The sequence below is a fragment of the Lepidochelys kempii genome, chromosome 2 (genome assembly GCF_965140285.1).
Source record: "Lepidochelys kempii isolate rLepKem1 chromosome 2, rLepKem1.hap1, whole genome shotgun sequence".
Lineage (NCBI taxonomy): Eukaryota > Metazoa > Chordata > Testudines > Cheloniidae > Lepidochelys > Lepidochelys kempii.
This window is the reverse complement of record NC_136381.1, coordinates 176,019,820-176,137,879: the sequence shown is the minus strand read 5'-3', so window position 1 is coordinate 176,137,879 and position 118,060 is coordinate 176,019,820. Positions and strand designations below refer to the sequence as shown.

Below are 118,060 nucleotides of genomic sequence, written 5' to 3'. Positions count from 1 at the left end.
AGGAGAGAGAGATGTAGTCTGTGGGAGGGGACAAAATGATGGCCACTGGTGAAGATGAGGAAGGTGACGGTGATGAGGAAGATAATGGCTAACATTTCAGGTTGTTCTGCAAGGGATGGTGTGAGTATGGATGTTCAGATGTACTTTCTGTGTTATCTCTACCTACCTTACTGAGTCAGAGTGTGTGTGACTTTGCTAAATGTATTAATAAATTATTTATTTGTAAATATAAGAGTTCCTATAATGTGAGTGTTGAACTTGTGCACATCGGGGTTCCCAACTATATAATAATTTTAATAATACCAGGCCTGATCTTGGGACAAGAACCTGTCAACCCTCAGTGATAATTGGGAATTTATATTCAGTCTATAGATCGGGCTACAGATTGGCAGAGACTCTGGGCAGCAGGCGAGGTTGCTTTCCTCTGCAGCACGGGACACAAATCACTTTCTGGTTTGCACTAGAGTAAACAGAGGATTTTGTATCACTTTAAGTCTTTAAATCAAGATTTGAAGACTTCAGTAACTCAGCCAGAAGTTATGGGTCTATTACAGGCGTGGGTGGGTGAGGTTCTGTGACCTGTGACGTGCAGGAGCTCAGACTTAGATGATCATAATGGTCCCTTCTGGTTTTAAAGTCTATGAGCTGGAATCTGAAGCTGGACAAATCCAGATTAGAAATAAGATGGAAATTTCCAACCATGAAGGTCTAACCATTGGAACAACTTACCCAAGGACATGCTGAATTCTCCATCAATTGAAGTCTGTGAATAAAGATTGAGGTAGAGAATGTCTCTTTAAAATATATATATCCCAACAGAAATTATGGGTTTGAGACATAATTTCTGCATTGCAGGCCAAAGAACCTCATCCAGTAAAGTCAGGCTAGATGATCATAATGGCCGTTAGTGGCCTTAAAATCTATGCATCTATGGCTAGCTGCCAAGGGAAGAATGGGTCCAAAAATTGTTCAGATGGAAAAGTGAAAGGAAATAGGAGATAAAAAGGAGAGAGAGTTTGTAGTATTCTTATAATGAATAATAAGAATGTCCAGTTATTATTGTATTACAATAGCGCCTATGGGTGTCAACTGAGGTAGGGGCCCTAGCTAGGTGCTGGACAAAAATATAGTAACAGATTGCAAACTCATCAACTTACTATCTAAACAACCAGGACAGAAACATGCTGGGATTGGTTTTATTCCCATTATAAAATGTCAAACTGAGCCACATCTGGGTTCAATTTGCAGTTCTTTTGGGTCCCAATCCAGTGCCCTTCCTCTTTTCTTTCCTTAGTTGTTTTCTTTTGTCTTGTGAGAATACTGGATTTGGAGTCTCTCTCATAATTCCAGTGAGCTCTGTCCTCATTATCTCCTGGCATCAGTTAAATAACAGCTAAACTAAAGGAAAAGAGCTAAGTGGGACTAAGAACCCTGGCTGAATATGGTATGTAACTGTCCTTGCTGTCAGATTTTCACAAACCAACCATGAATTTATAAACAGGGCCTTGGCATTAACAGAGGAAGATGAGAGCAATAGCTGAAAGATGTACTTTGCCCTAGTTCTATCTGAACAGCTGTACAAGTTATGTAATTAAGCCAAATTGTCCAGCTCAGTTACTATTTCCTTTCCTGCTCAAAAGGCAGAAGGCTACATTTCTGTCAGGGTATGGTTGTTAATGAGAATTAACTAGAGGGTGGCACATTTAACAATCCTCTCCTGCAGAGTATGACCATAAAAGAAGTGACAATAGGTCATATCAGTGGGAAAAACAAATCAAAAATATCATTTATTTTGATTTTATATTGGTATTTATATAGTTCCTCTTGAGCACTTTAGCAGGGGATGGGAGCAATTATAAATAAAGTATTTAATTATTTATTATAAGTTGGGCTTTAGCACTGGCTATTAGGAAGTGCCAGGCAACCTTATTATATGTCTGTTTTTGAGGGTGTTTGGGCAGAAATTTTCCATGACAGATTTCTGGAACACTTCAGCCAAAATGACTCAACTGTTTCTGAGAAGAAGGTTTGAGGAAATAGATTGTTTTGTCCATATTAAAACGTTCTGGTGACCTTTCCTTTGAAAAGCTTTGGTGCCCCCATGCTTTGTAATAGGGCCTTGAAATCCGGCAGGTGCTGTCCTTTGTACAAGGGGTGTGATTTTTTTATTATTATTATTAATTTTTTTTTTTGCTATCGTCATGAAAAATCCACCCAAGTACACAAGTTGACTGGGTGGGAGAGAACACTGAGATCAGATGAGGAGCTGGAGCAAGAGAGACTGGAACTGGCTGGACAAAAAGACTCTGACCAGGAGCCAGGAAGGGAGGTGACAGGATATGGAGCGGGAAACTAATATTAGGTTAGGACCCCAGGGAGGGAGACTGGGATTGGGAGCTAGTTGGGATGCAGGAGAGAGACAGATCAGCTGAGGAGCTGAGCAGGGAAAACTTGAACTGGCTGGGCAAGGAAACTAGGAGTCAGCCAGAGAGTCTGGAGGGGTGATTAGGGTTTGCTGGGCAAGAAGATTGGGACTGATATGAGAAGTTTGAGGAGTGAAGGAGACCAGGGCTGGATAGGTGAGCAGAATGGGACTGGGAAGAGAAACCAGGGGAAGGGAAGAGACTGGATTATGACAAGGACAGGTTGGAGGGGACTGGACAGAAGGGGTCACACTTGAGAATAATCAGAAGAGTCTGTACCCACTAGAGACCATTCCCCTCTGGGATCTGGAATGGAACTGAGTATTCCTGAGCCTCACCATTCCTCTGCTATCAGCAAATATCTGTGAAACCCACTGGCAAAATGTCCCATGCCCTTCTTTTGGCTGGTCTACATAGAGAATAACTGACTACTGCTATCAGTTACTCTGATAACAAAGGTTTCAACCCTGCTGATGAACCATGTGGATGTGAGTATGGTGCCACATGATAGAATTTTTGGATTTTTTCAGGTTGCTCTTTTGAAAACCTAGAAAAGTGTGTGTGTGTGTACATGAGAGAGAGAAACACAGACACTTTGTTAAAACATTATTAAAGTTGAAAAGAGAAGCATTCAAAGTTAAGAAATGCCAGAATTAAGGTTGCCTGTGTAACTTGGCCTGTGTGTATGTGCACGTGCATTATGATACAATTTCTAATTTATTTATCACATACTAAGTTTTCCACAGGAGCCATGCCTCATTCCGTGCGCAGGCTGGACCTACTTTGGAATGAATCAGGGTTGTGTAGTAATGGAGGTTGTCATCTGCAGAACCTTTGTTTCATTTTTTGCAGACTTTAGAAGGTATGTAAGGAATGAGGCAGGGATTGTGGGAAGAGAAAGGATGGTTTCATGGTTAAGGCAGTTGAATGCTGCCCTGGAGAATTGGATTCTCTCCCTGCCTCTGCCACAGAGTTCCTATATGATGCTAGGCAAATTGCTTAAACAAAACTTTTTCACAGCTGGTCAGTAATTGCACATTCCTCATTTTCCGGGTGCCTGACTTGATACCCTGGGATCTGATTTGAAGAAGTGCCGATTTCAGTCCCAGCTGTAACTGAAGTCAGTGGGAGCTGTGCTATGAACATGTAAAGTACTACATAATGCTAAGTATGCTGAAAAATCAGGTCTTAGCTGTCTCGGATTGAGCACCCAAAATTAGTTGATACTTTTGATATTAATCTTGCTGGGCCTCAGGTTCCTATCTGTAAAATGGGGATAATACTACCTCCTAACATCCTAGGGGTGTTCTGAATATATATATTGAATTCAAGTTTGTGAAGTACTTGGATACTATAGTGATGAGCACCATAGAAAAGGCCATAAAAAAACTAATAATTCTGTATTTGGGGCAGGGTTCAAGTAATATGCTATATATAGGGGTCACTGAGGATAAAAACAAATAGTGAATAGCTGCTCAGTCAGTGCACACTGTCCATTCTGTTACTGAAAAAGATGGGTCCTGTGGGGAAAAAATGTGATCATGTAATTAAAGGCTGTATCATAATGCATACACACAAGGGGGCTGAATTAAGGATAAACCGGTAACCTTAATTCTGACACTTCCTAACTTTGGAGTGCTTGACTTTGCAACCTACATGTTCTCTTTGTTGTTTTGTGTGTGTAATTATTCTTTAGGTGCCTGGCTGTCACAGTAATATAATCATAAAAGTTAATGATAGAAGAGTCTCATCAAATCATATAATTCTTTGTCCCCCAAATGACAGGGCTTCCACCACTCCCTGGAGAGGCCATTCCATAGCCTAATGCATATGACAGGTTTTTATTCTGACATTTCATCCTAAAACTTTCCTTTCCTAATTTCTCTTAGTTATACCTCTGTGCACCATTAAATAATTCCAGTCCACGAGCCAGATCACTCGTATAATATGTCACCAGGCTGTGCTTCTCGCCAGCTCCAAAGTATGCACTGCCATGCCCAGTCTTTTCAAGAAGGTGTCTTTCTTTCACAGAGGTTACCATACAAAACTCTTTTTAACTGAGTTATTGGCCCCAGGCTTCAGGGCCACCACTCCCACAGGTCTCTGGCACTCGCCTCAGCACAAATTAAACACTGCCCAGAGGTGCCAGGGCTAAGCCCTGGCACAAACTAAGCACTGCTGGCACGCCAGTTCCTGACAGCTTTCCAGCCTCACTCCCTTCCTGGAGCAACAGCCCCAGGACTGCTTCTCTGGCCACGTGCTCCAGGATCCCACCACAGGAGCTAGCTCTGTTCCAGTGTGGCTTTCCCTTCCCACTGCTCAGCCTGTCTTAGCCTTTCTGCCTCCAGCTATCTACCAGCAGCCTTTCATAGGCCCTGGTGTAGCCCAGACCTCTTTAATTAGCTGGATTTGACCTCGTCCAGGGACACTGGGCTTAGTCTATCCACAAGGACTAGCTACCTTGTGACATGGTCTTTCATATGGAGGTGAGGGGGTTGGGGGAGGGGGGAGAAGCTTCGGGGCTGGATGGCCTAAAGATACCTGTGCTTAGGCATAAGGTACAGGATGGGGCTAACTTCTTCATCCTCCAGCAGGCTCTGGGGATATAAATTAGTCAGATACTTTCGTTCCTGCATAACATCACCTGCTGATGTTTTGTTTGCATTGATATTCAGCAAAGACCCTGGTAATCTTACACATTTTGGTTGGTTTGGATCAATTATCCTAGTAATGCTCATAGTCTGTTTTATTTAAATGCCTGTTGAATCCCTATGGAAAGATATTGTCAGTAGTGTTTAATTTTCTTCTACCTTTCCTTTCCTCTTATTCCCATGGTTACTGTTTGATTAAGCTTTCATCAGAGAACATTCAGAAGAGATGATATTGCTAGTCAAATTGACTATTGCTAGTCAAATGGGTGACTGCATTTAACCCAATTTTGGGTGGACCCTATTGATGAGGTCAGTTCATACTGACTTTTAGGCCTAATCCTTCAGTCCTCATTCAGGTACAACTCCAAATTGAAGTAGATTTTTAGAAGCATAAAGTAAAGTTTTGGGGTATTAGGATTGCAAGATCTGTCACTTTATTTTCTTGCAAATGTCTTTGGTGTAGGCATATGATACCTTGGTAACCACTGATGGAAAAATTTTGTTACGCAAAAAAAAAGTAAAGAACTTTTAAACTTTGCTAATGATATTAGATTATTAAAATTTAGTTACAAAAAATCAATATAATATCCTTTTAATTTGTGATGTTCAGTTTTTGCATTTTGCACAGCGTAGAAAATGAAAATACAGTAACTGGTTAAAAGATAGGAAACAAATGGTAGGAATAAATGGTCAGTTTTCAGAATGGAGAGAGGTAAATAGTGGTGTCCCACAGGGGTCTGTATTGGGACCATTCATTTTTGCATTGTTCAACATATTCATAAATGATTTGTAAGAAGGGGTAAACAGTGAGGTGACAAAATTTGCAGGTGATACAAACTACTCAAGATAGTTGCGTCCAAAGCAGACTGTGAAGAGTTAAAGGGATCTCACAAAACTGAATGACTGGGCAGCAAAATGGCAGATTAAATTCAATGTTGATAAATACAAAGTAATGCACATTGGAAAAACATAATCCCAACTATACATACAAAATGATGGGGTCTAAATTAGCTGTTACTAGGAAAATAGATCTTGGAGTCACTGTGGATCGGTCTCTGAAAACGATCCACTCAATATGCAGCGGCAGTCAAAAAAGCTAACAGAATGTTGGGAATCATTAGGAAAGGGATAGATAAAACAGAAAATGTCATATTACCTCAATATTAATCCATAGTACGCTCACAGGTTGAATACTGCATGCAGATCTGGTCATCCCATCTCAAAAAGATATATTGGCATTAGAAAAGGGCAACAAAATGATTAAGAGCATGGAACAGCTTCCATATGAGGAAAGATTAATAAGACTGGGATTTTTCAGTTTGGAAAAGAGACAACTAAGGGGGGACATTATAGAGGTCTATAAAATCATGACTGGTTTGAAGAAAGTATATAAGGAAGTGTCATTTACTCCTTCTCATAACACAAGAACTAGAAGTCACCCAATGAAATTAATAGGCAGGAGGTTTAAAACAAACAAAATGAAATATTTCTTCACACAATGCACAGTCAACCTGTGGAACTCTTTGCCAGAGGATATTCTGAAGGCTGAGAGTATAAATGGGTTCAAAAAATAACTAGATAAGTTCACGGAGAATAGGTTCATCAACGACTATTAGCCAGGACGGTGTTCCTGGCCTCTGTTTGCCAGAAGCTGGGAATGGGTGATACGGGATGGATCACTTGATTGACTGTTCTGTTCATTCCCTCTGAAGCACCTGGTATTGGCCTCTGTTGGAAGACAGGATACTGGGCTAGATGGACCATTTGTCTGACCCAGTATGGCTGTTCTTATGTTCTTAGTTGCTTTCACTTGTTTCTTAGGACTTTTGCTTTTAGCAAAAAAGCAGGGGGAAAGAAGAGACTTCATGTGAAGTGGCAGAGGATCTAAGGAGACTTGATATCTGGCATATCCAGATACCAACAAGATATTTCAGGATAAATTAGTAATAGCTCAATTTATAGATGCTCAGTTGGAGTTGGATTTGCAGATCAAGATCAGTGAAAGGTGGCCAATGTTGTTGGTTGAAACTCAAAAAAATAGTTGTTTCAAAAAGACGTAACTTTTCTCAGCACAAGGTAAGCTGAGAGGAAGGGGACTTCTACTGACAAAAAAAGAGGCAATGCAAAAATGACCAACTGTCTAGATTGTCTCAGATGTGCAAAGTTTTAGAGGGCTCCACTCCTACTACAGAAGGTTTGCTTGTAGTTTTACCAATATTGTGAAACCATTGTATAGGTTGGGTGATGCAAGAAAACTGTTTCAGTGGTCAGTAGAGTGGGATTTAGTATTTTCAGAATCGTAACTGTTCCTACTTAGCCTACCCATGTTTCAAAACCTCTTTCATTATTAGACACAGATTAGGGGAAATATTGTGTTTACAGATTGTGGGAATTGTTGATACAAGAACATCTGAGATGGTACCAGAATTTCAACTTGGCTGCCCCCAGAAACAGAATGTAGCTGCCGAAGCTGAGGCTGGAAGATTTTGTGACAATAACAGAATCCCCATTGGAACACAATTGGTGAAGTCTATCCCAACGGGCAGACTCCACAGAAACAATAGATAAGTGGATACACTGACGGAGTCCATTTGAAATCATCCCTTCCCAGTTGGCTGAAAGTATAACAGACAGGGAGGGAAAAGTTCCAAGGAGATTTGGATGGGAGCAAAATTGATTTGGGATGGTGACATTGTCCTGAAAAATACTATGTAAATAAGAAATTTAAAAATATACAAGCTTAATTCTTTTTTTTCCTGGGACATAAGTAATTGAGGATGTCATTATCTGAAGCTTCACTGAGGATGATGTGCTGTGTTAAGATGGGGGAGGTTGTTATGCTGAAAGGTGCTAATGGTTGCCATGGAGCTTGGTCTTTGGATCAATCTCAGACTTCTTAAAGCCAATGGGTGTGCTGAGCATCCTTCTTTTGGGCTCAGCAGAAGGAGCAATCAAGCCCATTTACAATCAAACCCATAACAGGTGGAGAAGGGGGACCGCATGGCAGACCAGAGTTGTCATGTGAACAAAGGGTATGTCTTCGCTGCAAAAAAACACAACCAACCCAAAAACACAACCCATGGCAGCAAATCTCAGAGCTCATGTCAAATGACTCAGGTTATGGTACTAACACTCTGGGGCTAAAAACAGCAGTGTAGATGCTCCTGATTGGGTTGTATTTAGCCTTGTACTGCAAGCCTAAGACAGTTGATCTAGACTCTGAGACTCACTGCCACGTGTTCGTTTTGTTTGGTTTTTTTGCAGTGTAGATGTACCCTGACGGGCTAGGGGATTGTTTTGCAGTCAAAAACCTGGAGAAGGATCTGTGAGTGTGACCTAGAGAGGAAAGTGAGACAGGGATTCTTTGGCTCAGAGCTCACTAGAGAGGCAGACATGTGGATTTCTGAGCAAGAAACTGCCTGCTGTTGCTTCTTTCTATTGTTCGGGAAAAGAACACTTTGTGTACATTTTTTGTAAATGAACAAGATTATACCAAGAATACATATCTAACTTGAATAATCTTTCTCATCCTAATGGAAACCACCCTGCAGGGCCCTGTGTTTTGGCTAGCTGCTTGGGCCAAAAGGGGCAACAGTATTTTTCATTTGTATCTGTCTGTTTCTAAAGGTGGCTTTGTACATTCATAAATTCCAAGGCCAGAAGGGACTATTGTGATCATCTAGTCTGACTTCTTGTATAATGTAGGCTATAGAACTGCCCTAAAATAATTCCTAGAGCATTTCTCTTTAGAAAAACCTTCAATCTTGATTTAAAAATTGCTGTGATGGAGAATTCAACATGACCCTGGCAAATTGTTCCAGTGGTTAACTATCACTGTTAGAAATGTATGCCTTATTTCCAGTCTGTATTTGTCTAGCTTCAACTTCCAGCCATTGGATTGTATTATACCTTTTTCTGCTGGATTCAAGATCATTTATCCCAGATTAAGATTAAAAGAGGTAGAAACTTCAGGGCATAAAATGTTTAGCAGCTGGGTCAGGAAGGAATTTTCCATATGGTATAATATTCCACCCATGGGCTGGTGGAGAAAAAAAAAGGGACAGTGGTATTTAAAAAGACTCATTTTATAGAACAATGGGTACACTCTTTCACGGTAAACCTTGCTGTTAACATTGCATACATAGCACACGTGCTTTTGTTCCAAGGTCGCATTTTGTCTCCCCCCAGCGCATGGCTAGCCCCTCCCCCCTCCCTGTGGCTAATAGCAGGGAACATTTCTGTTCAGCCACAGGCAAACAGCCCAGCAGGAACAGGCACCTCTGAATGTCCCCTTAAGAAAAGCACCCTATTTCAACCAGGTGACCATGAATGATATCACTCTCCTGAGGATAACACAGAGCGATAAAGAACGGATGTTGTTTGAATGCCAGCAAACATACACTGTAATGCTTTGTTCTACAATCATTCCCAAGTATGTGCTACTGGCCTGGAGTGGTAAAGTGTCCTACCATGGTGAATGGAATAAGGCTGCCCTCCCCAGAAACCTCTTGCAAAGGCTTTGAGAGTACATCCAGGAGAGCCGCGAATGCCAGGGCAAAGTAATCCTTTCACATGCTTGCTTTTAAACCATGTATAGTATTTTAAAAGGTATACTCACCAGAGGTCCCTTCTCCACTTGGCGGGTCCAGGAGGCAGCCTTGGGTGGGTTCGGGGGGTACTGACTCCAGGTCCAGGGTAAGAAACAGTTCCTGGTTGTCGGGAAAACCGGTTTCTCCGCTTGCTTGCTGTGAGCTATATACAACCTCATAATCATCATCTTCCTCGTCCCCAAAACCTGCTTCCGTATTGCTTCCATCTCCATTGAAGGAGTCAAACAACACGGCTGGGGTAGTGGTGGCTGAACCCCCTAAAATGGCATGCAGCTCATCATAGAAGCGGCATGTTTTGGGCTCTGACCTGGAGCAGCCGTTCGCCTTTCTGGTTTTCTAGTAGGCTTGCCTCAGCTCCTTAAGTTTCATGCGGCACTGCTTCGGGTCCCTGTTATGGCCTCTGTCCTTCATGCCCTGGGAGATTTTGACAAATGTTTTGGCATTTTGAAAACTGGAACGTAGTTCTGGTAGCACGGATTCCTCTTCCATACAGCGATCAGATCCCGTACCTCCCGTTCGGTCCATGCTCGAGCTCTTTTGCGATTCTGGGACTCCATCATGGTCACCTGTGCTGATGAGCTCTGCATGGTCACCTGCAGCTTGCCACGCTGGCCAAACAGGAAATTGAAATTCAAAAGTTTGCCGGCCTTTTCCTGTCTACCTGGCCAGTGCATCTGAGTTGAGAGTGCTGTCCAGAGCTGTCACAATGGAGCACTCTGGGATAGCTCATGGAGGACAATACCGCCTAATTGTGTCCACAGTACCCCAAATTCGACCCAGCAAGGCTGATTTCTGCGCTAATCCCCTTGTTGGGGGTGGAGTAAGGAAATCGATTCTAAGAGCCTTTTAAGTCGAAAAAAAGGGCTTCGTCGTGTGGGTGGGTGCAGGGTTAAATCGATTTTAACGCTGCTAAATTCGACCTCAACTCCTAGTGTAGACCAGGGCTTACAAAGCTTACTTTGATCTACCTTATTATATATGTAGTTTCTATCCAGGGCCACTAGAAGAGGCTAAGAGGGTAAGAACATCTCAAAAGGACTCTAAAAGCTCCTTTACTATAGAACTATCCCTGCACACTTTAGGCAGACAGAACTGCCTCTGCTATCAGTGGGTTTGGCCTGAGGAAAGACTGCGGGATGTCTCCCCTCTCTGTTCAGGAGTTACTTCACTCAGCACTTACATGTAGTCACGTACTGGTGTGGAACCCAACAGCCCTTTTACAGTGGACAACACCACAATGCAACAGTTTAGAACAGGAAATATAGTACCCTCTCCAATCAAATCTGTAGTGGGAATTTGTGTATGGTATTTGTTTGTACTCTACATGCCCAAAGACCCTGTCAATGCCTAACAAATACTACATGGCTTATTTCAGCAGTTTACTGTTTACAAAGTTCCTAAATATGTATTTACACAGTGAGGTGAAGAAATAACTACATCTTAATAGTCAATGAATGGATATTCATCCTGCAGGCTCTGAGGGAGTGGTCATAGTTATTCTGGTTAATGATGCTCCTTTTTTTAAGGTGCTCAAAACGTTTTTTTCACAGTGGACCCCAAAAGGCTTTTAAAAAGCCATGACAATCAACAAAATAAATGTCATTCTAAAGCTCAGTGAACAATTCCTTGTTTTACAACTCAGACCTGTATTAGAGATGTGACTTCTGTGGTGACATGAGTTATATTTCCCCTGTCCATTCCTGAGGGATAGCCAGTATTTATTTTTCAGTTCAATGACAGCTTGGTTCTCTTTCCTTGCTCATTACAACAGGGGAAGAAGGAGTTTGCTGGTGGGCATTAGCTAATAAACATGTGGCCAGTAATTCCTGGTGAATTGATGATGTATGCCTAGAGAATTTTCCTGCTGTATTTAATGAGCTCTCATTTCTCAATCTGAAAGGTCCAGCTGGGATAGGAGGGAGCCTTGGATTGTTAGGAAGAGAGAGAGATTCACAATAGTAAAAACACCAGCAAATTAATACTACTTTAAATGGTGAAGGAAAGGACCAGTTTTAAGCAGCTTACTTGATTTCTTTCTATTTTTGATTAATAGCAGACCTCTAATGCCAGATTCTCTTCTTGCATCAGTTTTACGGTGGTATAACACCATTGATTTCATTGGATTAATTCTTATTTACTTGGATGAAAGGAAAATCAAGCCCCCAGAATGTAATTGATGACCTGGAAAGTCTTTCCAATCTCTGCTTACAGGATGAATTCACAGCCCAGACAAGAAAGCAAGCTGAAATAATGTAAATAGACTGTTCTGGGGATTTTTTTCCCAGAAGGTTTGTCTTATCGGGCCTCAGGAGAATAGCTTTACATTTCCATTATACCATCATGTGCTTGAGGTTGCGTTCTCTAGTCACTTCCGCTGGACTGCTAGGACAGCTCTTTTGGGTTGGTGGGATATACATCACATTGTTTTTCATTCCATCATATTTTCAGTTCTTAGACTCACCCCACAGCCCCTTTTCCTCCTTTTTCTCCAAGAATTTTCTACCAGAGAGAGGGACTTTAAAATGTTTTTCATCAAGCTACTGCTGTACGTAAGGATTCAGCAGCTGGCAAAGATAAGAGGACTGGACAGATTATGGCAGGATATGCTTTCTCTTTTTGTAGTTTGCTGTATCTGCCGAACATGAACTTTTGCCCGAAAGGAATTTTTGGCATTATATTTTTTTATATAAAAATGATGTCTTTGACACTGCTCCCATATCAATTGATAGGTATACACTGTATAACAGATCGTTTGTGCTCACTAGGCTTTGTTCTACTGTACCTTCCACTTCAAAGTCTCACTCCCCTCCTACTCCCTCTTCCTTCCTAATATTGCAAGGCTCTCATGATGGACTCCCCACTTGTTTTCTGCTTCCACTTCACTTCCCCTAAAACCATCTGGCCACTGCTAGAATCATTCATCTGTTCTTGAACCTGCTGTCATAGTTTAGGACAACAGTGGATGTATTTTCCCTCAGGGGTCCAGCAAGTGGTCCCACTCTCAGGTTTGCAGCTTCTCAGCCATTGTCTTCCTTGGTGGAGACCTGCATCTCTCTTGATTCTGACGGGGATATTTACAGGCTTTGCAGTTCCCTGCCTATACTGTGTTCGTCTCACCACAGACACTTGCCCAAGGATACTTGCTTGCTTTCTCTTCAGAGATGGTTAACAGCTGTAACTGTTATAATTATAAGGTACCACACAGCACTTCCTATGCAAGCCTACTTTATTCTTAAGGAGAAAAACTATTAAAAAAACTAAAAGAACCTACATGCATGCTAACAAGGTTACCGAAGTTCACCCTAAGATGGATTCTGGCAGAAGTAGTCCTTCAACTCCCCACCCAAAGCACTTCCTTGTGGTTACAAGTTCATAACTGCTTCAGCTCACAACAAGCGCACAGTTGTATGAGATCTCAGTAGGTCCAGTCCTTCCAAACCTACCCTAAGGATTGAGGTCCTCCATGGACCTGAAGTCTTGTCTGCTTGCTGGATCAGGAAGAAGGCCCTCAGTCAGTTTAAAACCAGGCTATTTACCCAACACACTCTTTCTTTGTTTGTTGGTCCCTGGAGAATCCAGTTTGAATTAATATATGCATACCTCTGCAGGGGGTGGCCTCAAAGGGTTGATAATGGAGGAAGTGCATTAACATCCCCTTCTCCAGTAGAGAAGGCATGTACAATGTCACTATAACACATACACAGTTTCATTTTTAATACAGTGTATCCCAAAGGTAATAGCCCTAATTCAAAACATTCAATGAAGTAATAATTTTTAATTCTATAAGGGTTGTTCAGGGTATTACAGGATATAGTCAGTCTGTCACATCATTCCACAGCTGAACTCCACCCCTTTCCTGATGCCACCTCTCTCGCTGACAGACATCCAAATGACCTTCTCTCAATCCTGCCCACTGGTAAGTCCCCGTTCCATCATTAAGGCTATGTCTCATTTTGAGAGACCTCCAGACAATCAGTCTCACTGGTAGGCCCTCCCCTCTCTTAGTGAGATTTGTCTCTTTTTGATAGACTTTTGATTCTCTCCTTAAAGTCATCTTTCATAGTAATACACTTCTAGGTCCTGATTCTCCACTGCCTTCCACTTGTGCACTCATTTACAACTGGTCAAAGTCAGTGCATAATGTTACCATTCTGATTTGGAAGCATTTTACATGACAAAATAAGGAGCAAGGCAGTGGAAAATCAGTCCCCTAGCAATACCATGATGGTGGCTAGCTGCTGATCCTCCCGAAATCCTTCTGCCATGCAAATGCTTGACCTCGCAACTGGGACTGCAAAAAATGAGCCTGTATTTGCAAAGAGCCCATCTTTTGTAAACCGCTTGGAGAGCTCTGGGTCTATAAATGCTAAGTTTGGGTATATTTACTATTTGAGAGAAAAAACTTCATCTTGAATTGGAGAAAAATGAATATAATGGCATCTGATATTATGAATATTTGGGTTGTATTGTGGAGTATGATTAATCAGAATGCTTCATCATTCTGTATGTTGAATAGTGTTATACTATACTTACACTGCTCCTTAAAATATTGTTTGCTCCATTTTTTTTTAAGATGATGGCCAAGCAACCAACACTGCTAAGAGACTGAAAGGCACAATGAGTATGCAGCACTATGAAGAGTTTAACACAGCCATGTTCTTCAGGAACATCCAAGAGGTTTGCCAATTAACACATAATCCTTCATCCTTAACTTCATTTCAGATAGGTTGGGTATTTAATTCCAGCAATTATAACAAACTGTAGGTGTCCCAATCTTCTATTGTGCCCTGCAATTTTAATAAAGAGGCTGGCATTGTATGAAAAATTAATATCTGCACACACTGTTGCTAAAATACATTCAGGATAAATTTATTTGTGCTGATTGGTGCAACTGGGCTCAATAGTATCTTTTCCTATCAAAATTAAATTGAATGGAATCTAAATAGTGACATTTCAGTTTCACACTGGACTAACATGTGGATCAACTCCTCAAACCTCCATGTACTGTGTTTCAGGTATAAGTGTATACTGCTTAAAGATGTAAAACAGCTTGCTTTGGGGTGGGGTTTTCCTAACCATCTAAGTAAGTTAGAAGCATAAGTTCCATTGAAAGTCAATCATACTGATGATGGTAAGTTATTATCCAGTTACAGTGATCAAGATAAGAAATTAGTCGTCACTATTTGAGCAGTCTGGTGGTAATTTAGGCCCTAATCCTGCAAATGGGACTACTGTTGTGTGCAAAGCTGTTCATATCTGCAAGTGTCTGCAGAATCCAGGCTGTAGGTAAAAAGGAAGTGTGGGGGGGTGGGGAGTGGAAGAGTTCCACAACCTAGGATTGAACAATGGGACTTTTACTATATCTCTTTAGCCTAATACACTCCCATCCAAGCTATTTCAGCAAGTGTCTTGTATGTGTTTTAAAGATGAGAGGTTATTTATATTTTTTTTGTTATAATCAACATTACCCAAAGAAAAGTTACGTTTACATCTTTCTGAAACAAAAGCTTAAAAATGTATTTGTACAGGAATGTTACAATTTTTAACAACAAATCTCGAACTAATGACTGGTTTTTCTTCGACAAAATTAAGAAGCAGTTTTACTCATATAATTAGAACCATCTTTTTTATTCTGTTCACAGCACCTAGCAAAATGGGATTCTGGTCCATAACACAGACACCTAGGTGCTATGCTAATACAAATAATTCACAATATATAATACAACACAGATAGGGAAATGAAAGATAATATAGTATCAGCTGTTTTCATAGTAGTGGTTACCATATTTATTTTACACACAGCCCCTGTGAGATCATAATTTCATAATGGCTTTAGGAACAACTATTTCAGCATTAATAAGAGTACTAATATTCAATAAAAACATTTTTGTGATAAGTGTTAACTTTTATTCTGTGGGTTTTTTAAACTTGTTTTTATGCCCAGATATTGGCAGAGGGTGGCTGTTCTTTGAAGTGCCAAACCATTTAAACATTGTCTTAAGAGACAGGGAAATCAGAATGTGAATTACGGATTAAATTTTATTTAGAGAACTTGCCCAGAAGAAAAGGCTTGGCCAAGTCAGCTGTTCTATTTGGTTGGTGCAACTTGTGCCTCCAAGATGCTTTGCTGATGCGTTGTAGTGTGGTAGAAGGAAAGTGTTCATTTATTTGATAGACAAGTTGAAAATGTTTTTTCTGAAACGCATGCTTTCACAGATGACAAAAATGCTACGTGCTGGGCTAAGTGAATTTCTATTAAATGTAGCTGACTTGCACCAGGGATGAATCTGGCCCCTCGAGTCCAAACAAAGATGATGGAAGAGCACTAATACCACTTGATGGAGCCTAGGTAGGGTTTATATGAAATCTGAAACTTTTTATTCCTGTGCCCTGAGCTACTTTTGTTCTTTCAGTTTAGCATTTGCTTGGGAGAGAATATTATGATTTTGGATATCAATATCCTTCTCTACAAAGATAATTTCCATCAAGTGTAATAGATACCCTACCTCACTCATAGTGTATGTCACTATGTAACTAGGCTCTATTTGCTTCCTTTCAAGCCCAGAATTTTCTCCCCCTCAGGAACTATATCTCCTGTTGACAAAGTATTGTCCGTCCCTTTTCTTTTCATGAGAACATAAGAATGGCCACACTGGTCAGACCAATGGTCTCTCTACCCCAGTATCCTGTCTTCCAACAGTGGCCAATGCCAGGTGCTTCAGAGGGAATGAACAGAACAGGTAATCATCAAGTGATCCATCCCCTGTCGCCCATTCCCAACTTCTGGCAAACAGAGGCTAGGGACACTTCAAAGTATGGTTATGCATCCCTGCCCATCCTGGCTAATAGGTCCATCAATGGCTATCTTCCGTGAGCTTATCTAGTTCTTTTTTGAATCCTGTTATAGTCTTTGCCTTCAAAACATTCTCTGGCAAATAGTTCCATGGGTTGACTGTACTTTGTATGAAGAAATACTTTCTTTTGTTTGTTTTAAACCTGCTGCCTATTAATTTCATTCGGTAACCCCTAGTTCTTGGGTCATGAGGAGTAAATAACACTTCCTTATTTACTTTCTCTACACCAATCATGATTTTATAGACCTCTATCATATCCCCCCTTAGTTGTCTCTTTTCCAAGCTGAAAAGCCCCACTCTTATTAATCTCTCTTCATATGGAAGCTGTTCCATACCCCTAACAATTTTTGTTGCCCTTTTCTGTACCTTTTCCAGTTCTAATATATCGTTTTTGAGATGGGGTGACCAGATCTGCATGCAGTATTCAACCTGTGGGCATACCACAGATTTATATAGAGGCATTATGATATTTTCTGTCTCATTATCTATCCTTTCTTAATGATGCCCAACATTCTTAGGGTTTTATACTGCCACCGCACATTGAATGGACATTTTCATAGAACTATCTCTTTCTTGAGTGGTAACAGCTAATTTAGACCGCATCATTTTATATGTATAGTTGGGATTATGTGTTCCAATGTGCATTACTTTGCGTTGATCAACATTGAATGTCATCTGCCATTTTCTTGCCCAGTCACCCAGTGAGATCCCTTTAACTCTTTGCAGTCTACTTTGGACTTAACTATCTTGAGTAGTTTTGTATCATCTGCAAATGTTGTCACTTCACTGTTTACCCCTTTTTCCAGATCATTTATGAATATGTTGAACAGCACTGGTCCCAGTAAGGACCCCTGGGGGACACCACTATTTACCTTTCTCCATTCTGAAAACTGACCATTTATTCCTACCCTTTGTTTCCTATCCTTTTACCAGTTACTGATCCGTGAGAGGACCTTCCCTCTTATCCCATGACCGCTTACTTTGCTTAAGAGCCTTTGATGAGGGACCTTGTCAAAGACTTTCTGAAAATCTAAGTACATTATATCCACTGGACCCCGCTTATTTTACCAAGATAAAACGCCTGACACCTGATTGATCCTCACTCTAACTTTGGTGTCAGTAATGTGTATTCGGTTATTTAGAGAATGAAGAATATCTAACAGCTGTCTGTCAGCCACTCAGGGCAATGTACATGGCCAGTGGACTATCAGCTGGAAGTGCATGCAGAATTAGCCTTTGAGGCCAGCAAAAACCTTAGGTCATAGGCCCCTAATATCCTTCTCCAAGCCTTTCCCTGTGCGTGCTTTCTCTCTCCGCTGGCTTTTCCCAGTCCCTTCTCTTCTTTCCAGTTCCTTCCCAACTGCCAATTCTGCAGCCAGAATTCTCTCCGTATCTCTCTGTTGCCACAGAGCTCCCATCAATGTATACAGGAGCACCCATCTTCCACTGAGGAATGTAACCAATATTGTGTTAAGGAATATGTCATCTGCAGATGCATTTGCACCTCTAATAACTAAATTGCAATATGAGGCACAAACATGTTTGGTGTCTCTCCAAAGCATATCTTGTATGTTACATGAGATTATAGAAATTTGAGAGCTACTCCTTGGGAAACTCTACGCTACTGCATGTGTGCAGAATTCATGTCCCCTGCAGATTTCTTTGCTTCCCTGCAGAAAAATGACTTTCTGGAAGAGCAGCTGGAAGAGCAGTCATGTGCCCTCCCCAACAGCATGGGTGTGTCACTTTTGGACATCCAAAGCAGCCGGCAGAGAGGTAAATCACAGTGAGTAGAGCCCCTGGCCGGTGGCTCCTACCCTGCACCAGGTTCAGTTGCTAGTCCGGACTAGGGGCGGGAGAAGATGAGATTTCCTCTTCTCCTGCATGGAGCAGCTGGGGCCAGGGCTGGGTCAGACAGCCACCCCAACCTGCAGGAAGCTCTGCACAAGCCCCTCCACTTCCTGTTCCCCATCTGCCCAACCTGCTTGCATCTAATCCCCTGATACCCTGCTGGTGAGCCTCCCCCCAGAAACCACCCACCCTGCTGCGCCTCGCCCCCTGCACCCGGAACCCCCCTGCACCCAGACCCCCACACACTTGAATTCTCACCTTGATGAGCCCCATCCCCCTGCACCTCGACCACCCCCAACCACAAGCCCCAACCAGCTTCAGCTGGACCCCCATCCCACCAAGCCTCACTCCCAATGCACCTAGACCCCCGCTGAGTTCCCCCATACCCAGACCCCTCCAGCAGAGCCCCAACCACGTTTACTTAGACTCCCCTGCAGAGTCCCATTGCCTCTGCACCCAGAATACAGAATATCTTTGAAAACTCATGGCAAACGGGGGAAGTCCCGGATGACTGGAAAAAGGCTAATGTAGTGCCAATCTTTAAAAAAGGGAAGAAGGAGGATCCTGGGAACTACAGGCCAGTCAGCCTCACCTCAGTCCCCGGAAATATCATGGAGCAGGTCCTCAAAGAATCAATCCTGAAGCACTTACATGAGAGGAAAGTGATCAGGAACAGCCAGCATGGATTCACCAAGGGAAGGTCATGCCTGACTAATCTAATCGCCTTCTATGATGAGATTACTGGTTCTGTGGATGAAGGGAAAGCAGTGGATGTATTGTTTCTTGACTTTAGCAAAGCTTTTGACACGGTCTCCCACAGTATTCTTGTCAGCAAGTTAAAGAAGTATGGGCTGGATGAATGCACTATAAGGTGGGTAGAAAGTTGGCTAGATTGTCGGGCTCAACGGGTAGTGATCAATGGCTCCATGTCTAGTTGGCAGCCGGTGTCAAGTGGCGTGCCCCAGGGGTTGGTCCTGGGGCCGGTTTTGTTCAATATCTTCATAAATGATCTGGAGGATGGTGTGGTTTGCACTCTCAGCAAATTTGCGGATGATACTAAACTGGGAGGAGTGGTAGATACGCTGGAGGGCAGGGATAGGATACAGAGGGACCTAGACAAATTGGAGGATTGGGCCAAAAGAAATCTGATGAGGTTCAATAGGGATAAGTGCAGGGTCCTGCACTTAGGACGGAAGAACCCAATGCACAGCTACAGACTAGGGACCGAATGGCTAGGCAGCAGTTCTGCGGAAAAGGACCTAGGGGTGACAGTGGACGAGAAGCTGGATATGAGTCAGCAGTGTGCCCTTGTTGCCAAGAAGGCCAATGGCATTTTGGGATGTATAAGTAGGGGCATAGCGAGCAGATCGAGGGACGTGATCGTCCCCCTCTATTCGACATTGGTGAGGCCTCATCTGGAGTACTGTGTCCAGTTTTGGGCCCCACACTACAAGAAGGATGTGGATAAATTGGAGAGAGCCCAGCGAAGGGCAACAAAAATGATTAGGGGTCTGGAACACATGACTTATGAGGAGAGGCTGAGGGAACTGGGATTGTTTAGTCTGCAGAAGAGAAGAATGACGGGGGGATTTGATAGCTGCTTTCAACTACCTGAGAGGTGGTTCCAGAGAGGATGGTTCTAGACTATTCTCAGTGGTAGAAGAGGACAGGACAAGGAGTAATGGTCTCAAGTTGCAGTGGGGGAGGTTTAGGTTGGATATTAGGAAAAACTTTTTCAGTAGGAGGGTGGTGAAACACTGGAATGCGTTACCTACGGAGGTGGTAGAATCTCCTTCCTTAGAAGTTTTGACAAAGCCCTGGCTGGGATGATTTAATTGGGGATTGGTCCTGCTTTGAGCAGGGGGTTGGACTAGATGACCTCCTGAGGTCCCTTCCAACCCTGATATTCTATGATTCTATGACTACCACAGCGAGCCCCTGTGCATCCAGATCCCCCGCCTCATCGAGACCCCCCCCCCACTGATTTGCCCCCACCCAGACTGCCCCCCCCAGAACCCTCTCATCTCACACCTGGATTCCCCCCCCCCCAAAACCCTTCCACACTTGGATCCTGCTGGGCTGAGCCTGCGTGCCCACACCTGGCGCACTCATGGCCCACTCTCACTCCATCTCTTCCTCGAGGCTCCCCCACTCGCTCCTCTCTGCCTGTTTCCCCCAAGGCCTCCCTGCCCACCTGCTGCTTGCTCCTATTCTCCTAAGACCGCCCTCACCCCTCTCTGCCTCTTCTCCAGATGCCCCTCTCCCAGCTTCTCTCCGCCCCTTGCCCTGAGGCCTGGCCGGCTGCTCCTCTCCGTGGTGCATGGGAGGCGCTTAGGGGGAAGAGGTGGAGTAAGTGCAAGTCCCTAGGGGAAGACGCAGAGTGAGGGTGGAGCCTGGGAGTGATCAGGGCCACAGTCTGGGCGCTGGTTGCTCCCACAGCTAGAATAAAATCAATAAAATTAATTTATTGACAAATAAAATGTGCAGAATTTTGCAGAGCTTTAAAATATTGTGTGCAGAATATTTAATTTTTTGATGCAGAATTCCCTTAGGAGTATAGAGGGAAAGTGAGTTTAAATTCTAATGCAAGTGCAGGACAGAGCCCTGTTATTGAAGACTATTGAGCCTATATTTGATTTTAGACAGTTATGTATATGCATTGCTTCTCATTTCATGTTAAGGATTATGGGCCAAATTTTCAAAAGTGGCCTCTCAAATAACTTGGATCTGATTTTCCTAGCTGGTGTGTGTAACCCACCAGTCAGTATGTTAGATGTCCTCTTCTATGTCCAAGTCACAAAGGCTGCCAATCTGTTACAGCTCTTTGCTAACTTTTTAATTTAAATGGCACAGACTCTTGCTTTTAGGTCAGAGACCCCTGGTTCAGTCCTTGATGTTGGCCAAAATGGTGGCCATCACTTTGCAGTTACTATTGACTTCTGACAAATCCAGGCCAGGGTATCTCACGTTGGCCAATGAGTAAGGTTACGTTTTAATCACGGGTATTTTTAGTAAAAGTGATGGACAGGTCACGGGCAATACACAAAAATTCATGGCCCCCTGACCTGTCCATGACTTGTACTATAAATACCCCCGACTAAATCTTAGATACCGTTGGGGGCCCCCAGGGCACCACGGCCGGTCCGAGACCTCTGCTCCAGGGCAGCGCCGAGGTCCCCTGCTGCTCCGATATCTCCTCTGGTCAAGCTGCTTGGGGCCACCGGAGCTGGGGCAGGTGCGGCGGGCACCGGGACTTCCCCAGCTGGACAGCCCTAGGGTCAGCTGCACCGCTGCTGCAGACATCAGGGAGATCCCAGAAACTCACGGAAACCCCAACCTCCGTGACAGACTGGCAGCCTTACCAATGAGAAATGGAAGATCCAAAATCAGTGGTTCCTTTTGAAAAGTTGTTCCTAAATTCTTCTACAAGGTACCTGAATCCTCTGAGGATCTGCAGGAACATCCAACACAATAGGGGGTTCTCAAGTGTACTCATTACTCCCACCTACAGAGCATGGCCCCTGAACCCCAGAGGCTGCCTGATGGAAGCTTTCCGCTAAGGCTTTTGTAATCTCCCACCCATAACCCTTCCAGGCCTGGCACGGGGCTAGCCGCTACCATTTGGCTGAGCGTTTCTAGTCTAGCCTTGGAAAATCTGCGGCGTTTTGGACACCAGGAAGCTGGGCAGCAGGAGGCTAGGCCCGAGGGCTGGTAACTCTCCAGCCCCCAGCGCGGGGGAGGCTGCAGGGCCAGCTCAGTGGGAAGCAGAGGGGGGCTCGGGTCTCCTTCCCCCCCAGGGCTGCTCCGCCATCCAGGTGCCTAGCAGCTCCCGCCCCCTGCGGCCCGGGCACGGCCCCAGCGCCCTTCTCCGCCCGGGCAGCCTTGGCCCGGGGCTGCTCCCGGCCCAAGACTGCGGCGGCTCCCTGGCCAGGCAGCGCCGCGGGGCGGTCCCGGGGGGCGGGTCCCCGCCGCTCCTCTCTCCCCGCCCCGCGGCTCCGGGCCTCTTTGTGCCGCTCCAGCCGCCCTCGCCCGGATCCGCTCCCTGCTGCCGCCGCCGCCGCCGCTGCTGCTGCTGCTCCCGCGGCTCCGAGCCAGGCGCCCCGCACGGGACCGTCCCCCCGCAGCTGCTGGCCGGGAAGGCGAAGGGCAGCCTGACTGAGGACTGACCGGCCCTGACCTCCTCCCCCTCGCTAGGGGATCGGGGTGGGCGTGGCTCCCCCAATCTCTCCTGGTCTCCACCCTGCCAGGGGATCCCTCTGTGCGCCGCCTCCCCCCAAACCCGGGGGAGCTGTGCCAGCCTACCGACCCCGACCCCCACAAGGGTGTCGCCCCCCACCATGCTCACCCCCGATGCTCTTCTTGCACCTCCCCCAGTGACAGTGATGGGGCTCGCTCTGCTGACAGCTTTCATGTACATCTGAGAAAATAAGGCTACAGAAAGAAGAGGCGAAATGAACCATTTCCAGCAGTGGGTCATATTCCTGCTCTCCTTGTTTCTGGAGGTAAGATTGAAGATAGAAATATATATATTTTAAATGTAATAAATATTCTTCTGTTATTTGCAAATAGATTTTCTGGTGATATATATTAAAAAATCTTTATTAATGATGGCATTTATGTATTCAGAGATTGGTCTGATGACTTTTAAAATGATGGCAAATCACTTAGTGCAGAAAGTGGATCTGTGTGGTCATGTCTCCCCCCACATCTGGCCTTGTTTCCCCTCCCCTTCCCCCGCACCAGGGGATTCCTCCTTTGTGTGTATGTTACACCTCTTCCCTTTTTCCCCTCTAAAGATCAAAACTATAATGTATTTTGTGCTGTCAGCCTTGGAGACCTTGAATACATTTTCATTTTTGATTCTTGAGTGAGTATTTTGAGATTCCAGATTTATTTTTCTCACTCTGGGTCTCCTGTCCCGCATCTTTCTTTTTTCTTGTACAGTTGTGTATTTTTTTTCCCACCCAGTAGAGGGGAACACTAACCTTTTGAGAGAGAAATCTGTCTGTAGTCAAATATTAATGATGCTCACAAGCTGCAACTGTACATATTGGGAAAGAAAAAGCTTTTACTCCCCTAGGAGCCATGGAAAACTCCCACAGGCACCTGAAAAACTTAAAAAGCAACATTGTAGTGGGACTGTTGTGAAATTATTCTCTGTGTTGAAATTGACTTGATTTTGTAGGACTGAGTTTGCTAGTTCTTCGTGAGGTGCAGCAAGGGTGGTGGTGGAAGGAGTGTATACAGGGAATACTGGTATGGTTATAGTTATGGGCCAATAAAACTATTCTTGGCTATACAAAATCTACAACTGGCAATTTAGAAGCTCTAAGAACTAAAGTTGTTATAATTATTAATATTCAGCTGTATGCTGAGGGAGGGCAAATTTCATTTGTATATTATTCTTGTGTTGGAATTGGTTCAGTAACAGACATATTCTGGAACACTAACTGCTGAACGCTACCTTTTCTTAAAGCACTTTGGGTTGGTTAGCTTCTTAGCTAGGTGTTAAATGCTGCACAGATTCACTCTTGTGGAAATGAGCAGATTTCAGATAGCATTGGACTGGAAGATGTATCCAGTTTTTGGACTGGTGCCCTTTTGTTGATGAAATGCATTATATAAAATGGACAGTTGCCAATATTGTATCAGAATGAACAGGCCAGAGAGAGTGAAGAATACACTATTTTAGACTTCCTGGATGACTTTGGTAATTTTGCATTTAGCTTTAGCAGTTATAACAAAAAGGGGAAAAAAGTGCAGCTTATGTTAATTTTAAAAAGTTATTTTAGGCCTTGTACTTGTATCACAGAGCTGGAAGGGTGGCTTTGTAAGAGTGAGATCCACATGCTTTTGATAAAAAGATCAGCTGTACTCATTTCTTGTTTTGACTTTTGGGGTTGAATTCAGTGCACCTAAAAGCATAGCATTACACTGATGTGAACCAGACTTGGTGCAGGCATATTGCCATGTGTAAGCTCCCCTTTCACAGCTTTGCCAATGCACTTCAGTCTCTTCCTTATCAAATACTTCCCTGTTCAGTGTATTTCATTGATTTCCTGAAGACCCAAGTGGTTTACTTAAATGTGCTTTTTGAACACTTGACCCTTTGGATGCTGTCTGGTAGTTTAAAGCTTTGGAAATGTAGAAATGATGTAGTTCTCTATGCTCGATAGTTTAGAGAAGGAGTATGTTTGTTGCAAAAAGAGAAAACTGATTGGAAAACTACTAGTATCTACCTAATGATGCAGTGTTTCAGGAAATGGATATTTTTAGAATCCGTGTTCTTTCTTTTTAGGTTTATGCCACCCACTTAGATGAACTATTCTTGGTATATTGGTCATTATGCCATCCATAATTGTCACACTTAAGGGGAAAAAACGGGACAGGGGATGGACAAAATCACATTTGGTTTTAAAATTAACTGGGTTGTACCTTTTTCACCAGCTGTGAATCTGGTTCATTGTCTTCCATGATAACTCTTGGACTCTGCAAAAACTCACCATAAAGCACAAGAGGCAAAATGTGAATAAGAGGAAACAGACTTGAAGACCAGCAATAAAATAAACCAGAAAGAGAATTGGTCTTCAGAAAATGTGGGATGTTTTGCACATGCAAGATCTATTTGATTAGATGTCTTTGGTCCATAATACATGTTACGCTAGGAAAGATTTGGTGTGCTTGGAAAAGTAATTTGCCTAAATCCTCTTTGGATATACCCCCATGTTGATTTTATTTAAGGTTTTATATTGGTTTTAATTGTTCTTCTTTTAATCTGGTATGTTTGTTTTGGCATCTGGATTTGTTGTTTTGTAAAGCTCACGATATTTTATAGCTTAGGTGCTGTATAAATAAAATGTATTGTAAATTGTTATCAGTAATAGCATGTAGGAAAAATGCTCAAGCTTAAGAACTGTTGAGCATAAACCACTGGATCAAAAAAATGTGACTTTTTTGAGTGAAACTTTTGAAATCTATGGTAAGGTGCACTGACTGCCTTATGACTGGTGCATGAGATTGATTTGCTATATGATTCTTTTACCCAATTTGCAGCTTCCACATGAGCTAATATAATATTTAAAGTAGTGTGAGCTGTGTCATGCTTTTTTTCATTCAGCCTTTTTTGGGATTCCCAGGCCATTACCACAATAGAAATAATTGTAGTAATAATAATACATACTTAGAATTGATTACTGTCAAAGCACTTTACAACCATTAACTTATAAAGTATTTTTATTTATTTGCTTATATAGCACAAAATACACCCTATAAAACATTTATATATCTAAATAATAAAACAATATTTATATTTAGGCAATCCAAAAAACACAATGTGATTACAAATGAATATATATTCAATCTCAGATACTAGTCCCATATCTTCTTAAATGTCTCTAGATGTTCTTCAAAGTTAACGTTAGCTAATTCATTAACCTCACAACACTCCAGTGAGACAGATGTTGTTATTTCAATTTTAAAGGGAGAAATTGAGAATGAGAGCTTAAATGACTTGCCCGAGGCTAGTGACAGGGATCAGCATCAGAACAGAGATTAGAACACTGGAAATTCCTGGCTCTCTGTGCTGTTTGCAGGACCAAGCTGCCCTGTAAAGCAGGGCTTGAAATGTATTTGTCATGGAAGTTTATTGCAAGTAGAAATGGCGGGGACGGACAATTAATTCAGAGGTTTTCCTATTTGACAAAGGGTTCCCACCATAACTAGAGAGACATTTACAACATCAATCACTGACTCCTTTCTCTTGAAAAAAATATAAAAAATAAAACAAACAAGCAGCTCTTCCCCACAAGCAGAGATTTCTAGAACCCCAAATGGGGGAAGAGCCAGAGATTTCAAGAAGTCTTCTAGGCCTGGATCCACAAAGGTATTTAGATTTCTAAATTCCATTGAAATCAGTGAATCTAGGCTCGAATGACTTCATTATTGTCTGTCTATTTAACGGGGAAGGCACTCGAATACTACAGTGGTGGACGGAAGTTCAAAACCTAAGGCAGATAGCTACACAAGTAATTTAAAGGAGTACTTGTGGCACCTTAGAGACTAACAAATTTATTTGAGCATAAGCTTTCATATGCTCTAATACATTTGTTAGTCTCTAAGGTGCCACAAGTACTCCTTTTCTTTTTACAGATACAGACTAATATGGCTGCTACTCTGAAACAAGTAATTTAGGATTCCACAAGAAGTGAATGAACATTGCTAAATGTACATTTATCTTTCTTTTAAAAATGAACCAAGTTAGTCAAAAGTCAGTTTTATGCCACAACAGCAGTGTGTACTATGCAGTGTGTACTTGTGTCTCAAAAATCTTATTTTTCCAAAGAGCGCAGATGCACTCTTGAAATCCATGAGCTGTTGGGGCATTTATATAGCCAATCGTATTATCTATTGCTACAGCTGTGGCCCCTGTAACAGTCCTGTGCTTTGTTTGTTTTAGTTTTATGTGGGTCATCTTTATAGAGGGATGAAAAGTGGGTCTAATGGGAATATTTGTTTGACAGTTCTGGAATGTATCATGTTACCCTGCCTTTATTTCTTTAGACACCCAGTGGCTTTTGGGCATGGGTGCTCTATATATTTAAAATATTATTTTAATAGTGAGTCACTGCCTGTAGGACATTGTTGAAAACCCCCTTGATTAAATTAGGCCTTCTGCCAGCAAGAGCAAAGGTACAACATCATCTACTTGTGGGTTATTTCTCAGGACGGGTGTTCATGTCAACCTCTGTAGCAGGCTCAGGTCATTGTATTTATGAACCTTGAATTCATTGGTGGGGAAGACTGAATTGAACATTTTAGGATCTACTTTTGCTAAAGGGTATTATGTTAGTTACAACACTATGTAGAGGAGATGTTCTATAGGTGGCTCACAGAATCTAGGTATACTATTCCCAGTTCTGCTGGTAGTCTGCTGTGTAGTTTACATTTTCAAAAGTGTCCTCTAATTTTAGATACTTCAGTTGGATGGTCAACACGAGATCTCCTAGAGCCTTATTTTCAGAGCGGCTGAGCACCCGCAGGTCCCACTGTTGACAGTTGAAAGTGTGAGTGGAAAGCAAGCTGTAAATGTCTCAAGTTCGCCATCCAAAAATGGAGGCAGTCAGAATGTGTGAGCTCTTCTGAAAATGTAAGCGCTGGCATCCGTGTACATTAGGGTATCCCTCTGTAAAATATGTATGATGATTGATACACACTATGTCTACTTCATAGGTGTATGGTGAGATTAATTTAATCTATCTTTGTCAAATACGTAGAGATCATCAGATGAAAGGTAGAGTAAAAGAAGAATGAAGTATTATTTTTTTGAGTACAAGGGAACAGTCATAATTTGTTGATCAAATTGCTTTAACTGTAAATAAAAAAGCACAAATTGCAAGCTTCTTTCCATTTGTGTAATTGCTGTCTCATTTTTTGCATAGACTGAAATGGGATTCCAGGATGTAAGGAAAACTTAATAGTTCAGGCTGTTCATAAAACTTCTGTACCTCCCTTTATGTGAACAAAAATGTTAGCAAAGGCAGACAAACCAGACTAAAAAGCCCTTTGCTCCGTTTAGATACAGGCAGAGTTCTTAAGGTTGATGGTTTTTTAAACCACAAAGTTCTCCTTGTTTGTACTCATTAAATGGTGTGCGTGTGATCTCCATGACAAATGATTGTCAATAAAAGACCACTGATATTGACCATGTGCTATTAAAATCACGTGGATAAGAAGCTTTACCTGTGGTTGACAGCGTACGGGGAGGGAAATGGGGGGAATGCTTTACATGCAGAATCCACTAAAAAGGACTGCAAAGAGCATTTTTCTGTCCATTTGTCCTGCATGACATGGTAACACCTGTACCATGTGATTGAGAATGTTACTGCAGATGTGTCCACTGACTCTTTCCCATCTGTTTGTTTCAAGATGCTCAGGGACCCAGCAGCATGAAAATGGTTTTCTGTGTCTCCTTTCTCTTTTACTGTTGATTGGAAAGTAGCTGTTGCATCACAGAGTGAAGGAAGAGAGCCGCTTAGTATGAGTTATTGTTTTGTGATACAACCAGTGCTGGCAGGAGCCAAGTCTCCCCTGTCTCTGAACAGCAGTGAGATCTGCAGTGACTTACAGGCAGGCTGCTTCAGGCTGCACACTGAGCCCCTTTATTATTGTCAGTGAGAACATTTCCATGTTAATTGCAATAGTGGTACAGCAAGAGAGAGGTTCTTGAGACCCATTTGCCTGCTGTACAGAGAGGTTGGAGAATTAGTCCCAGGGTGGATATGCCTGCTGTGAGTTTTCTTTACTGTGTGGGTTTTTTTTGTTTTGTTTTATTTTGGTTATATCACTGAGTTGTTTTTTTTTTTTTATAGAGAGCTGTCACAAATACTTAGCACTTGTCATCATGCTTTCTATACAGGGAAGTCGCACTTTCTCTCTCTGACACCCCCACCCCTTTGCTCTCCTTACTTCCCACTTAGCTGATGGAGATTCCCATAGTTTGCATGCACTCATCAGTTTAATATTGTCTTTTGTGTCTATGGCAATACAGCATGTCCCCTCCATTCTTCCAGCATGCAGGAGCCTTTTTGTGAAGTTGTAGTTTATTATGGTGACTTCAAAGATCTTTAGCAAAGGTTTCAAAACCTCAGGATTTTTTTTATAATTAATGTACCTCTACGTTTCAAAATTGCCTTTTTTTGGGGACAAATTTTTGATTGGTTTTAAAAAATAGTCCTCCAAGGCCAGGGTTTTCCAGGCCTTGACCTTTGAAAGGTGTCCTGCAAACAAGTGTCAAGGGGAAATAATGGAGGTCTGAATAGTGAGGAGTTTAATATTTTTTTCCTGCCAGTGTTATTTTGGGACTATCAGGAATGTCAAATTTGGGCTTCTCTAGTTTTATTGGATCTGTTTTTGAATAACTCCATACACACAGATGGCTTTCTCACACCTTAACTGAAGGGGCAGAGATGCTGAATCTTTAACAAAGATGTCTTTCCTCCCAATTGTGTATTAAGCATTAACGTTAAATAGCTGTTAACAAAATACAACATTTTAAACAGTCTGATTAATAATATCTTTCTCTTAATGGCCCAGCTTTCACTCTCTTTAGGTTTCATAATTTCCCTACTTCCCAAGTCATCTACCTAGTTATAAAACAGACAAGACCTATGATTGTAATGGAAAAAAATCCTACTTTTTTGCAGTAAATGGGAAGAAGGCAGATGGGAATCCATAAAGCAGTGGAAAACAAGAATTGGATTTGTGCCCCTTTTTGCTTCAAGTCACCTTTAAATAAGATTAACTTTTCCAGAGTGGTGGTTATTTTTCCCACATCGCTCACTCCATGTGCTTCAGTACTTATAGCAGGGGTTCTAGTGACCTCTCTGGCCCTCCCTTCCTGCATAATGAGAGAGGGGTCCCAGCTAGACAGGAAGGGGCTCTGATAATGATTGCAGGATGGAAAGGATTTAGAATCACAGTTCTGGACTACAGCTGACTCTGGTCCTAGTATTCCTGTGGTATAGCTCTTCATTAGTCCCATGGGCTTCTTTTTGAGTCTCAGTAAGGACATGACATTTGAATGGGGGAAACTTGCATTGATTCTTTTTCTTAAGCAACCCTGTAAGGCTGCCTAAGAAACCAAAAGCCCAGCACTGGTGGTGTAGCATTGTGGAGAGGTCAGGATTATCAGCCTGTGAGGCTTCAGGGCAGCATGAGGCATAGGTGCTACCACAATACGGACACATATACTACTTCTACTAATAAAATAACCTTATGCCTGTGTTGAAGGTGGTCCAGACTCTGTTTGAGATCTGCAAGGTTTCTTTGGATCATTCTTACAATTTTGCTGATCACTTTGGTTAATAATGAGAACACTTTTCCATCTATAGATCTCAAAGGCTGGGTAAGAGTTATTCTGTCCATGTTACAGAAGAGGAAACAGAGGCACAGACTGGCTAAATGGTTTGCCTACCTTCACGCACAAAGTCAGTGACAGAGTAAGGAATAGAACCCAGGTCTCTTGACCCCGGCCCTGTCCACTGAACCACACTGCTGTTTTACAGCCAGGGAGACTGATTACAGGGAAGAAACAATCAGGCACTCAATTCCCAGGCTTTCGGACAATGAAAGCAGACATTATTCATCAGTGCTGAAAAGCAGCAACAAAAACATACATTTACCAATACACATTCTGACCACCATCCTCCGCTGTACTGTAGTTCTCTCTAAGCATCTCTTTTCTTCATTTAGAAAAATAATGGATGTTATGGATCGCTGTAGAAAATATGCTTGCTTAATTTGACCGCTTAAGTGTTCTCAGGAACAATCCCAGTTTATAACATTTTAATTTTTTAATTATTTCCAGAAAGGAAAAACATCTCTGAATCCATGGAAGTGAGTTTTCAAAGTGCTGTGCAATGATTTGCCTGCCCTCCTGCTTCTGGTGTTAATGGACATCTTGCAGCTAAATCATTGCCCACCACTTTGAAAATGGCTCACTCTCCCTCAGGTTTCACGTAGTAAGAAACAAAGGTAGAAGCACTGGCTCTGATCCTACATTTCTTGCCCACCCCAAACTCCCACTGAAACAGAATGATTTTACCTACCTTAAAGTAATATGTTTTGTGCCTATGTGGATATATTCATTTCCAGCCTATTAAAATTTTGAGATGATGAGCAGAACCCTCCAGAACAAGGACAGGCCTACTGTCTCAGGGGAAGGTGAAGCTGCAGAACTCAGTATTTAAGTGACTGGGAGACAAAACATGAACAAACAGTGATGGGTGCGGAGATCATAATGAAATGTTCGGCTCTGGAGCCTGAAGACTATCCCCATCAAAATTATGGCATGATTATCCACATCACAAGCTTCTCCATGTTGCCCTGCCAACATGCTTCCACTCTGACCTACAAGAACTGCCTCTAGGAAGGGAGGGTATTTTATTATACGTGACTCTTTTTCTTCTTAGGCTGTCTCTCTGTGGGAATTGCTAATAGGTGTCACCTATGCTGGGGTTTCTGTGAGCTGCACATTGTCTGGTGGTGGTTGGACTGAAACTGACAAACTCATTTCAGATACAGAAAGTAATATAATTGGAAGTTTTTTCTTGCAAATGTAGAAAGTCAGTTCAGACTCCTGTTTCTTTGCAGTTTCATTGTGCCTGGTAGCTTTAAGAAAGCATTAGCTGTTGATGCAAGATCAGAGCATCAGAGCATCCACGGATGACTCAAGCAGAAGTTTTCTTTCATGCCCCTGGGGGAATCTGACTTTCCCATCACTCAAGGTAATCAGCCCCATCCCAGTGAAATGAGATCCAGAAACTCTCTGTTGGCCTTCCCTGAGCTTGAGTTTCCGGCTAGGGGCTGTACCGCACTCAGGACAGCACGGAGCCTGAGGACCAAAACACTGAAGGAGATGGAGTATCAGGTTTCAAATTCTACCTGCAGATGCAACTGTACAACATCATTGACTTTGACTGGGTTGCATGGAAGTTACTGAGAGTAGGTTCTGACCATTAGCATGCTACTCTGATATTTTTTTATTAGTTAATCTGGGGTTTAAAAATCTATTTTTTAAAAGTCTAACACAACCTCTAGCTATACTGAGTGCTCAGTTAACTGACAGGTGTCCTTTTTGGGATTGATAGAGATCACAAATTGCAACAGGTTGGGTGCTAATGGTGCAGAGGGTACCTGTTACTGTCAGTCCCAGGCTTTCAATAGTTGCTTTATGATTCATGCTCCTAGGCAAGCAGCATGATTCAGTGAATAGGGCACTGGATTCTAGCTTTGGCTCTGCCACTGACCTACTGGAAGACTTGGGCAAGTCACATCATCATTTGCTTCAGTTTCCCCATCTGTTAACGTGGATGAAGGGATTTTTTTCTTCGTACAGTGCTTTGAGATCTGTACATGAAAAGTACTAAGCATTATTGCATATCATGATCCCACAGACCTTCAGCACTCAAAGCTCTTATTGACTACAGTGATTCTGGCCCACTGCAGACAGCATCTTTCATGCCAGGATCTCAATGTGTTGGACAAATGTTAATTCATTAAGCCTAGCAATATTCAGTGAGTAGGCAGTTATTATTATGCAGATTGTTTACAGATGCGTACACTTTTACCAGAAGACTGTAGAGGAGATTTTAAAATCTCAATAAGGGACATATAATGTGTACAATATGAGGCCTATTGTAAAATGCGCTAAACCTTCTGACAGATTAAATTTACTGATCAAATATGATGCATATATTTCCCCCCTTACTATGAGCTTTTAACTTTGAACAAAGGCTACAGGAGCCCTCAACCTATATCCTTTACAGTTTTATATGGTGATTCCTAAACATAGACTCCACAAGGGTGCCTACAGTATCAAGGGCATTTGGATTAAGTTTAATTCCACAGTAATCTTGACCTCCTGATTTTATTGGTGCCCTAATCCTGGGTCTCATCCAAACTCCAATAAGATCAGTGGAGAGACTCCCATTGACTCTGCTGATCTTGGAACAAGCCACCTGAGAGGGGCTGAGCACCTGCAAAACCTATTGACTTTGCTAAGAATTGTGAGTGCTCAGCAAGGCCTCAGCACCTCTCAGGATTTGACCTGTTGCAAAGTGAACTGTGCACCATGTGTATTGTGCAGAGTCATGTCTGTTTTTCAGTGTGCTGGTTGGTGTTTGCCAAAGAATCAAACAAACTCCATTAATTTATTTATAGCACCACGGCTAGAACGCCGAGGCATTAGTGAATCAGTTCTTCTTTTCTGCACCTGTTGCCTGCCAAATCTGGAGAGCAGTTAAAACAGTTCGCTTGAGTGAGAGAGGGTTATTTTAAACAGTTACGTGGTCCCTGGTTGTGATTAACGTTACATAATCACTACGACACAATTCTCCTTATGCAAAAAAGATTATGTAACAAAGCGATTCTGTAAGCAAGTCCCTGGTAAATGCTAAGAATAATTTGTGAATGTGCATTTATTTCTTTTATATATACAATGCTTAATTTCTGTAAACTTTGGGTGGTAGGCCAAAGCACAGGACAAAATTCATAGTGTCAGATTATTGGGGCATATTTACTCCAGTGCATTGTAGTGTGGGTAGCATTCTAACAGGACAAGTGTGTTGTTCACTTATTGTATCTTAGTCTGGTGGGGTCCTATCTGGCTCAAATCTTATACAATAAAGTTTAAAATCGTATGGCTCATTAGTTTCTACTGGTTTTCTCAATTAGCCCTTAGACTCTTGTCATTTTCCAGGCTGCCAGCCACATGAAAGTTTAGGAGGATGTGTAGTTTAAATCCCTGGAAGGACAAGAAAACCTGTTTTGCCTCACAGAGAGTTGGGGAGCTTTCCTCTTTCTCTTGCAAATTTGCCTCGATATCCATTCTGTTTTACATGGTGTGACACAGGGACTCTTTGGCAAAGAGGGCCCCCTGTTCTTGCAAACAACTCTTATCTCAGACTTGACCAAGTCACTACACCAAACACATGTCTTGCAGGGTATTTATTCATGAGGGGTAACATGTATGGTATCTACAGAAAGCTCATGACTTACCAAGGCTCATAATCATTGCAAGATGTATGTATTGGTAATATTTAAGGAATAATGTGACTGTACTGAAAGTATGCTTTAGGAGCTAGATATAAAAGTTAGTCACCAGGGGATAGTGTGTCTCATGATGGCCCACACATGCAAGAGGGAGTTGTCACCCCTTCCCTGGTGAGCTGGTGAGTAATGTAAGGCTTAATTGTCTAGTCTTGCTCCATCCCCAGATTATCAGTTGGAAACCAGCAAAGACAACTGCAAACAATCAAAACCATTTGCAGTAAAAAAGGAATATTACAACAGACAGGTTTGCCCTGTCTGCGAACAGAGACAAAAGACTATATCAGTATAACAGGAGGGGGAAAGACCCCATGCATCGTTTCACTGAGGAAACCTCTTGGGGAGCAGGAGCATTCTCATGAAAAATTGGATCCTCATTCCTATGAAGCCAGCCATGCCTGAAATAGACTGAACTTTGTGTGTGTGTGTTTGGGGGGAGAGGGGGAACCTATTCCATTAGATAGGAATGGTAACTATTGGTAAGTGCAGCCCCAGGTTCATGTTTCATGATTTTGTTTTGTATTGTAACCATTTGTTTCCACCGCTGTCTCGTTTTGAGTAGAATCTCTATTTTCCCTCTGAAATAAACCTTCTTTTGGTTTATTATAAGTATTCACAAGTGCTATGCATTATACAGGAGTTGTGATTTAAGGTCAAACTAGTAAAGTGGAGTGCACTGTTCCTTTGGGGGCACAGGATCTGGGATTTCTGAGAGTGGTCAGGGGCACTCAAGGATTGGGGTGCACCTATTGTTAACCTGCAAGACAAAGTCAGAGTTGGCATAGCTTGGAGGGGAGTGCTTGAATGGCTGACAGGCTGGTGGTGTGAGGGATCTGGCAAATAGTCATCACAGGAAAGACTCCCTCTTACTGGAAGCAGGGAATAATAAGGTGACTCACAGTCCTGGCTGCCCCGAGCACCATCATAGTTGGCAGGATCTGTTACCTTGTTTGCTAGCTAACCACACACCATGTACTTATAAACCGGTTAGTGAGAGATCAAAGAGAGGGAAAGTTAGAAATGGAAAGAAAGGTTACAGTTCCTTTTATTTTGGAAAAGGAAACAGAGCAGCCGAAAAGGGAGGATGAGCAGATAACTATACACTAAGCCCACGAAGAAGCAGCTGGAACAGTTGTGTGCAGAGCACTGCTTATTTGTCACAGGAAGATATATGCATGGGTTGAAAACCCTCCTCACGGAATAAGACAAGCATCACGAAGGGCAGCCAAACTCCCTGAGTGTGATTAAAGACTCGGGGAATCTGCCTAATACCACCACCAGTGTGACACCCATGGAGCTGGTCAAGGCCAGGATAGAGCTTCGCAAGCTGGAACTAGCAGAAACAGTGAGAGAGTGTGAACACCAGTAGAGGATAGCAGAAGTTGAAGCCCAAGAAAAAGCGAGGCATCATACCCTGAGCATACTGGCCTTACAAAAGCTGAGTCCTCAGCCCATGGGTAATACTCCCCAAGGATCAGTCAGCTGGGACAAACTCTGCCCTGCATAGAGAGAGACAGATTGTATTGAGAAATATCTCATCACTTTTGAAAGAAGATGTAAGCTGCACAAGGTTCCAGAGGAAAAGAGAGTTCCCAAGCCAATCTCCACGTTGTCTGGTAAAGCGCTGCAGGAGTTTAATGAGATGGACATGGGGGAGGCATTGAAATGTGACAAGCTTAAAACAGCTGTGTTGCAAAGATCACCCCCAAAGTGTACCGTTTAACATTTTGAAACCTCAAGAAAGCGCATGAGAAGTTGAGTCATTGAGAATGTGTGATTTAATGAAAAAGTAGACAAAGGGGAAAGGGGTCAAGGATTCTGACCAGTTGTATGATCTCTTTGCACAGGAACGTTTCCTGAGTATATGTACTGAAGAAGTCAGTGGCAGTCAGGGATAAAATCCCTGTCACTGGACAGAAAGCAGCTGATATTGCTGACTCCTATGTCCAGGCCAGACCATTCAGTGAGCACAAACCCCAGAGAGAGAAGCAGAAGCCTGGTGTAAAGAGAGCCCCCCATTTATACTCAGGAAAAGGGGAAGGCAGTGTAATTCCAAGCATGCCCCACCCCAGAACTTTCTGGGATTCATAATTACAGGGCCCTAGTGCAGGCATGTGCCCAATAAGGAAAGCAGTGGTGAGTTCTTTGTGCAGGAGAATGAGACCAGGTTCATTGGAGAGCTCTACAGGCAGCTTGTGGTGCCCAAAAGGTGCAGAGCTATTAAGTTTGGCACATGATTGTCCATTTGCTGGTCACTGGGGGAAGGAAAGAACTTTTGAGAGGCTTAAGAAAAATGTTTGTTTTTATAATCCATATTCAGGATTTGGTGAAGGACTACCGTAAGGCACGTGGCTTACGTCAGAAGCAGGAGAAACCTACCAGTATCAGCAAGGCTCTGTTGCAGCCTTTATGTGTGATTAAAGAAGCATTCATGAATATCATAGGGAAAAGATACATACTAGTGGTGGTTGATTTGCCGCTAGATATCCAGAGGCAGTCGTCAAGTCAAAAGTGGAAGCTGGGACAGTTACAGATGCACAGTTCACTATATTAATCAGTGTGTGTTTTCCAGATGAAATCCTGTTGGATAGAGGGTCAGATATAATGTCCCTGATATTGAGAGAATTGTGGAAGAAGTGTGGGGTAAAATAGTTAAAATGTGCCCCTTACTACTCAGAGGCAAATAGTCAAGTTCATGCTAAGAATGCATGTGGACAGAAAGTGGGAGATTGGAATGTATCATTGCTGTATCTATTATTTGCTTGCAAGTGAGTACCCGGAGAGTCCACAAGCTTTGCCTCGTTTGACCTCCTATATGGGAGAAAGATCAGAGGGTCCCCTATATCTTATTAGGGACTCCTGGGAGGTGGGTCCTGAATGAACGGGGGAGCCCATAACTGAATATGTAACCAGGTTTAGAGGCGATTTAAAATGCAGGATTGATTCAGTGCAACAAATTCTCTTAAAGTGCCAGGCTATACAAGAAGAGTGGTCCAGCAGGAATAATTTTAAAAAGACATTTATTAGGGGAGAACACATTTGTCCCGAGCTCCAAAGGGTGAAGTCTGTTGTTGACTGGCCTGTACCTCAAACCAAGGGCTGGGTCCAGGCCTTCATAGGCTTGGCAGGTTGTTGTTGCAGGTTTGTGGAGGGCTTCAGATAACGTTGTTCCCAGTCTCACCTCCCACCTGCCTCTCTCCACTGCCACGTTTATCCATCTCAGTCCTAGGGCTTGTCTACATTTGAAACAGTACAGCGGCCCAGCTGCATTGCTTCAATGTAGACCCTACCTATGCCTACAGGTGGGGTTCTCCTGTTGGTGTAGCTAATCCACCTCCCTGAGAGGCAGTAGCTAATCTTCTGTCAACCTAGCGTTTACACTGGGGGCTAGGTCGGCATAGCTATGTCTCTCAGGGGTGTGAGAGGGTGCTTGGAAAATTAGGGATGTACAAAGGGCTTCAGCAAAGGGAGAGAGAGGCTCCAGCGGGAGAGGAAGCAAGTGAAAGGAGCTGAGTTTCCTTAGCTCCTGACTCTCATCTTAGAACCTGAGTTCCAAGTGCTGCAATCCTTGGTACAGTTCTTGCCTGGAATCTGCTCTTTTCTCACCGCCCCTCTTCTGACCTTCCCTCCTCCCCCCTTTTCTTTTTCTTTTTAAACTATCTTAAACACTGCTGCTAAAGGTGTAATTTTCTCCATCACTTCAGGCATGTTCCCCTCGCTGCCTTTAATCCCCTTATTGGCTCCTCATTTTACTGCCTCAAATTCAAGTTGTTTATCTTCACCTTCAAGCTACAACATAATCCTACCTCCGCCTACAGCTCTGATCTCATTTCCTTCTCCTCCCCCACTTGCTCCTGTTGCTCCTTCCAGTCATCTTGTCTTACAGCTGCTTTCTTCTCTCTCATTTAATATGTGACGCCACAAATGCAGAGCATGTGGCTTGGAATAATCTCTTGTTTCCTGGCCGTCAGGCCCCCTCTCTCCTACTTCAAATTTCTCTCATGAAACTTCTTCCAGGGATCTTTTCTTCTGCCTCTCTCCACTGTGTGTCTTTTGTGTCTTTCCATGCACCCTTTCCCGCCACACACCAAGGCACTAGTGATGCAGACCTTGACACATCCTCTTTTCCCACAGACCCCTCTGTTCTTCTCCCCCGCTTCATAGAATGCTCTCTGTCTGCTGATGCCCAAGACTATACTCTTTTTGCATTCAAATCGCTCCTGAAGGACCACTTCTACCTGACACCTGTAATAAACTAGATGATTGATACCAGGGAGGTTGATAGGTAAATGGAAATAGTCTGTATATGCAACAGAAAAAATATATATAATAAAACCTACATCATCCTATCATTGTATGATCTTGTCCCTCTCCATGTGACATCTTTACTTCTGTGTTCTACTTCCCCTGTCCTCTTTCTTTGTTTCGTCTCTTATGTATCAGGGCAGAGACTGTGCCTTCTTTTATGTGTCAAAGTGCCAACTTACACAGGGGTTCTCAAACTTTTTCATTATGTGGATTATATGTTACTAGGGAGAGACTGACTTGTAGGCCAACACTGCTTCCTTTTGTGATTACCCTTCCCATTTGTGATAGCAATTGCTTCCATGGGAAAGTAATATTAGGAAAGTATTTTAATGTACATTTAGCTGTTGGTTAATGCAGCGTAGTAGCTGGAAATAAGGAGGAGGAGCTGTCACCATGTGACCAGCTTTCTGTGAACCACTACCAAGTGCACCATGAACCTTCAGCCTTCTGCATTGTGGCTACCGCTGGTAGAAAAAATTGCAATTGTATTATTATCTACTTATATGGTTTCCATCACCACAGTATGTGAGTCTCTCACAAATATTAGTGGATTTATCTTCATAGTGCCCCTTGTGAGGTAGGGAAGTGTTGCTATTCCCTTTTCACATATGGGAAACTGAGACACAGAGAGAAGTGACTTGTCCAAGATCTGTTGCAGAGGTAGGAACTAAACCTAGATCTCTAGAGTCCCAGTTGAGTGTCTTAAGCACAACATCTTCTTACATGACTGCTTTCCAGTATGTCCAATTACACAAATTTTGTAGCTATACATCTAAACAAAGTTCACCCTTCTCAGAAGCATTTGCTCGGAAGAGGTTTAAGATGAGTAAGGGAAATGGGCGGCGGCACCTGTGTAAATGTGAAATCCATTCTACTCTTTGTGGACACATGAAATTTTGTTAACATCAACGGGAATTATGTTTATATATGCAGAAGAGAGCAGAGGCAAAGAACCAAATTTATCCATGGTGTAAATCCATTAAAACCAATAGATTTATACCAGGCATGGATTTTGTGTTTGATTCTCATTATTGTTAATATGAGTTATGCCTGAGTGTTGAGATGAGAATTATATCCCTAAATTACTTTTGTCTTCTTGTGGGACTGTCTAACATCAAAGCAAAAGAGAGAGAATTACCTACTCTTTGTATTATCTGTTGTTCTCTTGTTCATAAGGGGCTCAAAGCTATATGAATGCACATATTAGTGCAATGTTAAGACTGAAAATTTAACCTCACATCACAAATGTCAGGAAATTCAGGGAAGCCCGCCCTGCTTGCACATACGTAGTACATTACAGACTTTAACTATATATCACATAATCCTTGGTGATGGTAAATATAATATGTACAATTTATAATAAATTATAATGGAGCTGCACGTTTTTCTACAATGTTGGATGTACCTGTGTAGCCTTTTATAATGAAAATTCCCAATAATTAGAGCCTTCTATTCAAACATAAGGCCGATCCTGCTATCACTGTAGTCAGTGGCAGCACTCACATGGACTCATCAGGAGCATAACTAGATCCGTATTCTGAAGTTTAACCCAAGTCCTAATCTGTGATTTACTCTATTTCAAGGAAGTGGGGCCCCTTGAAGGATATAAAACTTCTGAAGGGAATATGGTTCAGATGAATAGCTCTCTAAAGGTTAACCACAGAGTAGTGGCGTCTGAGCAAGCCCTACATATGAGGAAAATTACATGCTTTTACAAAAATCCCACCATCTGGAAGTGCCTTTTGGCGACAAATTAATAACTCATAAAAGTTCCCTTTTGAAATTTTCCCACAGTGCGTTTTTAAAATAACATCTTGAAAAGAGTGGGAACAGGGGCCCTTTGTAACAGTGCTTTCCTTCAAACTCTAATGTTTACATACAACGAGGTATTGAAGATGCAATTAATATTGGGTTTCATAATATTGCTTAGTCAATGCTTGCAAGCCTCATTCAAAGCAGTAAGAATGGCAGTTATAATTATGTTGTCAGCATTTGCAGTTCCTCTAGCAACAGTAATGAAACTGAGACAAAAGAACTTGAACCTCCTGTGTTTGACCCGATGACTGGTGGCCTGATCCTGCCTTGAGGACTGTGTGGATGTAAGGATATATCCATATAGTCCTTGAGGCAGGAATGGGGCCTAGATGTATAAAGTTCTTCATAAAAATGAATGACTTTTCTAAGTTCTTTGATCTCCCTAGACACATCCCTAGTAACCTGTTCCCGAGTTGCAGACCACAAAACATGTCATGTTGATTCCAGAGTTAATTTCCAGATGACCCTTGCAAGGCTTTTATATGCTTTTCCTCAGGACCGAGTCTTTTTAAATAATTTTTTTTGGCTCAGGTGCTTTCCTTATTCATGGCTGCCATTTCTCCTCTGAATCGATTTTTCTAAAGTATGTGAAACCAGCTTGTAGATCTAGCATATTTCTTCCTGGTGTATTCAAACCTAGCAATGAAGCAAAGAGCTGATCAGGCCGTTATGCTGTAGAGCTTGGTGACCACTAACAGTTAGATTTTTTATGTGACACAGAATTTTTAAATTAATAATTGTACTTCAATAGTATCTTTCATACCAGGATCTCTTGGCACTTTTAAAGCATGAATTAAGCCTCATTGCATGCCAGACACATAAGTGAGCAGAATTATTGTTCTCAGTGGGCAGATGGAGACACTGCATCCCAGAGCAGTGAAGTGACTTGCACAGTATATCAGTGGCAGAACTAGGGGTAGGACTCTTAGGATTCTTCACTCTAGTCCTTTGCTCTAATGATTAGGCATGATTCTGTCTTCTAAGGCTTAATCCTGCAAGGCACATTACTTTACTGGTCAGGGGCCAGTGTGCTCAGCACTCTGCAGGATGGAGCCTAAAGAGAGAGACCTCTCCATGTAATTCTGGAGGTCAATAATAAAAATCCCAAGCCAGAGTTTTCCAAGGCAGGGAGCATCCATCCAAATAACCTTGAGTGTGGTCCCAAGTTTCTCAGCATGGGGCTCCTTTCTTTGTCTAATTGTCAAAGTGGCACCACCACAGAGTTGCAAAATGTTTACGCAGTTATTTTGTCAGTGGGGAATTTGATATTAATAGAGAGAGAGTATGATTGTTACATTGTCTACTTACCCAAATCCTTTAGTTTACTCGCCCTTTCAGATACTTACTCCTCCTCCCACCCCCCTTCCCCCCGAATATCATGAAAGTTCCAAAGTGACATGTAGGACTATTATTGTTTGAGCTAATCTAGTCTCTGATTATTAGGGATGGAAAAATGAGTTCAGATAGAATAAGAACTGTCTTAAACCTTGACCTCAAACCTACCTTATTGGAGTTCTGAATAAATGTGGAGAACTTGTTGCCTCAGTATATCTGGCTTGTATCCAGTGCTGGAAGCAGGCGTCCTGAAATACTGCAAGAACAGCTTCTCCTGTGAGATTTCTAGCCCAATTTGTAAGAAACAAAAGGCTGGGAATGACCTCTTGAACTTTTAGGTGCTTAGCCAAAGTATTACCATTTGGAAATCACCTGTCATTATTAACTATGTTGTTACTTCATAGACTCAGTGAAATATATATTTAATAATTTATAGGTCACAGAAAACATCAGTTTAAAAAACCACAAACTGACAAGGTTACATAGTATTGAATGCTGCGTGGTGTGGTCCACTCAGCCAACCAATGGGGCTAACCTGGAGTAATTTATTTCAGTAATTTTTGCTCCTACTAATTTACCATTGTGTCTTTTGTGTGTGCGCACAATGAAAACTGCAGAGATCACTGTGACACTTCTGGGGGTACCCAGGGTTGTGAGGCACTTCACTACCACCTCCCCTTAGTGTGAGGAATTCTAGTCTGTGCCTGCCGTGGGTCAGCTCGACCAGCTACGGGCACCGCAAGCACTCATCTCTGGGCCTGCCCACAGGCCCTGCTGGCACTCTACAGTTTAGTGATTGGTGCACTCCAACCCCCGAGCCCTACGTGCGTCTCCCTGGAGTGTCCAGCCCCTGTGCCACTGGACACTCGCGGTATTCATGCGTTCACCGCTTCCAAAGAAACAGTACAGCTGAGCTTACCAGTTTTACCTCAGATCCCTGCTCCACTTAACTCATAACACTTGGGTTTGTTTCTAGTAAAATCAAGAATGAGTTTATTTAACAAAGCATGGAGATTCAAGAAGTAGCAAGTAGAAGTACTGGAAACAAATGATTACATATAAAATAAAATCATAACAGCTATTCTGGAGCCTAGACTTAATCAGCAAGATACTCAAAATCCATGAAGCACTTTAGAGCTAGGCTGGCTGTGACCCTCCTTTCATGAGACATGCACGCTGTCAGTTTTCTGCTTAGGTGAAGAACTAGATGTGTCCCCTTGCACTCCAAGATGTACCAGAACAAGCCTTTGTCTTTGTTCATAAACAGAACATCCCCTGCTGCTTGATTCTGCCTGTAGATTTTCTCCCTTGTAGATTTCACAGTCTCTTAATTTGCACCTGGATATGTATACACCTAGGCATACAATACATAATACACAAACAGCCAGACAGGGAAATAGGTGTCTGCCTGAAAGGCACATCTCTGATGTATGTTACCTCCTTAATCTGCCTTAACTCCAAGACCTTCAGAACATAATTTTCAGTATAGATACGTAACTACTTAAATATTATCCGTATATACATTTTGCAATGATTATCATGACCAGTGGGCTACTGGCTCTTGGTAGATACCGCACATGCCACCCTTTGGTGAAAGATTATGAAGATAGCTCACCCAGGGATCCTTCTACAACATTATACACCCCCTATGCCCTCTGCCAGTTGTCACCCAGGAGTGGTCACAAGGACAATGTCCAGTAGATGTTTCCCTTTCTTAATCTTCAAGAATCCTTCGACTCTCTGGATTGTGACTTGATGTAGTATGCTTGTTGGTAGATCCCTGCAAATCCGCGGATATCCACATCTACGGATGCAGCTGTGGTTGTATTGTTTACCATCTTTGTGGATTGGATGTGGATATAATTATTCAGATTCAACAAATACCGGTGAAAGTTCACTTTGGCTTTGTCTTGTGTTGTCAGTTTGTCAGCGCGAATTGAAATTATCATTGCATCACCCCTCTGCATTTCCTTGCCGATTGACTCCAGAAAAGATTCCAAACTCTGTATTTGAAGAGCCAATGGAGAAAGAAATTCAAAAGAAATTAAGTGCTCATGCATATAGTCTGCAGGGAAATGAGAGAGGCAAATCACCAATTTTCACATTTCTTGTTGATGAAAACGGAGATACTATGGCTAGATGTGTTGCATGCAAAAAAGCTTTTACTAGTCATAAAACCGGTATGTCAAACTTACATAAACATAAATGCAGACTGGAATCGAGATCCAGTTTGCTGAAGAAATTCACCAAGAAATGGGTCGCTATCACACAAGACGTGAAGACTGCTGTGTCTCAGGAATTATTGAAGTCGTAGCATCAGACATAAGAACTTTCGAGGCAGTCTGCGGCGAGGGATTCCTAGTGTGTTCGCAATGTTTGATTAACATGGGTGCCAAATATGGTCAAATGGATGCTGGTTTGCTAATACTACATTCCACAACATTAGCCCAGCATGCCACATTGATGGCAGAAGAAAAAAGAAAACAAATCTCCATGGAGCTGAAAAACATTATTGGCACAGTGGGTGGAGGAGTTACCCTCGATCTGTGGATGGATGATTACAGAAAGGTTGCCTGTTTGGGAGTAACTGTTAACTATATAGAGCCTCAACAGTTCAGAATAGTGGAGTGGGTGCTTTGTGTGACTCAGTTTGACAGCAGGAAACCAAAAACTACAGAGAACATTCATTTGGCTGTTATTCGGGCACTCAGAAGACTTGACATACACAGCATTACCAACCAGATGGTTTTCGTTACAGACTGAGGAGTGAACATGGTTGCAGCCCTCAAATCCTATGTGCGAATAAGCTGCTCAGCGCACATTATAAATACCATACTTCAGCATGCTACCAAACTGGGAAACTGGAAAGAGGAAGCAGTGGCCGAACTGATCCACGCAAGCCAAAATCTTATTACTTCAGGAGATCTGGATTTCAAAGCAGACTGCAAACGTCTCTGAAAGGAGGTATAGAAACACGATGGAACAGCAAACTACTCACATTTAAGACAATCGAGGAGCAGTGTGGGACTGAATATATGAAATTTTGACACAAAAGGGGGATACTCAACTCATTGCTAGCTTTGTCCTCAACACCCTGAGCATCTTAATAGAGTTCCTGGAGCCCTTCAAGGAAGCTTCAGATGCACTAGAGCAGTCATCACAGGCCACTTTCCACTTTGTGCCCATTTAGAGCAAAACACTGAAAAAGCATCTCCATGCTTCTACCACTGATGTAAATAGTCATGTAAAAAGTCAACTCAAATCCAAAGCCTGGCAATGTCTCATCAAAATGTTTGAAATCAAGCCTATGCACAGAATCATGGTTTTTCTGCATCTACAAATGAAGGGATGAACGTTTTTTCACTGAAGAAGAGAGACAGGCAGTTTATCGTGAGATCAAGAAGCTTGTCTCATTGCGGAAGAAAAATATTCCTGCAATGAATCTTATGCTTCTTTTGTCAGCTACACAGACACCATCACCAAAGAAGACAAAAATGGTCACATACAGAGTCTGCGGATTTGCATAGTGAATGGGGAAGTGAAGATGAAGTGTCAAAGTATGTCACCCTGAAGCTGGCAAATAACTGCTGCAAAGCAATTGCTGGAGTGGTGGAGACAACACAAGCACAACTTTCTCCTTCTCAGCTGAGTTGCGCTGTTTGTGCGTTCCATTCCCGCATCCAGTGCACGCTCTGAGAGAGTCTTCTCCGTCTCTGGTTACACAATTAATGAGAATCGTACTTCACTTAAGCCAGAAACCGTGGATGATTTCATGATTTTACACAGTAATTTTTCAAAGAAAATCAGCTGTCCCAAGAAAGACATCTAAGACAGAGTCCCACAGTTCAGGGCTGGTAGAAGTCACAAGGTAAATAGGCAGTTGACTTTTTTATTTTGTAGTTCAGTTTGTGATTTTGAACATTATTGACTTGAGATGTTTGTTGTTACTTTTATGTAAAAGGCTATTTGTAGCCTATTGTATAATAAGGTTGATGTTTAAAATAATAATAACAACAATAATAATAGCGTGTGCATGTATTAAGCCATATAGCTTTCTTATACAGCACACACACACACACAGAGGCACAGTGTGATAGGATGTGGATGCAGATACATATAAAGGTGGAGTGTGGAAGTTAGTGATCACGGATGCAGAGCTACATTTTTGTATCTGTACAGGGCTCTGCTTGTTGAAATCGCAAAGTGTAAAGCTCTGGGAAGGGAAAAAATGCTGAATTTCTCCTGACTGTTGTGAATAAATGAAAGTGATGAGTATAAGTTTCTAAATAAGTCTCCCTTGTATGTTGTCACTGTGCCTCAGTAGGTCACGGTTCAGAATGCCAGATATAGGACAAACTGCTGTGAAATGGGGAGATTCACCCCAAACTGTTGGTTATTCTATCATTAGCTATACCAAGTCAGTTACAAAAATAAACTTCTGTCTCACCACATTGGCTAACAAGAAGTTAAAAATCCAGTCTACTTCCTGTCCCAAATAAAGCTCATATCCCAGTCTGTGGAAAGATACGGGTACAAGATGGAGTCCAGGGTCACATGAGCATATCACATATCCTTACATGACTTGCTGACTCACAGGGGGTAGCCGTTGGTTATATCCCCGCTAAGGCGTCCACAGGAAGACTTACTGGGTGGGATGAATTTAATAGGTTACACAGTTACTGTTTTTACATGTTGTTTTGCATCCCTAGTCTCCATGCCCATTTGGTGCTTTTCCCCTCTGCTGAGACTGCCAGCAAGGTTGCTAACTAATCAGCAATGCTGATTGTTTTTGTGATGTGGATAAGATCCCAGTGTGGGATTATCACAGCCTTTTCTATTTGGATCTCCAATCTATTTGGAGGTTTCATAGGGTTTTAAATGTTGATTTTTAAGATGTTTTCCACCTGTTCTTCATCTGCTACTTATTGTGTTTGTGAAGCATGTGGCCCAGTGGCTAGGGCACTGGACAGGGACTCAGGAGACTTGGGTTCTGTTCTTGGATCTACCCCTGGCCTGTGGAGTGAAATTGGGCAAATCTTTGTGCCTCTGTTTCCCCATTTGTAAAATTGGAGTGATACTTATCTCCCTTGTAAATTGCTTTGAGGGTCCTATGTAAGAGCTAGCTAATAGTGTTATGTAAATAAAATTTTCCCATCGATGGACTATATATCATTTATTACATAGATTTCCGCCATTACCAGAAACCAAACAAAATTTTACCCCGTCTTGTAATTAATACTAATGCCTGATAGGGTAATGGTGATGTCACCCTTGTGTAGTACTGGCTCTGACTAAGCTGTAGTGTTCTGACTTGTTTGGAGGGTACCTTTCTCTCATGTAGTCCATTTCAGAAATAATTTTGTTAATGCATGTAAGGAGCTTTTATATTTAATCAGATTTGTCTATTTAAAACTCTGGGTATAAATTAGCATGATTTTTTTTGTCACCATTTGAGGGTTCATTATAATCCCTTTTATATCCCTAGAATCCTTCAGTTTCCCTCTTCTTTAACCATCTTCACCCCACTCTCACGGCTTCAGGTCACAACATCCATCTTCTCAGCCAGAAATGACCCAGATAGAGATTGGCTTTGATCCTGTCAATGCTGTGCTTTAATGAGCGAGAGGCATTACATCTAAGCAATCGAGAGTAATCTACCCCTCCGTCCCCCCATCACAGCTGAGTATGCTGCCTCTCTGTCACTCCTGACCATAGAATTTGGTGCTTCAATTTGCAGAATTTTCGTGGACCTTGTTCCTGTCCAGATTCATGTAATTTTGCTTTAAGGTTTAGATTCAAGTGAATCCAGAAGTTCAAAGCAAAATTCAGCCTAAATTACAACTCAAAATCATGTCGTCCCAGGTGTTACTTCCACTCACCCAAGTTTGTCAAAAGGTTTGTGAACCAAAGCACACCTGGCCAAAGGTTCTGATTTGTAATGAGTCCTAAAGTCAAGTGAGTGTCATCTGGCTTTGGGCTTTGTTGTGAAAGTTTCATAAGAAGCATTGTCACTGAGCCACCAAACCGGCCCAAATTTAGGTCATCGGCTCATCATCATTGGGAGTCTTTAAATCAAGATTGAATGTCTTTTTAAAAGTTATGCCCTAGTTGATCCACAAGTTATTAGTCTTGATAACATTCACCTCTGAAATAGGGAAGAACAAGTTCCTCCATTATAGGAATGACTGGGTGAAATTTTGTAGTCTGTGTTTTGCAGGAGGTCAGACCAACCTTAATCAGTGAAACAATGATTTTTTTTTAATACTCTTCTTTCACTAAATCTAGATGGCAAAACCCTGAATATCTAACACTGTAATATACTCTGCATATCTTTTCAATTTAAAGGCTCGACTCAATAAAAAATACATCCCTGCAGGGTCAAAGATGAGACCAGTATGGAATATCTTTTGTAATTGATGTATAAAGCATTATTTAATTAATGCTTCATCCCTGCCACTAAGATATGTGGCAGGAGTAAAGTTTCATTTAAGCAATAATTATGCAGTGATTATACTGAATGATATTTCATTTACTCAGTGCAGAATAGGAAATATAGCATTTTACTGTCAAATTGGTTGTTTTCAGTTATTTACTTATGGCAAGGTCAGCAGACTGAAAATAAGACCTGTCTTTTTTATTTTTCTTAAGTCTGTTAGAATTGTTTCAATGCTCTTTTCCACCCTTAAACCAAGCCAAATTCTCCCTCCCTTATTACAATATTCATGAATGCAACACTTGGTAATTGTACAACAATCCAGCAAGCATGTGTTTGCAAGATTCTATCTGCCAACATTCAAAAGCTATAAATAGGGACCTTTGGGGAGAAAAAATAGCTCTTTTGGGCTAAGAGTGCGTTAGGAGGGACAAATAGGTCAGTATTTTGCTGAAAAGTAGGGTTTGTCCCTTCTATAAAGGAAGAGCTGGAACATATTGCAAAATGGAAGCATAAAAATAATCTTTTTAAAAGAAAACTGATTTACTTTCAAACTCCCAAGTAGCTGTAATAAACAATGATAAGAAAATAATTGCTTTGGGCCAATTTTTAACAGCCTCACTTATGGCTTGTCTGCTCCGGAAAAAGGTCCAGAATAGCTACTATGGAATAGATATTGCTACTGGAAATGAATTAATCTAACCTGCACAAAGGCAGAATGTGCCCACATGGGGAGTTAGTTTGGGATAACTATTTTGCTTTAAATTCATATCCTAGCTATTTTTCACTAACTTCCATGTGAATGTCCCATGTAGAACAGCCTTTACTCTTAACAGCACCTTACTCTGTGTGATCCCATTGACCTTAGCAGAGATACTCATGGAGTAATGTGTTATTCAGTGGGAGTAAAGGCTGAAGATTATGAAAGCTATCTTGACAAGTGTGCTTATTTACACCTCAGGTAGTTTCATGGATTTCCAGGAGATTGCACAAAATGTAGATGAATGTAGAATTCTTGTCTTTTTAAACTAGTGGGGACAGTGATGAGAGAGAGGGCCAATACACCTGAAAAGCCAGTTTTCAAGGATTTCCTTGAGTATGCTTTGGGGAGGAGGTAGGTAAATCATTAGACTGAAGGATTCATTCATGTTCAGCTGGCAAATGCTCGGTGCTCTCATGTGGTATGAGTACAGTACTGGTACCATAAAGCAGATTGTGATGTTTAGTCATGACAATAATTTGTCACAAAAATCTCATCACATGACATGTAGGTGTTTTGTTGTGTGACTTTTAGTCATACTGAACTATTGTCTTTGAGCATATTCTATATAGCTTCTTATATTGTGCTTATCACTGTAGCTCCTTGCAATAGTGCACTGAGCAGTGTGCTAATATCCGTCATGCATTGTTTGTTTTCTTATCCTCTCTGCTGGGGAGAGAAGTGTATGCTGTGTTTATGTTAGTGAAGAAAAGGTCAAAGATATGTGCCTTGCACTTGGAGTTGAAGGTAGTGAAGTTTGTAATTGGCGTTACTTCCTGGTGGAGTTCATTCCATGGTCTTGAACTGCCTCCCAGAGAAGGTTCTGTGTCCTTGTTTGTAGAGGTGTGGTCATATGCTGTGAAGAATAGGTAGAGCTGTGGGTTATCTGCATATTGCTGGCACTTAAGGTCTGTTCACCTAGTGGCTGCATATAGGTGTTGAAAATGACCGGAAAGAGATTTAATCCTTATGAGCATAAGATATGCTTTAGTCAAACACAAATTATTGGGCTCTATACTAACTGGATGAAATTCTATGGCCTGTGTTATACAGAAAGTTAGAATAAATGATCATAATGGACTGTATTAGCCTTAAAATCAAATATGCCTAGCATTAAATATTATAAATCAGGGTTCTAACTGCTGGGGCCAAAATATCAACCACAAAATGTCCCATAATGATATGTTTGGGGCCAAATGTGATGCAACAGAAATGTGTTTAATAACAATACGTTTGCCATGTCAACCTGCAGCTAGATCTGTCAGAACCATATGTCCAGGTCTTAAAAGCCATGGCGTGAAGGCTTGGATCCAGAAGTAACTTAGTCACTGAGATGCCTACTTTTCCTGTTTCCTCAAAAGAAATCCAATATATGCACTCTGGGTCACCTAGCCCTTTTGAATTTTGATTTACACAGCATTCTGCTGATGAATTCATGACCATGCTCATTGATATGAGAGAGGCTGTTTGTTTGAGCATCTCAGTTGCATAAATGACCAAGAAAACCTCTGATATGTTATGTGGTGCATAAATGAAAGCAAGATTGGAGTCTTAGTTTAGAAGTGAGATAACTGAGAGAGGAGATGTGGTCTGGAGGCCTGAGCCCAGGAATTTGAGTTCTAATTCCAGCGCTAAATTCTTCTGTGGCCTTAGGCCTCAAGCACTTCAACTCTTTGCCTCCGTTTCTTCAACAATATAATGGAGATAATAATATTTTACCTGACTCCAAGGAATGGCGTGAGAATTGTTCAATTAATGTTCATGCAGTGCTTTGACTAGTAAAAGTGCTAAATAAGTGCTAGGTATCGCTCTACAAGCCTCATATCAGTGGAAGGATGAGCAAAAGTTTAACTAGGTTTTAAAAAATCAGATTAATTGAGAACCAAATGAGAAAATAAGCTCTTGTTTGATTACATATGGCCCAGAAAATCAAGTAGTGAACTTATCAGAGCAGACAGGATGGAAAACCACCGCTTCTATTACAATGCGACAAGTGGTAATGCACTCGGGTTTAAATCCCAAATGAAAATATTTGTAGACTCTGGACTAACGCACTCCCGGATTGCTGTTCAATATTTGTTGGCAGTCCATTTCAGGGGAAGGTTGCAGAAGCATAATGCCATGTCATTCTGGGCTGTGTTAACATCATTTTGTTGTAGGTCAGACATGGGAGTTAAGTATCGCACTCTGCTTGGCAATGGCGAAGCCTCAGCTGGAAAATTGCATCCAATTTTGAGCACCACACTTAAGAAAGATGTGAACAAACTGGAAACAGTCCAGAACAGTCCACAAAAATGAGCAGAGGTTTAGAAAATGTAATCTGTGATGAAAGGTTGAAAGAATTTGGCATATTTAGTCTAGAGAAGAGAAGGTTGAGGGGAAGCATAACAGTCTTAAAATATGCAAAAGGTTTGTTATAAACAGGATGGTGATCAATTGTTCTCCATGTTCACCGAGGGCAGGACAAGAATTATTGGGCTTAGTTTGCAGCCAGGAAAGTTTAGGTTGGATATTAGGAAAGCCTTTCTAACTACAAGGATAGTTAAGCACTGGAACTGTTTACTTAGGGAGTTTGTGGGAACCCCGTCATAGGAGGTTATTGGACAGGTTAGACCAACAGCTGTCAGGAATGGCCCAGGTATACTTAACCCTGCCTCAGCACAGAGGGCTGGACTAGATGAGCTCTTGAGCCCTTCCAGCCCTACATTTTTATAGTGAAGGTTCATTTAGATACAATGTTAGAAAAGGAACCAGGAAAAGGTCCTTTTGATGTTCATGATTCCATCACTGAATCTCTGCTCCCTCAGTTGGAAAGGTAGACAGGGTAGTAAGGAACTAGGAAGGTTTTGGTTAGACTCTATCTAACTCCTTGAGCTCATGTGATCCTAGTTTTTCCCTCCTAAATCCCCTGCAGTGTTTGAATAAACCATGAAAACTCTTCAGTAATGAGTCCAGTCAGTTGAAGGGAGTAGCAGTGCTGTATCCCTATTTATATTTTCTAACAAACCCTACTTCTAATGAATCCACTTCCATTTTATTTCATTCTGTGTGCGCTATACACCACACACAGCTTCCTCTTCCAGCAAAAACTGAAGACAACTGATTTTACAACCTCTGAGCTTCCTGCTGTTCATTTTATCTCACATCAGTCTATGTGAATTTCTTCTTATCAGGGACAGATGTACAGTTTCTGTGTTATTTAACACACAATTGCTTGCTTTCCCCTCTCAACACCTAAGGAAATAACCTAGATGATTATAAAAGCTTTTGTACCAGGTTCATTTTATTTTAATTGACCGGTAAAAGCAACTGGTATATAAGCTGCTTGCTTCAGTATCCCTGCCTAAGCCACTGGCCAAACAAAATTACTGGCTCCAGACAAAGAGAAATAATAGTGACAACAGGAAGAATTGGCTCTGAGAAGACATCAAATGAGTGTCAGCAAATGCTGTGACCCCCAGTGTCTATTTGCTGGTTGTTCTGAACTCTTTGTTTGACATTTAGAAATGTCAGCATTTTTTAAAAAATTTGTTTTACAATATATTCTGTTACGCTGAAAACATTTTTGCAACATCTTTGGCAACTCTGGAAACTTGCCAAGAGCATCAAGGGCCACTCTACTTAATTTGCATGCCTATTTACATCAGGGTGTTTGTTTTTCAAATTGACAGTATGTCTATTGTAGCCTCTATGCACATATTAAAAAAAAACCTCTATAAAATCACCTACTTACATTTATCATATATGAACTAATGTCAATAAATGACGTTAAAAATCCTCTTCTGTGTTTATCTGCGTAACAGTTTTGCCTTTTTCTGTTTTATGCATTTTTAAATTTCTGCTGGCTATAGAGACAGCCAGCCATTATGTGTTCAGTGTAGTCTGCCTAGGACTCACACAACATGTGCTCTCTCATGTAAGGTGAAATTCGCCACTATGCATAAAACAAAGCCTATACAGCACATATGCTCTAATTTGAAGGCATATGTGGTCTGTAGGCCTTTCTGGGCCCTCTGAGTAGGGGTGATTTTCACTTGGGGACTTTACAGTTGTTCTTTTTTCTTCTGTTGCTCTCTTAATCTAAAATAAAAGTAATTCTGATTGAATGTATTTGTTTGCTCTTTGAGTGTAGAGAAACGGATAACAACAACCACAAAATTAAGATATCAAAACCTTCCTTAAACCACTTTAAACTTGAGAACATCTACATGAATTAGTAGGTCATACAACGTGTCCACAAAATCAATTAATTTATCCATTGGCTCAACACAGACCAAAGTGAATTCTAGCCTCTTGGGTCTTCTGTTGAAAGTTCTATACACCCAGCCCCCAGATGTATAATTCTGCCACTAGCTAATTTCAGCTGGCAAGTTGGAGTGTGAAGAAATAGCCTCTTAAAAACACAGGAACCAAACCATAAAGGGCTTAAATACAGCCGGGGGAGAAGAGGGGGGAAATTCGGGCACATGACCGTAAAATTGGCTTATGCTTGTATCTCTCTAGATAGATGAACAGATTTTTTTTTTTTTTACCTATAGTTCACCAGAATGAAAACCCAGCAATTTGACCCAGCTATTTTTATTCATAGTTACAGGCTGACACACACTGAATTTGGCCTCGGGGCTGCCTCCTTAGTAACCCTGCCTCCTTAGTAACACCAGGCTGGAGCCTAATTTATGGTTCTAGAGAGTCCCCTCTCCCTTTCCATTTTGGAAACAGTAAAATGAGCTTTTCAATTCTGCATGTGAAATTAAAAGATATTGCGATCACTCTCTTCCAGAAAAAGCTTTCAGCCAGTAAAATATTCCTGAAACACTGTCATAGTATGAGCGTTCCGAAAAACGGCTAGCCAAATGTAGTGATGTAAAAATTCAGTAGTATTCAGAGCAAGATGGATAGTAGGGGAAACGACGTAAGCGGTCTTTAGGGGAAAAAACCCCGGCTCAGAACAGAGCTTACTCTTTTTTTTTAATCACTCATAAACATGATCCATTTTAGTTTAGTTACTTGTGTACTTTATTTAAAAGACAAATAGCTTTCCTTTCTCTTATGTCCTGTTGAACCCTTTAATAAATTATTAGGAAATAGGTGAAGGGTTTTCAAAATGTGGCTGTGGACTATAGATAAGGCTGCATGTCAATCACAGACGTCACGGATTCCGTGACTTTCTGTGACCTCTGTGACTTTTGCAGCAGCCGGTGCGGCTGGTTGAGGGGCTGCCCGAACACTCGGGCAGCCCCTGGGCCAGCAGCAGTTTGGGCGTGGGAGGGAGCTCAAGGCACAGGCAGAGGGTTGGGGTGCAGGGCGGTGCTTACCTGGCCGGGGGAGGCTCCTTGGAAGTGGCCAGCGTGACCTTGCAACTCCTGACCTACGTGGAGGGCCCAGGGAGTTCTGTGCGCTGTCCCTGCTTGCAGGCATTGCCCCCGCAGCTACCACTGGCTGTGATTCCTGGCTGTGAAACTGGAGCTCGGCAGGGGCAGCGCATGGAGCCACCCGACCTTCCCTCCCCCTAGGAGCTGCAGGGACATGTGGAGCCAGGTAGGGAGCCTACCAGCCCTGCCAACCTCCCTGGTTGGTCCTGGGCCACCCCCACCCCTCCCAGCACCTACGATGCCCCAAGACCGCCCCTTCCCCCCCCGAGCACCCGGCCCTAATTTTAGTTATGGGTAAATAGTACAAGTCATGGTCAATGAATTTTTGTTTACAGCCCGTGACCTGTTCAGGACTTTTACTAAAAATACCCGTGACTAAAACATAGCCTTAACTATAGGTGTCCTGTTAAGTATTCAGTGTTACCAACTCTCACAATTTTATTGAGAGTCTGGTGATTTTCTTAAAGACCCAGCTCTTTGAGTCATGTGATTATGGGAGCTTTTCCTTAAAAACAAAGAGGGTGCTAGCCACTGTGGTTGCAGAGAAAAGTTTAACATTTAAATTATGTTTGGTGGACAGGACTTAAGTCAAAATGCAAATATACTCTCTGAAGACTTCCAATTAAATGCAATCAAGCTGTAAGGTGCTTCTAATTCAGCCACTGTTCCTTTCAAGTATGAAATGCTACCTTCTGTGCTGGGTTGCCTTTTTTTGAACAATGTGCTGTCCCAAGTGCAGGCTTCTGGGAGTGGCTGTGATAATTAGCCAGCCGGTCACCTGTCCAAAAATATTCTGACTTTGGCTTCTTTTGTGAAGGACCAATGAAAACTAGTCTGTGAGCACACAGCCTTCCAGGAAATACATTATTAAAATGAAAATGCAACACACCATTTCCCTGAGACAAATCTTGTCCTGGGACACTCTCTCAAGGCAGCTCTTACCATTTTTAAGGTTGCTAGAGGGAGGAAATTAGGCCAGGCTTTTCCACAACCACCGTCACCCAACTGTTTCATGATAGTGCCTGGTGGTGGTTCTTACTGCTAGAGGGGGAAAACGGTGTTGGTCCCTGAGTTGCATAGCGTATGTGGAACTGCAGGGCTCTTAACTTTGCAGAGCCTCAAGAAGCTGCTTGCTTTGTTTGTCAGCTTCAGGGCTACCTGAAATCTTATTTATGCATAAGCTAAAAGAGGTTTCCCCTGCATTTAGAGCTTCCATTCTTCTTCGTTATGATGGCTTCCCTCATTTTAGTTAGGCCTGCAGTTCAATTATCATCTGCAGCACTTGCCTTATGACCCATTGACAGGTATTTAAATAATTAATATTTGAAATATTAAAGAAGAAAGGTTAGAGGTGCACAGTTGGCAAGAGTGATTGATTGTTGCTGCTTTTAATTTATCATCATGTCACTGTATCTTCGTAGTAGAAAAAACATTACCAGTTATGCTCTCTCATTGAGAGGAAAGTTTTAGGGCCGAAGCCAAAACCCAGTGAAGTTAGTGGAACGACTCCAGTAGATTTGAGTGGGTTTGGGATCAAGCTGTTTCTGCACTGAGGCGGTGTCCACAATGGTAGATTGAAAACATTTCTCATTTCTACCCATGTTGCTTTTTCATTTTCTTACACTGCTTTGAAACTTTCCAGTTGCATTAGTAAAAATGTGCAGAGCCCTGTAAATCTGCAAATCATTTTTGCAGATTGCGGATCGGATGCGGATGGAAATTGTGTATCCATGCTGGGCTCTAAAAATGTGTCCTATGTGGGGGTATGAGGAAGATTGTCTCACCTAAAGCTCTGCCCACCGTCTAAGATGAAATCATGTTTGAAATTATTTTCACATATGGTTGCAGCCTGGGGTGGTTGCACCCCCATCTAGTACAGTCAAAAATCATATTACAATCTTGTTCAAAAACCATGCTACAGACTGCCCCAGGGAGAGTACGGTACCATTTCAGCTAGTTCTGTTGTTTGGGAAAATAAACAAGGACCAAAGTGATCCTGTCCATGCTGGACAGGAAAGCTGTGCTAGGAACAATCAGTTTTGTTGAGTCTTTCATAGTTCAAGCTGTAGTTTAAACAGAGCCTACCCTGTGTCAACACAAGGTTGACAACATGTGTTACATATGATTATCCTGCTGAATCCCCATGACCTTCAACTGTAGTTAAATGTAATTTAACTACTGGTATAGGCAGAGCCAAGCCCCATTCAACACTCAATAGAGAATGCGTGATTGCCCCCTCTTGCATTGGGTAATGAATGTGTCTATAAATCGGTGGCCCATTTGCTAGCAGAGACTGGGCTAGGTCAGAGTAATTTAGTGTCGTCTTTGTGCAGCACAACTTACCATGCTGCAGCACTATGTTCAAACACGGCAGTGTCCTGTCTGTGCTCTAATGCTGTTTTTGTCTTGGCAGTGGGAATGGAATCAAATTGTTTGAAACATAGTGTAGATGGGCTCTTAGAAAGAAGAGGTTGGAATTTTTGTACTAAATATTACATACCGTGTAGTTTGGATCCTGCAAACCCATACTCGGGCAAGTAGTCTTTACTCATGTGAATAGTACCATTGAAGTGAATTGAAGTCCTTGCCTTAGTTAGGGTTTGCAGAGTGGGCCCTACAGTTCCTTATTAAAGTTATTTATTTCTTGATTCTGTTTCATTTCTGTATCATTTAATTTTCCATGCATAAATGAAGCTATAATTTTTCACTTAATTGCTGCTTTCGGATACCTGCGCGTGCGCGCGCTCTCCCTCGTTCTCTGTGTGTGTGTGTGTGTAAGCATTGGCTATCCAGTATTAATTCTGCATTGCCTAATCTGTAATCAGTTAAGTATAAGGCAATCCCTGGTGGTTGGTGATGGTGCTGGAAATGTCACAAGTACAGGCCCCCAACTAAAGGCAGGGGGGAAATGTGTACACTTTATCAGGGCCCACCCATTGCCATGGGGCCCAGCCAGAGCGCCACAAGCCCATCACCGTGTGAAAAAAAAATCAGGCTAAATTGTGGATGTTTGAGTTTGACTAAATGTTATTTGTATAATCTCGGTGAGTATCTTTGTACCTTATGCAACTATGCAGTGTCCAGATCTCTCAAGATTTACCTGGGCCAATCAGAAGCAGTTTTAGAACTGAAGCAACATCAAGAATCTCTCTTGATTCAGAGTCCGCTCTCAGTGCTGATATTATTGAAGAATTAAAGCAACTTTGACACCGGTGGCCATCAGAGAGGACTAAAAAAGATTTAATGGTGAGACACTCTGAGGATTCATATTCTGTCACCTCTGAAGATGAGAGTATTAAGAAGGAATATGTTATATGCAGATTTGGACAGTGTTATCTAAGAATTGGAAGGCTGATTCAAAGAATCAATGACATTTGTTTTATCTTCCATTTAGTCCTAAAATATGTCTCACTGGAGCCTGAGGAACTGAAGGAACTATTCAAATATCTGGTTCTCAAGTATCTTCAGGCTCTTTTGGAAAACTTTTCATGTGAAATGCTGTATCTGAAAAAAATCTTCAAGACTACTTTTGGAAAAGAACTTGAACTGCCACCACCAGTTAATGAGATTTACAACAAAAAATGCAACTAATTTTCAGTGAAGTGTGTATAGCCCTATGAATGTTTTTCACGTTGCCAGTGACTGTGGCAGACGCCAAAAGAAATTTCAGCAAGCTGGCACTCATCAAAAACTACAGATGATCTTCTATGGCACAAGAATGCTTAAGTCATCTTGCTGTTTTGTCTATTGAGTGTGAACACACAAGAAATATTGACTTTAGTGAGGTCATGCATGACTTTTCAATGACAAAGGCCAGAAACATAAAGTGATAAGGCTTATCTGTGCCATTTCAGAAATAAAAAATTTTCTTTCTTTAAGTAGGTGGGTGAATTGGGATGGGGGCCCATGTTATGGGTTTGTCCTGGGTCCAGTGAAATGTTGCTTGGGGCCTGCACAGGTAAGTACTTTCGGTGTCACATCCTTCTTAGCTAATCCTAAAGCATTTTGCCTCTTTGGCTATTATTTATAAAGTTTGACTGGGACACTTTTTGTTCATTAGAAATAACTACTGGAATTTACAGTTACCTTGTTCTTTATTCAGGTAGGAGAACAAAATACACACCAATGACAAATTTGAAACTGAACTTTATTTAGGGGGAAAAATTGTGTTGGACATTTCAGCACTTAAAATAGAAGGAAAAATCTGTTCTTTAGCTGTAAAAATGTGTTTCCAGTTTGTGAGCTCTCATTAAACATATTTTTCTGCTTTACTTGCTAAGAAGTCTGCGAGCCTGATACAATCAACTGGTGTTTGACTGTTTAAATGGGAATGAAAAGGCAGGCAGAAAAGTTTAAGTGGACATTCAGTGGTCTTGATCATGCCAATCTGTCCTCTTCTCCTTCTCCTTGAAACTCAGATTCATTGCTTGCCTTTGGCATTCACTCTGGCTGAAATATCTGCCTCCTGGAAGTACGATATCTTGCCAGGACTGAAATCAAATCATATTGTTTTGTCATGAAATGGGCAAGGTTGAGTACTTTGGAAATCAACAACAGCTGTAGGTTCTCTAGCTATTTTTATTTGTACTGTAGCTATAATTTTTCTTGTGTGCGCGCGCCAAGGTTACAGGAGGAAAAGAAAATAGGTCCCCTGGGAAGATTCTTTTCCTCTGGAAAAAAAAATCTTCGGCCCCAAACAAAAATCCATGAAAGGCATAGCAGACAAAGCACTGTAGCAATTTGTTCAGCATTACATGTGCCCCTTGAGTTGGTTGTTAAAGTGACTTTCTAGAATGTTTGCCACATAAGTACCCCATTGAGGCTTGGTACCTCATTACCTTGGTATCTGAGCTGTAACAGAACTAGCAGAATCCACAGACATTCCTAGTGACACCTGTGTCAGCCTTTCGTAAAGTACCAGATCTAGTGATCTCTAGATTAGTGGCAGCAGAAAAATTTTATTTTAATTTGACTGTTTTATTTAGGTTTAACGTTCCCAGCTATGGGCCTGGGCCAAAATTCATAGAAGCCAATGGAAGATAGTGACTTCAGCAGGCTTTGGATCAAGCCCTAAAATCCAGCAAAGAATGCACAAGAAAATTAGAAATCAGATGCCCTTTGAGAGTCCAACCACAGGGATTTTCTCTTAGAAGCATCTGAAAACAGGATAGTCATTCACCGAGAAATGACAAGTCAGAGCCAACATTTTAAAGTTAAAGGTCAGCCCGAAGTGTATGTATTAAGTTATTGCATTAGCTGAAATGATTAATTTTTTCCATATGCACTTCTGTAACCCCACCTAATGATAGGCCTGTGTATTCTGGAGGCAGAGCTTCTTGTCTATAGAAGTGTTGTGATGTGAGGTGTTGTTGCTGAGGGTCTGGAACATGGGGATGGTTAGGATTTCCTGGAGTTCAGTGGAAGCACTTACTGGAGGAATTACTACTCCTCATGAAGAATGAAGATGTTGTCCTTAGGTCTGGGGGATAGCAAAAAGCAGCAGTTGGAAGGTGCAAAGGGAGAACAAAACTTTTTTCCAAACTGGAGCTTTATCCGAGTATGTCTACATTACAAAAAAAAAAAAAAAAAAAAAAGCACCCCACGGCAGTGAGTCTCAGAGCCTGGGTCAACTGACTCAGGCTTGAGGCTGAAAATACTAGCATAAATGTTCCTGCTTGGGCTGGAGTCCTGATTCTGAAAGCCAGTGAGAGGGGAGGGTCTTGGAGCCGAAGCTCCAGCTCGAATGGAAACATCTACACTTCTGTTTTTAGCCCCATGAGCCAAGTCAGTTGACCCAGATTCTGAGCTCACTGCTGTGTTTTTTTGTTTTTGCAGCATAGATGTTAGTGACTAGGATGTCCTTTCCTAATGAAACAACTCAGCAAATGTAGACATGGGTGGCTAGAAGCTGACCTGTTCTGTTACAGAAGCGGGAACCCTCACTGATGAGGTTGCATTGCGGTTATCTTTCCCAGGCAGCCATGAAAACGTCTACTTAAAGTCAGTTGGAATTTTGCCATTGAGTTCAATGGGAACAACGTAAGGCCATACGTGTGTACTGCATGCAGGTGTACTGTTTAATTAATTGGAAGAAATTTATTTGGGGAGAAATATTACTTTCATTTCATTTATTTTAGGTTGGTTGCTTGGGGGGAGAGGGGAGAGATCAGGTCCAATCCTGCAGCCTTTAGCCAAAACACCCAACATCTTGAGTGGATCTTTTGTAAGGAATTTGTGTGAATTATTACAAATTATTTTATGAATCTTGGAATGCATTAGTATAGATCTGTTTTACTTTTATGGAAGGCGAAAAAGAACAGAGCAAGGCATCAGTTGTTCTTACTCAGTAACCTAAAACTTCAAGATCTAAGCGCTGAGTCTGCCAGCATTTATGCACATGCTTAATTTTACTACTTTGTGTAGTCCTATTGAGTTCACTGTAATTTTATATTTCTTTTTTTAAAAAAAATAGCAAGTTAAGTGACTTAGGGAGTCAGTGAACTGAGGGGTGAGTTCTCTGATGCTATAAAATGGCATAGCTCCATTGACTTCAGTGCAGCTGGGCCAACTTACACTACCAGAAAATTTGGCCCTGTGTCTGAAAACAATGATTTCCTGGTTGTGTGAGCAATTAACTTGAGAACTGAAGAGAAGGAGCCTCAACTGAAGCTTGGAATTTGTGAAGTCCACTCCAGAGCCATCCATGGTCAAAGGGGTGGGATTAGCCTCTTCTCTCTTGCTAATGGTCTTAATTCTGTCAGGGAAGAAAACTGATTGGGACCTGGAGGGAACATTTAAAGACCATTGGTTTGTGTGTTCTACGTTCTTAAATAAATCCCCAAAGTTCTGGGGCTGTTGGAGATTTTGGAGCATGATTTTAATCTGATTTACACTAGTTATACAGCTCTGCAGCTCCACTGACTTTAATGGATTTACACCAGGGGTAGAGCAGAATCTGCCCCAAATGTACTGGGTAATTTTTTTCTTGCTGTTTTATATGTTCTTTTTTAAAATCATTTATTATTTATATTACACTCAGGATTGGGGCCCCATTCACAGTACAACAACACACAAAGACACAATCCCTGTCCCAAAGACTTGGAAACTATTATCTCTAATCTCTTTTCTTCTGCTGTCCCCTACCCATTTATAAATCTTCCCCCCACTTTTCTTAGTCCCTTAATATCCTTTGTCATCTTCCTCTTCTGCCATTCTCCCCTTTGCCATTTCATCCTGCTTCTCTCCCATAAGTGTTATTACCATCCACAAATTCAGCAGTTCCAGTTTGCTATGTTATCTACCTGCAAGATGCTGTCTTTCAGAGATTGAAGCATCATATTGTTGGTTCAGTGTTGCCATAATATAGTCTTATAGTCTGAAGCGAACCATGCAGAAGACTAATATTTTGGAGAGCAGTGTACTCTGCGTCAACAAACAGAGCCCTGAAGAGAGAGGCAGCAAGCACAATTCATGTCTACTGTAAGAACATAAGAATGGCCATAGTGGTGCAATGACCAGGCCATGGGTGGTAAGGCCTAGTGTTCCAAGCATGAGTCATGCCTTGTGGTTGGAGCCAAAGGTCAAAAACAAAGACAGTGTTGGGTACCAAGCTGAAGGTCAGACCTGGAGGCAGCGTCAGAGGTCAGGCAGAGGAAAAAGGCCCTGGAGTAGGGCAGGAAAGCAGGATCTGGGACAGGAGGACAGGAACCAGGAGCAGGTGGAGGCAGGAACTGGGAGTAGGCAGTAGTAGGAGGGGTCTGTAGTAGCAGCCACCCAGGGATTCCTCTAGTTCAGTGATTTTTTTCGACCTGTGATTCGCGGACCCCTGGGGTTCCACAGATTATGTCTAAAATTTCCAGAGGGTCCGCACCTCTATTCGAAATGTTTGAGGTCTTCAAATGAAAGATATATAGCACTCCTCAGCCAGTTGGGGAGCAGGGTGTTTCCACCAATTGGGAGTTTTGGGGGCAGGGCCCTCTGAGAGCTAACCGTTTGCTGGACCCTTCCCTGGTTACTCAGGTGAGCTGCTGGATGGCAGTTGAGGCCTGAGCACTGCCTAGGGACCAATAGGCCCGGATTCAAGGCCCAGGATCCCTCACAATTGGATCAGACCAGTGGTCGATCTAGCCCAGTGGTGGGCACCTGCGGCCCGTCAGGGTAATTCACTGGCAGGCTGCCAGATCGTTTGTTTACATTTGCACGGCCGACTGCAGCTCCTAGTGGCCACAGCTTGCTGTTCCCAGCCAATGGGAGCTGCGGGAAGCGGCATCCAGCACGTCCCTGCGGATTACCCTGACAGATGTAGCCCTCTCTTCCGACAGTGGCCAGTGCCAGATGCTTCAGAGAGAATGCACAGAACAGGACAATTTATCGAGTAATAAATCTTGTGTTGTCCAGTCCCAGCTTTTGGCAGTCAGAGGTTTAGTGAGACCCGGAGCATCCCTGGCCATCTTGGCTATTAGCCGATGATGGACCTATCCTCCATGAACTTTTTTAGAACCCAGTTATATTTTTGGTTTTTACAACATCCTGTGGCAGTGAGTTCAACCGGTTGACTGTGTGTTGTGTGAAGAAGTACTTTTGTGTTTATTTTTAACCTGCTGCCTATTAATTTGTTTTAGTGACCACTAATGCTTGTGTTACATGAAGGAGTAAATAACACTTCCTTGTTCACTTTCTCCACACCATTCATGATCTTATAGACCTCTGTTATAACCCCACTTAGTTGTTTCTCTTCTAAGATGAAAAGTCCCAGTCTTTTTAATCTCTCTTATGGAAGCTGTTCCATACCTCCAATAATTTTTGTAGCCTTCTCTGTATTTTTTTCCAATTCTAATACATCTTTTTTTTGAGATGGGGCAACTAGAACTGCGCTCAGTATTCAAGATGTGGGTGTACCAGGGATTTATATAGTGGCAATATCATATTTTCTGTCTTTTTACCTATCCCTTTCCTCATGGTTTCTAATATTCTGTTACCTTTTTTGATTGCCACTACACATTGAGCAGATGTTTTGAGAGAACTATCCACAATGATGCCAAGATCTCTTGGAACTAATTGAGACCTCATAATTTTGTATGTATAGTTGGGATTATGTTATCAAATGTGCATTTCTTTGCACCTATTAACACTGAATTTCATCTACCATTTTGTCACCCAGTTTTGTGAGATCTTTTTGAAACTCTTCTCAGTCAGCTTTGGACTTAACCATTTTGAGGAATTTTGTATAGTCTGCAAACTCTGCCACCTCACTGTTTACTCCTTTTCCCAGATCATTTATGAATTAGTTGATTGGCACTGGTCCCAGTAAAGATCATTCAGGGACCCTGCTATTTACCTCTCTCCAGTGTGAAAACTGACCATTTATTCTTACCCTTTGTTTTCTATCTTTTAACCAGTTACTGATCCATGAGAGGACATCGGTCTTATCCCATGACAACTTGCTTTGCTCAAGAGGTTTTGGTGAGGGACCTTGTCAAAAGCTTTCTGAAAATCCAAGTACACTATATCACTCTTGTCCACCTGTTTGTTGACCCCTCCTCAAAGAATTCTAATAGATTGGTGAGACATGATTTCCCTTTACAAAAGTCATATTGGACTCTTCCCCAACATATATGTGTGTGATAATACTGTTCTTTACTACAGTTGCAACCAGTTTGCCTAGTACTGAAGTTAGACTTACTGGCCTGTAATTGCCAGATCACCTCTGGACCATTTTTAAAAAATGGGTGTCACATTAGCTATCTGCCAGTCATCTACAGATGCTGATTTAACTAATATGTTACCTACCACATTTAGTAGTTCTGCAATTTCATATTTGAGTTCCTTCAGAACTCTTGGGTGAATACCATCTGGTCCTGGTGACTTATTACAGTTTAATTGCTCAATTTATTCCAAAACTTTCTCTACTGACATTTCAATCTGGGACAGTTCCTCAGATTTGTCACCTTAAAAGAATGGCACAAGTGTGGGAATCTCCCTCACATTCCCTGCAGTGAAGACTGATGCAAAGAATTCATTTCACTTCTCTGCAACAGCCTTGTCTTCCTTGAGTGCTCCTTTAGCATCTTGATCCTCCAGTGGCCCCACTGATTATTTGGCAGGCTTCCTGCTTCTGATGTACTTTAAAAAAATTGCTGTTATTTTTTGTGTCTTTTTCTAGTTGTTCTTCAAGTTCTTTTTTGGCCTGCCTGATTATGCTTTTACACTTGACTTGCCAGAGTTTATGCTCCTTTCTATTTTCTTCAATAGGATTTGACTTCCCATTTTTAAAGGCTGTCTTTTTGTCTCTAACCATCTGTTTTACTCTGTTGTTTAGCCATGCTGTCATTTTTTGGGGGATGTTCATTTAATTCGAGCCTCTGTTATGATGTATTCAAAAAGTTTTCATGCTGCTTGCAGGCATTTCGCTCTTGAGACTATTCCTTTTAATTTCCTTTTAACTAGCCTCTTTTTGTGTAGTTCCCCTTTTTGAAGTTAAATGTTACTGTGGTGGGTTTCTCTGGTATTTTCCCCCCTACAAGGATAAATTTAATTACATTATGGTTGCTATTACCAAGCAGTTCAGCTATATTCACCTCTTAGGCCAGATCTTGTGCACACTTAAGACTAAATCAGGAATTGCCTCTCTCCTCGTGGATTTCAGGACTAGCTGCTCCAAGAAGCAGTCATTAATGGTGTCTAGAAATTTTATGTCTGCATCACATCCTGAGGTGACATGTTTCCAGTCCATTGGGAACACAGATGACCTAAATTATTCCTATGGAGTTGCCCCCTGCTTATCCCAGGGTTGAATTGTATCCAGGGTCCATAAATTCTACCCAGCTGTCATCCTAATTAGAGCCGGGCAACTATGTCAGGTATTTTTTCTGTTTGTGTTTGTTTCTAAGCTATCACTGCTATTTCCATCTTTTAATGTGGACAATGCACTGATGAAATCCTTGATACTTTCATTCCAAATGAATAATTGTCTAGCAATTATAGGTTTATAAATTAAACGTTGCTGGCTTTATTTCATGCTTTTATCCATCCATAGCAATACCCCAAGGCAGAGCTCTCAATCTTTCTCAAGGGTGGACCACATCTTAATGGAGAGAGTGTCTCATGCACACTTCCCCTTCCCTTCACAGTTGTCTAACATCCCTCTGGGAACTACAGCAATTGCTTGCCCTGGAAAGATAAATCCAGTGGAGAGCTCTTAGCTGTGTTCATTGAAAAATCTTTGTTCTTTCTGAAAAAAGTTAATCACACCATCCCATCCATTTTTCCTCACCACTTCATCTCCCAATCCCTTGCATTCTGTTTCTCAGAAATTGAAACAAGAAGGAGATCTAACACCATGTGACCAACCATATCTCCACAGACCTCAAACAAGGGCTTTGTAGACAACTTGCAGTTTACAGATCACAGCTTGGAAATCTGTGACCTAAGCTTCCAGTGGCATTCCTTGGTAAATGCGCTTTGTAATTCGTAGGTTGGCTGTGGAGCCCTAACCCTCAACGGGACTGCTTCCAGTAGCCCATAAGATCCATTTATTGTGAGGGTAGGGAGTAGGGAAGGGGCTTAATTTTCTAATGAACTGATTAGTTGGCATTTGGATTTGTGGCATTACATAAACTGAACAACATGGGAGATGTGTAAATGGTTATCTCCATTTAAAATGCCATGTTTCGTACCTGCAAGATGAATGGACTGAGTTTAGAGGAGCAAAAAGCAGGTCAGGTAAAGGCATGAGTGCCATACCATGACTGGTACTTTAAATCAGATGGATCTGTTCGCAGTGGCTATGACTCCAGCATTTCTACATTGGTTTGGAACCTGTGGTAGATGTTTACTCTTCAGATTATGTTATGAGATGATTTCCAAAAGTGTTGAGAACCCATGAAAAGGAATGTTGAGATTCTTGTGTAATCATTTGACTCTAGTTGCGAAGGCTTTAAGAAAAACACCAATTTGCTAGACTTGTGAATTATGGCAAGAGTTGGCAACACTCGTTAGTGGGTATTTATATTTGTGGATTACATCACAATTGGTGTGTATAACACCAGATATTTGAGACATTGAAGACGTTGCATTCAAAGTGTTGAAAGAAAGACCGTTAAAGTTGTGATGTTGCATAGGACCCTATTTCCTTGTTGTGAAAAATGTCTCACCATTACTAGGCATTGCTACCTGTCAGAACTGATTTTTGTTATTGAATTGCCTGTATTCCTTTCATTGGAAATATGCCAAGGATACTCCCCCCCACACACACCCAAAGAAGGAAAACTCACTCCTAGGCAGGGCCTTCAGGTCGTGCTTCCACTATTTTTGCTATGGTGCTGCTGCTGATTATCCAAATATGGGTAGGATCAGGTTCCCATTTTGAACAAATATTTTTGTTCAACCTTATGTTGGCACACCTGGTCCCATGGCAGGTAAATGCCCAAATGCCATAGTCACTTAACCTGAGAACTTGAACTGACATGTTAACCAAATACAAATCACATCAGATCAAACTATTTGCTTCTTTTTAATTGCTTGATGAATACAGTAGACTGAGCAGGGTGAATTAATTTAAATCAAATTAATTTAAATCACTGATGTTAATGATGAATTAAATCAGCAGGCAGGAAACTTTTATTTAAATTGTTGATTTTAATAGTGTTTTGCATTTGTACTTTTTAGTTTCCTAAAAAAAATTTGATTCTGATTGGTTGGTGACCGTTAAACATGTAGATTTGCAACTAAATTTAGTCTTTACCCCAAATTTGGTGCTTCTTTTTGCTAACCAGAAACATATGCTATATGTATGTGTATTTATTTAAGCAATTATATAGCTTAACTTACATTTATTCAGAATCTTCATTTTTATATTTTGATTATGTTAAAAATGGTGAGTGATGTATTCCTTATTTACTCGATGATTAAATTATTACTGGCAATTTGTATCAAGTTCTGTTTGGATGGACATTCAAATTCAGTTAAAAATGCACAAAAAACCAGCATTTTTTATTAAATAAAACTACCTTAAATCAGACTAGATGATCCAGTAGTCCCTTCTGGCTTTAAACCCTATGCATAAATGTGCTGGATAAATAAGGAAAAGTTGATCAAAATATATTTTACATTTAAAACTAACTGTTTTTATTAAACAAATGAAGTATTATCTGTAGTTTAGTGAAATTAAGTGATTGTTTCTGGTCGCTATGCCCTTCAAGATTTTAGAACTAACCAGTCTTATCCTCTCACCTCATTTTTATTCATAGACTGGAAGAGGAAGACAAGCTTCCCTGCTTTTTCCATTCCCAGTAGGTTTCTTAACTTTGAATGAATTAGTCGTTTAACTGAACTAATTGAATAAACTGAAACGTAGAAATAGTTGCTCTGCACCTGCTGTCAAAAGCTGGTTTAGCACTTTAGCCAACTCTGGTTCCAGATGCTTAGCCAGTGACTTCCACCAGTTCAGTGGTTTGACTTCCTTTTAAACATGGCAGAAAGCATGTACAGCTTAATATTCTTTTTTTACATTTAATGTAAATGATTTAACTAAGTTATAATAAATTTAGGCCTTACTTAGATTGTCAAATTTAATTTTAAATAGGCACATTGTGGTAACGTGGAGGGCACAATACTAATGACAGTAAATGCCATTCTCCCTGCAGGGGACAGATGATAGTCAGAATGCAGCTGGGCTTACTATTCAGTGTAAGGCTGGTAAAATCTGACCATTATAAAAGCTCTACCCTTGGATACCTTATAGAGGCGGGTAGAATAAATATCAGGCTCATAGTGCTGAAGTATCTAAACTCTCCCTGAACTGACTTTCACACATCAAAATGGCTTCTATGAAATCTATTTGACCTCTCTTCAGTGTTCATATGTTCACTTGCTTAATACACATGGGGCCCACGCAATCTGATTTACAGTGAACAGACACTCATAACCATGCATAATGGGATTCAAAAATAAACTCCTTGCAAGTTCAGAAGTGGGCCTGGCACACATACCTCTTAATGAACCATATTAGGTTGTCTGTCTTTTCTATCAAAATTAATTTACTTAAAATAGTTTGCATGCTCTGTTCTTTGTACTGGATGTATGTGATTGATGATACAATCTTTATTTTGTACTGTGAGATTATGAAGCCCATGGAGTTTTGATCCTATAACTGAAATTTTGGAATAAATATGTCAGAAACAATAGGAAAAAAGCTTCACTGGGGTAAGAGAAATCTTTTGACTTTTGATGATTATTCATGAAGAAAGACATGGGGAAAGAGTACATCATCGGATGAAGTGTCAGGAATGATAAATAATGTTGGTAGGAAGAGGACAGAGAAGAGCTGTGATTATATAGCAGCGCACAATCATGTCAGCGTCCTCTCTCCTGGGCAAATGAGAGAGAGAGAGCACATAACGTGAATAGAACAAAGCCTCTTAGTTCATGGGACCATCAAAGAAATTCTCCTTCCTTTAGCCTAGGGATCAGGAACCTTTGGCACACGGCCCGTCAGGGTAAGCCCCCTGGCAGGCCAGGCTGGTTTGTTTACTTGCCGCGTCCGCAAGTTTGGCTGATCGCGGCTCCCTGTGGCTGTGGTTCGTTGTCCCAGGCCAAGGGGGGAACGGTGAACCGCGGCCAGTGGGAGCCGCGATCAGCCAAACCTGCGGACTTGGCAAGTAAACAAACTGGCCCAGCCCACCAGGGGGCTTACTCTGGCAGGATGTGTGCCAAAGGTTGCCGATCCCTGCTTTAGCCTTTGGTGGGTTGTCATAGTTTAACTAACCGATGTCTGGCACACTAGCCATTGTCGTTGGCTTGCTCTCTTCCTCTGTGAATGCGTGAGATAGAAAATCAGGCATTGAATCCATCTAGTTGTACTTGACCTTTCCTGAGCTTTGGTTTAATTATTATGGAAGATGGAAAGTAGCTCCTGAAGACTTAAATGCTTAGTGGTAAAAAGGAAAAAAAAAAAAGGGGGGGGGGTCCATTTTTATTCTCAGGGTGGGAAAATGTAGGTGCAAAATCTGCCTCGGAAACATGTAGCCAAACATTCCAGTTTAAACCTTTTTAACAAAGGAACTGAATGTTGGAGTTGTTCAGATAAGAATGGGAAGAACTTGAATTTAAACTCTGATCTGAATGATGCAGCCTTCAATATGTGAGTACCTCACACCTCAGGGTCATTCAGGAGGTGGAACAAGTCTCGGGCAAATACATTCAGTGCAGTTCCTGGAGGACAGCGAGCAAGGTTTGTATTCTCTGTACTTGAAAGTGACACTGGCCACACTGGACCATGTTTATTATTTTTCTTTTCATCACAATGGTAATGGCAGTGATGTAGACAATGCTGCCTCACTTCATTACCTGCAGGGAGGTAAAATGAGTTCAGCATCATACAAAGCAAGGAATCTTGTTCCTGAAAGGGATAATATTAATTTTAAAGAGACTGTGGGAGGGATTCGTGAATAGCCTAAATTTTCGTATGTTTTTACTTTTTCCCTTACATTGCTGTTGAACGATTCTCCCAGCTTTATCCTCCCTTTTTATGGTTTGTTTTATAAGGTGGGCCCTGAATTACTTGAATTACTGAATTACCCTGCCATAATTCTTCCATGCACATGTGAAAGGAAGTGGAATAATCATGGAGGTTACACTCAATATTATTGGGTAAAGCACCTGTTTACACATCAGCATTCCGCTTTTAGGTCTCTGCACCTTTGTTTTCAGTGGAGGCAACTAGGATCTCTGGTGCTGTCAGTGTGTAGCATGTTGCTCCTATAAAAGGAAGCCCTGTGCTTTTCTTATAGCTCTGCCATGTTGGGATGATGCAGCAGGTGACAGTTAAAAAGAGCATAGAGATGGCTGCTAGGGTGAGTCCAACACTCACCTGAACTCCCAAAGGCACTGTGAAAGATGAGTCCCCCCGTACCTTGACCTACTTACTCTGTGTGTGTGTGTACACATGTGTTTTGCTTAACCCCTAACGAGACTGTTAGTAAGCTCTGTCTAATGAATGAACCCAGTATACGGTGAACCTGCAAACCAACTACCTGTTTGCATTGGTCTAGCAGAGAAATTTCCACTTGTTCATCACAGTCTGTCCAGTGTTTCTCATTTCCTTCTCCCTCAGTACACCCAATGGCCACACACAATGGTTACCTTCCCTCTGGCAAGGATATTTGGCTGTGGCTCTGTTGAGAGACTATCTGTGCTGCTGTGTATTTTAGCCAGAACTAGACTCTGGAGTAACATGATGTGCTCCCTTCTTCTCCAGCAGTTGGGCCCCTGCTAGCCAACGAGACTGGGACCTAAATTGGATCCTCCAATGTGCACAGTGTTGTGTTGTCATTAGACCATCTCTGTGGATCTTGTTCAGCTTTACTACACAACAAAGTAAAACATCAGGCAAGAGGATGGTGCAATTATTTTGTTGTCCTTGAAACCCATTAATATCTTGTTTAATCTTCCACACTTTGGCCATGGAAGCCTGTGTATAAACACCATTTGATATGGTTTGTGCATTGAGAAACCACGGACAGGATTTACTTCATAAAATGGATTTTTCAAGTGCCTTTTTCAGCTCGCAAGGTTATAAGGTCTTTGTATGTATGGTCAGTCCTATCAACAAGGTCGGAAAAAAGAGATGCACTGATATCCACGCAAAGTGCTGCCAAGTTCAGTGGACCATAGCAAATTATATTTGATGAATAAGATGAAAACCAAGGTCCGGGCCATTTCTACTCACTAAGGATCCTATGGCACTTTCACAACTAGTTGGTTCAATGTCCTCATGTCCTGACTAGATTCTAAGTAGGCTGATTATATTCACATACCTAAAATTTCCCCTGTAGCTTCAGTGAGATACAGTATAATCATTCTGGTTTCAAACAGATCAAACGTTATTATTCTGTTCCTGTCCTAAAATGGTTTGTGGTATTGCTATGCCCTGGTAAACCGCTTTCATGTTGCTCCCAGAGTTGGCTGCCTTTGAGAACAGAATGAAGCAATTACTATAAATATGTGGTTTATAAAATGCTTTGAGACCTTTCAAAAAGTTGTTTGTAAATATAACTTTCCTGCCTGGATGAAACATGTGCAATACTAAGCCAATTTCACCAACATTAGAATGGAGAGAGACAGTTTTCTTTGTCAAATTCTAACTCACAAATATTATCCATGTTTTATTTTTCTGCTTTATGTTTTAACCAATGGTTCTGTTGATACTTACAGAATGTTCATACTTTCTGAAGCTTGGCCAAATTCAGATAATACCTGTTTGTTATCTCTGAGGTGCTGGGTTTCTATAAACATAGAAATTCAGTCACTATAGGACTATTGATTTAAAATTCAAGAATAGGTAACAAATAAATGGCCTTTCCCATTCACTGTTGAACATACACACTCCTTAATGCATTTCTCTGTCAACCCATTCATAATACCAACCTATTGGCTGAAAAGGCCTTTTGTGTCCTTGTGCCACTGTCCAGGGTTCTGAGACCGCAATTCACTTCTATCTGGAGGGTCTTTGCTTCAGTTGAAAGAAAGGCACTGCATTTAATTAGGTTGAAACTGAAAATTGACTAAGATCACATTGCAGCATGTGTCAGGTTCTACTTTTGACAGATATGAAGGCAACAGCCTGGCACGATGGGGTGCTGCTCATCCCTCTGAGAAATAGCAGAGGCAGTCACTGATCTCTCTCAAGTCTTCTGTCCGCTTGCGGGCTAATAGTGGATAGTCTTCCCTGTGGCAGACATGTTTGATGTAAACCAAAGCAGCAGTAAAAAAGCAATCTGAGCCTCTTCAGTACTCCTACTATCAGTGTCTGTTCGTTAGGTTTGGTGATCCCTGTGTGAGACAATTGTACTCTTGCTTAGTCATACATTTTGGAAAATGTGAATATCTTTTTTTGAAACAATGAAGAGAAGATTACATTCAATTAAAATTATATTGCTCTAGGATTGAAATGTATTCACAATTAGTGCATAATGGCAAAGAACTCAGTGATGCATCCTCTTTAAATGAAATTGCATTTAAAGACTGTTGTATCCTTTATATAGGAAAAGCTAATAGATTTAAATGTAATGTAATGCTTTCTGATACTATCTAATGCTAATTCACATTAATTCCAAATACAAATATGATGATTAATGTCACTACTGTGAGCACCAAAGGAATTACTAAGTACTAGCTGCTTGTGGTAAAATTGTATTGTTGCCAAACATGGATTAATGATGTTAAGGTAGGGAATCTGCTTCGGTTGTGAATCTTGTGTGAATAATATCCCCATCTGTCTGAGAGAAGATCCAAAGAGAATGTCAAGAAACAGACAGGTCTGTAATATAAAGTGTAAAAAGACCTGAGTCATGTGATTGGCTAATGTTGGGGCTTGGCGGATTCAGCTGTATCTAAGGGACAGTGTCTCTTCAGAGAGCTATTATTCCTACTGGAATGAGAGGAAGAGACTAATCAGAACATAAGAGTGTCTGTGACCTGGAATAGAGCTGGTATTCAAGGTTTTTTAGTATCTTCATCCACTTGTTAAAAAGTGAGTATAAAAAACCCCAGAGGTGTTTTAGTGTACCCGTACCATTGTGGTACATGACCAAAACACCTGCTGCAGTCACCAATCACTTGTTTGATGAGCTCAGTCGCTGGGAAGCTTGAAGTTTGGTCACCTTTGCCCTCATTTGTTAGAGCCACTAGCTAGGAAATAAGGATGAATTTTGCCAATTCAAACAAAGCTAAATGAAACCACACTTCCTAGCAGGTGGTTTCCCCCCATACTGACACTGAACAGTGCAGCCCTGATATCGGGAAATCCATTAATCTGGCCGGTGAGATTCAGCTTCTCTCCTGGCCTGTGGAAGAGCAATATTTTCTAGTCTACATACCTGATCCTTCCAGCTGTCTGCATGCAGAATTCCCACTGATTCCAACAATCCATTTTTAAGAAACAGCTTGTGCTTCGGAATGCTTTCAGCTCTTGTTTAGGGTTCTGAGTGAAGGGCGTTCTGGTCACTGATTTGATTTAAAGCTCAGATTCCTGCAGTACAGTGATTCCCAACCACTGGCATGTCTGCAGTATTGGTTCTTTAGCCTGTAGCGATTGGCTGTCACCACTTGGGCCACATTCTAGAGTGCAGGTACCAGATGCAGAAGAAATTTCTGCTGCCCTAACAGACAAAAGTGCAGCAAACCCATGAAAGTGACTTCTGTGAAAGGACTCCTTATGGGACATGTATAACGGGGGCAGGAGGAGTTGATCCTTGGATCAAGTATGGAACCACTTGGTTGGTACACAGCATGTGGAAAAGCAGCACGCCTTCTCTGCTCTGCCTTCTGTCCCCACCTCCAGCAAACATGCACACTCAGCAGTAGCCAGTCATGGCCTGACTGCATGGGTGTCCTTGTCCTGAACATATGTTGGATTGAGGATTCCTTCCCTAAGCCACGCTGGGCATTGCTCAATTATTCAGGCCTTCAATGAGAAGATTCTGTTCTGGGCTTCTAATGTGCTTTTATTGCCCACTTCCCATTCAGCTGTGGAAGCTTTAATCTTCAGCAGAGCCTGCGGTGGCCATGAGAATGGGCTTTGGAACAGCCCAGATTCTATTGCAGTTTCGCGTTGTCCCAGCTGAATGGGAGGTGGTGGGCACTGACTGATGCAGTCACTACAAAATGCTAGGAACCGTTTCTGGAATTGTTAATGTGGCAGGTCACGTGGCTAAATTCCCACTTGTGCTCAGTATTCACCCTGCTAAGTCCTCATGATCGTATGTGTAGAGAAGAATTATACTGCTGCTCCCTGCACTTTGTCTGGCTAAAAAGAAGGAGCCAGATCCTCTGTTGATGACAATCAGTGTAGGTCCACTCATTTAGCAATCAGTCGAGGATGAGGATCTGGACTGGAACAGATTTCACAAACTAAATGTACCTTCAAATAAAAAAACAATCTCTTGCTTCCACCCACAAAAGATTTCTTTGTTCACCGGTTCCCTCAAAAAAAATTAATTGCATCTTTATTTGAAAGTGTTTTAATACCTCTGGAGAACTTCTTAGTAGTCCTCTTCTTTTTCCCTCCAGTCCCAGTAAACGCACTATGAGTGAACGTGTTGCATTATCCTTTGTGCCCAATGGAGCATTGTTCAGACTGACCTGGTATCTTTGAATTCACTGGTGAATCTGAAGATAATGATGTGTGGGGTGGAGGAGGATCCTGCTGTAGTATTTCTGTAAATCTTGCACATTGTAAGTAACGATCCACAGAATAGCTTCCGACATTTAACAAGCAGACTGCCTGCTCTCGGGTGGCATTAAAAAGAGTTAGTATTTTAGCAACTTCTTTTCTCCCTATTGTTCTTAATCGCGGAGTCATATGAAGAAAACTGCTTCGGTCTGTGATAGAAAGCACGTTTCCTTTCTTAGAGGAAACCTAAATGAGTTCAGTGATTTTAGGAAAGCAGAGCTTGCAGTTCATGTCATTACCCCCTGTTAAAGAAACCAGTCAGTAGCAATGTGTCAGAGAAGCAGATGTATGTCGTCTCCTCATCTGTGATTTTTCAGTTTCTCTAAATACCACAGTGTTGAGAAATGGTTCATGCAATCTGGCTAATATACAGGCCATTAATTCTTTGGAATTGACCTATACTCACCAATTAAGCCTGCATCATTCATTAAAAAAATGAACACACTTCTATATTTATTTACATGTCATGATAGTGTGGCCAAATTGATAAAGGACATAGAATAAACTATTTTACAGCCAAAATGGAGAGAAATCTTGTATCATAAAAGTTAAAACACCAGCAGGGCATAAGCAAGATTGGTTTTAAATCACAGGTCTCATTGTCTGTCTCGCCATTGGCGAGTGGGCGAGTAGCTTTTTCAAGACCTAAACGAAACACAAGTTCTTTGGGACAAAGACTTTGTCAGTGCCTAGCGCAATGGAGCACCAGTCTTGTTTTTGGTATCTCTTGGTACTGTGGTAATATCCATATTTAATAATAATAATAATAATAATAATACAATCACAATGACTTTCCTTGACTGAATTCATCCTGAGGAGAGGGGTGCTGTTATCTACCAGTTGCTGAGGGCTGTTTTATTACTGGTTTATTTGTTGTTTGTAATACCATAGTGCCTAAGAGCCCTAATCAGGGACCAGGATTCCATTGTGCTAGGTGCTGTACAGACCCAGGACAAAGAGACAGTTCCTGCCCAAAAGAGCTTGTGTGGGCATTCCATACACCATTGTTCTTCCCCTTTTCCCCTGTTGCAGTGTAGCCGAGCGGTAGTCATGACATGCAGCAGGGAGACATTGAATGGTTAAAAGGGAGTAGTTGTCAAGTTGTCCCCCCCTCGCCCTTTAAATTTCAGAGAAGCTTCATGACCAGCAGGGAATAACCTACTTCTCCAGCTCCCTTGAACCACATGGCTACCTAGCTGGCAAGTTTTGTGCCATCCGTGTGACATGATTAGAGTCTGGAGCACATGACTTAAAAGGAGAGGCTGAGGAAACTGGGATTGTTTTGTCTGCAGAAGAGAAGAATGAGGGGGGATTTGATAGCTGCTTTCAACCACCGAAAGGGGGTTCCAAAGAGGATGCATCTAGACTGTTCTCAGTGGTAGCTGATGACAGAACAAGGAGTAATAGTCTCAAGTTTCAGTGGGGGAGGTTTAGGTTGGACATTAGGAAAAACGTTTTGACTAGGAGGGTGGTGAAGCACTGGAATGGGTTACCTCAGGAGGAGGTTGTGGAATCTCCTTCCTTAGAGGTTTTTAAGGTCAGGCTTGACAAAGCCCTGGCTGGGATGATTTAGTTGGGGATTGGCCCTGTTTTGAGCACGGAGTTGGACTAGATGACCTCCTGAGGTCCCTTCTAATCCTGATGTTCTATGATTCTATGACCATTTTATTTGTTTAATGAAATAATTTGCATAGTTGCATATAACCATAAACATAAGCTTACAGTCAACAGGCCCTGTCCTGAGCAGTGGTGAGGATCGGGCAGGGCATAGAGCTGAACAGAATTTGACAGCTGTGGTTGGAGTTGGGTAGGTGTGCGGGTGTTCAAGGGTATCGGAGGCCATAATTGTATGGGGTAGAAAGCTGGAGGTAGCTGGGTGGAAGGCTGTTGGGATTTTTAGCGCTGAAGGGCACATGGGTGTTGGGGCTCCTGGAAATGATAATGGTTTCACAGAGTTCCTGGGAGTAAAGGGTGCTGGGTGGCAGGGGCCTTCTAAGTGGCAGGGGCTTGGTGTGCTCCAGGGGGCGAGGGGGCTGATGGGAGCAGGGCATTAGGGATGAGGCTGCGGGTTTGTGCTTGTGAAGCCTGGAGCAGGTGGCTGCAGGGGGAAGAGGCATGGGCATCTGAGGCCAGACTGAGGCCCCCCTCACCTTTTATTGCTGCCCCTGCCAGCTTCCCATCCCTGGCCCTGATCCACTGATCCTCAAGTGGCCAGAAAAGGAGAAACTGAAATTGAAGACCTGCTGCCTTCCCTGCTACTGAGCCAGGTGTGTGAGCGTTAGGCTGGGCTGCAGGAAGGCATGATGGGGCTGCAGTGTAGCTCGTGCTCACAAACTGATCACGAGTCACAGGGTTTTGGAGCCTGCAGGGAGAGCTTGGGCGATGATATAAGAAGCTTCTTTTTGCAATTTTTTTCAAGGCTGGGCAGGAGGGCAGAGCTGTGTGGGAGCCTCGGGGCTAAGGCCACCACACCTGCTTGGCCACTGAGCCCTGCCTGCCTCTATGCATTGGCCTTAGCACAGGGTAGGTTGGGGTAGTAGGAGGCAGAGGTAGGGGGAATTGGGGAAAACGTTGCTGCTGGGCCTGTGTTCGGGCCTGCTGCCTCCTGTTGTCCCAGAGCTGCTCCTATGCCTGGTACCAGCTGCAGCACTTCCCCCACGCTGCTGGCAGTGGGGGAAGCCCCTGGGCAACAGGCAGGAAGAAAAATTCAAATACAAAATAATTTATTTTGGCTATTTGATTTGGACAATTAATTATGAGGTTTATTTTATTTAAATAATGTATTGTAATCGCTGGATAATTGATACGGTTATGTCAGTATTGAAATGATAGGAAGAAAGGAGAATGATTTAAAATTATTTTTATTTGCTTTGAATGTGAGTGAAGATGATTTTTTAAATAATAACACTTAAGCGTTATAAATATCATTGCAACACTGAGCTATCGAATGCTCTGCTAGGGCTGGGGGGTTTCCACAATGAGCAAGGTGGATGATACTACAGGATGGCTGGGATCAGGGAGGAAGGGTGAGGTGGAGAAGATGGTAAACTAGGAAGGGAGAGAGTCAAGATAGTCATAGGAAATGGATGGCCCTTCCCCTCTCTCAGGGATGAGAAGAGGGTCAGTGGAGTCTGACCTGGGAAGGGTTAGTTAGAGGATTTTTTGAATGCACCCCAAACTTAACTGACTCATTTTACACAAAGTGTATGTGTGTGTGGGCAGGTGGATCTTTAGTTCTCCTGCTGCAGGAATGGAGTGCAGCTGCATGTTGTTTTCAGTCTTCGCATCAGTCTGAGGAGGAAAATGGGGTCAGTTTCAGAAGGAAAGAGGCTTAATTTGTTCTTAAGTTGAAAGCTGTGGTCCTCCTTACAGGGCCCAAAGCTTGTCTCTGTTAATAGGTGACTGGCATGAGCCCTACCACCTTATCAGTGATCATGTGAGACAAGGGTCTTTTCTTCCAGTCTTAATTGTTTAATCTATAGTAAATGGTCTTCTTGGGCAAAAATTCCTCTAAGAGGGATATACTAAGTGCACATGAAAGAGAATAATGTTGCTAGATTGCAGAGAGCAGTCTCCTTTCCTAGATACTTTACTATGCACCTTGAAACATTTTCAGATTTTATTTTTGTTGTTGAGAAATAAGAAAATATCCCAACCCTGTTTGTTGACTTTACTCCTTTCCTAGCTCTATTCCATCTGCATAGAGATTACGTAAAGATTATCACTTCACTTCTATAAACTAATGTCTAATTAAATGTATGGTCATATGAATGAGGTAGTCAATTTCAATTGAGGATGCTTTAGAATTGTTTCATAAGTGACCTGTGATGCTGACTGGCTCTTAACTTCCCTTTATCTTTGGGGCTTTTGTAAAGCCCTAAAACCCTGCATGGAGATAAGATCAGACAGACAGATCCCCGTCTCTGTCTGGAGCTCCACTGACCTCCATGGACATCTCCATGCAGAGTTCAGGGCCTAAAGGTGTATATTACAGTTCAAGATGTCTGAGTTCACAATAGTAGTATTTATTAAGATTGTGAAATCTTTGGGATCAGAGACCTTTTTCTTGTCTGACTACATCATATTTATTTGATGCCTGTATTTATAATAAATTATGATTGCCCTACATAAACAATAACACCAAGATGATGATGGTTTTTCTTTCTTTCCAGTGTACAGAGGCCAAAAAGCATTGCTGGTACTTTGAAGGGTTGTATCCTACATATTATATGTAAGTAGTCATCATTTTCTTCTATATGTGTTCAGTTGCTCAGATTTCACTCTCTTGATCTTGTGATAGCATCGTTTCACAGTAATCCTAGAGTCTTCCAGAGCGGAGAAGAAGGTTCTCAAGTAAAAAAGAAAGCGGGGGCAGGGGGAAATGATTAAAACAAAACAAATCTAAACTTCCACATCTTTTTTTATAGCAGACAGAAGCAAAAAAATAAAATAATAAAGCACAAGTACATTTTCCTTACTTTTCAGACCACCTTTAAGCTGAGAGAAGAATAAAGGAGTTTATAAACAAGTCTGTCATCAGAATGTTACAAGGAAAGGTGGCCAGTGCTTTATGAGGCAATGATCATATCTTTTTTGTTTTGAACAAGGAGCAAGTAACTGGGCAGGATACCAAGCAGGCTTTGAAAATAAATTTGTCTCTGTGGTATTACTGTTTGTTTAGTCAAGGGAGCTGAGGTTATTTGTTACCCAGAGTGTAGCTGCGTTATTGGTGGATGGCATCCAAGTTTACATCAAGTTCAGTCGTAAACTAGTCCTGAGAAGTTCACTGTTTTCTAGATTGGAAAGTGCCTGTGAAGCTGGCCACCTGCATTACCAGCCAGTTTGTTTCAGGAGAGATTTGTTTTTAGGATTGAATGTTTCATGTCTTTTGTGACAGGGTCAGGCCAGATGGCTACAGGAGAGTAATAGAAGGCAGATATATTAGCCCCAGGTTAAGTAGGTCCCTTTTCCCTGGGTAAGGTAACAGGGAAGGTTCCAGAACAATCAGGAACCTTCTGGAAACAAGACAGACAGGCTGATTAGAACACCTGCAGCCAATAAAGAAGCTGCTAGGATCAATTAAGGCAGGCTAATCAGGGCACCTGGGTTTAAAAAGGAGCTCACTTCAGTTTGTGGTGCGTGTGTGAGGAGCTGGGAACAAGAGGCACTAGGAGCTGAGAGTGAGAACGCGTACTGTTGGAGGACTGAGGAGTACGAGCATTATCAGACACCAGGAGGAAGGTCCTGTGGTGAGAATAAAGAAGGTGTTGGGAGGAGGCCATGGGGAAGTAGCCCAGGAAGTTGTAGCTGTCGCACAGCTGTTCCAGGAGGCACTCTAGACAGCTCCATTCCACAGGGCCTTGGGCTGGAACCCGGAGTAGAGGGCGGGCCCGGGTTCCCCCCAAATCCTCCCAACTCCTGGTCAGACACAGGAGGAGTTGACTTGGACTGTGGGTTCACGAAAACGGCTAAACTGAGGGCTGCCGTGAAGCTCCAAGGCGAGCAAATCCGCCAATAAGCGCAAGACCCACCAAGGTAGAGGAGGAACTTTGTCACACTTTGTATAGGGTTTTTGCTATTCATGTACCAGGTGAAATTATCAGAGAGATGAATGGGTACTTGCATCCTGGATATGGTGTATATAGTAACATGGGGAGCAAAGATGTAAGTACCTAGATTATTATTGTTATTATTTGTGTTACAGTATTGAGTACAGATCCAGCTGAGACCAGGGCCCATTGTACTAGGCACTGCAGAGAAACATAGTAAGAGACGGTCCCAACCCTGGATGATGATGGTGATGACACCTAGCTCTTAGCTAGTGCTTTTCATCCAGAGATCTCGAAGCACTTTACACTATCATTATCCACATTTTACATATGGGGAAACTGAAAGAAGTGAAGTGACTTGTCCAAAGTCATACAGCAGCTCAGTGACAGAGCTGGGAACAGAATCTAGGGTCCTACTCATAGAATCACGCTGCATCTTCAGAACCTTCCTTTTCATAAGTCTAAAATTTTGAAGATTAAAGCTTCCACAGCTGAATGGGAAGTGGGCAATAAAAGCATATCAGAAGCCCAGAACAGAATCTTCTCATTGAAGGCCTGAATAACTGAGCAATGCCCAATGTGGCTTAGGGAAGGAATCCTCAGTCCAACATATGTTCAGGACAAGGACACCCATGCAGTCAGGCCATGACTGGCTACTGCTGAGTGTGCGTGTTTGCTGGAGACGGAGGAGGTGGGGACAGAAGGTACAGCAGAGAAGGTACAACAGGTACAAGCTGTGTACCAACCAGGTGGTTCCATACTTGATCCAAGGATCAACTCCTCCCTCCCCCGTTATACATGATCCCCTAAGGAGTCCTTTCACAGAAGTCACTTTCATGGGTTTGCTGCAGTTTTGACTGTTAGGGCAGCAGAAACGCATAATTTCTTCTGCATCAGGGACTGCATTCTAGAATGTGGCCCAAGTGGTGAGAGCCAATTGTTTCAGGCTAAAGAATCGATACTGGTAGACATACCAGTGGCTGAGAATCACTGTACTGCAGGAATCAACTTAGTTCCACCTGCTTCCACCCCACGGGTGGTTGGATTGCCTGTTTTGCCCCTGTCGGTCTGTGCCTTTAGGTAGGTGAACACAGGCTGCTCGCAGCAGTGGAGAAGAAGATGAGAGTGCGACAGCAAACTATGGCATCCCTGAACAGAAAGGGAGCTTAAACAAATGCTTATAGTTCAGGACCATTGAAGTTAATGGGATGTAGGCACATGCTTAAGCGCTTTCTTGAATTGCAGCCTATACTTGCAAAACTCAGTTCTTTGACTTAGCACCAAGTGGGTGGGAAGGATGGGTGGGTGCGGGGAACATTCCTAAAGATTTGGGGGAAGGAAGGAGATGATCAGCTGGATTCTATCATTTGGATTTTATACCTTTGTTGGGCACTTGCATACTATCGTAATGAATGTGGGATAGATGGATAGGTAGAAGCAATAGGTGAAACGTTCCCTAAGCAAACTCATCCTTGCTTATTATGAGGGACTTGGGATAAAAACAGCCATTATGTTGCATAAGAACAAGCCTCCCTTCTATTCTCCACCCCCATTTCATCTGCCCGAAACAGAAGAAAAACACTACAGACAAGAGCAGCCAGGAAGGTAGGCAAGAAGCAAAGCTCTCTGAAGTGACACACATTATTTTACATGCATGTTAATCATCCGTGATCTAAAATACTAACTGGTATATGATGTTTGTTGGGATCTGACTGTCTTTTTAGGTGACAAAATGTTCAGAATTACTCATAAGCTGTTGGCCAGAATAGATGGGTTAATTTAAATAATTTAATTTTCTTTCCATCCTCATAATAACAGGAGTTTAGTTCCACCTACATTTAATTTTTTTGCAGCAATACAGGAAAGAATCTGAGATGTTATAAAAATTCCACTGTACCTTAACATTCAGAAGCACATTATTCACCATCACACCAGGGTTCCACGTATGTTTCTGCTCACGCACAATCATAGCAGATTGCCATTTTCCTTGTTAACATGAGGTTCTATTTGCTCTCATGTTTGGTGTTGGCTCAGTCTGCTTATACTCCAGGTAAATTCAATGTGAACTGGTGAAAGCCTCGGTTACATACACAGACCAAATAAGAGACTGACTATTTGCAATAACGAAACTGACAGATCTCCCAAGTACAAGGATGCTTCCTAATGATTTTTCTTGAGGCAACCAGCATACCATCATCTTTGTGTGCTAAAATTGATTATTCTGTGGGGAGAAAATGCATTTATTTTCTAATCCATCAGTGACATTAATTGGACTTGTAAGCAACTCACCACCCCCAACGCTGAAATGGAGACAGCTCATACATTATGCTGAGAATTGTAAGAGAGACTGTTCCATTTGTAGGTGGTGGTGGTTGGGTTTTTTTTAATTGTTAATAGACCTACTCAATTGTTGGGATTCTTCACATGTCCCTGTGGTGGGAGACTGGTGGGCACCGTGCCATTTAACCAGATGATGATGGATCATGTTGATCGTGGTAGTGCCCAAGGGCTAGCCAAGAGTGGGACCCTCACTGTGGAAAGCACTGTACAAACAAAGAGTAGCAGACAGTTCCTGCTCTGAAGAATTTATAATCTGACTAGACAAGATAGAGACAGCGTAAGGCCAAGGGATAAAACACAGCAGCAGAACAAATAATATGGTGGCAGCAAGCATCATCTTAGTTCTTTTTTTTTGGGGCAGGAGGGTGGGGGGCATGATTCAAGTGGGAGGTTGTGGGGGTGGGGGGATTACCTAACTAAACGGAGAGGGAAAGGTGAAAGGAGAGGGAAGGTTGAAGGGAAGTGGGTGATGGGGACGGGGCAGGTTGAAAGGAAGTGGGTGATGGGGACAGAGCAGGTATGAAGTGAAGCTGAGATGAAGAAACGGAGAGTTGGAGCAAACAGCCAGTCAGCACAGGGCAGAGAGCATATAGTCAAAACTGCAGAAAATTATGTGATAGCATTGGGATCTGAAGGTCACTGTTTTGGCTGCTTCTGTAACTGTTCCTCCTGGCTGGGATCCGTGGCTGACTCCTTGCTGCAGTTTTTCCCCAAGACCACTTGACTAGAGGAGTGGAAGCACCATATAAGTCCTAGTGCCCCCTGAAGGGGGTCTCCTCTACACAGTTTTAGGTCACAGGACTGTTGGGGAATGGGGATTGGCTACAGCTGGGCTCCATTTTACTCCCTCGCCCCCAGTGCAGCAGTCCTTAAGAAGAGAACTTGATAGGCAAGCTCAGGTTCATAATGAATTTAACTGCATTTTATTCCAAATGATCTAATAGGACTGGCTTTTCCCGCCGACATAATTACCACCTCTCGCAGAGGCAGGAGTTATTAAGCTGATGGGAAAGCTCTCTCCTGTCAGCATAGAGCGTCTCCACCACAAGTGCTGTAGTGTAGATGTAGCCTTAGGAACTGGAATGAAGTCATCATTTCATTTCAGATGAGCCAGCAAACACTTATGAGACAGGAACAACTTTCAGTCCCTAATGAGGAGTGCGGGATTGGAACTGGTGGCCCAAAGGTGAAATGTGCTGCACCCTAAGAGTACTGCACATCTGAAGGACATTGCCGTTGGAAAAAATGACACGGGAAGAGATCTCACACAAGAGTCAGTAGTTGTTTGGCAAGATACATAAAAGACTTGTAGTATATATCCATTGTGTGCAGGAAGATTTGTAGATTACACTACAGAAAGGAAGATGCTCAGATTGCCCTGTCTGTACAGGTGTCCTTTGCCATTGCCAGCTGGGATCATAAAGAGGTTTCCTTCCTTAGTGAGAAAGGCCTTCATATTGTTACAGCTTGCAGAACAGTTAATGGTAAAGTGTAGCTAACAATACAGCAAGCTTCAACCGCTGTAGGGGAATCTGGATTATGTTTTGATTATGGCTATTGAAAAGGAAAACAAGGATTTGGCTTGTGGGGAGCTTTCAATAGATTGAGACAGAGCAGCTGGTCGTTAAGCAGACATTATTTGCCATAACGGGAGACGCAAAGGAGCAAGTTAACAATGACCTGCAAAAGAAAAAAATTGGGTTTGTTCCCTATTTTGTTGCTTTATGATGTCTAGATATGGCCTCTTTGTTAAAATTGTTGAATTTGCTGCTGGTTTTTTACATTAGAAATTCATCTTTTGTCTATTGTTTCAAAGCTGTTGGTGGCTGGAGACCGGGCAGAATGATGACATAGAAGGATGAAAACCTGATTAATTGAGAGAGGAAGTGATTTTTATTCAGATTAAATGCTTTTAATATATCTCAGATGCCTGAGAAACATTTTGAGGGTGTGGGAGCGAAAGTGTTGTTAAAGATTTCAATTCAGAGATGAGAAGAATCACAGCCAAACATCTCTGAGACCTCCAACAAGTTGTTCAGCCAAATCAGGGAAAAGCAGATATATTTTTATTGTGTAATAAGCAAGAAATAAAAATACTTCTTACCCGCACCCTGAAAAGAAATTCCCAGTTAAAGAAACCCCAAAGCAACAACTCTTTTCTTTTAAAAACTCCAATAAAAACTTGAAAAACAAAAAACAATTTTCAGGGCTTCTTTGTGCACCATGAAGAGGATGGCTGTCCTACTGCTGACCTAAAAAATAAAAAAACACTCAGTATTTTAGCCCTCCATTCAAACCATTAGCCTCGCTGCTGCTTATCTTCCTGAGTCATATGCCAGGAAGGCCAATCTATTATTTTGCTCTCACTTGAGTAAGGGTCTTATGTGGCTCACTGGTAATCAAAAATGCATTGACCTTTGAATTCCAATTCTGCCCCTTTGGAGATATGCATAAGTGTCCCTGACTCTGTTTAAGAGCTAGATTGTGACTGTGTCCATAGGAATGCACAGAAAAGTGGGGATGGTGGGGGGGAGGGGAGACTGTACAAGGAACCTTAGCCCAGCCTTAACCCAGACATACCTACAGCATAGACAGAGAGATGAGTTATTCTGAACATTTCTCTTATCTGAACAGAAAGTGAGATCTGGACACAGAACACTTTTGTAATATGCCAGTTAATATTATAGATCACAAAAGACGGACTCACATGTCAAATGTTCTGTGTCAAGTGGTGCTTGTATCTGTCCTGTTTTTTCTCCTGTTTCTGATAAATGAAGTGGGGGTGGAGGGTAGGCAGAAGGGTGTTTGCTTTTTACCTACTTAGAACAGTATGATGGTGATGTTCCCAGGTCTGTCTTTCATTACAAGCAAGAGTATGTTGTAGGTAGGTCAGACATATCATATCTTTTCCCTCTTACAATCACTGCCATTATATCAGAGCACCTAGTAAAATGATCTAATCCCAGTGACTGAATTCAGCAGATCCTTTCTGAGCATCTCATGTCTTCTCCAGAGTTGATAGTATGTTCTGTAGAGCAGCGCAATCTTTTTGTGTAGGAAGTGGCATAGGGTGTGATCCTACACTTGTTGAAGTAAATGAAGGGACTGCCACTGATGTCAGTAGCCACTGGATCAGGCCCATGGTTGGGGAAAAGTTTGGATGGGAGGGAGGAAAGAAGCAAAGAGTAGTGGGACATCAAATCTATCCTCTATCCTTCTATCCCGCAGTGGGATCCAGTAGTGCATATTTCTGTGCCTTTCCAGAATCCCAGTGAGGTAAAAATTACTGCTTTCTTTCAATTTTCTTTTTACCAGCGGCTTGCTAAATTTCCCCAGAATTACACAGTAAAACACTGAAGGTAGCATATGAAACATTATCTAATCCTACACAGGTTATGAAGAAGTACTACAAAGACTGGCCTTGATCCTACAATCAGATCTGTTTGTGCTGACCTCTGCTCCCATGTGTAGTCAATGAACTCAGTGGGCCTCTGCCCAGGTGCAGGAGTTGTCTAGCCCATCCAAGTGCAGGGTTGGGACCACAGTTTGCTTGATACAAGCCATTAATTTGCCCCTTATTGTAATCAATAAATTGCTTATGTAAAAAAGGCAAATCAGGAGGCAAAAGTTGCAAAATCTTCAGTGATTTAAGGTACGTTCAGTTTTCTAACTTTGGTGATATCCAAATTTGCTTAATCAGACACTGTTTCAGATCAGCCTGTTGGGTTACAGCTTTTTGAGCTTGAACCAATCAGAAGCTACAAAGGGTGGTAGCGTGACAGGTGCGTATAAACTTGATGGCTAATAACGTGTTTAGTAGCCAATCTGTTCCTGTGTGAAAGACCCACTCAAAAGAACAGAAAATTACTTACATAGTGAAATCAAAACTGACTATTGATGAAGTGGTGTCCAATCTGCAAAGAAAATAAACAAGAATAGAAAAAATATTTTTTCTTGAATTTCTTTCAGTTGTGGTAATCATAGGAGTGTCACTTGTAGGAGTGACTTGTATCATTGATAGATAAAACACTTTCCTACAGAAAGAAGTGTATTTATTTTAGAGTTGGATGCCCCTTTAATATTTGTTCTCCCACATAGGTTAGTTTAGTGCATATGTAAAATAAATTATTGCATATGTACATAGATCATTTTTCAGATTGTACATGTCAACTTAATTTCCTGGTTTTTACCTGTTTAGATTCTAAGAATTTGTCTACACTGGCAAGTGAAAGACAAAACTTTTGTCATTCAGAGATGTTAAACACACCCCCCCCCAAAAGACAGAAGTTTTGTTCACGACAAGTGCCGGTATGAACAGCGCTTTGTCGGCAGGAGCGCTCTCCTGCCAACAACACTAATGCTGCTCGTTGGGGGTGGAAGTTTTTGGTGGCAGGAGAGCTCTTTCCTGCCGACAAACAGCGGCTACACTACTGCACCTCTTAGCAGCACAGCCGTGTCACTAAAAGCTGCATAATGTAGACCTAGTCTCAGCATCAGATTCCTTCCAAAAATAAAAAAGCAGTGTTGTGAACAACATGGAAAAATAAGCAAAACAATGTTCCTGCAATATGTATACAATAATCCATGTACTGAAGCTTTTTTTGTTTTGAAGTACATTTACTACTGATTGCATTTATTTCTGTGCATATTTAATTGCATAATCAGTTTCACATTTTTGCACACATTTTCTCCATTTTTGCCTGCAAAGATGTCTAATTACTGATTACATAGGAATGTAATTTAGTTCTATTACGTTGTGATTCAGTTGGTTTCCATGTTTGCTTAGCTCTGGAATGTAAGCCTGTAATTAGGTATTCTGCAGGTGGAGTCAATCAAGAATATTTATTTCGTGCTACCAAGTGCCTGAAAATGAATACCAAAAACAATATAAAATCAATTATTTTCTATCTCTAATCTCTTGCTGTTATTACTAGAGCACTTCAGAAAGTAGATACATTCTCAAAGATACATACAATAACACTGTGTCAGACTTAGAGCAAATCACTATCTAAACATCGTCTGTTGTATTATGGGGATTACTTAATATGCTCTGCATCCCGTGACTGTTTACTGCTTTTAATTGTTGGGCTCTTTGATTTTACACTTAGCTTTCCAATGACAATTACAGCTGCATGAAATGTCAGCAGGTGTGTGTTTAGCGAAGTGATCTAGCTTCAGATTTCTCCTTCATTTGAATTGAAAAGAGCCTGCGGGGGTAAAGAGACGCTGTGCAACAGCTAGCATAATTTCAGATTTTTTGAATGGCTGGCACAGTGCACAAACATAGACCTGGATTTGGGCCAAAGACACTGATTTAGCCATAAATGATTACATGAAGGTCTCGGATGCATTTTCAGTTCAATTCAAGAGCATAAGGAGAGAGCTTCCCTTCTTCTAGATAAAGTGAAAGTTATCAGGCGGTTTTTATTTAGAAAACCCCCCAACCTCCTACACTCTTTCACAGTAATGATCCAAGACACTGTGATGGTTCTATTGTAAGATTTAGTGTTCTGGACCATTAAAGTTGAATATTGTCTTTTTTTTTTTTTCATAAGGGACTTGGTGGCTTGGTGTAGAGTGAATTTCTGTGCATTCATATCTTAAACCAGGGGAGTAGATTGCAATTTGAAATGTGTACACCCATTACTCCCCCATCCCCCGCAATATGTTCATAATCTCTGAAGGCAGACATACCATTAGACTCAATATGATTGCTAACCCAGCGGGTGCAGTTTAAGACAGAGAGAGCTAGTGATGTGACCGTGAGAGGCCTAACGATTAAGAAAAAGTCCTTATTCCCGTCGTCATTAAAAATTTACATTCCTACCTCTTGGAAATTAAAAACTTGTCATGGTATAGAGAATATAAGCCTGCCCAAACCCAAGCCTGAAATTAGCTAGCTTCTCTGCTTTGTTCTACTAAGTACAGGCCTGCAACCTGTGCAAAGAGACACCTATAAATATGTTTCATGAGCCAAATGCTGCATCCCCCTCCAAGGATGGTCAAGGTCCAAAACACAACAGAACTTGCTCTGTTCTATTGCATGGTGGTATTCCACACTTTTTACAGACAAGGAGAAGCTACTGTGGCTGTCTTCACGAGCATGGGAAGAGGTAGTTGGGACCAGCATAGACTGTGGTGTAACCATGGATTCATAGACCCACTAGTTTAGAGTAACAACCACTGAAGAAGATGTGCAAACCCCTCCCCCCCAAAAAAGTTTGTTTAAGCCCCCTCTGGAAGGCCAGTTAATTTGGGCTGTTCGTGAAAAACGATCAGCTCTTGCCTACCATCATTTTTCGTGCTTGCATGCAGGACAAGAGCCAAATCTTTTGTCACTGGAGGGATTTTAGTCATGTCAGAAGCAGGGAGAAGACTGAAATGAACAATACTGTTTTTGCCACACCATAGGCTAATTCACTGAAAATTCCCCTCCTTCCTTTTATGTCCTTGTAATTACCTAGTAAAGAACCGGCTGACTTATCAAGTACAGTAGGTGGACAGAATGTATCTCCCTTGCTGTCACGTGTACTGTACCTCGTATTTTACCTTTGAAGTACTGCTTTTCCACAGAAGTTACGCATACATTCAGCTGTGAAGCAATTACGGTATATTCATTATGTATATTTCAGCAGCTGAGATCAGGGCCCCATTGTCCTAGTGAGTGACAGCCCCTGCCCCAACTAACTTGAAAACAAAATATACAAGACAAACTAGGGGTGAGAGGGGAAATGGAGGCATAGAGAACTGAAATGAGTTGCCTGTGGTTGCACAGAAGACCTGTGGCAGAGGTGGGAATAGTCACTGACTTATCTAGACCATTCAAAGGTGTCTGGTTTGGGGTGTCTCTATTCTTGAGTACCCAACTTGGACACCTAAGGCTTGATTTTTAAAGGGGCTGAGCAACCATTTCTCCGATTGGCTCAGTTGGAGTTGTGGATGTTCAGTTCCTCTCCACCACTGAAACGCAGCCAACAGTAGGGTTGAGAGCAGAAATCAACTGGTGCCCAGATGCAGCACAACTTTTTAGAGAGGGTACGCTTTGCCAATGGCACCAGGGTCTTAGGGCTACGAAGTGTGCTATAGGGGCAGACTGGGCCTTGATGTTAAAGACTCATCCCAAAAGATATAAAACAATTTTGGGCCCAGTCTTGAAGTCCATTCTCAGGCAAAATTCCCAGTGACATCAAGATTGGGCTCTTTGTTTCTATTTTGGGAAGCAGCCCCACAATGTACCTTTTCAGCAGAGTGCTCTAGCAGCATGGAGTCCTTGGGATAACCTCTCCTCCATGTTTGTACAGCTTTCCCTTCCACTTGACTTGGTTCCTTCCCTATGTCTTTGATACACTGGGACTGTACATTCTTATCAGTTCAAGCAATGCTTTGTTTCAAAGAACACTTTTTACTGTGAGCCCAAAACACAGAATAATATGCAGAGCCACCCGATAGTAGAATAAATTCAGAAAAATACTCACTCTTTTACATATTTCAGCTATTCACCAGTCTGTCTGTGGGGAAAAAAAATATTTTATTAACCCCTGACCCTTCATATCCTTAGGGTATGATTCTGGTTTGATGACAATTTTACATAGGACTTACTCCTAATTTACAGGAGTCGGATCAGAACCAGGCCACTATTCTCTGTAACTGTTGTCTTTGCTTATCGGTCACATTTGTTGTTTTGCAATCTGTAACATTCATCATTTTCTCATTTCATTAACTCACTTGGTTTTTTCCACTCAACATGGCTACCGCCTGGCAGGGTGAGTTCCAGACAGACTAGATCCTCTTGGGATTTATTTAAGTAAATGCATTTTCTGACTTCTTTTCATTACACAAACATACACGTTTTTGCTACCTGTCTCCATCTCTCAGCGGCAGACCAGAGCCTTCTGTCTGAGCTGCAGTAAGTGTGATCATTGAATAACCCAGTGTAAAGATGGAAAAGCCCTTGTAGTTTATCCAGTCCATCTCCCTGCCAATACTAGTGGCTTGTCCAGTCTACTTTTAAATTTCCTCAGTGATGGGACTTTCTCTACTTCCCTTGGGAGACTGTTCCACAGCCTCATCGATGCCACTTTCCAAAAATCTTTCCCTGATTTCTCCCTTTCGTAATTTCATTCCATTACTCCTAGTTAAATTCCCTTTCCTATCCTAAATAATTTCTCTCATTCCCTTGATGTTTTTCACCCATCTGTAGACTGTTATCATGATCCCTTGTATTAAAAAGAATCCCAGTGAGCTTTACAGACCTTACCCATGATAGGCACAGAAATCATTTACATCTAACGCTGGAGTGCAGCAATCTCTGGGGTGAATTTTGGGCCTTGTCTACTTTAGAAAGGGTTTGCCAGTGTCATGGAGACACAGCTTTTGCTGGTATAGCTTATACCAGTTTCCTGAATGGAATAAGCAAAATAAACAAAAGGACTTTTTCGCCATTGTAACTATGTCTATGCTAGGGTTTTTGCTGGCATAGCTATGTCAGCTAGGGGTGGGATTTTTTTCACACTCCTAACCAACATTGCTATGCCGGGCAAACTTTTTAAGTGTAGACTCCTACACGTAAGTGTAGACCAAGCGTCAGAAACTGTTTAGCAACACATTACCCAATAACTTAGAGAGAAGTGAAGGAGAATGCTATCCTCATTTGAAATCAGTGTTGAAAGAGGCTTGCAGTGAGAAATATTGGTGGGGGAGGAGCTCTTTTATAACCTTTAATCTAGTGACTAGAGTACTAACCCAGTATGTGAGACCCTTGGATCAAGTCTTCCTTTCTCTTGAAGGGGAGAAGGGATTTAAACGGCGATCAGCCACCTCTCAGCCCTAACTACCAGACTGTGGGATATTCTAATGTGAGTCTCCCTCAGTCTCTCCTATTGAAGTTATTCCACTTTAATTCAATAATTAAATATTCATTGGGCCAGTGAAAGCGTTAGAATGACGCTATAGCTGAGTTCCAAACACTAATAGCAAAGGATTAGCTAGACTTCTGGAGGACCTTAAGAGCAGATAAAACATTGATTTTTCAATATTTTGGCACTGCTGTCAAGTGGTGGGAAATGTTAACAATTGCACATACACTACCCTGTTGATTTAAGAACATTTTGTATATATTCTTTTTTTAATCAATATTAAATATATCCCTTTTTTTTTTCATGAGGAAAAAGTAAATGTTCTTGTGGTGCCAGGTGTTTTAGAGATTCTTTCCTGAAACAATATATTAGCTCATATTCAGAGAACCAAGCAGAAAGTACAATAATTGTCCTCAGAGGAGCTGCCTCAGAAAGCTTAATGGCTATTTTGAAATGGAGATTGACGTACAGGGCCTGAGTCACAGAAGGCCCTCAGCCTGGCCTCCTTTAGTGCACATGCAACTTCGCGCAATAAGCATATGTGCATTTTTAAAATATTATCACCTACACACACTGTGCATGCAGGGGACTGAGTGGATCTGGGCAGACCCGTGGAACATTCCATCTAAGGAGCTCAACTGCTTTATAAACATTCTAAATTAAGCCTCACTTCCTCCCTCTTTTTCTCCCTGGTTTACAGGTAGGGGAACTGAGGCACAGAGAAGTAAAAGAGACACTGCCAACTTGCAACCCTGTCAGTTTAAAAAGAAAAGAATTAAAAGTTGTTTTGGGCATTACAGCTAGCCTAGAGACCCCCGTCAATTCTTGTGGTTTTAATAATCATAGTTTCCTGTTTTAAAAATGTGTGTCTGTCCCCGTTTGCTGTGTGGAAAAACCCATCCAAACGAAAAGGGAAAATGACTAGCTAATGACTATACCAGGGGAACAATGACACTGACTGTACACAAAGGGCTGTCTCATACTAAAAGTAAGCAAGCTGAAAGAATAAAGAAAAAATATTTTTCTCTATTCTTGATAGGTTCTTTACATTTTAGTGGCAGCACCTAAAGATGCAGATAGGCACCTAGTAGGATTTTCCAAAACAGCCTAGGTGCCTGACTCTTATTGGACTTGGCATCTTGGGATGTTTGAAAATCCCATCTAAACACCCAGTTCCAATAGGAGTTTGGCACCTAGGCTCTTTTAAAAATCCTACTAGGCACTATCAGCTGGTTGATGTTTCAGACACCCGGGCTTGCCCAAGAAACTTCTGCAGAGTCATTGGAAGACCGTTCTACCACCTTCTCTTGCATAACAGCTGCTCTTTGTGTATTTGAAATTCTCTAACATCAAATAGCATCCTCCTCTTCTCCTTAGCCGTAGCATGTCATCTGCTCAGAAATAATCCCTAAGGACAAGGGAGCCAATTTTCAAACAGCAGAGCCTGAAGCCTATGTGCATTCACCTGCATTTGTGAATGCAGATTTGTTAATTGAGCATGTAAATGGGTAATTGTGCATGCAGTTAACCAATTGATTTTTTACATGCAAACGTGAGTGCACAAGCACAAACCTAGCTTCTACTTTTTGAAAATTTGGCTCAAATTAAATTCATACATTGGGCATATTAAAGCAGTTCAATGCAGTTGCTGATTATTCTTCTCTTGTCTTATCTGGATATGGCAATCTGAATCATATTCCCATCCAAGGGCAAATTTTGTCAGCTAACCCCGTAGGCTGTCCATGTATCACTATGACGCCACTAGCTGTCACCTTCAGCCCCCAACTAAAACCCCTCCAACGCATTATTAAGGATCTACAACCTATCCTAAAGGATGACCCAACACTCTCACAAATCTTGGGAGACAGGCCAGTCCTTGCCTACAGACAGCCCCCCAACCTGAAGCAAATACTCACCAACAACCACATACCACACAACAGAACCACTAACCCAGGAACTTATCCTTGCAACAAAGTCCGTTGCCAACTGTGTCCACATATCTATTCAGGGGACACCATCACAGGGCCTAGTAACATCAGCCACACTATCAGAGGCTCGTTCACCTGCACATCCACCAATGTGATCTATGCCATCATGTGCCAGCAATGCCCCTCTGCCATGTACATTGGTCAAACTGGACAGTCTCTACGTAAAAGAATAAATGGACACAAATCACATGTCAAGAATTATAACATTCATAAACCAGTCGGAGAACACTTCAATCTCTCTGGTCACGCAATCACAGACATGAAGGTCGCTATCTTAAAACAAAAAAACTTCAAATCCAGACTCCAGCGAGAAACTGCTGAATTGGAATTCATTTGCAAATTGGATACTATTAATTTAGGCTTAAATAGAGACTGGGAGTGGCTAAGTCATTATGCAAGGTAGCCTGTTTCCTCTTGTTTTTTCCTACCCCCCCTCCCCAGATGTTCTGGTTTAACTTGGATTTAAACTTGAAGAGTGGTCAGTTTGGATGAGCTATTACCAGCAGGAGAGTGAGTTTGTGTGTGTATGGGGGTGGGGGGGGATGTGAGAAAACCTGGATTTGTGCAGGAAATAGCCCAACTTGATTGTCATGCACATTGTGTAAAGAGTTGTCACTTTGGATGGGCTATCACCAGCAGGAGAGTGAATTTGTGTGGGGGGGGTGGAGGGTGAGAAAACCTGGATTTGTGCTGGAAATGGCCCACCTGATGATCACTTTAGATAAGCTATTACCAGCAGGACAGTGGGGTGGGAGGAGGTATTGGTTCATATTCTCTGTGTATATATAAAGTCTGCTGCAGTTTCCACGATATGCATCTGATGAAGTGAGCTGTAGCTCACGAAGGCTTATGCTCTAATAAATTGGTTAGTCTCTAAGGTGCCACAAGTACTCCTTTTCTTTTTGCGAATACAGACTAACACGGCTGCTACTCTGAAACATGTATCACAGCTTCCAAGTTATCTCTGTCCATTTTTTTTTCATCTTAGCATCTGGCTACTTTTCTTGCTGCTGTTGGAAGTAGCACCTGTGAACCCATGTGCTGGCTTCAGCATTTGTGACCTTTTCCTTACCCTTTCAATGGATAGTGCTAAAATATTTTCAAAACTGTTTTTTCCATATAAAATGCTAGATTGACATGTGTTTATAGGAGAAAGTCTGCTAGTTAAATGCATGGTATGGGACTCTTGGCTTTTTGAAATCCACTATTGAAAAATCTTGGCTGGGAGTTCAAGTGTATCACTTTTTTTTTCATTTAATAAAACTGTATAAACTAAATGATGATTTTTCCTGAGTCTTTAATAGGTTTTTCTTCCAAGTTTCATCGGAGAAAAAGCTGCATGGAATGAACTCTGTGGGTTTTGGGATCCCCCTCCCCCTCCATTTTTCTCCTAACAGCTTTGCACTCTAAGAAGCCAAAATAATGTTGCGAGTTTTTTTTCATTTGCAGATATGGTAATAATACAAGGAGGCTTACTCTGCCAGTTGCAAAGGATCAGTAATCTCACTGCTGTGATCTCATACTTCTGGTCTGTTGGCAGTGAACAAAATCCAAACTGCTTGACATTCAGTGTCTGCATTGTTCATGTGCTGGAATGAAATGCAGCGATGCTGCTTTCCTCTACAGCAGTGGTTTTCAACCTTTTTTCATTTGCTGACCCCTAAAAAATTTCCAATGGAGGTGCTGACCCCTTTGGAAATCTTAGACCTAGTCTGCAGACCACAGGTTGAGAACCGCTGTTCTATGGTAATGATAACCTTTCGTGGACCCCTTAGGCATAGTCTGCAGACCCCAGGGGTCCAAAGACCACAGGTTGAAAACCACTGCTCTTCAACAAGCTCCACTGTATAAAATTAAGTGCTCCAACCAGTCATCTTAGGAGGCTTAAAAGGGGGCATAGAAGAAGGCTGTTTGAATAATGTACGGTAATGTTATGAATGGCAAAAAACCCCAAAACCCTATACAACAGGTCTGAACATATGAACCAGTAACTGAATACTGCAATCCTTAGCAAGTACTTACTCAAGTCAGTTGGACTGTTGCCTATGTCTGACTGTAGGAGTCGGATACGGATTACTATTCACAGAATGTGTGTGTGTGTGTGTGTGAATCTTTGTATTAAAGTGACAGTGATGCCATGGGTCTGATTTTTATACTGGTGTAAGTCAGGAGCAACTCCAGCGACATCCGTGGTGTAAGCCCAGGATCAGTTGAGAGGACAATCAGGCCCTCTGTTACTATCTATGGTGATACTGATGCTGGTCCTTTATAGCCCCAAATTAGCAGTGTTTCCACTCTCCAGAGCAGTGGTTCTCAACCTGCGGGTTGCTTGCGGTCCAATCAGCACACAGCTGCAGCCAATGTGTCATCCTCAGGGTCATACAGATAGTATATGTGTTGTGTGGATGCAGCCCACGTAACACACAGAGCTACAGATGCAGCCCCCAATGGTAAATAGGTTGAGAACCACTCACTGCTTTGAGAGAACCCCAGCTGTGCTTTGTAGCACCAGGGCAACAATGTAACATGTTTCCTTCCAGATTTGTGAGGTCAAAAATGATACCACTGGCCGTGAATCTAATTACATCTGAGTCATTGACTTCTCTGTCTCTGTGTTTAGATGCTGTACTGTCAGTTTGCAATAACTGGATTTGATAGAGATTTTACTGTTGAGTTTATATTCCCCCCTTGGCGCCAGATTTTGATATGATGCATTTCTACTTTAAGTGACAAAACCCTCCCTAAATGTCCTTTTCTCTTTATTCCTATGTAGATGTCGCTCCTATGAAGATTGCTGTGGGTCAAGATGCTGCGTAAGAGCCCTCTCTATCCAGCGACTCTGGTATTTTTGGTAGGTTAGGACTTTTTTTCTGAACATGGATCCCATACTTGCCTCATTTTAAGCAAGCCCTATAAACCACCACATTTCCTGCCTGGGTATTTTATATAGTTAACATTTAAAAAAAAAAAAAATATATATATATATATATATATATAGGCTGAGATTTTCAAAGCTGCATAGGAGATTTAGATGCACTGTTCACATTTAACTGAATGTGATGTCTGCATCTGAATCCCCAAGGCAGTTTTGCAAATCTCAGCCATTATGTTCAGGATAAACACTTTCTAAATAACAGAGCCAAAAGGGAATTTATGAATGTTGGGTTGGTGATGTGGGACCAAATTCTGCTCTCCTTTACACCAGTTTAGAATTTGGCCCATCACATCCAGTGGTTTATGCTGCCACGCAACTTTTGTACCTTCAGCCCTTCTCTCCATCAGCCAGAAGGGAGCCCTGCAGAGCAAACCTACTTAGCATTTGGGGCGGAGAGAGCAGCATTTGGGTTGTTCAACAGTGACCCCTCTGGTCAGTTTAAGGAATGGCATGGCTATGCTCCAAAGAAATCCCCTCTGGTACACCTTATTCTAAAGAAGGGGCACGTGGACCTAAGTCATTTATTTCCATCAATATTATTTGCAATTCTGATTCAAGGAAATCTTAGGTGAGGTAAAGAGGTGGCAGAAGGGGACATATGAGCCCATAACCCTAGAGTTACGGGAAGAAGACAGTAATCTTCCAGTTCTGCTGGCATAATCACTATTGTTCCTGAAAGCTAATAAGAGAAAATACACTGGAAAACCACTGTATGAATAAAAACACTCCTAAGACCAAAATCTCCTCAGTCACTTTAGAAATAGCAACTACGTGCTGCCATACAGAGGTGTCTCAGTGTGTGCGGTCCTGCTTTCAAGGAATAATATTTTCAGAAAATCCTGATAACAGCATATGGTAGCTGATAGTTAGAGGGTAACGATCTTGGTTTCTCTTATCTATGAATCTTTCAACAACCCCAGCTCCCTGGGACCCTGCACTTTAGATGGATGCCATCTCCAAGTTTGACTTTTCCTCCTCCTTTGGCTCAGGTTCCTTCTGATGATGGGCGTCCTGTTCTGCTGCGGAGCTGGTTTCTTCATCCGAAGGCGGATGTACCCTCCGCCACTCGGAGAAGAACCTACTTTTAATGTATCCTACACCAGACAACCAGCCAACACCGCAGCAGGTTAGAGACTACTTCTCTGCTAGCCTAATTTCTTCTGTGTGCACAGGAAACGTTTTAAAAAGGTGTGATTTTAGCTAGGAGTAGCTGTTGCACTAGTTTAATTCACCACAGGTGATGTGGGTTCCAATTCCGCTTCAAGTATGTTGCGCCGGTTTTGAATGTACACCAGTACTACCGAGATCCAGTAGGAGATAAGAATGGGTCAGACCAATGGTCCATCTAGCCTAGTATCCTGTATTCTGAATGCATCCGATGAAGTGAGCTGAATGCATCCGATGAAGTAGCTCACGAAAGCTCATGCTCAAATAAACTGGTTAGTCTCTAAGGTGCCACAAGTCCTCCTGTTCTTTTTGTATTCTGACCGTGGCCAGGTGCTTCAGAAGAATGAACAGAAAGGCAATCACAGTGCTCACAATTCTCTTTCAAAAGAATTTTTGCATTTCTTTTACTAATCCCTTCTAGACAATTCTTCCCCCACTGGTTTTGTAACTTATCTCCATGAATGCAAACAAGATAGGAAAACAATTAATCCCATTGCAACATACGCAGAGCAGTAGTCAATGCCACATTAGCAATGATGTCCCTCTTTTATATGAATAATAAGGAACGGTTTCCCATAGTTGTTACAATATACTAGAAAATACCTTTGCCAGAATGAAACAACCAAATATTTTCCTTCTGCAGTATAACCTAACTGTGGTTTTTCCATTTTTGCTGTGCCCTCCATGTTACGGAATACTGCTTTAGAAGTGGAAAACGCTACTTCTTCCTTATCAGTCTCAGCATTTTTCAATTGTCAAACTATGATTTTGAGGAAGTCTGAAGGATCTGTACAGTAGTGGATCAACTAGCTCCTCCATTCCCCCCAGCCTACCCCTATCCTGTCCCCTAAACAGTCCCACCCAGAGAGCCCTTCAGAGGGCATGCATGCTCTGTGGGACTTCTTGAACCCGGTCCCCTCCAGTTACGAGACCCTCTCTAGCTGCAGATGATGGGTCTGCAGCTGTACCTAAATTCACACCCACACGTACCTGTCACACTCTGGCAGCCACAACGGAGACACTTTTATATACACCTTGCTCACTGCCCACACCACTCCATATCCATGAGCATCAACATACCTGGTGAAGAGATTTTGACTCCTCTCCCCCTCCCTAAGGGTATATCTACACTGCAGCTATGGGTGTGAATGGCTGCTCATGTAGTCATACCCATGCTAGCTGGACTCTAGCTAGCTCAAAATAGCAGTGAGGATATGGTGGTGTGGGCTTCACGTCAGCTGCACAAGCGAGTCTGTACCCACGAAGGTCAGACAGACTTGTGCACTCCATGCTAAAGCTCACACTGATACATCCTCACTGCTATTTTTAGCTAGCTAGAGTACAGCTAGCACAGGTACGTGAATGCGAGCTGCAAATCACACGCCCAGCTGCAGTGTAGACATACCCTAAGGCATCCCTCTGCTCCCAACCTGGAGTACATTGCCTCACAGATAGAGCTGGCTGCAGGATTATTATTCCATTTCTTGACAGCTTTCTAGGTTTCAAAATTTGTCGTTCTGCATTGGAATGGAACCAAAATGTTTCCAACATTTTCACAAAACAGATATTGTGTCAAAACATCTGTCTTCCAATTGGAAAGGTCAGGGTTTCATTTGGGGTCTCTCTTTCTCTGAAAGTGACTGGTGAGTCCACTCTGAACCTCAGAAACTTTCCTGATGAAAACTTTGTCAAAATTTATACATCTTCGCAAAACATTTCAGCTTCAACAAAGCAGCATATTTCAATGAAAAAAGGTTAATTGAAAATGTTCCAACCAGTCACATAATCACAAACAGCAGGTCACACAGAGAGTTTAAGTTCAGACTTTCCAACCTCTACCATATCCTACTCTACACAGATACACTGCATAAGTTCTGGAAATACCCCTGCTCAGTGTTATCCACATCCTTATGCATATGCATACATACTCTCTTTCAGTCAGAGAGCTAACTGTGTCATAAAAAAGGATTCCCCCTCACTCATACTCCCAGACGCTCCCTTTTATTTTTATTTTTCTCTTTAAGGTATTTCTTTCTTTCATTTGTTAAATGTGTTAAATGCATAGGACATTCCATTCAGTGTGAAAAAACACACACTCATATTTTGTTTACCAATCACACTTTTTCCTAATGAGATAGTTTAGGTAGTTCTTTCCTGAGATGATAGGAAAAAATTTTAAAAAAATATTATAAGTCTTGGAAATAACCCAGAGGTTGGATCACATGGCTGGATTGGCAAGTATGTTTAATGATTCTTAATGATCCACACATGGCAGAAGTCATGTGGAAATAGAAAATAGCTATCTAGTTAAGTCTTTTAATGTCCTACTTATGCCACATGATTTTAATTTTTTAAAAAATCTTAAGGTCTGATCAAAAGCCCGTCGAAATCAATGGGAGTCTTTCCCATTGGCTTTGGTGCGCTTTAGATTAGGTACTTACAAATTAAGTGCTTTCTCAGTCTCTCTCATATGAGTCTCAGTCCCAGCTACTTTGAATTCTTCTGCGTTTCTGACCATGCTTGTCCTTTAAAATAAAGCACAGCTCGGGCCTGAGAGGTGCTGAGCACCTACGACTCGCATCAAGTCCAATGGATTTGTGGCTGCTTAGCACTCCATTTTTGAAGGTCTAATGGGCTTGAATAGTTCTGATATACTAAACAATAAAAGTAAACACCTGGGATTTGATCCTGCAAGAAGGTCAGGATCCAGCCCTTATTTTGCTATTGGGTTTATTGAAAGTATCACTGATCTGAATACCAGTGTGGAAATAAATTGGTTACTATGATGTAGTTATGCAAGACATTTTAACAATAATAATTGCAAAATGCAAGGAGTTCCCCCACTCCTTGCCCGAGTTTCCTTTGTGGAAGGAAAAGTGAGCAAAAATGCTGAAATGTGCAAGCACCAGCTTTGTGGCAAAATACTTAAGAAAAATAACACTGCTGTAATCGTAGACATAGGCCCAAACACCCCTGCACTTTAGGGAAGTTTGGGTTTGGATCCAGTTCCCAATCCAATCTCTAGGGCTCGACTCCATTTCTATAATGGGACCAGTGGTTACATTGGATAGAAACTGGGCAGGAGCTTTCATTGCCCAGCAAAGGAAGAGAGGAAGCTGTCTGGGAAGTGCTACTCACCCAAGGCAGGATGGAGAAGAAGCACTCCTATCTGTTTGCAGGGAAGGAGTTGTGCTCCCAACTTGCTTCCCCTAACCTTAACCCCTGAATGGGCCAAATGCAAGATCCAGACACCGCAAGCTCCATGGATGTTTGGATCAGCAGCTTATGGCTTAGGCCCATCTCGCTTTGATACTTAGGGAATAAAAACTCACTCTGAAAAAGCATTAAGTAGTGTGTAACGCTTCAAGGTATCTCTGGGTTCCATCCTGTTGTCATACTGAATCCCCAGGCCACTGAGGCATGGAAATTGGTGATCAAATGGAAAATCCATGGGGGCTGCTTTCCTTACAAAGTAGGAAGCAAGGCACTGAGGAGAAACTGCTGCTCCTTGACCACTTCGTTCTGTTAACTCAGCTTTGCCATGAAAAAAGAGAGAGAGGAGGAAAGAACTTGATGTATTCCCACAGACAAACCCTGCAAAATTCCTAGAGGGCATAACTTTTTAATTGCTGAGACTATATTCAGTAGATTTTTATTGATCAGAAATTTTGGAGTCATCATGGATAGTTCCCTGAAAAGATCTGCTCAATGTGCAGCGTCAGTCAAAAATGAAAATGGAATGCTTGGAACCATTAGGAAAGGGGTAGATAATAAAACAGAAAATATCATAATGCCACTGTATAAATCCATGGTAGGGCCACATCTTGAATACTGCATGCAGTTCTGGTCACCCCATCTCAAAAACAAAAAACATTTAGAATTGGAAAAGGTGTAAAGAATGGCAACAAAAATGACTAGGGGTATGGAACAGCTTCCATATAAGGAGAGATTAAAAAGACGGGGACTGTTCAACTTAGAAAAGAGACAGTTAAAGAGATTTATGATGGAGGTCTATAAAATCATGAATGGGATGGAGAAAGTGAATAGGGAAGTGTTGTTTACTCCTTCACATAACACAAGAAGCAAGGGCCACCCAATGAAATTAATAGGCAGCTAGTTTAAAATAAACACAAGGAAGTACTTCTTCACACAATGGACAGTCAACCTATGGAACTCATTACAGGGAATTTTGTGAAGGCTAAAAGTATAACTGGATTTAAAAAAGAATTAGATAAGTTCATGGAGGATAGAACCATCAATGGCTATTAGCCAACATGGTCAGGGACGTAATTGCATGTTCCATGTGTCCCTAAAACTCCAACTGCCAGAAGCTGGGACTGGACGACAGGGGATGGATCACTTGAAATTGCCCTGTTTTGTTCCTTCTCTCTGAAACTTCTGGCATTGGCCACTATCAGAGATAGGAAACTAGTCTGACCCAGTATGGCCATTCTTATCCTATTATGATCATTATGATATCTAGAGTTTGAAGCCTATCTCCAGTCATTCTTAATGGGAGTATAATGTCTCTGATTCTCTGGGTACCACATAGTTTTTCATTTGATCATAAATTTCCATGTTGTTCTGGGCCCAGATTTCATTATTGGCATGTGATGAATGAAGTGCCTTGTGAATTCGACATTTCTTAATCTTACTCTGTGCTAAGAAATCCTGTCCCGTAATATTAATGAGACTTGTATTGACTTCAGCTGGAGCTGGATTGGGCTTCACACTTGTCTGTCTTAAAGGGGGCTTGTGAGCTTGAGATGCAGTCCAAGAGGCAGCACCATTCAGTACATTGTAAAATACCAGGTGCATTTTTCTGTATCTTGGAAGATTTTAGACAAAGATCTTGGTTTAAAAATAAAGTAATAAGAAAAGCAAACCCCCAAAGCTATTTATTTGTAATTGTAGCATATCTGACGGGGGCAAACAAAATCAATGTCGGCAAATTAGTACCAAAACCTCTCCCAAAAGCAATTTACAAAACACAAAATGGAAGTTGGATCAGGCCCTGAGAGGAGATAGTTAACCAGCAGCAGGTCTGGGCTGTTCAGCTTTTCTGGGTGTACTGGCTTAGATCTCTTGGGGCCAGTCTGCCCAAGGAAGAATCACAGATGCACCTGAAACAGTGTGTGTATTCTCTCATAGAACCCCACCCTGGCATGCACAAATGCCAACTGACGTGCTCATACAGCATTTGGCAGGCTCAGCTGATAGGTAGGTACATCCAGTGGTCCCTTCTTTGAAAATGTGGCCCTTGCTGTTCTTGTCATGCTGCATGGATCCAGACAGAAGGAAGTTTGATGATTATAGCTCTAAACTGCCTGTGATCCGTTGCAGTGTGAATTCTTGCACCACTGTAAGGAGGCTCCATCTTAAAGAGGTATTTTTACTCAGATTTGGCTATAATATCATCTTTGGTTAAACTTGCTAATTTTCAGGTAGCTATCACCAGGAATATAATTTATTCCCTTAGGAATGAAGGTTTGCTAGTGGGCATTGTGCCAGGGGAGGGGAGGAAGGGCTTGTGGCAGTGAAGTAAATGGAAAGATGGATGAAGCCTTAGAACGTTTGCCTAGAATCAGTACTATCTAATCCCATCTTTCTATTTGCCACGCAGAAAACTACCGACCCCCAGCTCTCCATCTTGTCTAGTGATGGTGGTGGTGTTATTTGTTACCATAGTGCTGAGGAGCTTCAGTACCCCATAGTGCTAGGCACTCTACAAACATAACAAAAAGACAGCCCCTGCCTTAACATGCTTACGATCTAAGTATGCGACAAGAGACAACAGATGGATATAGACAGATCAGTGGGGGAGTACAAAGAACAAGGAGACAAAGGTACATGGATACATGTCTGTCTGGCAGACTGCCTGGGAGCCCCAGGCCCTGGAAGCCCTGGGTTCCCCCAGTTCTGAGGCATGCGGACTACTGCAGAGCCAGGTGGACACGCTGGCAGGTATCCAAAAAGGTTTCCAATAGGACTTGCGTGAAATCGAACCAGCTCTGCAAAGCAATTTGATTTTACTGAATCTTCAAATTTCAATGGAAAAAAATGTCATTGGAATTTTTACTACCAGTTCTAATTACTGCAATTGAGAGGCGTTGTGGGTGGGGCGCTGGATTGGGACGTGGACATCCTAGGTTCTGTTCCTGGCTCTGCCACTGGCTTTCTGTTTGCGCTCAGACAGATCACTTCACGTCTCTGTGCCTCTGCCTTCCACCTCCAAGCCATCGTCTGTTTAGATTTAAACACTTTGAGGCACAGACTGTGCAGGGGTGCTGGAACAATCTGTATAGTGGGGGTGCTGAGAACCATTGAACCAAACTGTAAACCCGGCATATAATGGAAACCACTTCAAGCCAGTGGGTGCTGCAGCACCCGTGCACCCTTAGTTCCAGCACCTATTGGACTGTGTATTACGAAGTCTTTGTATAGCACCTGACACAGTGGGCTCCTGATCTCAGCTGGGGCCTCTAGACACTACTGTAATATAATACTAATCATCATACTTTCCAGGCAGTAGCTTGGTGTTTGACTAATGCTTCTTTTTCATCATATTCAAAATGCTGCTTTTAGTGACTTACTCTCCTTTGTCATTAGGTGTAATGATTTATTAATATGTTCTTTGATATTACTTTGGTTGTGTGTTTACGTTTTTTTCCCTTTGAGCTAGTTGAAGTTTTGTGCCTAAATGAACTGACAGCATGTCAATGGAATCAAAGTTTCCTTGGGCCTAGAGCAACCATGTTTGTTCTCTGTTCTCTCTGGCCTACGCTAATTGCTCATGTCAAAGATGTTGCAATTAGGTTAGTGAAGAATCACAGAACAGCCTTATTAGCAAGCATGTTGGTATTAATTGGGCCCTTAATGTTTGCTGATCGGAATGTTGTTTCTTGCTGACACAGCTTAGTACATTAATACATGTTCTAGGGTTTCCATCTCATTTTTCTTGGGGATCTTGGGGATTTATCCTTGGGGATATGTCCTTACTGTATTCAAACAGTATCCGCAGGCAACTGAATATAGAGTACATGCGTTAAAGGCTCTGAGTGTAGGCTGAGATCCTATGGTGTATTTTCTCTACAAAGTGAATTTAGTGCTCCTAAATTTGGTGCAGGTTCAACAGCCCTGGAAAGTGAACACTTCTATCCACAGAAGAAGCAGTGACTGGGCAAGCATCCCCAGTGCATGTGATCTGGAGAAAGCACCTTTAGGGTGTGAAAGGTAGTTCCGTCTCTGGGTCCATTCAGTCCTTCAGTTGTCTTCTGAGACTCCCAGCCAGGATGCTAGTAAGTGTGAGGGTGATTTGTTATGGTGTCAACCGCTGCCCACTGGACTGAGACCACCAACCTCATGTGACTGGGCAGCCGTCAGATGGAAACAACTTTTGTACATTGTCTTGGCCATGTGTCACAAACTTCAGTTAAAACCTACTATATATCATTTGCCTTTAGAGAAGAGCATATCTGTGCTTTCCCCAGCATTGGAGCAGCATCATACTAGCCTGTCTTTTGTAAATTTACCGTTGCCTTGTAAATTAATGTATTTTTGCTCCATTTCTTTTAGGATCACAGCAACCAGGGATGCCATACTACACGGATCCAGGAGGACCTGTGATGAACCCCATGGCTATGGCTTTCCATGTCCAGCCCAACTCCCCACCAGGGAATCCAGTGTACCCACCTCCACCCTCTTACTGCAACGCACCCCCACCCCCATATGAGCAGGTGGTGAAATCCTCCACGTAACAACTCGGCAGCTCTGTTACCTGACTCTGTGAGAAGCAGGTGCCATTGCAAAGTGACTGGGGTAGAGGGCCTCTGCCCATCCGAACACTTGCTAGTTCTCTAACTCTCCCTACACACACTCCCCATTAACATTACTTGCAAGGGATGATTTTTTTTGTAGTAGGGGGTGAATTTTCATTTTGATGTATTCAAACTAAAGCAAGGTCTTTTAAATGCTTTTAATGGAAACCTATATTTAAATCCAGTACGTTTTCCCTTTATTTATTGTTTCAAAGGTGTATATTAATGCATTGTGGCAAAATACGGTAGCAGCTTTATGCAACCACAAAGTGATGCACACTCTCCTAAAACCCGGTAGATGAATGTGGTATTCTACTAGAGTAGAAAGGAGAGAAGGAGTGAGTTGGAGGAAGGAGTCAGGGTTAGATATTTATGAGAAGTGTGACCACCAACCTCATGGTCTGTGGTTTTCTAGGAAAGCTCTGTTCTGAGACACAGAAAAGGGACAGGATGTTATGGAAGCCATTGAGTGAGCGAGTAAGTCAAGTCATGGCAGTGGGTTCTGTTTGGAACGAGTCCCACTTGAGAGCTTCACTTCTATAAAAGATGTGGGTCCAAGAAATCATGAATGAGCAGGTCTGCAATGTTTCCACCTGCACCTGGACTCTGAACTTGCCACCTTAAGCCTGGCTCCTCTTCTTCTTTTGACACTTTCTGGAGAGGGTTTTTTTTTGTTGTTGTTGCCAAGGATGAGATTGTAAAATATAGTTGATGATCTAAATGTTACACAGACCTGTGTGTGGCAGGGAAAATGTTATCAGCTCCCAGCTACATATCTACACTTGTAGAGAAACTACTTAGAAATATTTCAATACACAAGAGTTTTCTGGCCTAAAGTTAAAATGGAAAAAATGGGAACTTAGGCCCAGATCCTCAAGGTATTTAGGCACTGTACTTACATCTGGGCCTTGGGTCCCAATCTTGCTCCCTTTGAAGTCCCTGGGAGTTTTGTCATCGACTTCACTGGGTGATGACTGGGTCCTTGTTCCATACAGCACGTTAGCTCACTGGTTTTGGTTATTGTCTTATAGCCACAGAGAGAGCATGAAAGGGTGCTGTCTTCTCCAATCAAGAGATTTGAAAATCTTCTCTTAACAATGGTTTAAGCGCAGTAGCTTACTGGGACATATGTTTAAGGGTTGCTTCTGAGCCTAATGCAGGGACACTTTGGCCATGCAACTACCACTTGCAGACAAGTCCCTATTCATCATGCTGAAAATGTCCCCATTTGTATTTGCCTCATACTTCTCAGAGGTTGTTTGAGTGGCAGTGGCCACTACCCAATATCTTCAAACAAACAAAACCTTTTCTCCTGAGGTGTTTATGAATGGTTGTTTTTGCAGATATTTTCCCACTTATTTTGATTGTTTCCAATTAAAGTATGGTGCTTTTTTTTGCTGTTAGAACTGAAGAACCACCTCAACTATGAACTTCTGGCACAAGACCTATAGAAATGTTTATTTAACTTCCAATTAGTTACAGGGGGCCATCCCATTGGATGCCTGAGGGTGCCCATGTGTAACTGAGCACATACTCCCAAGACATCTGCATTGCACAGAAGTAGTTGAGGGCCTTATTTAGCCTACAGAGCCTTTATCACTGGGGATAATTTGTGAGAATTTGGGTCTCAGAGTTTGCAGGGCTAACAATCAGAGAACAACATCTTTTTGCTTGGAAACTGCACACCTGAAGTACAGAAAATACCGAGCACCGATAAACCCGGGAACCCCCCCGTCCTCTTTTTAGTCCCTTTTCCGAGTGGAACTACCCTTCGAAGGATCAAATCCAGCAGTCCTAACTCAGCCGCAATTTCTGTTGAGAATAAACACTTGTGTGACATCTGGAAGAAAATACTTTCTGGGCCCATTCCAGTACAACCCTGACAAACTGGGAGGAATTGGCCTGCTATAAATACACTGAAATTGCATCCATTTGAATTGTGTTACATTCACCAAAGCCCATGGTGTGTAATTTACCAGTCTGGGATTGGAGGTAGAATTCTTAGTCACAGAAACACATTTCATAGACTCCAGTGGATGATTTGCAGGAAGTCATAAGGGGCCAAATCTCAGTTCCACTGGAGTCAAGGGGAGATTTGCCATTGATTTAAACTGGATCAAGATTTTGCCCAAAGGAAAGGATTAAACTTGTTTAGCAAATAAAATATAAGCAGAAGATTCCTGCCAGTGGTAGCATTTCTGTTACCCTTCGCACTGGGTTTCATCTCAGCATATAACTATTAGTCTTGATTTCAAGAAGAAATAAATGAAGGGATAAAGATGACAGGTTAAAAATGCTAACCTGTTAGGCTGGACTGTTTTTGCATTTTCTAAATACAGTCTTTAAAAGGGCTTGTGTACACAAACATTTAGTTTGTGGCAAGCGGCATTAGCCTGCTGCGTCATAAGTGTCCGCATGGACACTGCTGATGCACAGTAACAGTTCCATAGAACACTTTGATCTTTGAAACGGGCGTAGGTCAAAAGTCATTAAGGAGTTGTTAATGTGGATCAGTGCAGGGTAGATTCACACCCCCAGTTTGCTATGAATTAAATGATCAAATAGGCAAACCCAAAGAGCCTGGCTATGTTTCTAAGCCTGCTTACACTGATGTAAACCAAGAGGAACTCCAGAAAAGTCAGTTCTGTTCGTCTGGTTTGAGATTAGAACCAAGCCTTGTGTTTGTACTTGCACTTATAGTAAAGTCCATAGGAAGTTAAATCAGATCATATCCGACCATATTGGCTCACGTTCAACATGTGTTTTAGAAGTGGTGAATGTGACATTCAAATCCCTTTATCTTTTTAGGGTAAAAAGAGATACTCGTACTTACTGAGACTGTAAGATTTCACAATACATGGCAAAGCTCATTCCTTTCTGTAGTGCTGTGTTTAGTGCTATATTCCAACATGAAGTTTGACCTGATCTCTTGCTTATCCCTAAAGTCTACTTTGCAGATTAAAAATCAGCGAATCAAATTCTGATATTTTCAGTTGTTCTTTTTCGCAAATTTAAAAGGGAGTTGGCTTTAAATAACAAACCAAACCTTCTGTGTGATATTTTTGATTGTCTTAGTGTGTCATATTGGGGTGATGATATAAACAAGAAAGGCAAAATTCCTCTCTGCTCTACCCAACTGATCTTGACTAAGCTAACCTATCTGAATCTAAATTTACTGTAATCTCGTTATCATTGCACATCTCTTGCTAGCACCGATCACTATGGTATCCAAGGTGCCAGATCCTGCAAACACTTATATGCTTAACTTTAAGCAAGGAGGCTTCAGTGTGAGTACTCGGGGCTGAAAATTAATATTGCACATAAATGTTTGCAGGATTGAGACCTAATCACCCACTGTTGAGATCTCCTTGTTGCCCATATGGTTTTTCCACAGAGACTTATGTGCCTACACGGAATATTGGAGGGGAAACCTGCAGTGCAGACCTGAGAGAAGACTCTTGCCCTTAGTGAACTCTCCTATTGCAGTCTTACTCATGGGCTTAATAGATCTAAAGCCTGAAGGGCTCATTAGATAAGCTAGTTGGAATTGTATAACACAGGCCAGAGGCTTCCACCCAATTACCCTTGCATTGATACCAACATTGAGAAACACTGAAGAAAAAAATACATTTCAAAAGTATTGCAGCAACAGTATGGTGGTCTGAGGATATTACTGTTAAAATATTCTTCCTGGCCGGGGCTCGTGGTAAGGATACAGCAGCTACTCGTGGGTTTGCGATGCAGGCCCTATGAATATTTCAGATATATGTATTACATGGTCAAAAGGCCCAATTACCTGCAGTGCTCAATTGTATGTATTTTCTAAACTAGTGTGCACACTAACTGTAATGCTGCCGCCAATCACATAATATGGCTCTGTATACACTGTATTTTTTTTTAACTGAATCCAGGGATTCTTTTTCCTTTAATGGACTAGGCCCTATGATGTGAGCAGATAGGTGTCGTTAAACCCTTTTAGATTATTAAATGTGTCTAAGAGAACTGATGTTTTTCCGATAACATTGGGTAGAACCCTTTCCAGTGGACTTTTATGCTGTGTATTGAAATTCAACTTCTGGTGAAGTTTTTCTGTGATCCAATTGTTTCCTTTATTAATGTTAGGGGATTATAACCACCTCTTACAATGAAGTCAAACTCCTGTTCTAGTGAAGTTGTTTGGTACTTAATTGAAAACACAGCAGCACTGTAGGTAAATCTAGGACTTGTTTACAGATTGTGTGCATGCTTTTCCTCTGATATTTCTCTTCTTTTGGTTTCTAGGTTTTTATTTTGTTTCCCTTTATTTTCATTTTTAAAAAAAGAAAAAAGGGGAGAAAAAAGAAACCCTATAACTTTTGATAGGGTCATGTTTCATATATATTCCAAATAAAACTGATCTGGGTGCGTCTATTGCTTCTTTTGCCCACGGTGATTTGGGAATGGTGGCGGGGGGGAAATTAGCCCTTCTACTGCCTGCGGCTTCTGCTGTTAGCTTAGAATGGGTCCAATAGAAAGTTCAATTTAAGTTGCATTCTGTTAAAGCAACAGAGCACAGAAAAGGGCAATAAAAGTGATTAGGTAGCGAGAGGGAGGGATGCATTTAAAGGATTTATTTATTACTAATGGAGAACTGAACCCGTGCTCAGTTCTGTACAAAACAAGAACATAGATGCTGAGATACGCCATGGAGGCCCAGATACTTCGGGAGCTTTGTGATCCTATTTCCAACCTCTCCCCCTCTGCTTAAGACTCTGCATATTGGTTAAATAGAAATAAAGGGCTGTGAGCCTCGTTCTCCTTTGCCTTGGACATTCTGCAGTTGTTTATCCCACATTAAAGGGAGAGAGCGTTTTACTTCCATTTTGCATCAACATAATTGACAGAAGTAGTGAAGAATCAGGGCCTCCAGGGAGTTACATGATAAAAGCCAAAGGGCCTGAGTAGCTGCTCTGCTTCATGAATTCTATGCTTCTGTAATTCCACTGCAGTGAAAGAAGTCTGCCCGTCAGGCCCTACAGCTTTGTGAAAGGATGTAAAGAAGTGACGAAGTTTGCTCCAAGGAGGTATAATAAGGACCGCGGGGATGAAATTAAGGTAAATAATGAGGTAATGCTGAATAGGGAATGCTCCCTGACAGTGAGCAGCTGTAGACTAGTTTCCTAGGTGAAGAGGTGAATACTCCATCTATGCACAAAACCTTGAAAGCACGGGCCAGTGCTGGCCGAGAAATAAACCTACATTTGCCTGGAAGACCTTTTCCATGTCTGGCTCCTGTGATTCACTGAAATGACCACAGTTCAATGCAAGTGTGAAAGCCAAAGCTTACTGCTGACCAATAATAAAGCCAAAATGCTCTGGTTTTAGGCCTCTAGCTGAAAAATGAGCAGGAGCAGGGCTGTGCTTTGATGGTGGGAGCAGCAGCTCCTCCTGCATCACAGGAAAAGAAACGTTATGAGTCGACACTTAGGGCTAGATGCACAAGGGCCATTTGGGCATAGCACTGCTCAGGCGTGAGCCCGGTGTCTGGACTTAGGTATCTTGGTTCATGCCCACAATGAGAAATGGAGGAGCCATAGAATACTTATGGGTTGGGTAAGGCAGCACCGAAACCCCAGTGTGACTGTAACCTGCAGTGGGATTTACAAAAACTGCTTAATGTGGTCACTGAAATCAATGGGAATTAAGCACCTAACTGGATTAGCAGATTGTTTGCATCCTTAGGAGCGTAAGTACCTTTGAAAAATGCATCCCTTACATGTGTAGCTTGGCACGGGGTGGGTGGGACCATACATGTGCTTATAGTCTAACAAACAGCTAAAGAGTGTAAACAGCAATGACAAAGTGGACTTGATCAGGGAATAACTAGAAATAGCAGGCTGAAAATTAAATTTTAGATTGAAAAGCAGAGGGATCTAGCCTTCCCTAAGGAAAGCAAAAGTGATAGAAATGAGGCAAACCTATGGCACTCCTTCCCAGTCAGCTACCCCGCCTAAACACATTTGTCAAACTTGCATTTTTCTACCAAGCAAGGCCTCTGCCTTCAGCCACCCAACCAATGGTGCAGCTACATCAGAGCTCGGAGATGTGCTCCCCAGCTAGGAGTGGCAATTTGGGTGGGCAACGACAGACTGTGCTAGCTCATCACGTGAGTGGGGACAGATGCTAAGGGCTGGAGTTGGCGGGGGCAGGACCAAGGGAAGCGCAGGACCCGGGTGAAGCAACAGAACTGGGGAGCAGAGCCTGAAGCTGGGGTTCAGGGCAGGACTGGGGCCCAGTTGGAGCTGGGACCCTGCGGTGGGGGGGGGCACCAACCCTTACCACTCAGCAGGCACCAGATGACAAGGCTCAATGGGCACACAGGCTGGGGAACCCTGACAGGGCTCGTGAGCTGCCTGGCCTGCCCAACCCTCTCTTGGTGTCCATCTGCCCAGCGGGCTGTGACCCGCTCTGTCCATCCTGCACCGCGTGCTGTTGCCCAGGTCGTGGAGGGGGGGGTCTGGGTGGGGTGAGCCTAGGGCCAGAGTAGGGCCAGGCACCTAGGCATATGACTGGGCAACACTACCCCCCCACACCGCCCCCCAAGAGTTGGGTAGGTCTAGGTGCGAGGTGAGTGCTGCCCAGCTTGACATAGTTGAGCTAGCATGTAAATATAGCAGTGTGAGCATGAATGCATGGCTAGCAGCCAGGGCGAGCCACCCAAGAGAGGCAGACGGGTCTGTAGTCCGGCATATAGCCTGTCCTATCACAGCTATACTGCTATTTTTAGGCAGTAGGTACGCAGTCCTATCACCTGTAGGTCTACCCAAGCTGAGCGGCCCACCAGCTGTGCAGTGCCCTGTTACCCCACAATCCAGCTAATGCGCCATGTGAAGCAATAGTGGCTCAGGTCTCAAGAGCCTATCACATTCTGAGGGCGCAAGGCAGATTCCTTCACCACAGCAAGAATGGCAGGACTGGGGTTGACAAGCCCAAACTGGGTTATGGGAGTGGGTGAGCACAGAGCCAACGTGTGGTACCTGCCTCATGAGAAAGCCTTGGCTCTCTGGTTCCTCTTCTCTAGTCCTGGATTTGAAGCATTCAGCTGGGGGAGTCAGTGCCAGGAAGGAGAGGGCTTTGGGAAGGCAGCGATGGGAATCTGAAGTTTGGGTGTGAGGCCAACTTGGGAAGCGGCAGAATTTGACAAGAGGTTGTGAGGGAAATTAGAACTTGGGGGGGGGTGCAGGGGGTTATTCGAGGTGGGTAACAATGGGTGTGACAGAGCCTTTTTTGACAAGCTAAAGCCTGTAGAGGTGGGGAACTGAGCCACCCCCTTTTTGTTGGTCATGCACAGCCCACCCCCCCCCCTTTTTTTAATGCGACAGCCTTACCAGATCTCACAGCTACTGACTAGTCAGGCACAAAGGCATCTTTAAGAATGGCAGCTCAGCGGTATTGACCACATTTGGCTACAGTTCAGGTGATGGAGAGGGGGTGTGTGTGTATTTTATATAGATAGATAGATAGATATAAAAGCATATGTGTGCAAATGAAAGGGGGGGGGGAATGATGACAGGAGCAACGTCGTTGTAGCTCTTCCCTCTCCCCTACTAGCCACTGGTGGAAGCACTGTCAGGGGTTTTTTTAGCCAAAGGACACCTTGGGCATCTCTGTCCAGCCTCTCTGCTCTTTGTAAAACATGCTTATTTAGAAGATTAAAATGTCTTCATAGTTGGGCTCAAGGCAAGTGCTACTCAGACTACAAATCCCCAGGGTCACCCCACTGAGGTGGAAATAGCCCCCTCTGGCTTTAAAGGCTTCACCCAGTCATTTTTTTTAGACCTTTGACTGAGCCACGCTAGGCCTTCATGTTCTAGCTGCAAACCCGGGAGGCAAATGACATATGTAGGAATCGTCAGAAAACCAGTAGGGAACAGCTTGTCAAAGGCACTGTAAGCTTTGAACTGCATAAAAACTCTTGCTCCTGTTTTGGACAGAAAATCCATTTCAACCCCTGAGCCCCGCCATCTCCTACTTCCCCACATTCTATGACTGGAAGGAAAGAAGCTTTGGGCTCACTGAAGCACAAAAGCAATCACCATAAGGCATGTTCATCGTTAATGGTCCTGACTTCTCATTACAAGCAGGAACCATCTGATGCCTTGGCCTCATTTCTTCTCTTTGGGTCTCAGAGTTTGTCAGTTGAATTGTGGGGGGGGGGGGGGGCGGCGGGAGGGGAAAGGGTGACCTAACTGCAGTTCACCAGTATGAATGACCTTGATTCTAGCACCAAGGTAATAAACTTGTGTAACCCTAACATTCCCCACTGTGATCAGAGACAGTAGGTAAAGTTCTACGTGTGTGGCTGAGTGTAAAGTGATATGTAAGTGTGCTATTCTGCTGTAGCCTACAGGCACTGTTTGCCAAACTGGACTGGTATGTCGTCTCGACAACTAGAGAAGAGAAAGTTCTTTAATCACATTTTTCAGAGTAACAGCCCTGTTAGTCTGTATTCGCAAAAGGAAAAGGAGTACCTGTGGCACCTTAGGAGACTAACCAATTTATTTGTAGCTCATGAAAGCTCATGCTCAAATAAATTGGTTAGTCTCTAAGGTGCCACAGGTACTCCTTTTCTTTCTTTAATCACACTATGCATCTGGGATAAACTTTCTTGGGCCTGTGTTGGATTCCTACTCCCCCTTTGTCCTCACCCCTTCACATCCCCAACTGGGCCCTGTGGCTACCACCCCGCGCTTCCCCCACCCCTTCTGTTGCTCTTTGGTCCACACCACACTTTCATAACCTGGAGCAGGGCCACTAACCATCCCGGTGAAGTACACTCCTTATCTTAATGTCCCCAAACACTATGGCCAGGCCTTATGCAGCAGAAGAGGTGAATAGGCTTTGGAGCACATTGTGTGAGCTCATTCCATATGCTGCTTGCACACTAAGCCCATCATCTTCAGGGCACCATAATAGGAGAAATAGTTTTAGTCCTTGTTGCAATAACCTTCCCCTTTCCCTCTCACAGGTAGACTGCAGTTTAGGAGGTCAGCAAGAATGTGTGTGTGCGCACACACATACGAACACCCCCCCCCACACACACACACAAAGTTGGAAGGAGGGGGAAATGGGTGCAAGAGCTAAGCACTCTTCCAGCACTAAGCGAAAATAAAAATGGTGCTTCTGTCACACTTTCTATCCGAAGTTCTCAAAGCTCCTTGCATGTTAATTAGGAAAGCTATGGAGAGGGTAGTCAAGTTCATCAGAGATGGGAGCTTTATAATGTTTTGCTTTGTTTTCTGCTTGTGCTGACCAGCATCTTCGCGCTTGAATGCACAGTTAACATACCTTGGCCAAGGAGGAGAAGAGGAAAGCCCTTTCAGGGCCCTGCTGCTAATGGGATTGTGAGTGCCAGCTGGCAGGAATGCCCCTATGACTACCAATGAGACTTGCCTGAGCTCACCCTTCCCTCACTTCCCTCCTCTGAACTATGATCTCCAACTTTTAGGATTGATTTCAATTGAATTATTGCTAATTCACATCAGTGCGAGTGAAAGGAGAATCAGAACAGGTGTTCATCTGGCTCCTGCTTTAGGAAGGGGAGGCAGGAGTTTCTTGCCAAGGTCAAAGGAAAAGAACCCTGTGCTCAATTGCTTTGTATAGTCCGTTTACCACCTACAGGGACATATGTTACATCCCCCCCCTCATATTTTTAATTATATATCTCGTGCACAGTACACTGAGCCCTTGAAGACATCATCTTCTTACCTGGCAGGATGATACTGATCTTACACACACTTGCCTTTTCACTCTCCCATCCGCTCTACCCCAAAGTCTAGAACAGGCATGGCCACATTTAACCGTGGTGTAACTCCACTGACTTCAGTCATCTTTTATCAGGGCTCCATTTGTCCTGTTAAGAAGTAGATCTAACATTACTTACTTATTCTTCTAATTAAAATTCCTATTTAAGTCCATGACAGGGAAAAGACAGTGACAGCCATGCCTGTTCTCGTTGGAATTCCCCCAGTAGCAGGCTCACCAACTCTACCAGTTCATTATCACTTGAGGAACAAACAGTGCAGGGACAGGTGAATTTTCAAGCCCCACTGCTTGTTATGCTAGTGTGGAAAAACTTTGGAGGTGGAACTATATATTGTTCAGAAAGCAAATAAAAAAATATGAAACACAAAAAAAACCTCGTGGTGCTGTTTTAACTAGAACCTCCTTTACAGAGCATGGACTGCTGGGGTGGGGGCTGGCAAAAGAGCTTTAAAAATTGTTTGCTAATCTCGTCCTTGCAAACAAACAGTCTATAAACTAAGGGCTGGTCTTCACTGCAAACTTACACGGGCATAGCAACTGCTCTCAAAGATGTGAAAAATCCACACCCCAAAAGACATAGCTATACTGCTCTACCTGCCGGTGTAGACAGTGCTGCTCTGCCTCCTGCCACTCGGGGAGGTTGATTTCTTACACTGACAGGAGAACCTCTCCGGCTGTAGCATTTCAAGTGTAGACGAGCCCAAATGGGTCCATTTTCAAAACACTATATATGGATTTAACTTTGTGATTCCAGTTATAAACAATGGAATTTGTGCAGCTGAAACTCCACATAATACTATCAGTATTCAGAAAAACTATCAGTAGGCTTAGTAGTTATTTCTAGTCAGGGCTTCAGCTACAGTGGGAAAAAAGACCATGCATAGTCAACCTGTGGATCTTCACACAGCACACAGTCAACTTGTGGAACTCTTTGCCAGAGGATGTTGTGAAGGCCAAGACTATAACAGGGTTCAAAAAAGAACTAGATAAGTTCATGGAGGATAGGTCCATCACTGGCTATTAGCCAGGATGGACAGGGATGGTGTCCCTAGCCTCTGTTTGCCAAAGGCTGGGAGTGGGCCACAGGAAATGGATCACTTGATGATTACCTGTTCTGTTCATTCCCTCTTGGGCACCTGGCATTGTCGTCTGTCAGAAGACAGGATACTGGACGAGATGGACCTTTGGTCTGATTCAGTATGGCCGTTCTTATTTTGTGAGGCTTACGTTGGAGTATTTGTATACTGGCAGGGAACATACGCTGCCCTTGATCCAAGCATGCAACTCTTATTGATTCCAACAAGAGTTTTTCACACCACCTGAAGGTAGTATATGGAATACAATAATACCTGGCTCTTACATAGCTAGCGCTTTTCATCAGTAAGCCTCAAAGCATTTTATAAAGGAACTAAGTATCATCAGGGCCCCTGAGAACAGTTCTTAGGCTATGGCAGTTATTGTTCCACCCACATAAGCATGATTTTATACCCTAGCCTCAAATCAGGCTACGGTGAAAGGCATTTCGGATTAGAGAGTTTTGTTAAAAAAACAACGTGATTTTTACAATTAATCTTTCCCTGAAGAATCTATAGATTTGACATACAGAACGAGGAGATATGGAAAGTAGGTTAAGGCAAAAGTGCTCTGGGATGATTTACAGTCGATAAAGGTTTATACTGCTTAGGACTCTAAACAGACTCAGCAATGCTGAGATCTCCCATGTCATTATAGGGCAGGTTATGAAAGTCAGTCACAGCCTTATCACTCTTGGGGAGTTCCTATTCCATTCAATACAATTACAACCCCCTGGAGCAGTTCAGCAAACTGATTAGCTGGTATGGATAGTAAACCACTCCCATAGACTGAACAGCGTGTGCGTGCAGGAGAGAGGTTTTTACAAGTTAAACACCAGACTAATGGGCTTTTACTACCACCGACGAACAAAACAACTAGCCCTTCCTCCCACCCTGTCTACACAATGACCTTCTCGGATTTTAACATCACTGCTGTTTCTTTGCAACAAATGGATCATTAAATGTGGACAAAGCAAACTAAACAATGTAAAGACATTTTAAAGTTTTAGCTCCACATGGTTTCTGGAAACACAAGTCTAGAATTTGCTGTTTAAAAAAAAAAAGCACCCCTACGCACCATATGCCCCTTCCTATTGGCCCACTGCATTCCCTGGAGCTCGCATGAACGATGACAAGCGTCCATGATAAACGACTTGGGGGGGGCAGAAGAGGCAAGCCCAGCATTCAGTAGTGTGTTTCCTACCTTATCCAGCATGTTGCCAGTTTAGCTAGTGTGCAAGAAGCCAAGGCCGCAAAACATGCTGTTGACTTCACTCAGCAGCATCGGGCCAACCAAGCCACAGGCTGGCTGCTCTCTTGTTCGTTTTTTGACTAGTGAATTGGAGGTTTGGCAATCAGTTGTTATTAAACAGCTCTAAAGTGTATTTTTTAAACTATCCAGTGACTATTTTGTTATACAGTAACTCCTCACTTAACGTTGTAGTTATGTTCCTGAAAAATGCATCTTTAAGCTAAACAATGTTCAACGAATCCAATTTTCCCATAAGGACATCTTTGGGGGGCAGACAAAAGGCATTATATACTGTACAGTACTGTACTGTCCTGTAGTTGGGAAGTGCTCCTGTCTTACCCCTCACAGGCACAGCCCGCTGCAGGCAAGGACGCTAGGAAGCGCCTTCGCAGTGGCAGTGGCAGCTTACCCAGAGAAGAACGGTCGCCGACTTTGCTGGGGGATGCTCCAGGCCCGCCTCTTCCTGTCCCTGCTCCACTCCAGGCCCACCTCTTCCCACCCCTACTCCACCTCCTCTCCGGAGCATGTCACATCGCCGCTCCTTCCTCCCTCTACCCCAGCACCGCCAAACAGCTGTTTGGCAGCGGGGGAAGAGGTGGAGAAGAGGAACTTGTGCAGGGCTCCCTGGTAAAGTCACTGCTCTTCCACAAAATCTCACAAGCAGTGGACAGAGCAGGCAGCCAAATGACGTTTTTCGGGAGCATTCCACAACTTTAAACGAGCCTGTTCCCTAATTGAGCAGCGTCGTTTTAACTTTGAAACAACGTTAAGTGAGGAGTTACTGTAATGCACATTAGGCTCCATCCAGCCAAAGTTATCTCCCAGAACTGCCAAACCGTACATAGTAGCCAATGAGGCTTACAATCAAAGTGAAAATCCCTTGTGGAACACCTCATTATCTGTTCCACGCCACCCTCGTCTGAGGACGACGTTTGCTCCGCCGTCATAATGGGCGTGAGATGAAAGAACTAAGCAGCACGACCCACAAGAGGTGCCGGGCTCATCAGGCAGCTTTGCATCCTGCATCCGCAG

General features: G+C 42.4%; 1 protein-coding gene and 1 long non-coding RNA gene across 4 annotated transcripts; one reads left to right on the top strand and one right to left on the bottom strand.

Moving 5' to 3' along the window:
- Window positions 1–22,385: 22,385 nt before the first annotated feature.
- VOPP1 (VOPP1 WW domain binding protein) lies at window positions 22,386–109,307 on the top strand. Of its 2 annotated transcripts, XM_073332811.2 has the most exons (6): window positions 22,386–22,891; window positions 63,417–63,480; window positions 78,421–78,479; window positions 95,754–95,831; window positions 96,905–97,041; window positions 104,658–109,307. In XM_073332811.2, exons 2-6 carry the CDS (start codon window positions 63,427–63,429, stop codon window positions 104,837–104,839), a joined length of 510 nt encoding a protein of 169 aa, XP_073188912.1. In that variant the 5' UTR covers window positions 22,386–22,891; window positions 63,417–63,426; the 3' UTR covers window positions 104,840–109,307. The 2 variants fall into 2 exon arrangements, with proteins under 2 accessions (XP_073188912.1, XP_073188913.1); XM_073332812.2 differs by lacking the exon at window positions 63,417–63,480 and having other exon boundaries at window positions 22,387–22,891.
- On the bottom strand, window positions 71,392–91,232 carry LOC140907272 (uncharacterized). Of its 2 annotated transcripts, none has more exons than XR_013635374.1 (3): window positions 89,613–91,232; window positions 86,010–86,051; window positions 71,392–71,847 (listed from the first exon to the last, which is right to left on the bottom strand). It is a non-coding gene; the product is annotated as an uncharacterized LOC140907272 (long non-coding RNA). The 2 variants fall into 2 exon arrangements; XR_012157434.1 differs by lacking the exon at window positions 71,392–71,847 and adding an exon at window positions 84,247–84,389.
- Window positions 109,308–118,060: the final 8,753 nt, after the last annotated feature.

Coding starts and splice junctions, on each gene's coding strand:
- VOPP1 (XM_073332811.2), top strand. CDS start 63,427: ATGAGAGGACATCGGTCTTATCCCATGACAACTTGCTTTGCTCAAGAG. Junction 63,481..78,420: donor GCTTTGCTCAAGAGGTTTTG/GTGAGGGACCTT, acceptor CTTTCTTTCCAG/TGTACAGAGGCCAAAAAGCA. Junction 97,042..104,657: donor ACCAGCCAACACCGCAGCAG/GTTAGAGACTAC, acceptor CATTTCTTTTAG/GATCACAGCAACCAGGGATG.